The sequence below is a fragment of the Mesocricetus auratus genome, unplaced genomic scaffold (genome assembly GCF_017639785.1).
Source record: "Mesocricetus auratus isolate SY011 unplaced genomic scaffold, BCM_Maur_2.0 Super-Scaffold_100013, whole genome shotgun sequence".
NCBI classification, from domain to species: domain Eukaryota; kingdom Metazoa; phylum Chordata; class Mammalia; order Rodentia; family Cricetidae; genus Mesocricetus; species Mesocricetus auratus.
In genome coordinates, this window is record NW_024429196.1 from 8,507,668 (window position 1) to 8,651,846 (window position 144,179).

The 144,179-nt window shown below is 40.9% G+C and overlaps 1 protein-coding gene and 1 non-coding gene across 6 annotated transcripts; one reads left to right on the plus strand and one right to left on the minus strand.

Annotated features, from left to right (window-relative positions):
* The first annotated feature begins 22,210 nt into the window (after window positions 1-22,210).
* Window positions 22,211-111,825, plus strand: Arhgap12 (Rho GTPase activating protein 12). 5 transcript variants are annotated; one of them, XM_005085161.4, is made up of 19 exons: window positions 22,211-22,348; window positions 38,775-38,811; window positions 41,057-41,804; window positions 73,303-73,563; window positions 77,291-77,431; window positions 78,875-78,955; window positions 81,794-81,919; window positions 86,322-86,396; window positions 90,639-90,700; window positions 92,788-92,869; window positions 97,161-97,262; window positions 99,766-99,864; window positions 102,687-102,789; window positions 104,345-104,461; window positions 107,031-107,129; window positions 108,705-108,782; window positions 108,881-109,015; window positions 109,247-109,349; window positions 110,283-111,825. In XM_005085161.4, exons 3-19 carry the CDS (start codon window positions 41,127-41,129, stop codon window positions 110,455-110,457), a joined length of 2,517 nt encoding a protein of 838 aa, XP_005085218.1. In that variant the 5' UTR covers window positions 22,211-22,348; window positions 38,775-38,811; window positions 41,057-41,126; the 3' UTR covers window positions 110,458-111,825. The 5 variants fall into 5 exon arrangements, with proteins under 5 accessions (XP_005085218.1, XP_005085219.1, XP_005085222.1 ...); XM_021236014.2 differs by lacking the exon at window positions 22,211-22,348 and adding an exon at window positions 22,988-23,194; XM_005085162.4 differs by lacking the exon at window positions 86,322-86,396.
* An 8,613-nt stretch (window positions 111,826-120,438) lies between these two features.
* On the minus strand, window positions 120,439-120,545 carry LOC121143825. Its single transcript, XR_005881141.1, has one exon. It is a non-coding gene; the product is annotated as a U6 spliceosomal RNA (small nuclear RNA).
* Window positions 120,546-144,179: the final 23,634 nt, after the last annotated feature.

Consider the following 144,179-nt stretch of genomic DNA (forward strand, 5'->3'; position numbering starts at 1 on the left):
AAAAGGAAGTCAACAAAATGATTCTTGAGAGTGGCAAAACGGCTCAGATGCTTGCAGCAGAAGCTGGACAGCATGGACTCAAGTCCCCAGAACCCAAGTAAAAGCCAGACAATCCTCTGACCTCTAACATGACCCTGTTTAGGTTTTTTGAGATATCAGATGGCTCACAATCCACTGTATTTCCAACAGCAGAGAATCAAATGTCCTTCTTGCCCTCCACAGGCACCTCACACACAGACACATAGATGATAATAAAGTCTGGGTCTTTTTTGGTTTTGTTTTTAAGATGGTAAATGGCACACATACTTTATTCCAACACTTGGGAGGCAGAGCCAGGCAGATCTCTGAGTTTAGGGCCACATGGTCTACAGAGTTAATTCCATGATAGTCGGGGCTACACAGAGAAATCTTTTCTTATCCATTCACCATTACCACCAAATAAATAAATAAACAAATAAAATAAATAAGTAAAGGCATCTTTTGAATTGAAATGCAAGGCTTTGTGTCCTACCCACAGGATCTCAGATGGGATCTTACCAATCCCTGGAGCACAAGCTGGGTCTTAAGCTTTTGCTAAAGCACTGTCAAGGCTGCTCAGATCACCAACTGTGGTTCAGAGAGTTGACTCAGAGCTTAAAAACAGCTGCTGCTCCTGCAGAGAACCTGGTTTCAGTCTCACAACCATCTGTAACATCAGTTGGCCGGGGTGGGTGGGGGGTGTCTGACGCCATTTTTCTGTCTTTAGTGGATACCTGTGCTCATGCATGTGTTGCACATCATGTGCTCAGGACATACACATGCACATAAACTGAATGAATGAATAAGGAATCTTTAAAATATCATCAATATGAAGACAATGAGTAAGTTCTTCTTTTTTTTTAAATTTTATTTTCCAGTTTAAATTTAGATAAAAAAACGAGGTTGCTTCACAAGTCAGTTCCAGGTCCCTCTCCCATTCCCTCCCCTCCTCCCGTGCCCTCCCCCCAACCCCCCCCCATTATCCCCTCATTTCCCCAGGGAGGGTGAGGCCCTCATGAGTAAGTTCTTAAAGTCAGCACTCCTAATGTTCTGTAAATAAAAAGTGATGTTGGGAAAGCAATTTGACTCCCTAATTGACAACTTCTGAACTCTGCTGTCTGGACTGCTTTAAATAGTCAGTGAGAATGCCTTTGGACCAATAACAACCACTCTGAACATGCCACGGATGCCTTGAAAAAATGTACAGTGATCACAGTCTTTTGCCGCAGGCACTGCATGAAGATATACATGCAGGAAAAACATTCATAACCTTAAGTAAAAATGAATAAATTTTTACAAAAATGAGTATTTAAAATAAAAGAATATAGTTGGGTGTGGTGGTACATGTCTTTAATCATAGCACTTGGGAGGCAGAGGCAGGAGGATCTCTGAGTTTGAGGCCAGCCTCGTCTACAGAGTGAGTTCCAGGACACCCAGTGCTACACAGTGGGACTTTGACTTTTTAAAAAATTTATTTTATTTTATTTTATTTATTTTTTGGTTTTTCGAGACAGGGTTTCTCTGTGGCTTTGGAGGCTGTCCTGGAACTAGCTCTTGTAGAACAGGCTGGCCTCGAACTCACAGAGATCCGCCTGCCTCTGCCTCCCAAGTGCTGGGATTAAAGGCGTGCGCCACCAACGCCCGGCTTTAAAAAATTTATATATACACATATGTGAGTGTGAGTGTGAGAATGTGTGTGTGTGCATGTGTGTACAGTGAGAGAGAGACAGAGAGAGAAACAGAGACAGAGAAACAGAGAGAGAGGCCTTTCATTACAAAAGAAAATAACCAGTGAACATAATTCTCATGAGGAGACTGCTAGCTTACTATACATTATCAGGGTATAAAAATTCCAAGACATGCCCAAAGAAGCTATAGAATTAGCCAGTTAGTCAGAACCCAAGAGCATTTTCAGGCAGAGGAGCAAGGCAGGTGTCAATTCTTGTGACCCCACTGCCTGCATTTGCTCCACCTGAAATGCAAGTTGGACAGGATAACAGGAAGTGTCCGTGGCACTCCCGGTGGCCTCTTTGGGAAACCGTGGCTGTGGTGTATTCAGTCCCCTCTGAATCCACACTGAAAATTAACCTTTGACCTTTAGGAGGCAAGCAGTCATTAGGGCTCTGTCTCCTGGGTAAGATACAAAGAATGTCCTTATGAAGGGGCTTGAGGCTGACTGGAATGCTCTCTTCTGTCCCTTCTCTCAGGTGAGAACGAATGATACAACATCAAAGTGTCATCATGGAAGCCAGAGAGCAACCATAAGCAGACACCAACGATGCCAGCACCCTGATCTTGGACTTCCAGTTACCCTAACTAGAGAAATAAATTTCTATCATTTATAAACTAGCCTATCTACAGTGTTCCATGACAGTAGCACAAATGGACTAACGGGAGCACGAATCTGATTCACAAGGGCATGAATGTTGCGTTTTGGGTAATTATAATATACCTTGAAATAAAGTTCACCATTTCATATTCCTCACTGAACTATGTGGATCTGATAGGTAGATGATTTCCATCAAGTGTGGAAACCTAGGGTTATTATACGGAGTGTCTTTCTGCTCCCACCCTCTTCCCTCACAATTCTCGCCTGGAACCCCGCCCACACAACCTTGTACTGCTGTGAGTTGCCCTGCATTTCTGCTCATTTCTATCTTAAGTCTTTCTTCTCCATGTGCTTTATTTTGGGTGACTTATTGTGAGAGATTCCGGTTCACTCTCTTCTCTGCTGCGGTAGCCATCTGCCATTGACCCTATCTGATGAGTTTTTATGTTTTTGTTTTATTTTTTCGAGACAGGGTTTCTCTGTATTGTTTTGGAGGCTGTCCTGGAACTCGCTTTGTAGACCAAGCAGGCCTTAAACTCACAGAGATTCACCTGTTTTTGCCTCCCGAAAGCTGGGATTAAAGGAGTGCCCCACCAATGGCCTGGTTTGTTGTTTTTTTTAATTTGCCATATTCAGGAGGTGAAATTGCCCATGCCTGTTGGAGTTCGGATAATGTCGAGCCCATTTAAACATCAGGCATGAGTTACAGAGTTAAATGTATGTGTGTTAGTTCCAGTCATATTTTGGTTTACTCCCTTTTATAGTAGGATATCTAGTCATCCCATTGTATATCAGATGTATGCAACTTTTTATTGCTATTTTATAGGGACTCAGAATTTAAAGACTGACTTGTGCCTCTGGGCATAGTGGAACAAGACTTTAATCCCAGCACTCAGGAGGCAGAGGCAGGCCTGTGAGTTTGAGGTCAGCCTGGTCTACAACTATAGTGAGTTCCAGGAGAACCAGTGCTATGTAGAGAGAGACTCTGTCTTTAAAAAAAAAAGTTTGGGGCTGGAGAGATGGCTCAGAGGTTAAGAGCATTGGCTGGTCTTCCAGAAGACCCAAGTTCAATTCCCAGCACCCACATGACTGTTCACACCTGTCCGTAACTGCAGTTTCAGGGGACCCGACACCTTCACACCAATGCACATAAAATAAATAAGTTAAGTAAATTTTAAAGGAAAAAATTGTCTTGTGTATTAGTATAGATTTGCCCTTTGCTCTTAGACAAAGATGGACTGTTGAGACTTTGGGACTTTTAAAGTTTGATTAAATGCTTTCTACATTATGCGATGCACATGACTCTCTGAGGGTGAGGGACAGACTTTATGGTTTAAATCTGAAACACACACCCCAACATACGTCGTGTTCTGAATAGCTGACCTTCAGCTGGTGACGTTGGTTGGAGTCTGTGGAGCCTTTGGGAACATCTTGGGATTTCCACTGGAGATCAAGTTCCGTCCTCACAGTTTAACATCTTGTCTTACCAGGGCCTCCCTGTAGGGAATCCAGCACCACCACACAATGCCAGTTCTCACAGGCTACTCTCTGCAACCTGGGTGGATGCCTCTGTGATCCTTCAGGAAACGGGACCTAGCTGATACACATGGGTTACTGAGGCAGGCCTCTGGAGTTATACCTGGCCCTCCTGCTCCCCGTGATATGAACAACCTTTGCCAGATGTCCCTGCAGCCACAAACCAATGTGCTTCTTCTGTGCCCTCCCCACCATGAGGGACTAAAACTCCTTGAAAGTGTGAGCCACAGTAAAACTCTTCCTCTCCCAATTGTTTCCATCCGGCAGTCTGGCCACAACAGCGCAGACATGAGGAACACACCTGCCCAAGGCAGTCTCCAGCCAGGGTGTCACCGTCTCTCTCCTGGTGGGACATTCCCTACACTCAGGTAATCTCAAGGCTTGTGTTGAACGGCACTCTGGTGAAGACCTAGGAGAAAGTTCTGTAAAGCTGTCTTTCTACACAATTCTTTCCTCTCCAGGACTAGGAATTTTTTTTTGTTTGTTTGTTTTTGAGGCAGAGTCTCACTGTGTAGCCCTGGCTGGCCTGAAACTCACAATGTAGACCATCTTAGCCTTGAATTTACAGAGTTCCACCTGCCTCTGCTTCCTTAGTGTTGGGATTACAGGAATGTGCCTGTTTTTGTATTAAAGATCCTAACTGCATTTACTCCAACTCTGTCATTTTCAGCTCCATTTGCTTAACCCAGAGAATCCAGGGATCCTATTTGTGTTTTCCTCAACCTGAGCCAAAGCCCAGATGCTCCTCTTTAGACAGGAGCTGGGACCAGGGTAAGGCCCATCTCATTTGCTTTTCTTCTTCCAACACCGTCCAGAGTGAATGCTGTTCACTATGTGGAGACTTGTGCTTCATACACATTCAGTTTCTGGGTTAAGGTCAGACAGTAAACTCAAATCTGGTCTCATCATGGCTGGAAGAAGAAACTACTTAGTGCTTTTTGGTCCAACTAAATGACCTCACTCATGGTCTGCTACCTGGCAATACAGTAATGCGTCCACAAGTAGAGCAATGACTGAGTCTGTGTGTCATCTTTATTATTAGTGACACTTTTCAGGATTCTAAGGACTGAAACTAGACCTCATTTTTGGTAAGTACTCTAGCACTAAAGTGCCACTGGTCCAGTGGTAACTGCAATATACACGAGGAACTGAACCCACCCTTGAGAACTTTCCAAAGACCACTGAGCTCACATGCCTTCTCCTCTCCCAAGCTATGTCTGTCCGTTTCTCTTCTTTTTGAGGTAGGGTCTTGCTAAGTAGTCTGGACTAGCATCAACTCAGTTGCTATGCACTGGGATTATAGGCTTGTGCTTCTAAGTCTGGTTCTCACAACCTTTTATTTAGAAAAAATGTGAAGATGATGTGAAATCCCATTTTATTTATTTTTGAGACAGGGTCTCACAGTATATGCTCTGGTTAGCCTGGAACTGACTACGTAGACTAGGCTGGCCTCAAAACCACAAATGCCTAGGATTCTTGAGTGCTGGGATTAAATGTGTGTGCCACCACAGCTGGCCTTATGTCAAATTTTAAAACATTGACCAATGAATACGCATTTATAGTCTTTGTGTGGATTTGCTAACTTTTGGTATTTTGCCACAAATGGTGTATTTCCTTTTTAAATTTTCCAGTGAATTGAAAGAAAGATCATCCTGCATCTTCAAGAAGAGAACATTCTCTTATAAAATCGCAACATTAGTCTACCTAAGGAGCATTATATAATACAGATATAATAGCACTAATACAGGGCTGGGGGGATAGCTAAGGCAATAAAGTGCTTGCTTGTAAGCATGAGGGGCTGAGTTAGATTCCTAGTGTCTATGCATGAGGGGCTGAGTTAGATTCCTAGTGTCTATGCATGAGGGGCTGAGTTAGATTCCTAGTGTCTATGCATGAGGGGCTGAGTTAGATTCCTAGTGTCTATGCATGAGGGGCTGAGTTAGATTCCTAGTCTCTATGCATGAGGGGCTGAGTTAGATTCCTAGTGTCTATGCATGAGGGGCTGAGTTAGATTCCTAGTGTCTATGCATGAGGGGCTGAGTTAGATTCCTAGTGTCTATGCATGAGGGGCTGAGTTAGATTCCTAGTGTCTATGCATGAGGGGCTGAGTTAGATTCCTAGTCTCTATGCATGAGGGGCTGAGTTAGATTCCTAGTCTCTATGCATGAGGGGCTGAGTTAGATTCCTAGTGTCTATGCATGAGGGGCTGAGTTAGATTCCTAGTCTCTATGCATGAGGGGCTGAGTTAGATTCCTAGTGTCTACACAAAAATGCCAGGTGTGGTGGCACATGCTTGTGATCCCAGAACTGGGGATGCAGACACAGGCCGTTCCTAGAGGCTTTCTGGCTAGCTGGTATAGACTAATCACTGAGTTTAAGACCGGGTGAGAAATCCTGTCTCAAAAAACAAGTGAACAGTACCTGAGAACAACAGCTGAGGCTGCTCTCTGGTCTCCACATGCGCTTACAACTGTACATAATCTACCCCCAAGCACGCACACATACACATAAATACTAGCTTCTTCGTAGTTCATATTCGATTTTTTCCAGCTATCTCATACAGTTTTGCTTTTTTGATAGATTATATTACAACCAAGAATCATTCATTGCATTAAGAAACTACTTGTTATTATCTTTTGAAACAGAGTCTGCATATTTCATCTAGGCTAATTTCCAACTTCCAATCCTTCAGCCTCAGTTTCCAGGGTGCTGGAATTATAGGCAAGTACCACCATGCCACGCTCATCCTATCATAGTTTTTATAGCAGCCTGAACATTCCATCCTCTGTTTCTAGTAGAAGGGTAACAGTCTTGAGCAACTCACACCTGCTATCTTGTTACTGTTGATTGCAAAAAACTGTGACAGTGCTAGCAAATTTTGTGACAACTTACGAAAGAGAAACTCCTCATTGCGTTAGACTTACATTTATCTTGTCACTTTGAAAAATGTTAAATGCTGAACACAAATAAGCATCAGTTTACAAACCAATATGCCCTAAAATTGCTCAAGGATTGAAGTGTGCTATTATAGAATTTAACAGCAGGAGTTCTTTTTTTTTTTCTCAGCAAAAGGCAAGGTAGCAGAAGGATTTCAGCTCTGTTTTATTTTGTCATTTTTGTTTTAGGATCACAGTTACATAAAAACATGGTCCAATTTTTTTCATAACTGCTTCTCTGCTGGGATTTCTTTTTTTTTTTTTCAAGACAGGTTTCTCTGTGTAGTCCTAGCTGCCCTGGAACTACTCTTGTAGACTAGATTGGCCTTGAACTCACAGAGATCCACCTGTCTCTTTCTCCCAAGTACTGGGATTAAAGGTGAGCACCACCACCGATGGGCAGAGTTTTGCTTTGTTTTCTGCTGTGATTTTTTTTTAATAGATCAGTCATCTATTCTGCAGCTGAACCTGCTAAATACTTCCCGAAGTGAAATAGAACAGAAAGCCCTTTATTTTAGAGCTCCAGGACATCCTGGAGTCCTAATAAAACCATGTTTTGCCCTCAAGGAGGACTACTTTACTACATACATTTCAAAACCACCATCTGGCAGCCAACCCCGTTTTCCCAGCAGATGGCAACAATCCATAAAGGGTGAGCAGGGTAAATGGGATGTATACAGTGGTGCAGGCTATGTGCATTGCAAGGGTACGAGCTCGTGAGTCGTAATATGGGGACGATGAAAAGGGGCTGTGCCTTTCATTTTCGACATGTGAGTTAAGAGCAAAAAGGGTTGCACCGTTTTGTCACTTTTAAACTTTTGTTCCCGGAACCACATATTACAGAACAGCTGTTAAAGGGTGGGAGAGTGGTTGATATTCAAATTGAACTAGTTACATTCAGTACCCAAAAGATATGGTATGTTCCTGTCAGAAGCAGCAAGTTCTGAGAGAAAGTACTTGGGGATGAAGAGGAGGGCAAAGCTGCTGATGGAAGTGCAGGCTCTCTCTGCCATGAGCTGGCCCCTGGCACTTCTCTTTGAGAATGTGCTGTAAGTGGCCCAGCATGGCGGCTCGGGCCTGCAATATCAGCACACGGGAAGACAGGACTTCAAACTCCAGGCTAGCCTGCGCTGTGGAGCCAGTGGAACAAGTATAAAAAGGGCTAAAAATAGAGACTGCCTGGCTTGCAGTGAATGTAGGTCGACTGAGCAGTTCTCACTGTGTACTAGGGAACGTTTCTGACCAAGGCCTGTTGGCTTGGCAGGGTCTGAGACCAGGAAGTAGGCCTCACATGCCGACAGGGACACTATAACAGCCAGCATCCTACTTTTCAAGGAACTTCCTTAGTTTCTAGAGAAAAAAAATAAGGATAACAATTGTTCTCACCAATTGACTTTATTTTTGTATGTTTGTTTTTTAAAATATTTAACTCTTATCTATGTGCATTGGTGTAAAGATGTTAGATCCCTTAGAACTGGTGTTACAGTCAGTTGTGAGTGGCCATATGGGTGGTGGGAATTGAACCCAGAACCTCTGGAAGAGCAGCTAGTGCTCTTAACCACTGAGCCATCTCTCCAGCTCCCCACTCCCCATTGACTTTGTCTTGTAGTGTTTTATTATCTTTACTGCTATGAAAATTAGCTGACCAAAGCAATTTAAGGGAGAAAGGGTTTATTTCTGCTTACCATTTGAAAGAAAGTCCTAATCATGGTGGGGGAGGCATGGTGGCAGGAGCAGAAGGCACTGGTCACACTTTATTTGTGTCAGGAGACACAGAGTCACAAATGTGGTGCTTAGCTAGCTTTCCTGTTCTATGCATCTGGGAGCCCAGCACACATAATGGTGCTGCCCACATTCATGATGGGTCTACTGACCTCCACTAACCTAATCTAGACACCCCTCAAAGACAGGCCTTGAGAGTGGTTTCCAACATGGATTTAGAGTCTATAAAGTTGACAGCTGATATAAACCATCACACAGTGTTGGTGATTGAACCCAAGGCCTTGCACATGCTGGACAAAGTGCCTTACTGCTGAGACACATCTCCAGCCCCCAAAGGTTATATGATAATGATGCTCAAGTATGACTCAGTGGTACAGCACTCATGAAACTGAAGCACTATTAGGTAAAGGGTTCCAAATCACTCTCCCTCCTTTCCCACCCCCTCCTCTCCATACAGCTCTGGCTAGCCTGAAACTTCTGCCTCAGCTTCCTTGAGTCTGGGATTATAGACATGTAGTACCATGCCTTCTTTCTCTCTCTCCTATGAAACATGCAAGAAAGGTTAGGGAACCAATAAAATCAATCTCTACTAAAGATGATAAGGAACTGTGTGCATGGTGCCATTTAGGAGGTTGAGGCAGAAGAATTGTGAGTTCAGGACCAGACTGGGCTACACAGGGAATCTCAGGACAACTGGGCTATAGCATAAGAACTTGTCTCAAAAGAAAACAAAATCTACTTCAAGCAGGCTAAAAAATATAGATAGAAGATTTTGTTAGCATAAATAAAATACAATTTCTGTAAACAAAAGGTCATATGTCTAAAACTTTGAGAAACACTTATCAAAGAGCAGATGTGAACCAAGCCGAACCACACCAGAGTTGTATTTCAGGCTAACGCCATTCTCTATCAGCCAGCCTATGCTGCAAGCACGCAGAACGAAGGTCACTGAAATGAGGTGGAACCAGTTTGACAGAGAGTGTGCAATCTTGTTTCAACAGATTGATTAATATGAGAAATAAATAAAACGGTTAACACCAAGAAGGCCGGCTCCGAGTTGACTTCAGGTGGGGACACAGCCTTCTTTTCAGCCATTTCAGTGGATAAGAAACTCTAGAGACACATGGGTTGGAAAGGAACTTCAGAGTCAATAGATGGAGGAGACACTGTTAAGGTGGAAGCTTTACTAGAGCCCCTGACATCCATATACCCAAAGAGTCTCCCCCAGAGATATTCAAGACCACTCCCACAGGGTATTTAAGCTACTCCCAGAAACCAGTCTCTCCTTCCTCTCTAGGAGATTGGAAGGCCATCTGGGAGTGTTGTATCCAATAAACGTGGGCTTTTTCTAATTCGGTTTGATTTGGTCTGATTTGGATTGCTGTGTCGGTGGAGAAGCTTATCAGGGTGTAAGGTGTTTTATTTGAGTGGAGTTCTGGGAAGTTGTACATTAGTAGATACTTTCAGACATCTGTATGGGACTCATAGGCAGACGGAGAGCTGGCAGAGAACGTAGAAAAGCCAAGGGTGAAGGCTTCTTCTTTTCCTCATTTTCCTTTACTAGTTCCCAACTTCTGTGTTCCTTTCTATATTTTACCACATCTACATAATATATAGTAAATATCCAGCTGAACAAAATCCTTTCTTTCTCTGCAAACACACACTCAAGAAATGTAAAAATGCATTGAACAGAAAAACAGAGCTGTGTGTGGGGATACAGGCTTAGAAACCAGGTACCTGGAGGTAGGAGCATGAGGGTTACCCCTACTGTGACACCCTGTCTCAAAAAGTCACAGGGAAGGTCAGTGAGCAAGTTCTATACTGCAGTAACTTTTGAGGCACTTTTTCAACACAGCCAAATTATTTGCCTTTTTTTTTTTTTGGTTTTTCGAGACAGGGTTTCTCTGTATTGCTTTGGAGGCTGTCCTGGAACTTGCTCTGTAGACCAAGCTGGCCTCGAAATCACAGAGATCTGCCTGCCCCTGCCTCCCAAGTGCTGGGATTAAAGGTGTGCACCACCAACCCCGGTATTTGCCTATTTTTATTTCTTCTGTTAAAATGAATCTTAAGAGCATGGTGTGGGAGTATGGGCCTGTAATTCCAGAGCTTGGGAGGTTTACTAAAGCAGAACCACTGCTGTGAGGTAAGGCCAGCCCTGGCTACATAGTGGATATCAGGCCAGTGGCAGTAGGAAAGGCAACACAGCAAGACCCTGTCTCAAAGTCCAAACAAAACAAAACAATTAAAAATGAATAAGCCCAAAGAAGGCTGGAGAGATGGCTCCATGGGTAAGAGTGTGTGCTGCTCTTGAGTTCAGCATACTGTAGACAATGATGGTTCCAGAGTCAACCTGCTGTTCATGCTGATTTCTCACACTGTGGAAACCAAAGGTCAGCCAGCTTTCCCACAACTCCCAGTGTGAATCTGGTGGTCCTGCTGATGCCCACCTACCGAGGTAGAGCCAGGAAGTGAACACCAACACTGTTCACAACAATGTTCAGTCATTACTTTCAATCTCTTCTCTCCCTTGCCCTCAAGCAGAAGCAAAAGGCAGCAACCCTACCAAAGACAGAAGCCCTACCAACCTTGCCCGGAAGAGGAAAGTGACATGTTGTGATTTGACTTAAAGACTAAGACAGGAAATAAAGGCCCTGTGTCAGGACAAAGTGTAAAGGCAGCCCGTGGGGCTGACTTTACAGGGAGATAAACGAAGTCAGCACTTGGTTCTTGTGCAGAGTGTCATGGATCACACAGTGGCTTCATTTTATACCCCCTGGAAGGGTGACCCCGGCAATGCTGAGGGAGGTTGGCGCCTTCCTGACTCAGAGGCAGGAGTGTGCCACCCGCTGACTCACCCTCCTCACTTCCTGGGATGCCTGGGTGTTCCAAGACACTAATGGAGGATTAAATTAAGGTTGCCATGACAGCTATGTAAATGCTGTCATGATAATATCCACAGACTTTGTACAGTCTCCCCTGGAAGCTGAATTCTTTCCCTTCTGAAACATCTATCACTTTAATAATTGTATCTCTTCAATAACTAAAAAACATTGATTTATAAAATGATAAATTCCCCCCTTTTTAAAAACCTAACTGAAAAGAATCCCTCTAAGATTAACAAACAGAGCATAGGCATTTATCTTCTTGACTATATGTGCCTATGGCTCCTTGTTCCCTCAAAGACTTAGAAGAGCTGGGCGTTGGTGGCACACGCCTTTAATCCCAGCACTCGGGAGGCAGAGGCAGGCGGATCTCTGTGAGTTCAAGGCCAGCCTGGTCTACAAAGTGAGTCCAGGACAGCCTCCAAAGCTACAGAGAAACCCTGTCTCGAAAAACCAAAAAAAAAAAAAAAAAAAAAAAAAAAGACTTAGAAGAGACTTGCTAGGACAGGAGATGCCTATTAGCCAAATCCTTTATGTACAGCTGAGGTCTTCTACTCCCTTCATCCCTGGCATTGACTCCATTTGTCTGCCAGATTGATTTTTCTCTACTCCTTTGTGCAATTGTTAATACTAACCTTTGCTTTTGATTACTTGATTCTGGTTTTCTTCCATGTAGATAATATATTCTAATCACTACCCCAACTAGTCATCAGTGGGTGTACAACTGAAGTCAATGACCACCCCCTTTTCGCTGAATCTGTCCGTAACAAATAAGTCAGCAGTAAGAAATCCCTGAAGCCTCCTCCATTCCTGCCCCCTAACTATTGATGGCCCATTCTTTTTTGCTTGTTTGGGGATTTTTGTTTTGGTCTTTCAAGACAGGGTTTCTCTGGGTAACAGTTTTGGCTGTCCTGGAACTATCTTTGTCTTTTTAGGCCATGCTGGCCTCAAACTCACAGTGCTGGGATCAAAGACGTGCAGGAGCAGCCGCAGCCGCAGCAGCCACAGCCGAGCCTCCAACACCGCCTGGCCTGGCCTTATGACCCATTCTTACGTAGATCCAGTACAGGCGTGTGTGGCAGCTGTGAATGCTGGGTTGCAAGAGTTGTATCTTGGCCAGAAGATGACATTTTACAGCTCTTCTTCCTTTCTTCTGGCTAGTCTTTGTTTCCTTGTCTGTGTGTGCTCCCTGAGCCTTAGAGGGATGCACAATACTAATCTTTTGTTTTAAACTTGCCAAAGTTTTACCTAAAAATGAGGCTCTAAATTTCTAGAATATGTCTGGATTAATATGCATCCTCCCCCATGACTTCTTAAACTTCTAGCAAATGGGAGGACAGTACTTGTTGGGGAGCCTGGCTTCCCAGTTTTCATCCTCTCCTTAATGGCTCAGGTGCTACCTGCTGGCAATCTCCATCCTAATTACAGGGACCATCCCAGATAATGAGGGTGAGAGCCAAGGGCATTCCCAAAGGTGTGATTTTTTTTAAAGGAATTTTGGTGGTTGGAGATTTAAAAGAATGTTGGGTCCTAGCTAGGAACTGACGTAGCCTGTAATGAATACATCACCAGCTTTCCCATGCTCAGGCTGTTGCAGGCCAACAAACAAGAGTCTCCTGCTCATGGGCTGCAATGAAACTGCTTTAGGTCCCCTCTGCTGTGCAGGGCACTGTCTGTGTTGTGACACTCCCACATGGTGTAAGTACACCTCCTGGATGAATATTTCCAGCTGAGCTGAACAGGAAGCTTTCAGAATTGGCTGATTTCCATAAAGGGTTAACTTCAAATGGTGCTTTCCCCCCGAGGAAACTCTTCTTTCTCAGCTGTTTTCAACTCGCTGCGCCCCTCCCCCAAGGCTCTTCCCTGCTGCTTCCTTCTCTCTCTGGGGCTAAGCCTGTGGCTTCTCTTTAAGACTATTCTTTGACATTTTAACATTTGTTTATATGAGACAGACACCCTCCAGAATGTTAATATCTCAAGAGTCTGGGCTCAGCTAACCAGAAGTCAGAACCAACTTAAGCCAGGAGACTTGGATTCAGACCAAACAGGTACCTGGTACCCCTCATTAGCAAGTGGCTTCAGTTTCTCAAATGGTACCAGCCACAAGGATCATTTCTTTAAACTATTTTTTTACAATTCACTTGTATGCATGTTTTGTCTGCATGTATGTCTGTGTACCACTTGCAAGCCCCATGCTTCAGGAGGCCAGAAGAGGGAATTCCCTGAAACTGGAGTTACAGACAATTGTGACTTGCCACGTGGAATTGAGCCTGGGTCCTCTGGTAAAGCAGCCAGTGCTTTTAATCACTGAATCATCTCCACAGCCCTCTGGGCTTAAAAACACTGGGACATTTGTTTATTCATTTTGAGGGGTTAGGGGCTCCACATGGTATATAGCTCAGCCGGGCGTTGGTGGCCCACGCCTTTAATCCCAGTACTCGGGAGGCAGAGGCAGGCGGATCTCTGTGAGTTCGAGGCCAGCCTGGTCTACAGAGCGAGTTCCAGGACAGCCTCCAAAGCCACAGAGAAACCCTGTCTTGAAAAACCAAAAAAAAAAAAAAAAAAAAATTTATGGTATATAGCTCTTGTGAGGGGTTAGGGGCTCCACATGGTATTTAGCTCTTGTGAGGAGCTAGGGGCTCCACATGGTATATAGCTCTTGTGAGGGGCTAGGGGCTCCACATGGTATATAGCTCTTGTGAGGGGTTAGGGGCTCCACATGGTATTTAGCTCTTGTGAGGAGGTGGAAAGACTTTGTGGGAGCTGGTTCTCTTTTTATCATGTGGTTCTCAAGGACTGAGCTCAGATTACCAAACTTGGGTGACAACTGCCTTCACCTGCTGAACCATCTCACTAGCCCTTGGCTTCCAAGGTCCTGATACAGCATCAGATGAACCATTCTGCTGCTGTTATGGTATCATCAATGCTATCTGTCAAAAGGCTTCCATTAAAGGGGGAAGTGTGGGGGCTCAGCGGTTAAGAGCACTTGCTGCTCTTCCATAGGCTCCGAATTCAGTCCCCAGCACCCACATCAGGCCATTTAAAGCTGCCTGAAACTTCCAATTTCAGGGAATCTGATACACTCTTTTGACATCTGCAGGCATGGAGCACACACACACACAATAATACAAAATATTTAAAAACAATAGAAAAAAGTCAGGCAGTGATGGCGTATGCCTTTAATCCCAGCATTCCTGAGGCAGATCACTGAGTTTGAGGCCAGCCTGGTATACAGACTGAGTTTCAGGACTGTCAAGGCTACACAGAGAAACCCTGTCTCAAAACACAAAACAAAACAGAACAGATAAAAGAAAACAAAAGGGAAAAAGTGGGAATTTTAAGAAAAGCTGAGTTGAATGGAGTGTGGTGGTGTGCAATTCTAATCTTAGCAGTTGGTGGAGGCAGGAGGCTCAGGATAATCATTGTTATCTGTTGCTATACTGTGAATTCAAAGCTTGCCCGGGCTATATGAGATAGAAAAGGGAGATGGAGAGATAGAGAAGAAAACGCACTGACCCCAAGAAGGGCTTCAAGTGGAAATGGCCCTAAATTCATAATGGAGGCAGGCAACCATTTTCCTGGTGTGTGTGTGTGTGTGTGTGTGTGTGTGTGTGTGTGTGTGTGTGTGTGTGCGCGCGTGAGCTCGAGTGCGTGTGTGTTAACATTCTATTCCAGAAAGAACCACAAAGTTTTGGGGGCCTTGTCCTGGATGTCTTCATGTTTTAGCTGTTGAGATACACAGCATGGTTTCCCTCAATCTCACCATAATTTCTCATTTTGCTACCAAGCACTGCTATTGAGCTATGATCTGCCATCCACAGTCAGGACTTATACCCTTCATAATTCTGGAATTTTCTATGTGTAAGCCTTCTCTCCCCACCATTCAGGGAGCACTTACTTTTGTTCATGGTGTGCTAACTGTTCTCTCCTCTTTTTTTTTTTTTTTGTGGTTTTTTTCGAGACAGGGTTTCTCTGTCTTGTTTTGGAGGCTGTCCTGGAACTCACTCTGTAGACCAGGCTGGCCTCGAACTCACAGAGATCCGCCTGCCTCTGCCTCCCAAGTGCTGGGATTAAAGGCGCGCCACCAACGCCCAGCTCTCTCCTCTTTTCTTACCCCCCTCCCCAAATACTCCCACCAATTTTTGTTGAGTTTAGCCAATATTTTTTTTGTGTTCCTTGGGAGGTCCTCCTGATTTTAATTGCATAAACATTTATCAAAGACCCATTCTGTCTTAAAATGTTTCTTATTTGGAAAACACTGAAGTCAGGGTGTTAATCAGGATATTGTCAGGAAAAGGCCCACTCAAGTAAATTTAATAAAAACTAATGTAAGAATGGGACCATTCAAAGAGGCATGAATAAGGCCAAATGGAACAGGCAAGGGGGTAATGATATCAGGGAAGTCTGAAACTGTCTCCATCCTCTCCAGGCCTCCAGGAACAAGTTATTGTTACAGAACCTGGAGGGAGTAGGCCACATGAAAGAATGACTATCCAGTGCGAACAGCCTTTGTAGAGGTGAACAGCTACTTCTAGAAACTGAGCAAGGTAGAGCAAAAAGGGAGATACACATGTGAGTTTTTTGTCTTCCCACTGCTGTTAGCTATGAATGACTTCCCATGAATGGCAGAACAAGGAAGACTTATAGATACATTTCCAAGGAATGAGCCTCTAGGACACAGAGGTGTAGAGAAAGAATCTGAAAACTGGTGGAGTAGATGGAGGATAGCCAGACTATGGATCACATTAGAATTTAAGTTGTATATACCATAACAACCCACCATGTAAATATATATATATATGCTATATATAAATATATATACATATATATAGTTATTCAGCTATTTGGACAGTCATACTCACATATCTGACTTACAGTTTTACTATATCTTTGTTTATTTGGGTTATTTTTCAACATAGGGTTTCTCCTGGCTGTCTTGGAACTCATTCTATAGACCCAGCTGGTTTTGAACTCAGAGATCCCCTTGCCTCTGCCTCTGGGATTGAAGGCATTCGACACTACACCTGGCTGATTACACCTTTTTATTTCCAGTTTTTGTTTGTGTGCAGTACCCAGGGCCATGTGCATCTAGGATAGGGCTCTACCAGAGCCAACATGCCCAGACCAGATCATCACTGACACTGGGAAATGACAAGGCTATGCTTTCTGTAGCAATAAAGATGACAATATGCATTTTACATTCTAACAGTTTTTTTAACAACTCAAAAACAATTTTCTAAGCGTGTAAGAAGAAAATAGCGTGATATTGATTTCAAGCCAATCCTGTGCACAATGGTAGGGGTGAATTGGCAGTACAAACTCTCACACAATGGAAATCTTACAATGCCAACTCAAAGTAGTCCAGATTCCAACTAGGATAGCTGGCTGTATCCTCTACTATGTATTGAAAATCCCCCACAAAGTCAAGTTCATATTTGAGCTGAACAGGAAGCTCTAGGTTTGATCCACCCGCATAACCTTTCCGTTTCACCAACAAAAGAGTTGAAAAAAAGTTTCTTTGACATTTCCTGTACTACCATTTGCCCATACTCGTTTCTGAAACTATTTTCCGGATCTGCTTCTGAGATTCTTGTCCTGTATTCCTCTTATCTCTTTCTCAAACCAAACCAAGGACAGCCAACAAAGAGGAAGCTCTGGCCAGATAAGAATGTGCTGATCTGTTATTTTGTTTGTTCCTCTACACATCTCGTCATACTGTTATACATTTAACAATGTGATGTTTGGATGTTCCATCTACTGGGCAAACAGCAAAACTTTCCCAAAGTTTTCTCTTCAAACTGATGTATTGCTAGATATTTACTAGAGCTTCCAGTGCTGGGCTGAGTAGAATTGGCAAAAGCAGATGTCCTCACTCTGTTTCTGTATCAAGGAAACAAGCTAAATCTATTTCTATCTGAACTGGGACCTGACTGTGACAATGACAGTTTTACCTGTCATGAATAGCTTAAACACCTTTTGTTGGTTTGGTTGGAAACAGGCTCTCACTGTGTAGCTCTGGCTGTCCTGGAACTCACTAAGTACAACAGGCTGGCCTCTCACAGAGAAAGCCACCTGTTTCTGTCTCCTTCGTGCTGGGATGAAAGGTGTGCTCCATTAAGCCTGGCTTTAAAACAGCAAAATTTTAAATGGCTGTCTAGTGCCTTTATCTGAGTTACATGTAAAACTAAAATAACCTCATTTTTACTGCAAAGGGCTAAGTGTTTCTTAAAGTTGAAAGTCAATTACTGATTTTCTTTTTTGTTTTTGTGTGTCATTTGTTTTGAGAAAGGCTGATCTGCAATTCTACTAGGATTAAAGGTTGATTTTCTTTTATTAGGCAGCCCAGGCTATGAAATTTTGGAAACAAAGTTCCACAGAGCAGTTTACAAAGCCAATCGTGTGAGTAAAAACAGTGATATTTCTTAAGAAAATATTAATATTTAAAGAAATGGTGTTCTGTTAATTTAGTTAATATTGTACCCATAATTATCTCTGAGGTTTTTAGAAATAAACATAATCAAATATGAAACATCTCAGCTAACAACTTACAGGGCATCTGTGGTAACCCATGGAAACAAAAGGCAGTTGATGTTACAAAGTGGGCAGAACGAACAGATACACAAAGAAACACATGTCCTTGGAGTTTTTACCAAAGTATTTTTTTCTTGACCTTAATCAGCAGACCAAAAAAATGGTCTGTGAAATTTTAATTTTAATGTTTACACTAGAGGAGCCAAGCAATTAAAACTTGTTTAAACAAGGTTCTGCTTAAAACACTTCTGAAAATTTATAAGGGCTAGGATGGTTGTATAATGCCAAAGCATGGAGTCTTGCATGGAGTCTTGCGTTCAATCCCCAGAAGTGGAAAAGAAACCAAGGAAGTGAGAGGCCAGAAGTTAGACCAACTCTCTGGTAGGCAGACAGTTAGGAAGAGGGCCCATGGCTAGGTAATAGAGGGGGCAAATTCCCAAGATGGCCAACTTCTTTCTCAACCTCTTTGTTGGGGTTTCTATTGCTGCTGCTATAAAACACCGTGATCAAAAGCAAGCTGGGAGGAAAGGGTTTATTTTGCTTACATTTCCACATCATAGTCCATTATTGAAGGAAGCCAGGACAGGAACTCAAACAGGGCTGGATCCTGAAGGCAAGAGCTGATGTAGAGGCGAAGGAGGTGTGCTGCCTACTGCCTCGTTCCTTATGGCTTGCTCAGCCTGTTTTCTTAAAGAAGCCAGGGCCAGCATCCCAGGGATGGCACCACCCACAATGTGCTGGGCCCTAAAGGATCACTAATTAAGAAGATGACCTACAGCTGGATCTCATGGAGGCGTTTTCTCAGTCGAGGCCCCTTCCTTCCTGATGACTCTGGTTTGTGTCAAGTTGACTTAAAAATAGCCTGTACAGCCTCCTGTTAGCTTTTGTCTCTCACTAGCAGGCCGTCTGTTGATAGAACTCAACAAGTTCAAGGCCTTATGAGGACAGAACACACACAGTTGGACGGTAGAGCCTACCTATCTTCAAACTGACCAATCCTAAATTAGGGGAGGACGATTCTTCAGAGGCTGTAAAACCCCCCAGGCCTCCAGAGACTGGCGTTTCAGCTTTCCCAGTTCCTTTCTTTGTGAGTCTGCTGTGCGCCTGTTTCCTCACCCCAATAAATGGCTTCCTTCAACTGTTGGCTCTGTTTGCTGGCTTGAGATTTCTCTGCAGCGACTTGTTGCATATCAGATTTTTTCCTGCCTTTTAATTCTTTATCTGACAGAGAAAACAAACCTGAGCAAGACCCCTAGACTGATAGCCGGGCAGTGGTGTCACACGCCTATAATCCCAGCACTCTGGAGGTAGAGGCAGGCAGATCTCTGTGAGTTCGAGGCTAGCCTGGTCTACAAGAGCTAGTTCCAGGACAGCCTCCAAAGCCACAGAGAAGTCTGGAAAAACCAAAAAAAAAAAAAAAAAAAACCAAAAAACCCTAGACTGTATCATTTCTAGACTGTACTAAAAGGAAGACGAATTTACACCTTTGTTAAGGACATACTAGTCTCAAAACTAATTGTAGTTTGTTTTCTGTTTACTGAGTTAGCATACCCCAAATAAGCTAATTCATAAACAAGACTATTTCTGCATTTTCACTTAAAAACTTGAAATCTTAATATTGAACTAGAAAGGACGTTCTCTTTCAGTTAATCGTTACATAATATAAAGCAATATCATAATTAATTTAGTGTTCTTTTGATGTGCATTTATGTTGCAGCTAATCTTTTCCTAGTCTCTACAACAGTACATACATGTTAGTTTTTCATTACTATAACAAAGTATAAGAGACAATTAACTTAGAAAGGTTTGTTTTTGCTGCCAGTGTTAGAGATTCGAGTCCTTTATTGGTTGGTCCTATTGCTTCAAACTTGTGATTAGGCAGCACATTCTGGTTGGAATGTGTGTTGGTGCAAAAAGCTGTTCGTTCTTACGTATAGAAATGTGTCTTTCCAAATTCATATGCATTTGTAATTTTGATTCTGCCAGTTCCTGTTTTGCTCTAGCCTCGACAAAGTAGCAATGCTACATAGACAGACATTAATGCTTTTCAGTTAGAAATATGCCAAGAAAGTAGGTTTCCCATTAAAGAGCTAGAAAGAAAGTAGGACAAGTATATTCAGCAACGCAGAGTTACTTTTCACTCAAAATTACATTCTACAGGAATTCCCTTAGAATATATCCCGTGTCAAGAGCTTTTAGGCACTTGATATATATATACCCCAATAATTCAAAGTCATACCTCTGCCCGTGTATGGAGCTTATATTTGAGTTCTACATTTTGAAATTCTTTGCTGCTTCTTAGGAAGCCAGTTAAATGTCAAAATCCTGAAAAGGATATGTTGAGACTCTCCACATGGGAGCCAGACATATGCTACAAAGTGTTATTTAAAAACCAACTAGGGGCAATGTTGCCTATGATTTCATCACTCCATCAGGTCCTCTTCCAACAACATACCAACCAGAGAGCTCTTTTATCCGACTCCATCTGCTGTTGGTAGTGATCAGCATACTGTGGGCACTGTGGTATCATCTGAGATTAGGTTGTGAAATAGGAAGTGGAGTTACAAGCAGATTTGCAAGTGTATGCAAACTGTTCCCTTCTATCTCTTGCTGAAACCAAGAGTGCCCGATTCAGGTTTGGGAATAGGCAAGACAAGGCTATCAGCACGCTCTTATCAAGGCACAATTTCCTTTTTGCACGCTGCCCTTGTTTTGGTTTTGGAAAGAGATCAAAAGGGGATTCTGCGGAAAGTAGTTTCATAAGCACACAGCATTACTATGTATGGTGAACGATGGCGTATTCTGTATATGCTGAATAAAGGAGTATGTTAGAAACTGGGGGAGATCGGAAACATGAAGAAAGCCAACGAAAGGGAATAGCCAAGTGCAAGGACAGAGTCTTTTATTTTTAAACTCTTATCTTGAGCATCTAAGAGGAGAATTTCTTATAACATTAGCCGGGTTAGATTTAATGACTATGAGACAGCTGTTAGAAACCTTGCCAACATCCCCGTGGGGTCTATTTATTATCACTTAACAAACAATTGAGAGTTCAGCTTGTGCTACGCTAGACATTGCCAGAAAAGAGCTATATTGAGAACCTGGCTCTTGGACCCTAAGCCGGTTTTGTTTTCCCCTCTTCTCTGGTGGTATTGAAACCTCATCTGGTCGTCGTAACAGGCACAATCAACAAGTGGTTAATGAGTGATTTCTGAATTCCCAGTCAGTACTTATTTTTCCAGGTCTTTCGATTTTAGATCCGGAAGGTTTTAAGTCAACACTCTGACGTGATAGTGGAGGTGCAGAAGGTTAAGCGGCAACTAATGGCAGAGCCAGGCCTCAGCGGATTTTCATTCTAGCAACTCTCACCACGTAATCACTACCCAAACCCTTCACTGTGGGCCACTTCCGGGTTCCACGCTGCCACACTGCAAACTTTGGACGATAACATCCTGGCCCACAGTGATTGCATACAGCAGGCCCCATGGCTCAAAGAGCAGCCATGCTGCTTCCGTGCACTGCTCGTCCAGCACGCTGCGCAAGGTTCAGGCCACCACTAGCTCCGTATACACCTAGTAGCTCAAGATCACCAGAGTTCCATTTCGAGCCAATATAAGTGCCGAACGTTCCCCGACTCCCAGGGGTTGCCAGCCTGTGGACCAGTGACCTAGGACGCCATTAAGCCCCAGACGGCAGACTCCCTGCCGCCGTAGTACTTTCCGTTCTCCATTGTCCCGTATTCCCACTACGGTTTTCCCGACACTTCCCACTAGATGTTTACGAAGTGTTGACACCCACTCGGCGGCCGGCTTCCGCGCCCTCCCTAAGGCCTCCGCACCCCCCCAGGCTGCCTAACCAACCTCCCCGCACCCCGCCCGACTGGAACTCCGCGGCCATCTCTCCCCGCGCGCCCTTTGCTGCCTGGAGCCTGGCGCCCCGCCCACTCCAGCCGTCACGTGAGTCATATGAGCTTCACAGCACTAACCCCCACGCCCCCACATCATGTGACCCGCACCATTCTGCCCAACAACAACACCTGCCACGCCCTCACTCATCACGTGGGCCCCGCCCCTCCCCCCCGCCCCTAATAGGCGATACTCCCTGCTCTCTCCAATCATGTGGTCAGTCGCCCCGCCTCCCACCGACCGCCCCGCCCCTTCCATCACGTGACAAAGTCCCGCCCTCTCCTTAGAGCCCGCCCCGCCCCGCTCCGCCCCGCCCCCGCGCCGGCGCGCTCCGACGTGCCCTGGAACTTACCCTCCCTCAGAGACCAGCCCGCGGGGACGCCCGGAGGTGGCGGCCGCCGAGTGAGCGCTCTTCAGGTAATCTGTCCGTCGTTCGGCCACAGCGTCTGCGGAGGAGCGGGCTGCCGGTCTCTAGGTCTCCAACCCTTGGTAAGAAGGCCGGGCGCGGGTTTCCGCGGAACGCACAAAGGCGCTCGGGGGCGCGGGCTTTGCCTGCTGAGGGCTGCGCTGGGGAGGGCGGCGGCCGCCTGGCGCACGGGGCGAGCAGGTTTACTTGACTCGGGTCTCAGCCTGGGCTCCCGTGCTTCCTGCTTGCGGGCAGCGGGCCCTCGGGAGGGTGGGAGGGCCGGCCCCGCCCCCCGCGGCTGCTGCCGGGACACACCTGCCACCTGGGCCGCAGCGGGCACCGTGGACGAGACCGGCGCGCTCTCCCCGGCCCGGAGGAGTGCGTCTGCTGCCCCCGGCTCGGCTCCGAGGAATCTCTTCCGAGCCCTTGAATCAAACAGAAACAACAGACCTCGCTGCCAGCGCGCTGCCTGCCTCCCGACTCCGGCGCTTGTTTTGTCTTTGCGGAAAGGCTGCCCTTGACACGTTGTGTTTTAAGTTACTGCAGACCCTCGCAGACAGAATGGCCACAAGGTGGTCATTAGGGAGAAAGGCACGCCCTTCAGTTCAGAGGCGGGTGATGCTTTCCTTTTTTATTTTCTTTTTCATTTTGCCTGCAGCAGCAGTTAAAAATGCTTTGCAAAGGCGAAAGCTGAATGTTTTTAGTATACCGTTTTTTAAAAGTTGAATGCCATTCCAAGTGAAGTGCCACGGGTAGAGGCTTTTAACACTGGTCACAAGGTTGGCCGTGTGAGGTTCATGTTGACACGCGGAAGTAGATTTTATTGACCATTTAGGCACACGTTCCTAAAGGGAGGTACATTGGAGGAAGGAGCATTAACAAGGAGTCACCTGGGTTCTCGTTCAGATTCTGCCGTCCGATTTACAGAGGTGAGACCTTGGAAGACTCCGAATGTTGCATTGTGAAATAGTTCAGAGTGTCTAGCCTGTAGCAGTCCTTCTTTTGTACTTAAAGCTGAGAAATGGTGGCCTGGAGGTATTTATTTGCTTACGTCCGGTTTTGCTTGCCTGATCTCTAACAGGGTGTACGGTGGAATGGATCATCCTAACGTTTCTCCACTGCTCTGAGTCTGGCTGCAGGTGCAATATTTTCTATTTTAAAATTGTATTGGAAGCCTTTCAAAACAGCTTTGGAACCCAAAGCCGGACGGCCTCGTTGAAGATACGATTTAGCTATGCCGTGGAAGAGTTAGGCCAACAAGGCGCACATAACTTTCCACCTTTTTGAGGTGTTTTTCTGTCCAGGAAACAAAGAATAATTTCTCTCTCTCTCTCTCTCTCTCTCTCTCTCTCTCTCTCTCTCTCTCTCTCTCTCTCTCTCTCTCTCTCTCTCTGTCTGTCTGTCCCTCCCTCCTTCCCTCTCTCTCTCCTTCCCTCTGTGTGTATGTGTGTGTGTGTGTGTGTGTGGTTCTCAGTATTTATTGACAATCTCCTGTTCCTTATCAACCATGGGGATGGAGATTGCTCATTGAGTCATGATTGACGCCACTTGTGTAGATTAGTTGTGGTTATATAATTATCAATCTTTTAGTTTTTGAATATACTACTACAGTTGTGAGGTATAAATGAAATATGTAAATGCTTTTTTAAATCAGAAAATATTTATTCAGTGCTTTTTAAAAATGGCCTGATAAAAAAATGAGCTTTGATAATGCAAGTCCTGAAAGTGCAAATGACATTACTGGGATTGACGGTAATAATTTTTGTTTTGTTTTTTTCGAGACAGGGTTTTTCTGTGGCTTTGGAGGCTGTCCTGGAACTAGCTCTTGTAGACCAGGCTGGCCTCGAACTCACAGAGATCTGCCTGCCTCTGCCTCCCAAGTGCTGGAATAATTCTATTTATTTATTTTGAAATAGGGCCTCACTTTGTAGCTCTGGCTGACCTATAACTTTCTATGTAGATCAGGCTGGCTTTGAACTGACAGAGATCTCCCTTCCCCAAGTACTGGGGATTAAAGGTGTGCACCTACCATGTCCACATAAAAACAATAATTTTAAATTGACTAAAGTGATAGTGATCTGTAAAGTTATGACATAGTAGTATTATTTATCTGAGAAAATGGACATTGCCATTGCGTAATAAACGAGAGAGAAAAGTGAAATTAAACTTCTATCTCACACTGCGTATTTAACAGTTTCAATCTGACTTAGGGGTGTATGCTACTAGAAATCAAACCCAGGGCCTTGGCGTACCAATAAAACCAACAACCCAATAAATATTTGTTATAATTATAAACATGTTCTATTCTGTAGAATAAGTGAGATGTGGAAATGAATTTTTGTAACACAGGGATTCATTGTACTCTAGGTCACCATCAGTTGAAGACCCAAGTATTGGGCCACCATTTTTGTGATTCCACTTTTCTTTGGTTAACTGCTTTAATTGTGCCAGAACCATGTGATTGAGCCTTTGCCTGGTTGCTTCCACAGACCCAGTGAATGTCCTGTGGTTTCCGTTTGTAGGTGATTTGAGTCTAGCCAGCAATGCTGAGGCTTCATCTGGGAGTTCCTCACCTCTTTTAACAATCTGGGGCTTCTCTTACCCTAAAGTACGGTGGGGTGGGGGTCATATGTGTACTGTTGCATCCAGACCACTGACAACTGTAGTAATCTAGAAATGCACTGCTAGCTACCCTATGATTTTAATTTCAAGTATTCATGTTACAAAAAAACCAAGTGAGCAAGCTACATATAATTCTATTTAACCTAGTATATTAAAAATATCATAATTAGCATGAAAATTATTCTCAGTTTTTGATTTACTTTTTGATAGATTGTGTAGCTTATACTTTTCTATCCATGTTAAAAAATTTTCAGTAGTCACATATCAATGTCTATTGTGTTACTCTATATATTGTTGGTTAGCCTGAACTCTTTTAATTTTTAATTTAATTTTTATTTTACGTGCATTGGTGTTTTGCTTGCATGTATGTCTGTGGGAGGGTGTTGGATTCACTGGAACTGAAGTTACAGACAGTTGTGAGCTGCCATTGGGTGCTGGGAATTGAACCTAGGTTCTCTGGAAGAGTAGCCAGCACTCTTAACCAGTGAGCCATCTTTCTGGCCCCTAGTCTGAATTCTTGATAATGCTGTTTTGAGTATGTTTGCAGATTATTGCAACAGCAGCTCTTGGCAACATGTCGATTTTGAAGTGTAGATTTTGGGGCTTCAGTTTCATACTGTCATTAAAATTTTTAGAACTGGGACTCAGTACCCCTTAGTTTAACGTGAAATGTCTGTCTGGACGGGATCCTAGATGAGAAGGAGAGGGTGGGGGAAGTAGGGAAGAACTAAGGAAATCTGAACAAAGTATGGACATTGTTATACATCAGTTGATTTTGCTTTATAGACTAAGAAAAGTGTGCCAAGTGTAACATTTAATGAGCAGATTGGGTCCAAGGCACATGGGAACCTTTCTGAATTATTTTTGTAGTCATTCTTTTTGCAATAAGATCTTATGTAGCTCAGGCTGATCTTGAACTTTATATGTAGTTGAGGGTGACCTCCACCTCCCAAGTGCTGAGATTCTAGGTGTTTGCCATCACAGGGTTTATTCTGTGCCGGGAGTGGAACTCAGGGTCTCTTGTATGCTGAGCAGCATCCTCTACCTAAGCAATATACCAACCCTAATTCTATAATCTTTGTTTTTTTGGGGGCAGGGTTTCTCTTCGTAACAGTCCTAGCTGTCCTGTAGACTAGGCTGGCCTCAAACTTAGAGATCCTCTTGTCCCTGCCTCCCAAGTGTTGGGATTAAAGATGTGTGGCACCATTGCTACCACCACCACCCAGCTTCTTGTTTTTCTTCTTTTAGTTCTATGAATCTTAAATTCTTCTAAAATAAAAGATGTATTTAAAAAAAATAGAAGATCCTTCCCAGATGATGCCATTGCTCCAAGTATGAGATTCAGTGCTGTGAGTCACTAATGACTTGCCCTTCTGCAGCTTGGATGGCAGAATGGAATTTGGTATTGAGTATTTTTGCCAGAGGAGATAAAATTTAGGAAGGATTTACTGTATTTACATAAAGCCAGGCGAGATGGCACATGTTTTTAATCTCAGCACTTTAATCCTGCAGAGGTAGGCAGATCTCTGAATCTAGGCTAGCCTGGTCTACAAAGCCAGTTCGAGGATAGCCAGGGCTGTTACACAGAGAAACCCTGTCCTGAACTGTGCAAACCCCCCACCCCCTCCACATGCCAAAAAAAAGGTACCTGTGCATTTAGTTCTCCCAATGTGTGGTACATGTTACTAAGCAGCTTGATGTGCAGCTGGAAACAAAGGCTTGGAGAGGGTCAGTGCCTTCTCTTAGGTCACACAGCCAATGAGACAGGGACAAGTTTCACCGTATTGTGTTTCTGTACTTGACATCTTTTGCTTCCTAGGTATACTGTGATTAATATGGATACTATGTATCTTGTTTTCATTTACTAAGTTCTCTTTTTCCTCTCCAGTCTTTTGAGGTTTGTAATGTTTCCTTTTTTTTTTTTTAACTGATAAGATACCCAAGGAGCTGAAATGAAATAGCACAGCCTGGCTTTAAACCTTAGGCCTCTAATCTTGAGTTCTATGCTTTTTTTTCTTCTGTCACATAGAATTTAGCTTTTGTTGTTGTTTTTTGAAACAGGGTTTCTCTGTGTAACTGCCTTGGTTGTCTCAAAAACAAAACAAAGAAAACTGTGAAGGTGGCCCCAAACAAATTGTAGTATAATCTAAAACAAGATGTTTTTGATTTCTTGAGGTATGGTTTTAAAAAGCAGTCATATAGTTCTTGTTCTTGAGTGTGACTTTTGCAGATGACAGCATCATGTTGCAATGATGAAAGATTGGACAAGCCAGTGACAGGTCTAGGACCTAGCTGGAGGTTATGCGGCTGTTAAGTTCATCACCTTCAGGAGGAATTTTAGAGAGCAGGTTGTTGGTGAGAGAGCCACCCTGACCTCTCCTTTTCAGTACTTTGGCTTTCTGCTTTGTGGTCCCTCCTTCTCCATTGTCCTTTCACCACTTTGGAACTGTTTGCCATGAGTTCTCACCACAGCCTAGGCAGTGCCAGCACCATATCATTAAACTCCAGAACCACGAGCTAAGTACCCAGCCTTAGGCAATGCCGTATGTAAATACAGAAGGCATCACCATTACCAAGACTGAACTCACCTACCACTCCCTTACCCCCAAATATCTTCAAATCCCTTTCCCTTGGTCCCTGTCATCAACTAACTCATCTGCTTTCTGTCATTATAAGTTAGTTTACAATTTCTAGAATTTTGTGCAGATGGACTCTCATGCACTGCCTTGGGGTTATCTCCATAAAATTACTTGAGATTTACTCAGTTTGTTGTGGCATTAGTTTATGCCTTTTGTTATTGAATGACATTCCTTAGGTGGGTATATTGCAGTCTGTCTGTAAACTTATTTACTGATTGTTGGGCATTCAGCTAGCTAAGCAACCTGCTGTTGTTAAATGGAAACTGTGCTTTCTTGCTAAATCACTAAAAGTAGAATCTTTGTCATGTGGTGTAGTTGAACTTTTAAGCAGTTGATAAATGTGATCAGGTTCCCCCCCCCTTTCAGCCATTTTACATCTTACATCTTACCAGCTGTGAGTTCTAGCTGATCCATATTGCTAGAAATGTAAGTATGATGTGACTTAGGCATAGTAGGTGTGTGGTAGCATTTTTTTTTTTTCATTTTCCTGATGACTAAAGATGTTGGTTATCTTTCAGGAGCTTATTCAGCATCTGTAGAACTTTGCATAAGCTTGTTAAAACTACCTTTTGTTGGGCTGGAGAGATGGCTCAGCGGCTAAGAACACTGGCTGGTCCTCTAGAGGTCCTGAGTTCAATTCCTAGCAACGACATGATGGCTCACAATCATCAGTAATGAGATCTTGTGTCTTCTTCTGGCCTGCAGGGATACATGCATACAGAACACTGTATACATAATAAATAAAAAAGAAAAACAAAAAAACAACCAAACAAAAAACTATCTTTTTTTTTTTTTTTTGAGATAGTCTCTCTGTATACCTCTGGGTGGCCTGGAACTTCACTTTCTAGATCACACTGCCCCTGATTGAACAAAGAGCTATTTGCCTCTGGCTTCCAAGTGCTGGGATTATGTTGAGTTGTCTTCTCATTAACTTGTAAACTCTGTATTTTCTAGAAGAAAAGTTCTTTGTTGAAATATGTTTTCAGACATCTGTAGTTGCCTACTCAAATTTTCAGTGGTGTCTTTTTTTTTTAATGTCCAATGGGAGGTATCTATAACTACTACAATGAAAACTGTTTCTTGGAGGCATTTTACCATTGAGAATTATGACTTGTTAAAATGGTAGAATAGACACAAAACACAGATGAGTTTTAAAATAAAATAAGGAGAGGAGTCTTAATTTCTGTACTGGTGAATGAAGTCTGGCGATGGGCGCAGCAGTCTATGGAGCATCCTGTAGGTTAGGTGGCCTGATGCTGCAAAGGATGAACCATAGATAAAGTCTTGGTGATACACCAGACAAGAAGTACAGGGTTGCATTAAGCCCATTGCTTCACATGAGACAAAGTGGACATGGCTAGTTTTGAGGGCAGCTAGCACCTCCCCAAACTCCTGCCTTTGTTGCCATATGTCGAGAGACCCCAGAGGAGCGCTAGCAAATTATTTTTAATTTTGGTGAAATCCAATTTGAATTTTTTTTTGGTTGTTGTTCATTAGAAGAAACCATTGACAAAGCTGAGTGTGATTGTGCATGCCTGTAATTCCAGTAGTTGAGAGGCTAAAGATGGTGAATTTGAGGCCAGCTGGGCTACAAGGTGAGACCCTGTCTCAAAAAAATAAAATAAATAAGCCTTTGCTAAACCAGTAGTCACTAATATCTTCCTGATTATAAGCTTTTAAAAGTCTGTGATCCATTCTGTTTCCTATGAAGTATATGGTATAAGAATGTTGTATGAATGTTGAAGTTTTACTGTTTGTTGATAATGTCAGACTATGAATATGACTCAAAAGATAAAAGTATTTTCTTTCAAGCCTGACAGCCTAAGTTGGATGCCTAGGATGGACCCACATGGGGGATGTTATGAACATCCACACCAGAGTGATATACTTCTAATTTTTTTTTTTTTTTTGAGGCAGGGTCTGTCTCTATATAGCTTTGGCTGTCTTGGAACTCATTATGTAGACCACGCTGGCCTCAGAAACCTGTGTGTGTGTGTGTGTGTGTGTGTGTGTGTGTGTGCGTGCGTGCGCGCGCGCTAAAATTATTTTGTACTAAATTACTCATGAGGGTGAGGCAGGAGGATGGAGAATTTGAGGTCAGCCTGTGCTACATAGGGAGATTCTGTCTCAATAAAAAAACTACACTTTGGCTATTTCAGAGTTTATCCATTTGCCTACTGAAAGATACCGTAGTTGCTCCTAGGTTTTAGTAATTATGGACAACATTGTGGTTATCACCTATAGCAGGTTTTTGTGTAGACGTCAGATTTTATCTTCTGTAGGTAAAAATGTAGGAGCTAGCAGGGCAGGGGTGGCTTAATGCCTTAATTCCCAGTACTTGGGAGGTAGAGACAGGTGAATCTCTTGAGTTGGAGGCCATCTTGGTCTACAGAGTAAGTTCTAGGACAGCCTGGGCTACACAGATAAATCCTGTCTCTAAAAACAACAAAATAAAAACCAAGGAGCACAATTGCTCCAGCATGTTTTAAAAGCGTGTATGTTTTGTTTTGAAAGAAACTTGCAGAGTGTCTTCAATAGTGTTTGTTTTGTTTACTTCGGAGACAGGGTTTCTCTGTGTAGCCCAGGACTCCTGAGTGCTGGGATTAAAGGGGTTAGCCACACCACCTGGTTTATATTTCCTCTTTAAAAAGGTAGAGGACAGAAATTTCTAGGGTTTTGGGAACAATAGTTTGAGCTACTGAAGTGTTACTTTTCAGTTTTCTGAAAGTTTGTATGCCTATTTTTAAAATACTTTACTTTGAAAATAACTATGATTAGTACTTTTATGCTGTTTGAGTAGATAGGTGATTTAAATTGTACTCTGTAACCACTTTTTTTTTTTGGTGGAGCTGGGACTTGGTTCTAGGCTCTATCACCAAGTTATATCTTAACCCTGTAATCACTCTCAAGTTATAATATGCCTAAAATTTTCCATTTCAGTGTGTGTATGAGAGAGAGAGAGAGAGAGAGAGAGGGAGAGAGGGAGGGAGGGAGGGAGGGAGGGAGGAAGGGAGAAGGAGAGGGAGAGAGGGAGAGAGAGGGAGGGAAGGTGGGGGGAGGTGGGGGGGAGTGGGAGGGAGGGAGCTCTCTAGCGTGTTTTCCTGAGGATTGAATTGTGGATCTCATGCATGCTAGGCAGGCACTATACCACTGAGCTAAACCTCCAATCCTATTTTAGCAATTTTTTTCTCCTCGTTTTTCGAGACAGGGTTTTTCTGTATTGCTTCGGAGCCTGTCCTGGAACTTGCTCTGTAGACCAAGCCACCATCGCCTGGCTTATTTTGGCCATTTGTAAGTGTACCTGTCAGTGACGTAGAGTATATTTGCATTGCTGTACATTCATTACTATTACCTAATTCAAAATGTGTTCCTCATCCCAAGCTGGAATTCCATAACCATTCAACAGTAATTCCTTCTCTGCCCCTCAATAATTGCCATTCTCCTTTCTGTTACTATGCATTTGACTACTTAGCTACCTCATGTAATTGGAATCATGCTGCCTCATTGGAGATGGGCTCTTCAGTAGGTATGGCATCTTCAGAGTGCATCCTCATTGTACTGTGTCAAACTTTTTTTTTTTTAAGACTGAGTACTCAGACAGCCGGGCGGTGGTGGCGCACGCCTTTAATCCCAGCACTCGGGAGGCAGAGGCAGGCGGATCTCTATGAGTTCGAGGCCAGGCTGGGCCGATAGCCTCCGAAACAATACAGAGAAACCCTGTCTCGTAAAAACCAAAAAAAAAAGAAAAAAGAAAAAAAGAAAAAAAAAAAAAAGACTGAGTACTCAGGGCTGAAGAGGGGATCAGAGGTTAAGAGCACTGGCTTGTTCTTCCAGAGAATCTGAGTTCAATTCCCAGCAACCACTTGGTAATGGCTCACAACCATTTATAATGAGATCTGGTGCCTTCTTTCTCTGGCATGCAGGCATACATGCAGTCAGAACACTGTATAAATAGTAAATACATGAATCTTTTTATTTTTATTTTTGTTTATTATGAATACAATATCCTGCTTCCATGTCTGTCTGCATGTCATTATAGATGGTTTTGTGCCACCATGTGCTTGCTGGGAATTGAACTCAGGACTTCTGGAAGAGCAGTTAGTGCTCTTAACCTCTGAGCCATCTCTCCAGCCCCTAAATACAAGAATCTTAAAAAAATAAAAGAAAAAGAAAAAAGTTTGGTGGTGGTGGTGGTGGTGGTGGTGGTGCATCCCTTTCATCCCAGCACTTAGGTAGAGACATGTGGATCTCCGTGAGTTTGAGGCCAGCCTGGTCTACAGAGCTAATTCCAGGACAGCTAGGGCTGTTATACAGAGAAACCCTGTCTTGAAACAACCCCTCTCCTGCAAAAAGGAAAAAAGCTGAGTACTCATTGTGAGTGTATACTACATCTTATCTTCTCCAGTGGTTGTGGGTATTTGGTTTATGTGCACTTCTAGATACTATAAATCATGCAGCTATGAGCATGTGTTTACAAATACCTAAGTCACTGTTTTCAGTTCTTTTGGACTTTTATCTAGAGTGGAATTGTTGGGTAATGGTAATTGTATTTTATTTTTAGAGGAGCTATCACACTGTTTTCCCCACTATTTGCATTTCTCCCAACAGTGCACAGCACTACTGATCATGCTGCTTTACCACACACTGTTTATATATTAAAAAATAATGTTATTACATTATGTGTGTGTGGTGGTGTGGGGGCATGTGCCAGGGAGCACATGTAGAGGTCAAAGGTGGGTTCCTCTTTGACCATGTGGGTTCTAGAACATTGGTTCTCTTCATATGTCTTTTATATCAGATATTTACATTATGATTATTAACAGTAAAATTATGATTATGAAGTAGCAACAAAATATTTCTTGGGGGGTCACTACAACATGAGGAACGGTATTAAAGGGGTCACAGCATTAGGAAGGCTGAGAACACTGGTCTAGAAGCTTACCCTATCCTGCTCTCTCCTGGCTTCCCCAAGCTCTGGTAGCTGCTATTCTCTCAACTTCATGTAAGTGACATCATATAGGATTTGTCTTTTTTATGTCTGACTTATTTAACATTATGTTCTGTGGGTTCTATTCATGTTGTCACAAATGATAGGATTCCATCTTTTTTTTATGCCCAGTGACTTTATTGTGTATATAGAACATTTTTGTCATTCATCTGTTGGTGGAAACAGGTTGATTCCATTTCTTGACTGTTGTAAATAGAGCTGTAATAAAAATGGAATTGCAGCTGTTTTCTTTAGTATGCTGATTGAAGAAGTTTTTAATTTTAGTAAAGTCCAGTTTTTTTCTCCCTCATGGATTATGAATTTGTTATATGTTAAAATTCATTGCCAAATCCAAGCATGTATTTCTATTTATTTATTTATTTATTTATTTATTTGGTTTTCTGAGACATGGTTTCTCTGTGGCTTTGGAGGCTGTCCTGTAGACCAAGCTGGTCTCGAACACACAGAGATCCGCCTGCCTCTGCCTCCTGAGTGCTGGGATTAAAGGCATGCATCTCCACCGCCCAGCCTTATTTCTGTTTTGTGTTGAAGCACCCCATGTGTACTCTAAACTTTGCACATGCTGGATACTGCTGATTATAACTCCAGCCTGTGAACTACAGTATTTTCTACATTATAGAAGCCATCCCATGAAAAGTCACTGAGATGGCCTCATTTCTATCATTCATGGCACATGGATCTGCAGATACCCTGTGCAGAGTTTCTTTTAAAATTTCAATTAAATTTTTTTTTCTATTTTTGCGACAGAGTCTCATTGTACCTTGGCTGACCTGGAAATTCACTATGTAGACCAGGCTGGCCTTTGAACTCAGAGATTCTTCTGCCTCTATCTTTTGAGTGTTGGAATTAAATGCTTAGCTTACAGATTTCTTTTTATTAAAATATGCTTACTTCTCTACATGCTTCTTTTGCTGTTTCCTCATTTCTGTTTCAGACTTAAGTCTTGCTTTTGCATTTCTTTCACTGGTTCTCCTTTATGGCTTCCTTTACTATTTTACAGCTATCAGCTTTTTCCTAGGTTCTATTTTTGCTATTCCTTTATAGCCAAGCTGGCTTATATTTGCCTTTCCTTCTTTACATTGCCTGTTTCAGCTCAGAGAAGGATTTTACATTGTGTATCAGTTCATTCTTAGAAAGCAGGGCTTAGCCAGGTAGTGTGGTGTACACCTTTATTCCCAGCACTCAGGAGGCAGGGGCAGGTGGATCTCTGAGAATTTGAGGCCAGCCTGGTCTATAGAGTGAGTTCCAGGACAGACTCTAAAGCCACACAGAGAAACCCTGTCTTGAAAAACCAGAAAGAAAAGAAAAAGAAAAAGAATTTTTTCATTAAGACATAATTTGAAGTGCTTACTGCTGGCTAATGGTTATAAATGTACAGCTTAGAAAGCTAGTTGTTGTCTTCTGCTGGTACCTCTGTGGATTTTTTGTTGTTGTGCTCATTAAAGTTTATTTTGTTAGGTTTGTTATTATTGTTACTATTTTTTCCCTTTTGTGGTGCTGGGGTACATACTAGACAATCAAGCATGCTACAGGTAAGCTACAACTCCAGTTTTGTTTTGTTTTTACTTTTTAAAACTATTTTATTTTATTTGCATTGGCATAGAAGGTGTCAGATCTCCTGAAACCAGAGTTACAGACAGTTGTGAGCTGCCATGTGGGTGCTGGGAATTGAACCCTGGTTCTCTGGAAGAGCAGACCAGTGCTCTTAACCTCTGAGCCATCTCTCTAGCCCCTTGTTTTTTGTTTTTTAAGAAATATTGACAGTCGGGAGTGGTGGCACACACCTTTAATCCCAGCACTCGGGAGGCAGAGGCAGGCGGGTCTCTCTGTGAGTTCCAGGCCAGGCTGGACCGACAGCCTCCAAAACAATACAGAGAAACCCTGTCTCATAAAACCAAAAAGAAAGAAATATTGATTTACTGTTTGGCAATTTTGTACTTGAATATATTTTCTAGTCACACTTGTCTTCCCCTTTCTTATCTCTATCCCACCTCCAACTCCCCATCTCCAGTTATTCTTTTTGTTTGCTTGTTTGTTTTGTTTTGGGACCTCACACACTTTAGAGAGTGCTCTACCACTGAACTATGGCACCATTTTTTAAAAATTAATTTTAAGCAATATCTTTAAAAACTATGTGGAGAACATAGTGCCAAGAATTAGTGATTTAGTCGGGTGTTGGTGGCGCATGCCTTTAATCCCAGCACTCGGGAGGCAGAAGCAGGCGGATCTCTGAGTTTGAGGCCAGCCTGGTCTACAGAGCGAGTTCTAGGACAACCTCTAAAACAATACAGAGAAACCCTGTCTTGAAAAACCAAAAAAAAAAAAAAAAAGTGATTTAGCTGTAATATTTTTAGATTGCTTAATATTTACAAGCTTGAGGCATATTATCATTTTATTGTTCTAAGTACTGAAATATTAGAATTACTGCATGTGATGTGCATACCTGGATTAGTCTTAAATTATAAAACTTTATGGATGTATTTACTTAAGTTTTTGTTTCTCTTTAAGATTTTATTTTCTGGTTTATTTTGTTTTGGATATATCTAGTAAGATGTAGTTGGTTAGAACAGATGTCCTGGGGGAGGAAGATAACATTTGCTGAGCTGTATAATTTGTGGTAGGTTTCTTAGTAATTTACATGAGAACGACAATTAAAAAAATAACAGATGGGAGAAAAAAAAGGTTATCAGATGATAAAGTACCATGACAGAAAATTCTGAGTTGATGCTAGAGCAGGAGTAGATGTGACAGGGTTCATCAAATGGTTCAGTTGGGAAAACCTGAGTTGGGTCCACAGCACTCGTATAAAAAGCCAGGAATAGTGGCATGTGATTGTAATTCCAGCCCTGGAGAGATGGAGACCAGCTGCATCTTTGGGTCTTGCTGGTCAGCCAGCCTGGACTAAATGGTGCATTCCAGACCAGTGAGAGACCCTGTCTCAAAAACAAACAAACAAAAAAAAAAACAAAAGGTAAGTAAAACAAAGCCTAGTGTGGTGGCTCACATATTTAATCTTAGGCAGAAGGAGGAGAATCTCCATGAGTTCAAGACTAACCTGGTCTTCTATCGAGTTCTAAGACAGTTAGAGCTACTTAGTAAGAGATTGTCTCAAAACAAAACAAACAGACCCAAATCAAAACAACAACAACAAAAAATTGCAAGGTGGATGGCACCTGAGAATACCTTAGGTTGGTACGGCAAAGTGGATGGTACACACACACACACACACACACACACACACACACACACACACACACACACACACACACACACACACACCCCTTCTTACTCCCCACCCCACATACATACAGAAGATGTAAGTAGGTGCTTATGCATGTGTATATGTTTGCTAAAACGTAAGGGAAGAAATGATTGCAACAAGGAAGGAAGAAGACTGGCAAGAGGCCAGGAAGTCTCAGGTAGACACTTAAAAAATTGCTGAGAAAAGCAAGGGGTTGTTCAGAGTAGTAGATATGCAAAAATGGAATGTTCTGGTAAAAATGGAATGTTCTGGTGATTGGGTGCTTGGCAATTTGTTTGGGATGAACATGGACAGAGGCATGTGGTGATAAGTACTGAATAGATTTCATTTCAGGAGTGTTCTAGTGAGAGAGTTCTCGAGTTAAATAAGCAAAATCCTACCGAAAATTATCATAATAAACAGCTTTTGACCTAATCTAAAAAGAGGAGAAAGAAAAAAATCCAAATCAAAGTAAGTTTTCATTTTAATATAGCTTGTTCTTAAAATAGAATAAATGATTCGCACAACTGTATATAATTTTCACATAAATCTTTTTATAGCTACCCAGGAATACCTTAATCTTTCAATAGTTTATAATAAGGCTTTTCTTTCATTTTGCCTTATTTTTCCTAGAATTGTTTGTAGTGCATAGTCTGCTATGTAGCTTTTTAGATGTTTATGATTTTAACAATTATCTTAGGACCTTCCAGTTTCATTCCCTACCTCTTACTGTTTTGACTAATGATCATGTGTAGCTTCTATTCCCCTTCTCCACTGTGTTGTCTTGCTCATTTCATTCACTTCATCCTCCTTGATATGTGATACTTTTCTATATAGATTATATCATCCAGCAACCACATTTGCCTTGCCTTAACACATCTCACTGCCTTTATCTAAAGTTGTAGATTGGATGTCTCATATTGAACTAGTGAAACCGACTCCCTTGTATAATCCTTCTCTTTCTAACTGATTGTACATACTTGTTTTTGTAGTCCCTGGGTGGGTGCAATGATACGGCCTGGCAGTAAGAGGGAACATGGATTGTTCTGTAATCACTGCTGTTCTCCAGTGCCACACCTCTCTATACTAGCAGGTCTAACACCATCTACCAGTCCTGATACTTCTAAGCTTCAGTAACCTTGTGAAAAGTAGCTGCATGTTTCCTTACTCATCTCTATGTTTTCAAAGGTATTTTTTATTTTCTATCTTCCTGGAAAAAAGAAAAACCCAAGTCGCCCCAGGATTAAGTACAGTAAGCTTCATTCAACAATAAAAGTGTGAGAATCTGTCATTGGCTGGTTCCCTCATTGTTGGACCATCGGTGTGTTTACACAGACCTGGACTGGCACTTCTTGATGCAGTGGGTGATGTGGTAAACACATGAGTATGATGGAGCTGCCAGCATTACCTGACATACTGTTGTAGGAACTTTCTAAAAAACTTAAAGAAATATATGCATTAGATGATAGTTTATAAAATATCAAAATACAGTTAAAAACACAACTATAACAGTCATTATCATCAAGTACTATGCTCTGCACGTAATTGTTTATACTGTGCCTTTTATACTGCTGCAACATGTAGGTGTGTGTACATTGGTATTACCACAAACATGACTAATGTGTTACACTAGGATGTTAGGATGCCATGACAGCAGTTGGCAGCTTCATTGACATCTTAGGGACCACCATTGTATTTATTGTTGGCTTCTGGTTTTTGTATTGCACATGACTATGATTCAGTATGAACTTCCTGAGTTTTATTTTGGATTTTCCAGATAGAGTTTCTCTGTGTAACAGCCCTTGACTGTCCTGGAACTCACTCTGGTAGATCAGATTGGCCTCGAACTCACAGAGATCCTCCTGTCTCTCCTTCTCAAGTACTGGGATTAAAGGCACGTGCCATCACAACCCAGCTGTTTTTGTTTGTTTTGTTTTTAATGATTTTGTGTATGTGTATCTGTGTATGTTTGTGTTCCATCTGTTTGTGTGTGACCATGGAAGCCAGAAGTGGTCATTGGATTTCCTGGAGTTGGAGTTCAAATAGCTGTGAGCCCATTGTGGGTGCTAGGATCTGAACTCAGGTCCTTTGGAAGAGTAGCAGGTGCTCTTAATTGCTGAGCCATCTCTGTTGCCCTCAGGATGAACTTTTGAAAAGTTGTGAAAAATTTATGTGGGAGTAAAGCACAGAGTGACCGATGCCAGTCATGCATGAAAGCAGAGGCGACCAGTTCAAAGGTTGGGAGCTCTCTTTACTGTGATGAGCAGATGTGACAGGATAGGGGTGGTGTAGACAGGAAGTAGATTTTGGATGTGGTAAATTTGAGGTACTTCTAACCAGTTTTGCCTATAAAAATATCTAAATTTGAGGAAACTCTTCCCTTTTTTACTTTTCATGACTGACTCTTTGAACAGCTTAGTTCTGTTGTCTAATTGAATGTCTTGCATGAGGTGAAATGTGCTTTGATAAGAACACAGCACAGGTGCCGACTGTCTGCACTTCCTGTGTCTTATTTAGGTAGCCACTGTTGACTGGTAGGTGTGATCCTCTGGTTTAAAACTCTTCATTGAAAGGAAGCATTGTGTCTGTTTCCCTTTCTGTAAAGAGTAAGTAATCTGTGAAAAAACGTGTTAACTTTTAAACATATATTATTCTCTGTGCCCACTGAATACTGTGAACTTGGCGAGACAATTAGCAGTTTTACCAAATTGGTTATCATAAATCCAAAATTAAAAAAAATATTGCTGTTTGTCATAATAAAAGTAAGGGATGGTGAGACAGTGATGTCAGCCAGCGAAGCCAGTGATGGCAGCCAAACTGATCTCAGTGGCCCCAGTGGTTTTGTTGTAGCATGGCATTGAGAAATCATATAATGCTCCCTTGTGTTCCTTATCACTGTCATAAAAATTATGCTTCAGAATTATACACAACATTATGTGCTTAGTCTCCTTTAAGGAATCTTGGCTAGAGATAATAAAAATTTTTATTTAATTTTACAGGTTTAAATCAAACACCAGATGTTTATAGCCTTCTAAGGTAAGTTTAATTTTTTTTGAAACAATGTTACTATATTTATTAACCCAAATAACTTGTCTGGAAATAAATTGTAATTACTGAAATTGTGTTGGTAATTAATTTGCGTACTACCTCAGCTTATTGGCTCTATCTTAAAAGATGATAGTCCTTAGGAGAATGATTGTTTCTACACACAGTGTACAGTAACACCTTCATCTGTGTTCATACTGTGACCCATCACTTGGGAACAGGCATGGAATTTGCCACCTGTGCCATGTTAGTGTGCAAAAAGTTTCAAATTTTTTAAATCTTGAATCAGTGATACTGGATACTGTAATGTAAGAAGCAGGCGTTTTTTTGTTTTGTTTTGTTTTTTGTGTTTTTTACAGTGACATTAATCTCTGCAGTGGGAAGGCTGAGACAGGCAGATCTTGATGAGGCCAGCCTGGGCTACCTAATGAGAACCTTTATCCAAAAGTATCAAAGTGTTAGTGTTGGCCGTGTGTTTGTCCTCTACGGACTTTAGAGAAGCTCTTGCTTTTCTTCACCATGCCTTCTTTTGTGGTTGCTTGAATGCTTGATGTTCTGCCAGTTTCTGCCTTTGTCTTTTGTTTGATGCTTCTGTTTTGTTTCCCTTTCTCCTTTCTTTGCTTCCTCCTTTTCCCTCTTTTCTCCCTTTCTCCCTTCCTTCCTTTTTCTTTTCTGTTTTTTTTTTTTGAGACCGATTTTGCATATGTAGCCACAAAATTGCTATGTAACCTAGCATATGAATGAAAATGAGGACATGGCCACTCCTAGGTATGGTTGGGAAAGCTTTTATTGTAGATAAGAGGGAGAGAGTTTGACTGAGGACATCTGGAAAGGTCCAGACTGAACTGGGCCATGAGAGAAGAGAGAGGGGCAAGAGGGCAAGCAGACAAAGAGAGAAGAACCGAGAGATCGAGTGGCCAAAATGACAGGGTTATGTAGGAATGAGAAGCTGGAAGAAGGGAAGGGAAGCCTAGCCCCTGGGCTGGAGACGCTAGGGTATAGGGGTCTGGGTGAGAAGTGCTGAGAACAGCCATGGTTACTGAGCGGAGTCTAGGCCTTTATGCATGCTGTTCAAGCACACTACCACCTGAACTACCTCCCTGCCCTCCCTTCTCTGTTTCTGAGTGCCTCCTTCCTTTTTAAAGACATGGGGTGGGGGCACAGCTGGAGGGTTGGGGCAAAGGCTTATCTGGTGAAGTGCTTGCTACACAAGCCTGAGGACTAAAGTTCAGATCCTTAACTCATAGGCAGTGCTGAGTGGGTGTGGCAGTCTGCCTATAATTCTATCACATGGGAGGTGTAAACAGAATCCTCAGAGCTAGCTGGCCAGTCAAACTAGTCACTCCTCTGGGTTTAGGGAGATACATTGGAGAGTAATAGAGGGAGATACTTTGAACCTTCACATGGATATGTACCCACATGTGCTCAAACACACAGTACATATGCAAGAACACACATATCTAACAGTAATGTAACAAAAAGATACTGACATGTTAGGGTCACTCCAATCAAATGAGTGTCTTAGGGTTTTTATTTCTAAGAAGACACAAGCATGATCATGGCAAGTCTGATAAAAGAAAATATTTTATTGGGACTGGCTAACAATTCAGAGGCTTAGCTCATTAGCTCATTATTAACATGGAGGGAAGCATGGTGGCACACATGCAGACATGGTGCTGGAAACGTAGCTGAGAGTTCAAAATCTGAATGAGCAGGCAGCAGGAAGAGAGTGAGCCACTGGGCCTGGCTTGAGCTTCTGAAAAGTCAAAGCCTACCCCCAGTGACACAGTTCCTCTATTAAGGCTATACCTATTCCAACAAGGCCACATGCTCTAATCCTTTCAAATAATGCCACTCCTGTGTACCTACATAGGTGCCATTTTCATTCAAACCACCCAATGACCTTGTCTTATCTGGAAATAATGATCTTTGCAGATTGAAAGTTAAGATCACCTTTGTAAGTCCTGAGGTGAGGACTTGACTGTACCATCTGTGGGACACAATTTATACCAGTATAGCAGTGCTTACACTTCCCTCTTGGATCATAAATAGCTGAAGAATTAGAAGGACAGTGTCTTAAATGTTGGATGATACATGTGTTATTAGACATGTTTACTTTATAGGGCTAGAAGTTTGAAGGTAATGATCTTTAAATGATAATGTATAATGTTTATGAATATCAAATATCAAATCTATATTACATTAATTTTTACTTTATTCTCTTTCTCCTTTAAAGTTAATGCAGCAAGGTACAAGGCATAATGTGCCATACCATCTGTTTTGAGAGTGTGTTTCACTGAGTAAGAATGGCTGAGAGAAGTGGGAAGATTGCTGCAGGGCAAGTGTATATTGAGGTGGAGTATGATTACGAGTATGAAGCAAAGGACAGGAAGATTGTCATCAGACAAGGGGAGCGGTACATCCTAGTGAAGAAGACCAATGATGACTGGTGGCAGGTCAGACTAGATGAGAATTCCAAAGCGTTTTATGTGCCAGCGCAGTATGTCAAGGAGGTCACCCGCAAAGCGCTGATGCCCCCTGTGAAGCAGGCAGCTGGACTGCCAAATAATTCTATGAAGACAATACAGAGCATGCATCTACAGAGATCAACAGAAAATGTGAACAAAATGCCTGAACTTTCAAGTTTTGGAAAGCCATCGTCATCTGTTCAAGGAACAGGTCTTATTCGTGATGCCAATCAGAATTTTGGATCCAATTATAATTCAGGCCAGACTCTCAACCTAAGCCTGGACCTGACCCATAATAACGGAAAATTCAACAGTGACTCACATTCTCCCAAAGTTTCCAGCCAGAATAGGACACGCTTATTTGGTCACTTTCCCGGGCCAGAGTTCTTGGACGTAGAGAAGACTAGCTTCTCTCAGGAGCAGTCTTGTGACTCAGCTGGAGAAGGCTCAGAAAGAACACACCAGGATTCCGAGTCTGGAGACGAGCTTAGCAGCAGCTCCACTGAACAGATGAGGGTAAGAGAGAAGTTGGGTGAAATGTGATCTCACCTCAATAAAAATGGTATTTTAATTAAAACCATAGTGTTAAGAATTAGTTGTTTTGCTTTATGTGTTCAGAATACATGAATTCTATCCTAATTTAAATAGAGGTTAAAAAAAAAATGTGAACCAGCTTGTGACATTCACAGAGAATCCCTCTGTGGTATTCCTAATTCTTAATCTCTGTGGGGCTGGAGCTACTTTGAGCATGAGAATGTTTTTTTTCCCTGCTGCTGTGCATTAGGCAGGAAGCTCTTCCCTTAATGGTGGGTGATGCTTATTTAGTAGAAAATGTGTTCTGTTTTCTGGTGGTATTCACTTGGTCTTGTTTCTAGCAAGTGCTCAGGTGTAATATATGACTGTATGAGGAAAAATGCCACTGGCATACTTGTGGCTAACTTGCTTATTGAAACTGCTACCCTGAAACACCAAGCAGTCTAGAGAAATAATCCTACTTCCAGTCATATGCTTGTGTCTGAAATGTTTCCCCTTGATTATACTCAATACTGACCTGGAAAGAAATGTGTTCCTGGTTTGGTTTCTGCTTTTTCCCTACCTGGCCTTTTTTTCAGATTGTGTATGCTGGTTATTTTCAAATGAAGTCATTCTAAAAGCTCATGTATGAAATTGAAATATCATGCATGTATTTGGACAATTCCTATTTTAAGTAAATTTTTATTTCAAGTTTAAAATAAATTTAAACATAACTTTTTGATCTGAAGTTGTATTGCCTTCTGGGTTGTTGTTTTGTTTGGTTTGGAGTGAAGAGAACCTCCCTCTAACCCTTCCTTCCTTCCTTCCTTCCTTCCTTCCTTCCTTCCTTCCTTCCTTCCTTCCTTCCTTCCTTCCCTCCCTCCCTCCCTCCCTCCCTCCCTCCTTCCCTCCCTCCCTCTTTCTTTGGTGCTTGAAACTTAGCTCTAGGTCTTGGGCTTAATAGGTAAGCACTCTACTACTGAGCTAAATTCTCTTAACCCTTGTAATAAAGTTATTCAGGGTCAAGTCAGTAATTAGGCTGCTCTTAGGTATGATCCAATTCTGTTAAGTTGTAACTGTTACAGAGTTACTGAGTGGATATAGGAAATGAAGATTCTGTAGAGAAACTTCCAGTGTTTGAGATCAAGGTATGAAGTAGCGCTATCATTGTCTTCCTTGTGCTCTTCAATTTTAGTGTGATACTCTGATATAGAACGTGTAGAGTTTGCTGAGGCTGTATGTAGTGGTGTACACCTGAAATCCTAGCACTCATGAGGCAGCGGTAGGCAGATCTCTAGGTTGAAGCCAGTATGGTTTATATATAGCAAGTTCCATACCAGGCAGAGCTACATAGTGAGACCCTGTCTTTAAAATATGTGTATATGTTTACATGTATACATGTGTTTCTCTTCATCTAATCACAGCCACTGTTTCACAAATAAAGTTGTATTTTATATTTATGTTCACAAACAGTCCTGTGTTCTTTTGATTATGAAGGTCTTAAGTTCCCTGCACTGGAAGTTGGTGGCTCCTGGTCTCTTCTGTGTCTTAGCACTGTTTGAAAGTCTTACGAGGAGTTCTTTGGCAGGTTCCATGGCAATGGTCTCAAATCTTTTGCATTTTATTCTTTTTGCTGAATCACTTTTACTTTGCTCTGCTCTCATCAGACCACTTGCCTTATATTTCAAAACTAAGTCTCCAAACAACACACAAAAAAGTCACAGTATAGAAATAGGGATCACATTTGCATAGAAGTCAGTGTGACTTTCATTTAAGTCTGATTTTAGTATTTGTCAGCTGTGTGATAATTGGGGGGAATTTACTTATTTTGTAATGCTCTGGGTGAAACCTGGGCTTTGTGTATGCTAGGCAAACACTCTACCACTGAGCTACAACCCAAATCTAAGGAAATTTAATTTATGTGAGTATTTTGCCTACATGTATGTATGTACATGCATGTGCGTGCCTGGTGCCTGCAGAGGTCAGAATCCTGGAACTGGAGTTATGGATAGTGGTGAGCCACCATGTGTGTACTGGGAACCAAATCCTGGGTCCTCTGCAAGAGCTCATAATTCAGCCACCTCTCTGTTCTTAAGGGGAAAATTCCTTAACCTGTGTTAAGGAGTAGTCACAGGGATGTTGAGGCACATAGTGAGGGCCTTGGTTGTCTGTTGGCACTTAACTACCAAGTTTATCAGCTTGAAACAGAGAACACGTCCTTTCTCTATTTTTTGTGGGTCAGTACATCAGTGGAAGCTTGGAGTCTCTTGAGGCTACAATCTTAGGCAAGCAAAACTGAGACCAGGAATTGCTTGTAATGGTGCCTTGCTCACAGTGTTGCTGGCTAAGCCTCCTCACAGCTGTTTGAATATAGCAAGTAGACTTCCCCAGAATGAGCAGTCAAGGAATGAGGGCATGGGAGACTCTGCCTTCCTGTTCTTGGAAGTCTTGCTGTTGTGTCTGTTGATGATGTAGCTCACTCCTCTTTCCTGTTGGGGACCGCACAGGAGTATGAGTAACAGGTTTTGTGGATTAGAGAGGGGATACTCTGATGGCTGACTGTTAACAGATACTCAGTAAAACACACGTGCCACTGTATTGTCATGTCCACCGTTAGTCCCACTATCGAATCTATAAGTACATCTGTGTTGTCGATTGCCTTTCTCCTGGTACAGTGCAAACATTTCTTTTTCTATTAAAGTGTACTTTCTTCATATTTGCTCTTTGTACTTTTCCATTAGCTTCTGCAAAGTAGGATGTTATGTTCATGGCTTCAGACTCACTGTGAAGTCTTTTTATCAGCAATATATATATATATGTATACACACACACATATATATATCTCAGCAATATATATATTTCTGTGTGTATGTGTGTGTGTGTCCCACGTGAAAGTCAGAGGACAACTTCAGGTACTTTGCCTTCCACCTTGTTTTTGAGGCATGGCCTCTTGTTTGCCACTGCATTCACTGTGTATTCCAGGCTAGCTGACCTCTGAACTTCTGCGGACTTTTCTTGTCTCTCCTTCCTATTTGCTTTAGGAGAGTGCTGGCATAATATATATTGCTACAACATCCAGCTTTTTATTTGTTTCTTTTTTTCCAGTCAGGGTTTCTCTGTTTAACAACCCTGGCTGCCCTGGAACTTGCTCTGTAGACCAGGCTGGCCTTGAACGAAAAGAGATCTGCCTGCTTCTGCTTCTCCAGTGCTGGGAGTGCTGGGATATTAAAGGCGAGTGACATTCAGCTTTTTACGTGGGTTCAAAGGATTCAAACTCTGGTCATCAGGCACTCCAGCAGTCAGCATTTTTACCATCTTCCCCAGAATTTAGATTTGCTCATGTTTTCTTCATTTAGTAAAGGTCTTGTAACTATGCTTTCCTGTGTTGCATCATTACTCTTCCTTGACTGACTGAGCCATCTCCCCACCCCCTCACCACCTCCCATTTAAACTGGAATTTGAGAGTTCTTAATAGTCTGGAGTACTAGTCATCTGTCAAGTAAATAGATGACTTGCAAATCTTTTATCCTGTTGTGTCGCATTTCTTTTTATCCTTTTGATTGGGTCTTTCCCGGAACCAGTGTTTCATTTTGATGAACTCCAGTTTATCAGTTCCCTATGTGGGTCATGCTTTGTTTCAAGTGTAAGAGCTCATGGCTTAGCAATTTTAGGTATATTTGGAGAAACAGAACCACTAGGTTGGTGTGTGTGTGTGTGTGTGTGTGTGTGTGTGTGTGTGTGTGTGTGTGTGCACACACATGTATCTTCCTAAGTACACACACAAGATGGGGGTGTATTTTAAGAAATTGGCTGCACAAACATGCAGGCTTGCAAGTTTAGAATCTGGATTTCCTGGCAGGCTGATGCTCCAGGAAAACAAGTGTTGTTGCTGGTGCTTTTGTTGTTGTATCCAAGAATCCATGGCCAAGTCTGAGGTCATGAAGATTTACTCTCTGCCTTCTGACAGTTTTATAGTTTAGGTTTTTAATCATTTTGAATTACTTTTTAAGTAAAGTGTGAAGTAAGCACCCACCCTCACCCCACCCTCCTGGCTGTCCTGGAGCTTGTTTTGTAGATCAGGCTGGCCTCCAATTTCCTTTTAGAAGTGACTATCTAGCCCTTTCTAGTGAAGTTTGTTTAAAGACATTTGCTTCATCAGGTAACTTAGCACTCCTTGTTGAAAATCAGTTGACCCATAGACTCAGTGACTTGTTTAAGGACATTTAGTGCCTACCTGTTAGTTTATGCACTCCCTTACACCTGTAGGGACAGTCTTGAGTGCTCTTGTTTTGTAGCATTTTAAAATTGTGAAGTGTTTAGCCTTCTTCCTTTGTTTTTTTTTTTTTCTAAGAATTGCATCTTTTCTGGTTCCTATAACTTCTGAGTCAGTATTAGAATTGACTTGTCAGTTCCACAAATAAACTACTTGGGATCCTGGTAGGGATTATCTTTGAGGCTGTACAACAATTTGGGAAGTGGTATTCTTTTCTGCTCTTCTTATTTCCCTCAGTCTGAAATCTTCAGATTTTTGGCTCAAGGAAAAGTTATGGGCTGGAGGGTGGTTGAATAGGCAAGAATGCTCATTGCTCTTGCAGAGGATCTGAGTTCAGTTCCCAGAATAATAACAGGTGGCTCACAATCATTTGTAACTCCAGCTCTGGGGCCTATGATAGCTCTGGCCTCCATGGGCATCTGTGTACACACATGCACATACCTACAAACAGATAAACATATATACATATATGATGAAATTTAAAAAGAAAGTATTTCATGTTGATATATAATTTCTTTAGGTACAGAAGTCTGTTTTTTATTTTGTTACTGTTTTCTTTCAAACTTTTTCTTTTTTAGCATGGTTTCTGGAGAGAAGTATAATTCCTGTCTTTGTTCCTCTATAAGGATTTTTTTTCTGCTGTCCTTCAAGATTTCCTTCATTTTTGGTTTTTGTAGCTTGAATATATGTTTATGTATAGGTTTTTTGGCTCTTACCCTATTTTCAGTTTGGAAAACTTTTATTGGCACATCTTTAAGTAGATTCTACTCCCAGCCATGTTCAGTCTGTATCAAAGTCATTTTCTATATTACAGTTTTTTTTTAATTTCTTGCTTTTTGATTCTTTGGTAGGATTTTAAAAAAATCTATGTTTTACTCATGTGTCTTTGCATATTGTTCACTTTTCTTTAACAATATAAAGCATATTAATATCTTACATTCCCTGTCTTGGTGATTCTAGCATCTGCCCTGTTTCCAAGTTTGATTGTGTTACTCGCTTTTGTTACTGTGTTTTGTTACCTTTCAGCATGCCTTGCAATTTTTGGTTGAAAGTCACATATGTATCAGGTAATAGTAACTGAATTGAAGAGGCTTATAGTATGAGGTGTTAGGCTAATTTGGCCAGAGATTGTTCTGTGTTTAATGTTTATTGTACATACTAGACACTTGAAATTCAAGTATCTGTGGGTTTGGCTCAGTTGCTTTGGGGAGTTTTGAGGGTATTCTTTTTTTTAAGATGGTCTCACTGGCCTCAAACTTGTAAGACAGGCCTTTAACTTCCTCCTGCTTCCCTCTCCCAAATGCTAGGATCATAAGTGTGTGACACTGTGCCTAGTCTCTTCTAACAGCTCACCTCATTAGGTAATTGCTTCTTGAGGTCTTTCCTCTGTGGTCCACTGAAGCCCACAGTAGGGGAGGTGTCATTATATTGTGTAATCCTGTGGTTAAGTCTCAATATTACACTGTTTGATATTGGGCTCTGAATTTCCCCTGTCTTAGTTTTTACCCTTTCCATTAATTAGGGAAGACCAGAGCCTCTTCTGGGGGCTTTGGAGTGGATCACTTTGTCCAGGCTGGATAAATTCTGGTGAAGTTTTTTTTCATTAGCAGGACTACCTAGACTTAGATTGCTGGGTCACCTGTTCTCCTTTTACCAGAGCCATAGAAGGATTTTTGTTGAATCTTTACTGAAGGAACCTGGTGGTGGCCTTGGAAATAAACCCACCAAAATCCAGTGTCTCTCACAGCGTGTCCATTAATTCATCATGTTTTTATTAGGTGTTCTAATGAGTTTATAACTCTTGTAGCTCTACTAGTTTCTGTTTAGATGCATCTCTTCTGCAACTCTGGATTTACCCTTCCAAATATTGGAGGAGTAGTTTGCCATGAGACCTTGGTTGTCTGATGGTTGCAAGAAATCATGAATTGTTTGAGTTTTGGTTTTGTCTTGATGTTAAGAGACTGCTGACTTTGACATTTTCTGCAAGTTAGGATTGGAAGTCGATAAGATCCTGAGTAAAACAATTTTAAATTAATACGTCGGTTGAACATGGGTATGCATGTGGAGGTCAACTGAATTTTCTCCTGTCGTTGTTCTAGGGATCAAATTCAGGTAGTCTCCTGTGGCAAGAGCTTATCCACTGAGCCATCTTGCATGTTTGTTGCTGTTTAGCTTATTAATATATAATATATTGGTTGGTTTTTGAACTTGAATATGCTTCTTAGCTAATACATGTTTCATGGTCTCATGAATGGTCTAACTAGTCAGTGTATCACATAGATAACTAGAATCCATCTATGAAGCTTTCTTTTGCATTTGTACTAAAAAGATATTTATTTGCTTTTTTGTGCTTGATCTGTTGCTCATTAATCAGGATATCAATGAAATGAGTGGGGAAGTACTCCCTCTTTTGTGCTTAGTAAGAGGATATGTAGTTATGTAGTTTTTTTGTTTTTGTTTTTGTTTTTGTTTTTCTAGACAGGGTTTCTCTATATTGTTTTGGAGGCTGTTCTGGAACTCGCTCTGTAGACCAGGCTGGCCTCAAACTCACAGAGATCTACCTGCCTCTGCCTCCGCCTCCCAAGTCCTGAGATTAAAAGCGTGCGCCACCAACGTCCGGCAAGGATATGTAGTTTTGATAGGGTTTTCTTACTAGTCCTGGGTATCATGTTTGTTTTCTTTTTTTTTTCCTGAGACAGGGTTTGTCTGCATTGCTTTGAAGCTTGTCCTGGAACTTGCTCTGTAGACTGGGCTGGCCTCCAACTCACAGAGATCCATCTGCCTCTGCCTCTGCCTCCTGAGTGCTGGGATTAAAGGCGTGGGCCACAAACACCCGGCTTCCATGTTTGGTTTCTTTAATAATGTTAGAAAAAAAGAGTAGTCTTGATATGGGATAAAGGAACACAGGAAAAAGTAAATGTAGCTTAGCAAGGCAATGCCTTTTTGTAAAGAGGGTGCACCAGAATCCATTGGGGCTGGCAAGCGCACTTGAAAAGATGTTTTCTTTTTATCTCTGTAGGTGGTGACTGCAACTCATCCCATTGGTGCAGCCTGACTTCACAACTTAATTAGATTGGCTAATCAATGTGACAGGAAGTTACTTGCTGGGTTAGTTACTTTTCATAGAAAAAAAAAAGAACATTTCTTACAGTAGTTAATGGGGTATTAAATTATCAGTTTCATTTTGGGGAGATTAGGACGCTTTAAGGAATTGGTAGGTTTCATTAAAGTTATCACATCCTGGCAGTGTTCTTTTATTGCCATTTCCCTATGTACAGCATCTTCAGTGATGCTTTCTATTTCATCCACCATGTTTGTATTTCTTTTCTCTGTTTTCTTTGTTAGTGTTGCAAGAGGTTTGTCAGTTTTTATCAATCTTTACAAGAAATGCAGTACTTGTTTCATTGATTTGCTTTATTTTCCTGTTATAAATTCCACTGATTTCTCTTCATTGTTTTGTTTTCGAGGCAGGGTTTCTTATAGCCCAGCTTAGCTTTGAACTGTGCTGTAAAATGACCTTGAACTCCCAATCCTTCTAGGAAGATTAAGGCATGTCTCACCATGTCTAGCTATTTTTTTCTTCCTTTTTTTTCTTTTGTTTTGGTTTTTTATTGTTTGTTTTTTTGAGACAGGGTTTTTTCTCTATGTAACAGCCCCAGCTGTCCTGGTACTTGATTTGTAGACCAAGTTGGTCTCAAAGTCACAAAGATTCACCTGGTTCTACCTCTGAGTCCTGGCATTAAAGGTGTGTGCCATCATGTGCAGCTACTAGCTATGATTCTTTTTCATTGGTATGTTCTTATTCTACTCCAGCTTCTTGAAGTGTAAGCTCAGCTAATTGGTTTGAAACTTTCCCCATTTCCTAATAGGAGCATTTGTTGCTGTGAGTCTCCCCTAGCACTGCTTTTGCTTCCTCCAGCAAGTGTGCTGTGTACTGTTGAATTCAATGCATTTTAAAGTTCTCGAGACTTGATTTTATGCTCATGGGATGCTTGGGAAAGTATTTTGTTTAGTTCCCAAGTGTTTGGAGAATCACTTTTATATTACTGGTTTATGGTTTGGTTCCTTTGTACTTGGATAACAATCTGTGATTTAATTTTTTAAAAAGTTTGTTGAGCTTTGTTTAATGTCCAGAATAGGATCTTGGAATCTGTTTTATAGATAATAAAATAGTGTATTATATTGTTGGTCAATAATTTGATGAGACCCTTTAGTTTCATGGTGTTGAGTCTTTTGTAGTCTTGCTGAATAACCCTGTTGGTTGATGATCTGTCTTCTCAAGTCTTTTCTCCTTGGGTTCATACATTTTCAGTATCATTTCCTGTGGCATGCTTTGGTGTATGCACTTTTCCAGATTGTTATGCTTTCCTGTACATTTGATGTCTTTATAAATATTCATAATCTGTTTCTGGCAGTTTTCTTTTCTCTGAGATCTACTTTATCTGTTCATATAGAAACATATAGCTAGGCCTTTTAAATTCTCTCTCTTTAGTCTATTCTGCCAATCTTTGTCTTTTAAGGGACACAGACTGTTGAAACTGAAGTAATTAATGATAGCTAACCCTTAAGTCTGCCATTTTTCATTTTATTTTCTGTTTTCTTAACACTGACTTTTTCAGAGTTCCCTTTTGGATGCTTTCATTTGTGTAGTTTTTAGTGCTCCAAGCATTGTGTATACTGGCATGGCTTGTCATTTTGTTGGTGTCACATTGCCAGTCTGAATAAACCATGAGTTCATCCTCCCTGGATTTTTTATTCTACCATTTGCAACTGTCCTGTCCTAAACACAAGAGAAGCCCTTGCACTGTATTGTTTTTGTCGCAACTACTAAACACAGTCTAGAGACTGTAGAGGTGAATTCTGAATTATTTCTTCTCCCTTCACCTTCCAGGTTCCTCCTTTCATCATTTCCATTTGCCTACAGAACCAGCAGGCTTAATTATTCATTTAGGGCAAATTCTTAGTTTTTATTCATCTGATTTCTCTCTTATTCCTGAAATTTTTCATGAGTACACAATTCTGGGTAGCTCTTCTTTTAAGTCAGCTCTTCAGAAATACTCATGCCTTCTGGCTTTTATCATATTTGATGAGAAGCTTTCTTTAAAACAAAACAAAACTTTCTTTTACAAATGAGCCCTGCTTCTCTTGTAACTGCTTTTGTTTCTTGGTTTTCAGTTTGACTGATTTTAGAATGTATCTTTGTGGGTTTATCCTGTTTGTAGTTTGCTCAATTTGTACTTTGCTCTATACGTACCCCCACCTCAAGTTTGGTAAGTTTCTGACAGTCTACCATTTTTTTCCGCCCTGCACTCTCCTCTGCCCCCACTTTGGGACTTTGACAATGTAAATGAATGTTATGATTTCATGGGCACCTGAGGCTCTTTATTTTTATCTTCTGCTTTCTTTTGTTTTGGGAATTGGCTAACTATTGTTAATAGTCAGGACGATCTGGAATTGGATGTCAGCCTGGGCTGTATAGCTAGGTTCTGTCACAAAAAGCAAGTACTTCAAGTGGGGTCTTCATCTTTCCATCACTCTATTCTGATGTTGAACATACTATATAGTATCTTTTTAATTGCTTCCATGATTTTCAGTTTTAAAGTTTCTGCTTCTCTCCACATACATATTGTTCTACTTAGCTTTTTGTTCCTGTGATAAAGCACCATGATCAAAAGTAACTTGAAGGAAAGGGTTTATTTGGCTTATAGGTTACAGCCCATTGTCAGGGGAAGCCAAGTCAGGAGCTCAGGGCAGGAGGTTAAAGCAGAAACCACAGAGCAATGAGGCTTGTTTCCCTGATTTGTTCAGCTACCCTTCTTATACAGATCAGGCCTACCTGCCTAGAGATAGCACTGCTCATAGTGGGTTGGGCCCTCCTACACCAAGTAGCAATTAAAAAATGCTCCAATGCTCCATAGACATGTCCACAGGTTAATCTGATGGAGTCAGTTCCTCAGTCAAGGGTCTCTCTTCCGGGTGTGTCAAGTGGTCACATGCATTTTCTTTTTTATGGTCTCCCCCCCCCCCCATATTTGGGCATCAAACCCAGGGCCTTACAGATGCTCAGCAAACACTTTCATCAGTGGGGAACATTCCCTACCCTTCAAAGTTAGCTGCTTTACTCTGACAGCAGATATTTCCTTATTACTATGGGGTGAAGGAAGTCGTTTTGATGGTGGTGTCTTTACTAATTAAAACCTGTCAGGTTTTGGAATGCCATGTATTTGACCACGCGACTGTCATGACTGCTGGTGCTAATAAGAGTTCTGCTCCCCTAAAGGCCTTCTCTGACACTGGTCCAGCAAGAGGTTGGAAAGTGGTCTGGACGTGCATGTGCACATGTGGTGCGGTAGATGCCTTGTTGTGGACCTGCATTGGTTATTGCGATCCCTTCTTTTGCCTCTCTGACACTAGTCTGGCAGTGGTTGAGGTATCTTGTTATAGCCTGGTGAATTATCTACTTAGACATTATTGGTAAGGTGGGTGAGGCTGATTCCCTCTTATTGGCATTTGCCTGGAGTAGAGTGTTCTTATGTGAAGGCTTTTATTTACCTATGATGACTCTTTTTTGGTCTCTGCCTCATAGGGCAGGGGTTTGTTTCAGGGACATTTTGGGTCTACTATGTCTGTTGGTGTTGCTGACTTCTTCCATTCCAAGTCTTGGATGTAGGAAATCAAGAGTAAATGAAGATGACTATACTAAGAAGCAAAAACAAAAAATGGCATCACCAGGATGTTATTCAGAGAGGAAGACACAGTTGTCTAAATGTGGTTTGTTTAATCTCACTTAGGTTGGTTTATAAACCAAAATCAATCAAATGAACAACAACAAAAAAGCACATTGACTCTTTTTTTTTCTCAAATTTCACTAAAATGTCACTAAAGTAAGATTCAACTTAAATAGAACTGACTCGTCATTGCATAGAAACCAGGAGCACTCTTGTGAAATATTATGAATCTTTTCTTTGCATCTTACTCCAGACAATGGGGTGGAATTAAAATGTCAACCATTCACATTGCCTCAGAGTTTTTAAAGAACAATGAAAAAATTAATGAAAATACTAAAAACACAGCTATTTGGTTATTTCCTCTTCAGACTGTACATTAATACTTTTATTGTCATATAGGCAAGCATCATTAAAGGTCTACTACACATACCTTCAATTTTATGTACTTTGATTCTTATTTTTACTAATGGCAAGGGCACGTCCACCAAGCCTCATGACCTTTATTTGATTCCCAGGACCCACATAGTTGAAGTGTTAGACCCTAAGTTAACCTGTAAGCCCTACCTGCCCAAGGACCAGATAACTTCCTGGGTTTCTGGGAGTTGCTCTTAGAAAATAACAACAAAGCCTCATGGGAAAGTACAGTAACCTATGGGTTTTGTCCATATAAGCTCCAGCAACATGTGTCTGGAGGACACACACTTGGCAAGTTTCCAGGTGATGGTCCTGACCAGATTCTATCTTGGTTACTATTCAACACTTTAATTAAATACTTGGTTTAATTTGGCCAAAATCGTACCTGGCAAGTTTCCAGGTGATGGTCCTGACCAGATTCTATCTTGGTTACTATTCAACACTTTAATTAAATACTTGGTTTAATTTGGCCAAAATGGTGGGACTGGTTTTTCTCTGGTTCAGGATTAACAGAAGGAGAGAACCAATTCCTGCAAGTTGCCCTCTGCCCTCCATATGTGCCATGGCACATGGTGGGTATGCTCTCAGAGACACATACAAACAAATGTATTTAAAAAAAATCCAAAAATGAATTTAATGCCAGTTCTGGTTTACAGCTTTTCCAGTTATACTTTCTTTTTTTGTTTTGTTTTTTGGAGACAGGGTTTCATTGTGGCTTTGGAGGCTGTCCTGGAACTAGCTTTTGTAGACCAGGCTGGTCTTGAACTCACAGAGATCCGCCTAGCTCTGCCTCCTGAGTGCTGGGATTAAAGGCGTGTGCCACCAACACCCAGCCCAGTTATACTTTTTAAAGATATAATTCACAAACTAAACCACTCATGGCTGTCTCAAGCTAATTATTTCTACTTTTTAAAGAACCAAGTACAGTTACCATGATTTGATACATTCTAGGCACCGGGACAAAAGTATAGCTACCCTGCAAGCCACAGAAGGTTATGTGCAGCATCCGTTAACCTGGACTCTGCCAGCTAAACATCACCTTATTGAATGATGGCAACTCAGTTTCTCTACAAATAGTACATCATATAACAGAATCTATCAATCATAATTAAGGTGTAATGTGAAGCTCACTTTGGCACTCAAGTACTACCTTCTACTTTCTAAAACATTCTGAGTAATTCAGGAGTGTTTTAAACCCCACTAATCCCTTGGTCATTATGATCTCTAACACCACAGTGTATGCACATTGATAAGTATTAAATAAAACTAACATTTTATCACGTGGCTCCTCCTGTGCCAGACTCAAAGGTAATTTTGTACACATACCAGATCCCATTTAAACCTGGCAACAAGTAAAAACTTGAGGCTTGTCCAGATCATATATCAAAGCAGTACCACAGTCAAAGCCTACATTTGTTCCTAATCCAAATTTAAACATCATCCTGTCTTAAATTTAAAAGAAACTTAAACAGCAGTTATATTTGTGCTGGAGACAACTGCAATCTACAAACAGGTTGCTTCCTAAATATGACAATTAGAACTTAAACACCATAAACTTAACGACAACAAACGCAAACCACCTTCTCCATACCAGGTTTGGGTCTCCAAACAAACTCATCAAATAGGCAGAGATCTGCTACAGGAATGCTACAGAGTAGTACTGAAGAAGCCCTCTCCCTAAAACTAAGATTCCTGATTTTGGACTAGTTCCAAGCACTAAAGCATCTTTAGGAAGTTTGTGGAAGGCCAGGCAGATGTCAAGGCATGTCTCACTAAGCTTTGGGAAAGCTAAGAGCCTCCACTGATCCCAGTAACCTAGTGGGGAGAGGACCTAAGAAAAAGATCAGCAGAGAACAAGGATTGGGATGTGTGGTGATTTGAAAGAAAATGATCTCCAAAGGGAGTGACGCTATTAGGATGTGTGGCCTTGTTGTATGTAGTATTCACTGTGGGGGCTCTTTTGCTTTGAGGTCTCTTTTGCTCAAGCTTCCCTCAGTGGGACTGTTCAGTTGACTTCCTGTTGCCTGCAAGGACTCTCAGCTGTTTCTCCAGCACTACATCTGCTTGCCACCATGCTCCTTGTTGTGTTCAAATTGTGAAGTCTCTATATTCAACTACAACTTCTTTCCATTCTCATCTAACATTCGTTAAAGGTTGTGTTCTGTCAGGTAGATAAGATGGCCTAGTGACTAAAGGCACTTGCACCAGACCTAACAACTGGGGTTCCATCCCCAGGATCCACATTGTGGAAGTAAAAACCCAGTTTCCACAAGTTGTCCTGTGATCTCCACATGTGTACAGTGGCACATACACACAGTAACAAAAGGAAATGTCAGTGCTCTTACAGTACTGCTTTCCAAGTAGAAGCAAGCAGCATTCATCTAGGTCTCTTAACTTAATCTATGTATTGGTGACTGGGCAGTTGCTTTAATTCCAACACTCAGTAGGCAGAAGTGGATCTCTGTGAGTTCTAGGCCTGCCTGGTCTCTGCGTTCTAGGACAGGCAGGGCTATACAGAGAAACTCTGTCTATGTTTGTGATTTAGTAGATCTGTTCTACAGCAGATATACCAGGTATTACACAAAGCACTTCATAGACTCAGACAACCAAGTGTGGCTTGGAGATTACAAACTAGTAGAAGAAAGAGAAAGCCATCCCAACTGTGGTGAGCACAGCAGGGCAAAACCACAGGTAGAATGGAAGCTTCCCATGGAAGGATGCTCTATTGAAGTCAGGAATAAGCAAGCTGGTTAAGAGACCCCCCCCCCAAAAAAAAGCTGGAGAAATGGCTTAGCATTTAAGGGTTGTGAGTGCTTGCTCTTCTTCTAGGGGACTGTTATTTGGTTCCCAGTGCCACTCAGATGCTTACAACTACAGCTCCAGGGGTATACACCATGCTCTTTTGGCTTCCACAAGCACGCACACAAATGTGTACATAGTATATACATTCACATATGCACAAATACAAATAAGTCCTTAAGAGGTTTAAATTTTTGTATTTAAGCGGTGGTGGGGCACAGCTTTTAATCCCATAGGCAGGTGGATCTCTGTGAGTTCGAGGTCAGACTGAGTTCTAGGACAGCCAGGGCATTTACACAGAGAAACCTTGTTTCAAACAAAACAGATTTATATTTTAAATAGACCAACCATTTTCAATTTCAGGAAGAATAAGTGTACCTTTTTCTATTTCCCATTAAATTAAATAAAACTACAAATTCTGATATTAACAGATGATATAAACCTACAAATTCTCTGATAGTAAGAAGACAGACAAAACAGTGATATAGGAAAAGTTGTTCATTTGACTGATTTTGGTTTATAAATCAACCTAAGTGAGATTAAGCAAACCACATTAAGACAAAACTGCTGTCCTCTCTGAATAACATCCTGGAGATGCTGTTTTCTAGTTTTGCTTCCTGCTGTAGTCATCTTGTCAAATCTTGCTGCTTAATTAAAAGAGTAAAGAACAGTAATTCTTAGATTTTTATTTGGCTGTGTATTCAGAAAATCAGAAGACTTGAAACTTCATGAAAATTATGAACATCTTTCTTAGGAAATTCACATTTATATCACATTTTACTGTAGTTTCAAGGTGTTCAGAGACCCAAATTAGAGTAGTCTGGAGCAAGTAATTACAGAGTAAAAAACAGCAAAACCTCAAGAAGAGTGAGGCATAGATGAGTAGGTGGAAGAGTGTTTGGGAGTGGAATAAGACAAGCTTGAAATTACTTTTTTATCACCCTGAAAGGGGAAGCTGACTCAACTGGGAGGAGTGATCTTGTTCCTTTGGCAACACCTCCCCCACCCCAGGAAGATAGCAACTGGGGTCTTTCCGAAAGAACACACATACTTTAGTTAGCTCCCCCAGAGCAAAAAGCTTCCTGTATTTGGAGATAGCTCTGTTCCTAAGGCTCCTTCCTCACTTCGCTGTGACAGTTTTTTGGATCTAGCACAAAGCTGTGTGTTGTTTTCTAAGAGAATGTGTGTGTGTGTGTGTGTGTGTGTGTGTGTGTGTGTTTGTGTTTTCATACATGCAGTTTTATTAGCCCATAGGCCACATGAAAAGCCCACTATGTTCTCTCTTACCTCTTCACATTGTGTCAGTGGTCCCTGCTTTTATCTTTCCTCAACATCACCCCCCCCCCCTTTCCCTTTTTTAAGAGACAGGATCTCACAGAATAGTCCTGGTTGGCCCTGAACCTGTGATCCTTCTAGCTCCACCTCCCAAGTGCTGGGATTACAGGCATGCACCATGCCCAGTTCATTATCTCTTTGCTGAGACAAACTGGTGTGTCTTATCTTCTGAATTGTACTTGCCCTTTTCCCTTATGATTCCTAGATATAGTTGATTTTATTTTTATATTTGTTCCCCACACCCTGCTTTCATATTTGTGTATTAGTCAGAGTGCTTACTAGGTACTAGAAACTTGTTCGTGAGTGGTTTAGGTAAAAGAACTTCCTGGTTTCTGAAAGTGAACTATGGAATGGATTTCTTCACCTGGCCTTAGAAGGATTGGAACAGGGCCTGTACAGTGTGAAGATTCTCCAAGCTCGTAGCCATGGTTGTCTGTCCATGCTGTTGTTGTTTTATCCCCTCGACTAAAGGCAATTATCAGCAACTGTCAGGTATACTCTTAATTTTTCTGTTCAACGATCTGCTTTTTTTTTTCTTAGTTCTAATGGAGCAAACCTTGGAGGAGTCTGGCTTGGCTTGGCTTGAGGCAAGGCTTGTACTGTTTTTAATGGCCAGGGTATTGACTTATATCCAGGGGCGTGATTGAAGCTGATCCAAACTGCTTAACTAGAATTTGAAAAGAGTTCCTCCAAAGATATTGTAGATGGGGAGAGGTGCCAGGCTGACAAAGTAATACTGCCTACACATCCTAGGTCTTCCAACATTTTACTTACTCTGTGCCAGGATGGCACCAACTGCTATAAAGGTCAGGGGAGAGAGCAGGCAGGCAGTAAAGTTCCCAGGGTCACTCTGGGTCACAGAGAAAAATGTGAATGTCGCACCTGCTGTGCGGCCTGCATCCGAGAATGTAGCGAGGTGGTCGGGATAGATGACACAGAGACTGGTCGGTTGCTTTAAGAAAACTTTATGCTTCCCCAGTCAGCTTAGGAGGAGAACTCAAGTCTGCTTAGGAGAGAGAAGTCTCCAAGAAAAAAACGCTTCCCTTTTTAAGGACTTTTGCCATCCATCTACATACAATTCTTTCCAGACTTCTCACCCTCCTGGCTGGTGGTTTAATCTCTGGCCCCAGAGTCGGGGAGACACCGCAGGGGGGACAGGAAGAAGCATCTAGCCGTAGGGGGTGTCAAAGTCATGGTGTTTCAGTGAGCAAGCCCTTATCTGAGCCCTATCAAGAGCTTTATAGCACTGAATTGTTTTCAGTAAACATTATCTCACAGCTGCCTGCTCCCAGGCCGGAAGGGGAAGTGGGTCTCTGTTGAAGGTCTGGTGTCCCCACATGTGAAGATACAAGAGGGTTAAGTGATTGATATAAAGTAAGAAGAATAAAGTATGTTTGAATGAGTTATGTGCATGTCTGATTCTCCAAGTTATAAATTTCTTGATGGCAAAGATTTTGTCTTTTTGATCATCACTGATACAGAATGTATCTATTGTACAGTGAAAGAGCAACACTCAATTTAAAACAACAGCAAACAACCCATAGGGCTGAGGAAGTGGATAGTTGTTAAAATTTGTGTTGCAAGCATGAGGACTTGAGCTTGATCCCCAGAGCACATGAAAGAAAGCCAAGTGTAGTGGTACATTTGTAATCTCAGCTCTAGGGAACTGGAGAGAGGTAAATTGCTGGGCCTCGCTGGCCAGTATCAGGCCAATGAAGGACCCCCCCCCCAAAAAAAAACCAACCAAAAAACCAAGAGGTAAATGGTGCCTGAGTAAGGACACCTGAGTTGTTCCCTGACCTTCAAATACAGATGTTCATAGGTGTACACTCACACACCTACATACACATGCATATACATACAAAACACCTCAGTGTGGTTTGTGTACAGTTGACAGCAAATTTATGATAGTTTTATGTGCAGACTCAGCTGGTCTGCACTGCCTAGCTATTTTGATTCATTATTATTCTAGATGTTTCTGTGAAGATGTCTCTTATGTGAGAATAACCTGTAAATTTAGATTTTGAGTAAAGCATATTAACCTCCATAATGTTTGGGCATCATCCAGTTAGTGGAATGCTTGTATAGAATGAAGACTGATCTGGACAAGAAGGAATTGTCTGAACTGTTACTACCCTTATAATCTGTGGATCTCATTCTGCTAGCAATTCTGCAGATTTTGGGTCTGCTAAGCTTTTGGTGGTGTAAGCCAAATCCTTAAAAGGAATTCCCTTCCTGGTTGTGTATAAAGCATTCATTGTACATACACTCCTTGTTTGGTATGTTTCTCTGGAAACTCTAATAAACAGAATATAGCTGCTGTTTTTACCACCACTGTTAGGTGCTCAAGAAAGGACCGAAGTTCACATGTAGAATCCTTTGCAGAGACTTCTGTCCTGGTTTATTTTGTGCTATGTTACTCTGGTAGACTGCACGAGCACTCAGGAGGGTGTGAGGTATGTGGGCAGTGTCATTAGTAGTGCCATCGGACTTTATCAGTGTGGAGAGAGCAGATAACCAGAGGGAAAGAGTGTGGCAATGGTACCTGTGCAAAAATGTTACTTGTGCATAATAGCACAGTTATTTGCTATGCATTCAGCTACACCTAACATTCAGAGTATGGAATCAGCATATTGATTATGTCTTAGAGTTCTTGGATGCTTTATACAGTGATGACATATAAATTTCATTCACATTCTGATATATTGGAATAGTCATCGCTTAAACCTACAATTTGAAAAGTCTAAGATGCTTTATTTAAAGGTTGGTTAAAGCCACAGTGTCAGCTGGAGTTTGAGAAATCTCTCAGGCACACATGCATATGTAATTAGAGAGTATCGATTGACAGTGTTTAATTGTGAGAGTCATCCAACAGTATCACATCCAGCATTCAGTGTTGTCTACCTGCCTCCTTCCTGTCTAGGTGACTTAAGGATCAACAGAAGCAAACCTCAGGTATGCACAGAATGCCTTCTGCAGTTCTTGGGTAAAGCCAGCCAGATGGTGGAACTTGAACGGACACTTAACTACATCGCTGTAGTGCATCCGACACTTGCCGTCTGAGTGTTGAAAAGTGACTCCTGAGTCCGAGCAGCTGCGTCTCTGACTGGTGTGCTGTACTGGCACTTGACTTTTGAAACCTTGTCAACTTCCCTCCCCCTTTTTTCTACTGGCTCCAGCCTTCAACAAACACCATTCCATTCTCAATTTTTATTGGGCAAATTTTTATATGTTATTTATTTGCACATTAGTGCTTAGCAATATGTGTTTGCATTGTGTGTGTGTGACATAGCTTGTGTGTGGAGGTGAAAGGACAACTTGTAGGAAAGAGTCAGTTTTTTTCCTTCCACCATGTATAGGGTTCTAGGGATTGAACTCAAGTTGTCAGACTTTGCAACATATTTACATGTTGATCTGTCTTACTGGCCTGAGAAAAACCTTTTAAAAAGGTATTTGAAGGCTGTCCTTTTTCCATCCTGTGTTCTTACCACGACTGACAAAGACCTGTTTGCTGTGCTGGCTTGTTTGAGTCCAGGTTCTCTCTTGTCCTGTTTCAGGTTAATGCTGTGTTGTTTGACTTTTGCCTTGACACATGTTGTGGAGTCACATAGTGCAAAGCTTGCCCCTCTCCCCCGTATTTCTTTGGTTATTGGATTTTGTTACATGATTCCCTATGGATTTTAAGATCTTTTTTCCTCCCTGGTGTTGAGAAGAATGCCAGTATTTTGTTAGGGATTGAGCTGAGTCTGATCACTTTGGTAGTTTGGAATGTCTAATGTACTGATTTAGTTTACCAGCCTCTGAACATTGGAGTCTTTTCCTGTTTTCTGTGTTTTCAAGTACTGAGCAGTTCTTGCAATAGAAGTGCAAAACTTAAGGGATCTGTCAGTTTGGGAGAGGGACAGAGCTTTTTGTGTAATTGAATTTCCTTTTAATAAAATGGATATTCAATGTCTAATTTCTTTTTTAGGTTTTTTTTTTTTTTTTTGTGTGTGTGTGACAGGGTCTCATGCAGCCTAGCTTGTGGACTTGTGATCCTCTTGTAACTTCCAAGGGCCAGGATTGCATGTGTGCTCCATCAGCTGCATATATCCTTTATTCAGCTCTTGTTGATGGCGTGTTAGGTTGTTTCCTAGCAGAACATACCTCTGTAGTGTTAATCATCCTGCTTCTACTTTCCATAGCAAAATTAGCTGGAGAATTCCAACATGGCAAATAAATTCAGTCTTATCTAGAGTTTCTGCCCATAAGAACTCATAGTTTCATGAATTTTAGCTCACTCTCTTCAACAGTAGCCAAAATAATGTGCATGGAAACTTCTTTTTTAAGAAATATGTCATTTTGTATATGCCAACATGTATGTCTGTGCACTGTATGCATGCAGTGCCCTTGGACTCCAGAAGAGGGCGTCAGATCCCATGACTGGAGTTGACAGACTATTGTGAATTACCATGTGGGTGCTGGGAATTACCACCTGCCAGTGCTTGCTTGTGCTCCCTGTCTGCCCCCCCCAGAGGTATATATTAGTAAATTTGGTGAGTTTGTAATGGATTCACCATATACTTAATGTTACTTTGGAGAAAAACAGTAGAGTAGGAACTGTCATTTACCTGATGGAGTGCTGGCTTTTGGTTAGATGGGCTCTGCCGGGCATTTTGAGTGTAGATGTGGCTGCAGAGCTTAGATCTGATCTTTTTATTTCCAGGCAGCAGTCTCTGCACTTGTTAGATGGTCTTAAGCTCTCGTTTGTCTGCATGGTACCTCCCCATGTGGAAACTGATTGCCCAGTTGCTTGTGGTGAGAGGAGCTCCTGTTCAAGAGACTGCCAGGGTTGCGTATTGTCAGAAATGTGTTTGGAAACTCATTTTAACAAGAAATTAGTGAGTCTGTCTTGGCAGTTAATTTTAAAATTTCTCAGTGATTCTTTCAAGTATTCTTTGTGATACTGAGGAGCCAAGAGAATTGAAATGTTTCTGTCCTTTTACTAAGAACTGACTATTGCCTCAACTATGTTGGATGAGTATGTTAAGGTGCCAGCAGAACACACTTGTGTAGTGATAATCATCTTTTATTCTGCTTACAAAAGCTAGCTAAAGACTAGAAACATGTTCAGTGATGACTCCTGGCACTGACACAGGCATGTCAGCCATATTTTCTAGACAAAGATAAAAGTGTGCTTTGATGAATATGGGAAGTGAGAATGTGCTTCTGGGTACAGGAGAGAATAATTGCGATATGAACTGGCCTGTTTGGTTGCCATGCTTACAGAGAGATCATTGCTTGATTATTTGAAATATTTATTACCTGTGCTGTGTCAGACATGTTTGGCACAGGAAAATTAAAATTTTCTCAAGTGTTTTCTAAAAAATGAGTTGAGCTAATGTGAAATAATACAGTACTAAGGTCTCTGGAGTATTTCTTGTAACTGTGGTGAGAAAAAGTGTGAGGAAGGGCTGGAGAGATGGCTCAGGGCTTAAGAGCACTGGCTGCTCTTCCAGAGGTCCTGAGTTCAATTCCCAGCAACCATATGGTGGCTCACAACCATCTGTAATGAGATCTGGTGCCCTCTGCTGGCCTGTAGGCATATATGCAGACAAATGCTCTATACATAATAAATAAGTAAATCTTTAAAAAAAAGTGCATCCTTTACACTGTGGTGACACGTGTTCTCAGTACAGTGAGTAGTGACTTGTAATGATAATTCTGTGTGGTGGGGCAGTGCAGGTAGTGACTAACAATGTCCTGGACTTTGGAACGCTTCTGTAACTTCCTTGTAAAGAGGAATACATGCCTGAATTTTTGAGCCAGTTGACAAGTTAGTCAGATTAGCCTCAGAGTAAATGTATAGTAACATTAACTGTTATTAATTGATTTTGATCTGGCTAAGGGAAAAATTCGTTGAAAAGAAAAATTCAAAGTTTTGTGAATTTCTTTTTGAGATCTGTAAAAGAGACTTTTTAGGTACTAAACAAAAACTTTTAAATGTATAGTTCCTAAGTTAGAATTAATTAATCCATTTTTATAGTACCAGAGATTGAGTCCAGGACCTCATGTGTCAGGCAAGAGTACTACCCAAAAGCTATGACCCTGGCTCTACTTTTTATTTTTTTCAGTAGAGCTTTGTTAAGCTGCCCAAGCTGGCCTAGAACTTGTGGTAATCCTACTGCCCCATGCATCTCTGTGCCAAGCTTTGCTTGTTAGTTTTTAACATGCTGTTGTCACATTGTGTTTGATGATGCGGTCTTCATTAGGCTTTGTATTTTATGGGAATGATAAACTTACTTGGAAACTTACCATGTGAAGTTCCAGAATATCTCTTGTGTTAATGCAGTGTGTGTGCAGGTACCCTCAGAGGGCAGAAGAGGGTGTTAGAGCCCCTGGATCGATAGCTTACAGGTTGTTGTGAGGCACCTGATACGGGTTTTGGGAACCAGATTCAGATCCTCTACAAAGAGCAGTAAGTGCTCTTAACCCTGAACCATCCTCCAGCCCCCACTATTAGCTTTTAATCTCTAGAAATGTTAGAACAAAGTATCTTTAGTCATTCTCTGAATGCTGATGATAGAGTTACCATTCAAGTCCCTCAGGAGGGAGATTTGTCATTGTGAATGGCAGGGAACCAGGTCATTGTCTGCTGCTTCACCAGCATAAAATAGCAGCTAAGTCTTGCTACCTCAGCATCATGTCCTTTTGGAGATTTGTGTGTGCTTTGTGGACCAACAAAGACAAATTTGCCTGGATGGTTATTTATTTTTTAGCATATCAAGAATTAAATGTTACCAGTATGTATTTGTTTCTTTTTTTTAAGCTTTATTTACTTATTTTATGTACATTGATGTTTTGCCTGCATGTCTGTGTGAGGATGCCAGATTCCCTGGGACTGGAGTTACAAACCATTGTGAGCTGCCATGTGGGTGCTGGGAATTGAACTCAGGTCCTGTGGAGCAGCCAGTGCTTTTAACCACTGAGCTATCTCACCAGCCCCTGTATTAGCTTCTTATAACCATCACCTTTGCTTTTTTATTTTTTTCCTAAATACTCCTTGGATCTGGAAAACAGCAGAGAAGAAAATAAAACTCACTAAAGCCTGTTACTTATCTGTGTGTGTGTACACATGCTGTGTGAGGGTGTGCCATCACAGCACACATGTGGAGGTCACAGAATAAACTCATTGAGTGTGGATCTGAACTCAGGTGGTCAGGCTTGCTCAGCAGGTTCTTTTACCCACTGGGCCATCTTCTGCCCCCAGCTTAAATTTTAAATTTTACTTAATATAAGTTCATTTGTTAGAAAGTTAAGAATTTTGATTATGTTGCATTTTCAGCTGTAAGTTTTATGAAACATGTCTTAATGAATCTTTAGGACCTAAATTGAAATATGCTATCAGATGCACACTAAGTTTTAAAAACATAAGTTTAAAAGAAACGATATATTTGTGTTGAATATGTAAGGAAATGATAATATTTTGGATATACTAGTTTAAATAAGGATATGACTAGTATCTATTTCATTTTACCACTTAACTTGGCTACTGAACATTTAAAAATTTCATAGCTCTTGGTATATTTCTATTTGGGCTGTTTCAGATGCACAAGAAACCTGTGTGAAATCTGATTCTGGAAACAGAGAGAGTGGCTCCAAGAGTTTGAGTCAACTTTATTTGATTGTATGCAACCCCAGGGATTTTATGCTGTTATAGAAACCAAAGCCCCTGGCAGCTAATATGAAAAACCCTGGGTGGCAGGACATAGTGTAGCTGTATCCAGTTAGGTGATCAGAAAGGAATGAAAGAAATACACTCTCCATTGAGCTACATCCCTAGCTTTGTAGTTTTGTGCATGGTTTGCTGGGATTGAGACTTCAGAGGTCAAGATTTCAAGATAGAGGAGAAATTAGCATGCGCTTGCTGCTGATAGGATTGCGAAGCAAGGGATGTAGAGCAAAGAACACAAAGCACAGCAGTGGCGGAGGCAGCGAGGGACGGGAGGGAGTGCTTAGAGCGTTCGCTTCTGCTGTGGGTTTGCACTTAGAGTCAGACACGCGAGCAGTTGGGAGTATGTTTCTAGAGATTAGCTAGTGGTACTAAGGAGATTGAGCACGACAAAGAAATGGGGTCAGTAGACACCTCACTGCAGGCAATTGTAATCATTCCAGCAAAAGGAAGAGGCCTAGGCTAGGTAGTTACTTTGGGTAGGGTAGAAATAATTGAAGTAATATTTGTTTGTTTGTTTGTTTTTGAGACAGGGTTTCTCTGTGTAACAGCCTTAGCTGTCTTGCAACTAGCTCTGTAGGCCTTGAACTCACAGAGATCCGCCTGCCTCTGTCTCCTGAGTGCTGGGATTAAAGGTGTGCGCCACCACTGCCTGGCTTGAAGTGATGTTATAATGGGGAAGCAGTAAAACTGTTAGTCACAAATGACTTCAGACGGTGAAGGTACTGCTCTGTGAACTGACAGGTGAAGTGAGGTAGCGTTTTATGGAAAAGTGTGAAGCAGAGTACACAGTGAGTTTGAAGTACATGTAGAGTATCAGTATGTATTCAGACTACCTACCTGTGGCTCAGGAGAGATGTGTTGGAGGGAAAGATGTTGGTCTTGCTGAAGAAATGGCAATAGGTAAGATTTTCCATGAAGACTGTAAAGATAGGAAGAAGGAATCGATTTTAGACTCTCATTTCCACTGTATCTTCGTGGCTTACAGCTTCCTTAGTTGTGTAAAAGTAGCTAGGCTTTGAAGATGAAGGGATAAGCCAGGAAAGCGTCTGTCTTAGAGGTTATTGAGTTTTGGAGGGAAAAGCAGACAAGGAAATCTGGGCTAAGAGTGGTATGTTAAGCACCCTTACAATAAGCTACAGAGCAGGGAAGGCGCAGGAAAGGGTGCTTGTGAGAGTTTAAGTAGGAGCGACCAGTGTGGCCTTGGTCTGAAGGGGGTTTTCTTCCATTCAGTTAATCTAACTTGATAAGCTTCCTCAGTGGAAGCTAACACACAGTGATGTGTTGGTCACTAACATGTAGGACTTGCACAGCAGCTTCCAGTGGCTTTAGTTTCTGTCATGGCATGTTGACAGTGTTACTAATTTTCACCTGTTACCAAGGGTTAATAGCACATAAATGGCTTCATTAGTGTGTTGTAGGATTTCTAGAAATGAACATTTGTTGGGCTTCAGAATTTCTCCTTGGGACCTGTTTGTTAAGGGTTCTTAAATGTTAAATAAGTAAACCATCAAAAATAGCAGTGTGCTGTGCAGAGCCTGGAGCCTTGATGAGGCTGTGCTTTAAGATAGTGTTTGGATTTATAAGTTTGTATTTCAGAATTGTTAAGTGGGAGTACTATGCTGGTTTTTTTTTCTTACAATTGCCTTATATGAAAAACTTTGCTTGGAATTAAAGGTGATAGGTAATTTTTAGTTTTGAAACTAAAACAGATTTAGCCATGTTTTTATTGCTGGCTGTTTAGTAAGTATTTTTGTTTTGTTACATATCGTTACAAATGGCCCCATGTTACAATAAAAAGTTACAGGGGAAAAAAAGACAAGACTTGTTTAAGTAACTAAATTATAAAAGACATAGATACACACCTTTGTTTGTTTGTTTTTGTTTAGATAGCGTCTTACTATGTAATCCTGGCTGTTCTGAAGCTCACTATGAGGACTAGGCTGACCTTGGGGTATTCCTCTTGACCTTGTGCTGGGGTTATAAGTCTGTGCCATCCTGCCAGGGGCACACACTCACCCATGTACCCACCTACTCCCATCCCTTTTTGTTGTATGAGTTAGAATTAAAATATAATTTAAATTTAGTTTTGTAGCCTAGTCCTTACCCTCCTCCCCCATCATATGATTATTGACTATAGGAATTTATTCAGTAGTATACATCTGCATTTCTAGTAAGGTAAGGATTGATTATTGACTATAGGGATTTATTCTATTCAGTAGTATGTCTGCATTTATAGTAAGGTAAGGGTATAAGGATGAACAGCATATATTGTTTAGTAAGTGTGATGTTTATCCTTGGCTGACTTGGATTCTGCCATTCTCTGAAGTTTATTGTAATATAGTTCTTAAGTTGACATCAAAGGTAAAAAGACAAATAGTACTTCCTGCATTGAAATAACTTCAGACATAGTTTAAGTTTAAAGCCACCTTTAGATGTGCTTCCCAGAGTTCCTTCCTGGAAATCCTTTGAGTAAAGTGGAACAGGCCAAGTCTTTTTTAAAATATAAAATCAGGTCATGAGCAGTGGTATTGTCCCAATTCAGTTGTTAATTAATGACAGATATAGCATATACAATTAACTTTTTTTTGTTCTCCTTTGAAAGGTTGATTTTTTTTCCTTGCATGAAAAATTCACCTTTGTTTATTGATGACAATGTGCAAGCAAGGTTTTCCTTACAAACATTAGAAAACTAATCTTTGATTCATATATCCTAAGTGTCTGTTAATTCTTACTTTGATTCCTGTGTAGGAAGATACAGCTAGAGTATAGACGGAAGATTTGTGCTTAAATATTTGCTTTTTAGGTCAAGGGGCCAAAGTTCACTGATTGAGTTTTATTGATCTTCTGTATGGTATTGTATATAATTTATTCGTATAGGTTCTTGATCCTACCACTGCTGTTCATAATTCTGTGCTCCTGCCCAAAGATTTGAACACCCCTACGTGACTGACACAGATACTCCATCAGCTGCCCTTAGGAACCTCTAGTTGTTACCATGTTACTCCTGAACATGCAGGTGCCTGTGTCCCTAGAATCTAGTTCCTAAACAAGCTCTGGGGTGGTAGTTCTCATGCTGGTACAGTTAGGAGATGAGATGTTTAGAAACTATACCCATTCTTACTTAGAGAAAACTGATGTTTTGTTTTTTTCTTCATGCTTTCCAGGTTTTAGGTGGGACTTACTGTTCAGTTTTATATTGTTTTCCTTATCTTCGTAATTGTTTTTGCTGTTTTTAATCAATTGCACGTGGTCTTTTCAAAGCTTTTGTGATGTTACTAAACAGTATTAACCGTGCTTATGTTCTTAGGTACTCAGTTTGCTTCTGCTAAGTAACAGTACAGTAAACATCTTTGTTAGGAAAGGATTTTTCTGTAACTAAAATTTTTATTTTATTTTTGTAAAGGAGTCTAAAATATTTCTAGAAGTTTCCTTAAAGAAATTTTTTTAATTGAAAAAAAATCAAGTCGGGTGGTTGCCGTGCATGCTTTTAATCTCAACACTTGGGAGACAGAGGCAGGCAAATCTCTGTGAGTTTGAGGCCAGTCTGGCCTACAAAATTACATAGAGAAACCCTGTCTTGAAAAAAAAAGAAAGAAAAGAAAGAAATCAAGGGTTGGAGAGATGGCTCATTGGTTTAGAGCACGGGCTGCTTTTCTAGGGGACCCAGGTTCCACTCCTGGGCTTACATGGCAGTGCTAGTCCAGGGGATCTGATGCCCTCTTCTGGCCTCTGAGGGCACTGCACACATGTAGTATAGAGATACAAACAGGTGAAACACTCATATATATAACATAAATAATAATTTTAGCTGAGTGTGGTGGCACATGACTTGAATCCCAGCACTTGGGAGGCAGAAGCAGGAGGATCTCTGTGAGTTCAAGGCCAGCCTCGTCTACAGAGCAAGTTCCAGGACAGCGAGGACCACACAGAGAAACCCATTTTGACCTCCCCCCAATCATTATTTCGACTGTGTACTCATGTACGTGCTGTCTGGACACTTGAGCCACTGTGCACATGTGGCGATCAGAGCACAGTTTAGTGGGGTTAGTTCTTTCCTTCTACCTTTACATACATTCTAAGTGTCGAATTTAGGTGTGTTAGGTTAACACAGCAAATACTTCTAGCCTCTGAGCCACCTCACCAGCTCTCTAGAAGTTCTTGAAGCATCCTGCCTAACTGCTTCCAAAGTGTTTCTGTAATAGAAGAGAACCAATCCCTGCAAGCTGTCCTCTGACTTCCGTACTCCACCTCCATAGCACAGTGTACCCAAACACACAAAATTAAATGTATATGTGTGTGTATATATGTTCTCCTGACAAAGCAGTACATTATTAATCCTTGCTGTAACTAATATGTGTTTTGTGTACATACAAAGAACTAATTTGATATTTTATACTAAGTATTTATACCAAGAATTTATATTTTCAGTTCTCAAAATAGTTTGGATGATTTTAAAGGAATTTTAAAATTTCTTTAATTTTCCCATTGGTTTAGGAAGTTGATAATAAATATAATTCTTTTATGTTTGCAATTCAGAATTACACAAATTCTGGGTTCTGTTCTTTTTCTATACATTCTAGAAACTGAAGACTTGAACTTAGTGTGGTGGCACATGCCTCTCTGGGAGACTGAGGCAGCATTGCTATGAGTTCTAGACTATCCTGGGCTACATAGTTCAGTTCAAGACCATTGTGAGATACATAATGAAGTACCACTTCAGAAACTGAAAGTAGGGGCTGGAGAGAGGCTCAGCAGTTACAGAATGCTTTCTATGGAGTCGTGAGGACCCAGCTTCTGAGCTTCACATCTACATAACAAGCTGGGTGCACATCTGTAACCCCAGCTCTAATTTAGGCAGAAACTTGAGAATTTCTGGGACTTGATGGCTTCTAGTCTAGCCAATAAAGACTGACCGACTGCCTCAAAGAACTAGGCAAGTGAATAGTGGAGGACACTCAATACCCTCTTCTACCCTTCACACCTAAGTACAGATTCATGCACCCTGCTTCTGCCCACAATGTGTACATATACTCACCCCCACGTAAATGAATGAATAAATAATCTTTTTTTAAAAAAGAGCAAAAATTGAAGACTTAAGTAGATTATGAATATGCAGTCAACTGATTAGAAAGGGCTGATATTTCTCCTGGGAACTGTGTGTGGGGTATGCGTGTGTGTTACATGCATGTACACTTGTCTGGTGAGTTCATGTGAAGACCAGAGGTCGACCCTGGGATATCTTTCAGACAGGTTCGCAGTGAACTGGGAAACTCACTGTGTAGACTAGGCTTACTTCCCTCATACTGATCCACAGTGATGAGGTTACACATGAGTGCCACCTTTCATGTGGGGTTGGTGTCCTCATGCTTAGGTCCCACTCGCTCTGAGAGTGGCAGGCCAGATGTTCCAGGCTGATAGCTGAATCTTTGCAATACATTGATTGCTGAGTCAGGTGACTTCTGGCCCTGCATGTTAAGGTCTGTGGATTTGGCATTGTGGAACTCCCATTCAAAAAGCCCCTTCTTTGACTTGCCAGTACAGTGCTCTGCTGTAGAAGTTCCTTACTCTTTGTGCCTCTTCCCCCAGATCCTTTTGCCAGGTCTTGTCTGTTAACAGAAGTCACTACTCCTTAGATCATTGCTAGCTTTGAACTTGAATAGCCTGAGCTATTTTTTCCCGTCTTACCAGTTTTCTGGAGTTGTCTTGTATGTGCTCTTAACTTATGACCAAGTGTCTTTACGTTTATAATTTTTGACCGATTTTGCTCTCAGCTCCCAGTTGATGCATTTCCAGTTGGACATTTATAGGACATTTTTAGAATCCAAGGAGCTTCTCCTTTTCTTTCCTCTTGCTATACCATTCTCCATTATGACAGTAATCTATGATTTAAAGATGTAAAGCAAACTTTCACAAAAATGTAACATCTGCATGATAATTTAACCTGGTTATATCTGGACTCTAGCCCCACTTGTACATTCCCCCTAATTTTATTGCAGTTCTCCTCATCTTCTTTCTGTAGTATTGGTACCCATCGTCCAACTGACCTACCAAGAGGAGTGTGGAGAAGGGAGACACCGTCTGTCTCCTTCCTGCCTTCCCTTTGATAGGCTGGTCCAGGCTGAATTTGAACTTGCTATGTAGCTGCAGATAACTTTGAATTCTTGATTCTGCCGCCTCCTCCCAATTGCTGGGATTACAGGCATACACCAAACCAACCACCACACTTGATTTTGTCTTGTACTGGGAAATCCAGGGCTTTGCATATGCTAGGCAAGCACTCTACCATTGAGGTACATCCAATAGTTGTATTCCTTTTAATGTTACAGTAGTTTAGAATGTTCTTTCTGGCTAAAGCCTTGGTAATTCCTTCATACCATATCGGATGGCACCTATGGTACTACTTCTTTCTCTTCCAGGGGCCTATGCTGAGAGTTGAACTCACAGATTTGTGCATGCTAGACAAGAGCTTTGAGTAACATTAGTAACATCAGTGCTTTTAAACATGGCACATAGGGTTGTCTTTATTCTTGTTCTCCTTATGTCTTTTTCTTGCTACTTCTGTCACACACTTTGTGGGTTGTATGAGTCTGTGACTGGTGACATGCCCCTTCTTTTTTGAGATAGGGTCTCTTCTGCCTTGGTTGTCCTGGAACTCACTGTGTAGAGCAGGCTGCCCTCAAGCTCACAGAGATCCCCCTGCCTCCTTCTTCTGGGTGCTGGGATCAAGGTAAGTGCTACCACAGCCGTCTTCCTGACATGCTGTTTTCTTCACATGTAATTCTGCTGACTCCCAGAGCTCTCTTTTATTTTCTCATCCCAAAGGCTACTCACTCATGCTCAGGGTGCTGCTTTGTGCTCCCATAATTGTCTGTCACCATGTAGTCAGCACTGTCTGTCATTCATTCAAATGACTAGTTAGTTTCACGGTTCTTTACTATCTGCTGAGATTCTAGAAGACAGAATTTTTGTGTTTGTATGTGATGCTCAATTCTTTTGGAGATGTTTCATTCTCAAATGAGCACAACTGAGTATCCTTTTCCTCAAACTAGAAATGATTGGTCTGTCACTCCTAACCAGCTCCAATTCCTTAGTTTTGTGTTTATTTGGATGTTGTTCATTCAGTAAATTTGGTTATCGACTGAGTGCTAATGTACTAGCCACACTACACCCAGAGATTGTGTATTAATTTGTAGAGAATTTCATGTAATTGAGTTTTGGAATTAGGAACAGGACTTGTGTCTAAGTTTCTATGGTGGCGAGGAATGAGTTTGTGGTTTGTGATTCTAAGCACACACTATATACCACTGAGCCTGTCCTTGGAAAAGTTTTCTAAGTAGTCTCATTTGGTTTTAAGATTTGTTTCTACATAGTTAACTCTCTGTTTTCCTACTGTGAATGGGTGTTTCTTTTTCCAATTACGCTAATTGTTTATTGAATTGAGAGTGATTATATTATATATCTGACTAGGAGTATAAAAATATAATTTAAAATTGTTTGGGAGCTGGAGAGGTGGCTCAGTGACCTTTTGTTGGTCTTCCAGAGGACTCGTTTGTTGTCCCACCCTGTGTGTGTTGTCTACCCTCCCCCACTGGGCAGCCCACAACAGTTGTAACTCCAGCTTCAGGGAGTCGGATACCTCCTTCTAGCATCATGTAGCATACATTCACATATACAGAAATAAATCTGTGCTTAATTATCTAAAATATTGGGATTTTAGAGCAAAAGGAAACCTTAGTGGCTTAATCCCATCTTTTCATTTATGGATTAAATATTTCACTTTTGAATAGGTGAAGTGGTCTTACCCAGTGCTGTACATCCTTCTAGTCAGTAAATCTTGAATAGAGCCTACAACTGTCAGTTAATTGACTATTGCTTTTAAGGAGGGAATCTGTAAAACACACTTTGGGATTCTGTTTGAAGCTACTTACATTTTCAATCTGGCTGAGAATACTAAATCGTAGCATTTGTGCCCATGTTTTTATATATTTTCTTTTAGCATTTCTTGGTCATTTTCATGTGTTGTTTTGAATACTTATTTGCTCATTTATTTTGTAGTGCTAACAATTAGACGGTGAGCATTCTGGAGAAAAGGTATATCACAGAGCTACACTCTCAGCTCTTGATATTTTCCCCATGTTTTGAAATACACTAGTATGGTTGTTTATAAATCTCTTAATGTCATTTCAATTTGTAAATGATATGCCATTTTAAACATGAGATTTAAATTTTATTTTACAGGCAACGACACCCCCTAATCAAGGAAGACCAGACTCTCCAGTCTATGCCAACCTGCAGGAACTGAAAATATCACAGTCTGCTCTCCCTCCACTTCCTGGGAGCCCAGCAATTCAAGTTAATGGAGAATGGGAAACTCACAAAGACAGCTCAGGCCGTTGCTACTACTATAACCGTGCAACCCAGGAGCGAACCTGGAAACCACCCCGATGGGCTCGGGATGCCGGCACAAACCGAGATTTCCAGAGCTCAGGAGAGCTAGAGGTATGAATAAATTAGAGCCAATCAGTAAGGCTCCCAGTTTTTTCTTCATTATTCAGATATGAAAGAAAGTTCTTGGTTTCTTGGTGTCAGTGTGGTGGAGAAATTTATCTAGATACCAAGCATTTTCTCAAGCTTCTTCCTAACCTCTAACTATTGTGCAGATGCTGGATTTAAAGAGCACTCGCTGGTTCCTGGCCTGTGTTAGAGCTGTCCTCTGCCCTCTCTTCCCTTTACTGCATCAGGAGGCACAAGCACAGCAGATGTGGGCTCTTGGGCTTCCAACACTTGGGGGATGGGGCCTGAAAATCAGTGTCGGGGCCTGAAAATCAGTGTCAGGGCCACGCCTGACTTCATAGCAAGTTTGAGACTGGCCCATCTCAATAGCTCCCTCACCCCCAAAAGGATGCTTACTGCATAAATCAATAAAAAGAAAGAACATAGGTGACTAGACCTATCCAGAGAAGTAAAAACAAAGTTAACTTAACTTGCCAAAGTAGTCACCTTCTTTTCTTTGTTAGTTTTCTGTGGCCATCAAACTCCTTCATGTTTTTGTGTCAGTTGGATACAAGGTAACCTTTTAATTCTGGTTAAGGGAAGTAATGATAATTCCCTTGCTGTGGTTGTTTTAGTCAAGTGTAAGATAATTCCCTCACAATCCTTTTCTCCTAGAGGTAGATGACTGTTGTTTCTCCTGCTTTCCTCTCCGTTGCTACAGGTGCTTAGGGAGACTTGACTAGTTACATTTTAGTGTGAAGAACTCTGTTTTTGTAGCTTAGGTGTGTAGGATTGGTGGGATGCAGTGAAGTCCTGTCATTTTGTGATGTGTCACTGACAGGACACCAAGTCTCACAGGAAGCAGCTAGCTGCACAAATAAGATCAGAGCTCCTGCAAGGAGCTGGGTCACCTGTCCTGCATTTAGCAGAATTTAAGAGCTTTGTAGCTAGTTTCCTCTTCTTGTCCTACTTTTCAATTGACTGTTCATAGTTCTCTTTGATGGTGGCTTGGACTTTTAATGTTCACGAATAAAATAAAAATAGAAAAACCATAGCAAAAATGTTCATCTATACTGAGAAAGTTAGGAAACTTGTGTCCGGATTACAGCGCTAGAAAGATTTTTGAAAATAAACTGTCTTGTGTGTCAATAGTGAAATCTTTATAATTATTAAGGAAAGGTTAAATTAGAGATTAATACAAAATTTAGATATACACAGGAGGTTTCTATGCATTTCTTAGCTTTCTGACTATGTATGTGAAGGTGATTTGTCTACTGTGTCTCAACTTACACTTTCAGCACAGCAGTATAACAGTAGGTATTTTCAGTTTCTGGGGCACATCTTTTATCACGTCCCTAGAAAGGTACACATGGAGGAAAAAATGAGACTGTGAGTCTGAAAATGTCTTGTTCTGTTTTTGTATTTAATTAATCAAAGGCTTGAGTATAGAATTATAGGTTGAAAATGATTTTCTCTCATAATTACAAGGTGTTGAACTTTTGAATTGGATATCTGGGTCAATTGTTTGTCTCCTGTTAGACCTGTTGGGTCTTTCCATGTTGACTAATTGGTCTCTAGAGAAGTTTGTAGCCCTTCTGCCTACAACATGGGGCTTCCAGGGCATCACTGTCAGCATTCAATCCTCAGATGCTTCCTTAGTCTCTCTATCCATGTCTTGACTCTGTTTTGCTTTGCAGCTGAGGATCTTACTGATTGTAGTTCTGCTGGGGAGCATGCCTAGAGGACAGGCATGAAGCAGGGGATTCTGGCACCTTTAGCCCTCTTGTCTTTAGTACCATGACCATCCTAGCCCTCCTTCCCTCCAGTTCTAATGCTGTTGGTTTCTGAGCCATCTCCAAATCCTGCCAAGTAAGCTTAATGTTCTCTTCTGCCCCAACTCCCTGCCTGCCAGTTTAGACTCTGCTCTCTTCTGCATGGCTAGTTGAGGCATTTGATTTGCAGGCTCTGCTCTCCTTGTTCTTGAGGGTGTGTATTGTTTTAGATAAAATTCCCTACAGTTATTTTTGTAAAATTTGAAAGTGATCACACCTTGGTCTTACCTTAGAGTAGTGGTTCTGAACCTTCCTAATGTTGTGATCCTTTAATACAGTTCCTCATGCTGTGGGGACCCCCAACCATAAAATTATTTTCAACCATAGCACCACTTTTGTTGCTACTTCATAGCTGTAATTTGCTACCGTTATGAATCATATTGTAAATATCTGATAGACAGGATAACTAATATGTGACCCTAAAAGGGTTGTGACCCACAGATTGAGAATCACAGCCTTAGAAGCTTATCTGGTAGTTTTCTTAGAACAGTGGTTCTTACTTGGTGACAGTGCTTTGCAGAAAAATGTGCTTTCTAGAACCTTGCCAGTGTTTGTAGACTGATTATCATAATGAGGGAAGTACTACTGTGTTAGAGACCAGAGATGCTGCTGCTCTCTAACAGCACATGATAGCTTTCACAGCAGAAGATTATCTGGCCTGAGGACAGCAATGCTGCTACCACTGCTGCCCTGGACATCCACCGTGTCTGCTTTATCACAGTCTAACGTTCATTAGTCCCCCTGGCCCTTAAAGCCAGCTATTGCGTATGCTGTTGTTACTGCATACTTTATTTCTGTTTGTAGCTTCTGTATCATGTATTACAGCTCAACAATTAACCCTCAGTTTTATTTTTCCCTTAAATTTCTTCTGATTTTTATACATGCTTTTAAATTTCCTTGTGAGCTTTTTCTTAGTGAAGAATCTTTTAATTTTTTAGGGGGGTGTCTGAAAGAGTGTGTGTATTGGTGTATGTTTAGCAGACACAGTGTTGAGTTACTTGTACTTAAATGACTTCCATAGTTTCAGTTTGGCTGTTGACTTGGTTCTCTTTTGTTTGGTTTGGTTTGCTAATTCATTACTCTCATGTTTTCTGGCTTCCATTGTTGATGCTGAAAACTTAACTGCCATTTGGTCCTAGAAAGCGTAGTCTGTCTTTTCTTACTAGTTGCTCATAATATTTACTTTTCTGTAATCTCACTAGGATGTAAATGTGAAGATGTCTTTGTTAATCACCTTTCTATCCTGATACCACACTGCAGAAAACCAAGTCAAAGGAGGGAGGGTTTATTTGAGCTCATATTTTCAGTCTGGTCAGTTGGATCCATTGTTTCTGGCTATTGTGGTCAGGAGAATATCATAGTAGGAAGACATGGAGCAAGAAAGCTACTCACCTCAAGACAGCTGCTAGGGAAGACAGAGGCGAGGGATGGGAGACAGAGAGTAAGGAGCCAGGGACAAGATACACCCTTCCGATGCATACTGCCTGTTCCCTGTTTGCTTAAGCCAGCCCTACCCTTTAATAGCTCATGCAGCCGTAACTCAGGCATGGCTATATCGAATCTGCATGCCTAGCATCCTCATAGGGCACGAAGAGCCGAGAGCCAACCCTTTCACACAAAAGCCTTTGAGACTCTTCTGTGCCTAACTGTAACTTTTTTTTTTCCTGTCAGGGCTTTTTCCAGGATTGCATTAATAAGATCAAATAACTAACCACTATTAATTTTACCTCCCTACTTAAGATGTAATAAAGACAATTTATTCTGAAAGTTAAATATTTGAATATTAGTATATTCAAGATATCCTAGTGATTTTAGTCAAGTAAATTCAGTATTTTTAGATTCTCACTTATTGCATATTTGTATTGAAAGAAGAAAAATCCTGTGTTTCTGACTGTTTATAGCCTTTCTCATCAGAAGAAAACTACCACAGCAGTTGTTACAGCCAGTCAGATAGTCAGTGTGGTTCTCCTCCAAGGGGTTGGTCAGAAGAGTTGGATGAACGTGGGCATACCTTATATACCAGTGACTATACTAAAGAAAAGGTACTTTTCTTTTTCTTCTTTTTCTCACCTAATAAACCTTGGCAGAATCCTCTCATGAGATGATTGTGTATGAGTTTTAATAGTAGTAAACTCATAATCTGGTACAGAGGTACATGTTTATAATCTAGCACTTGGGAGGCAGAGGCAGGAGTGGGGGTTGTTTGAGGTTAGTCTGAATTGATCAGCAAGACTCTGCAAAAAATCTCATGGGAAGCATTCCTCTTGGTAGTTTAATTTACAGTGGAGTAGTTAGTAATACTACTGATTCATGGTTTTGTTTGTTGTGGCTGGGGATGGAACATGGGACTTCACACATGATATGCAAACACTCTGCCACCAAGCTACTCTGTGATCCCTGCTTCCCGGTTTAAATGGACTACAGCAATGATGATTTTGTGGTACTGATAACCCATTCAGATGGATCTTTGAGAGCAGGCCTGCTCTCATTTGCTTAGGCTTCTTTAATAATAGTATTTCTGTATATTTCTCTCAGGAAAAGTTGAGGTGTTTTTTTTTTAATGATTTTTCTCAACTTGCAGTTATTATACACTCTTTTGGTTTTTCGAGACAGGGTTCTCTCTGTGGCTTTGGAGGCTGTCCTGGAACTAGCTCTTGTAGACCAGGCTGGCCTCGAACTCACAGAGATCCACCTGTCTCTGCCTCCCAAGTGCTGGAATTAAAGGCGTGCGCCACCAACGCCCAGCTTATTATACACTCTTACACTGCTTATATTCCTTCTTCCATTAGGACCAAATTTGTGTAAAACAAAAACCATGAATCTAGTATTTCATGATTAATTTAGTTTATGAATGGATCTCAATTTTTTATTTATTACCTCTGAAGTAATTTTCAATAACTGGTTTGCTAATTAAGGGTAGGGGGTAGACAAATAGCCCTCTTCCTTGCATATAAATAGTGATTTATACTTCTATAATAACAAAGACTAAATATATTTACCCCAGCAGTAGTCTTTCCCCCTTCATGTCCTGTATTATATTGTGTGCAGTTCTCTTGTTGCTATTTAAAATGCATTGAGTACAATGTACTGGCTGAAGGAAAGAATAAGGAATTGTGTAAAATAAGGCTTAGGTTGTAAAATTTTATATCTAAAAGTTGAAAATATTCTTTAATGTTTCAAACCTGTTTTCAGGATGGGTTATACCCTATATTAGCAGATGTGTCTTATGTTTCTTATTATGTTAAGTGATATTTGAATTACTCCCTGACATTTGAGGAAAAAGAAATCGATACTAATATTGAATATTACATTCATGGAACTTAAGTGTAGTTTGTTAATTTGTTAGTTTGTTGAGTTCATTTGTGTACTTGTTAGTTTGTTGCAAGTAGGATGAAATTCCTGAGAATAATATCTAATAACTCTTATAGTAGCCATTTAAAGTAGCCTTTATTTAAACTAAACAAAAACCTGTTGTGTTTTTGTAGTGGCTCAAGCATGTTGATGATCAAGGCAGACAGTATTACTATAGTGCAGATGGATCTCGGTCAGAATGGGAATTGCCAAAGGTAAGAAGCTCAATGTTGACTTTATGTGCATAATGAATGAAGACAGTTGCACTGGAACCCTAGACCCAGCTCATCCATCCATCCATCCAGAGAGAGAGAGAGAGAGAGAGAGAGAGAGAGAGAGAGAGAGAGAGAGAGAGAGAGAGAGAGAGAGAGAGAGAGAGAGAGAGAGAGTGTGTGTGTGTGTGTGTGTGTGTGTGTGTGTGTGTGTGTGTGTAACTCAGGCTTGGCTGAAGCTCCCTGTGTAGGTAGACTAGGGTAGATTTAAACTTACTTTACAGATTCATTCTTAGCTTTCTTTTATTCACTAAAAAGCAACTTAGTTAATTTGCAACTCTGTGATTCCCTAACATTGTTGGAGATGAACAGTTATCACCTCCTCATCCTGGTTATTCTCACTCAGGAAATCTTTTGATTTATCTTGAAACTGGTCTCTTATTATCCTGGAAATAAGAATTCTGCTTAGTACCAGTCGTGCTGTTCTGTGTCTAGTTATCTGGGGTTCTTACATGGAATTAGCCTTGTATTTAGTTCTTTTCAGGAGAAAGGATAGTGATGTTACTCAAAATCATTGTCAATGAAGGTGTATATAAGTGAATCAATCCTTTCCCTCCCTCCCCTCCTCCCTTCCCTTCCTACCTCCCCATTCTCTGTCTCTCTGTCTCTTTGTCTCTCTGTCTGTCTCTGTCTCTCTCCGTCTTTTGACACTACCAGGTATTGATGAACATAGGGTGCAGTGCAGAGTGTCACTTTTTGCTGCAGTATTGTAAACTAGTATTAATGTCAGACATGACCTTGGTAGTACAAAGGCAACACTGTGCAGTATATTATGTGTGTAATATGTTATAACATAGGTAAAAACATTCAAGATGGCTTAAAAAAAAAGATTTGTGTGTGTATGCCTGCTTGTGTACATGGGCATCATGTTGTGTGTGAGTGAGTCTTGCCTGTGGAGACCAGAAGGGGGCACTGCATCCCTGTAATTACAGGCTGTGGCAACTCCTTCATATGGGTACTGGGATGATGAACACCAAGTTCATGTAATGTAGCTAAGGAGGAAGGAGAGACGTGGTATCAGGAAGTTGTATTCAGAGGGCATCAAATGTGTCCTCTTACTGTGTTTCTTTAGAAAAATCTCTAGAAGCAATTATATTAAAATGGTAAAACTCAGTGCTAGGTTCTTTTTTTCTTGTTTATGTTTTATGTGTGTTGGTATTTTACATGTGTGTCTGTGTGAGGGAGGATCCTCACAAACGGGTTGTGAGCAGCCATGTGGTGCTGAGAATTGAACCTGGAAGGGCAACCTGTGCTCCTAACCCTGAGCCATCCCTCCAGCCCACTAGGTTATTATTATAGTCTGTTTTTATGTATCTGGTTAAAATAAGTCAGTAAGATTTTAGTTCAGATTTTAATTTTTTTATGGGAATTAGAAACATGTTAAAGCTTGATCAGCTTTTTAAACTAAGGGTGTTTAAGTTGTGGGGTTTGTCTTGTGTTTTTCTTTGATTGTGTGTACTTTATCATCATCTAACATTTCGTTGTGCTTTTTTGCTCCTGTGACTTCTCTGTGCCTGGTAAATGTGAGCACATTTAAAATTATGAGTATTTTCATATTAATTTTATATTATCTTTGTTTCCACATAGAAAGGCTTTCCTAAATTGTAATATTTACAAGTTCAAAAGCTAGGCAGGGTCCCATGAAATTTCATATACAAGCTTACACACAACCACCCAGTGATTGCTAGTGAAGATTGTATTTCAGAGAAGCCCTATGTAGCAAACAGTTGGGCCTCTTTACATTTGAAATGTCTGACACAGGACTTTGGTGATCCTTCAGCATCATCATTGTTAGTCTAGAAATGATAATCTGAAGATTGCTGTTTGTCAAAAAATGCTGAATTGAAAACAAACACCCATATGTGTTGACTTCTTTGCCCAGTTTCATTGTGGAGAAAGAGTAACAGTTTTGTTAGATGGCTACTTGTATGCATTTACTTTGGAGAGTCAAAAAAGGACATATTGTGCAGAGAAAACATGTACTAAATATAGTTGTTGAAATTATAATCGAAATCATTAAAGGCTAAGGTTTGCTGGACTATTTTTTAGGGCTTCCTTTAGCTCCAGGAAAAGAATGCACCTGTTTAGAAGTTTATTCCTGTTATTTTATTACAACCTAAAGCATTTAAAAGTTGCCTACATAAGGTAGCATAATTCTCAAAGCTTTATAGTTCTTCATCTTTCTATATGATTTACTTAACATTCCAGATTCCTCCATAGTTTATACTGTGCTGATAACACATTAATTTTGTATGACATTTTCTTTTAGCAGCAATTGCCTGTCCTGTTTTTCTTACACAGTTGTTATGTTCAGAAGTAGTGTTCTGAACCTGTGTTACTTTAGGAAAACAGTAGTATGTCTAGCCTTAAGTGAAACAAAGACAAACTCCCAAAACATTAAATATAAAAATGGTGTGTGAAAAAAAAAACAAAAAAGAAAAAACTTACTTAAACCTTATGGTAACTATGGTAGTGTTGAGGAAGGCCAGATGTTTCCACTTCATTCACTCTTCGAGCAACTCTGTAAGGTGGCAGGTCTGCTCAGTCTTTTTTGCAACTGAGGAACAGTTTATAGGGAGCAAATATTTTACAGAAGATGACATTAGCTGGGTATATCCAACTGTAAAATATAGGATCTCAGTCATGTCACAAGGCTGCTCACTAAGAAAACTGAGAGTAGACAATTATTAGTGGTGTTCACTTGAATATTGCCTAATGATCATGTGTCATTGTAGATCCACGTTTGTATCTTTTCTTTATGAGGTATATTTTTTTTCCTAGTATAATGCTTCATCTCAGCAGCAAAGAGAAATAATTAAAAGTAGGAGCTTGGACAGGCGGCTGCAAGAACCAATAGTGTTAACCAAGTGGAGACATAGCACCATAGTGTTGGACACCAATGACAAGGTAAGAGCTTGGAGAATATGTTGAGAATTTTGGCAAGTGTTTTTGGGGAATTATATTGTTTAGAATGAGTTCTAGCCATTTATACTAATCTTTATGTAATATTTTGCTGTTAAATACAATTCTTGGCTAAAATATCGACTTTTCCTTTGAGTACAAGGTAACGTTTTATTTTTCCACTATTTTACACATACATATATAAAGTACTTTGGTTATTTCACCCCCTCACTACCCTTTCTTACATTGTTCCCACTGACCTCTTCTCAACAAATCTCCCCGCTTTCATTTGTTTGCTTTTACAGCCTGCTACATTTAATAGGGTTTCCTGAATGCGCTTGGGTGATATTTATTTGGGCAAGGGCAACTTATCAGTGGCTACACCACTGAGGACTACGATACCGCCCCACTCCCAGCTATTAACTATCCTCCCTGTGTGTGTCGGAATGTTGAGATGCCTAGTCTTGTCACGGTCTTATGCAGGCAGTCACTGTTGCTTTGCGTTTATGGATGCAGCAGCCACTTAATCTCCTCATCCTCTGGCTCCTAGTTCTTTCTCTCTTCTCTGATATTCCCTGAGCTTTGGAGGGTGGTACAGATATACCATTTAGGGCAGGGCACTCGATAGTCAGTTAATTCTTGCATGAAAATTAGTGGTTTTGTCTACATGTACTGTGAAAATATTTTCTTCTTAATTAAATGTATTTAGCATCAGCTTATTATGTAGTAGTTTTTGACTTAAAGGTTTTTTTCAAATTTTGTACAATAGACCAACTTTTTGGGGACTCACTGATGTCTGATGTATGTATTTGACACATTTGAGCTAGTGTATGTGTGTATATATGAGTGTGTGTGTGTATATATATACTGATACTACACTACATATTTACTTATACCTTACACTATACTTACATACTCTTACACTATTTTAAAGCCACATTTACTGTCTTTCATCTCCAGGAAGGTTCATATAATACAGATTTCATTTTCTTTGTCCCAGGAAAAGCTGGGATTCTGCTTGCTTTATTTTCTCACACAGCATTGCTTTTATCATTCTGAGAAGTAATGTTTTTTGTTTCTAATAGGGAATGAATTTTGATGCAGGTTTCAGAAAGGGTGCTTTTTTTTTTTCTCCTTCAGTTTCACTGTTAGTATATGGTTTCCTTTCAGGGCATGGTGGACATTTACTGTGCATTTGTAAAACATCAGTCATACCCTTGTTAGAAGGTGATAGGGATGATAACATTCTAAAACTATTACTTTTAGAAGATCTTTGTCATTGGGGACTCCTTTCTTTTTCTGTAAAGCCATCGTCACTTTTCTTTTGTAGCATACATAATTAACTGGTTTTCCATGGCTTTGCTCCTTTTCTTTCTTTTGAAGCAGGATCTTTCTCTGAAGCATAAGCTGACTTGGAACTATCTTAGTAACTTTTGTTTTGCTGTGAAGGGACACCATGATGGAGGCAACCTTATAAAGAAAACATGTAATTTAGGGGCTCACGATTAAGAGAGCTGTGTTTCATGGTCATCCTGCTGGGGAGCATGGCAGTAAGCAGGAAACCATGGTGCCGGAGCAGTAGCTGAGAACTTACAGCTGATCCACAAGCACAGGGGTGCGGGAAGGAGTGGGGAGGGACCTACTGGTAATAATACACCTCTTCCAGTGAGGCTGCACCTCCTAAATTTCCCCAGATACTTCCACCAACTGGAGACCAAGCATTCAGATAAATGAGTCCATGAGGGCAGTTCTTCAAGCCACCACAGTGACCCTCCTGCCTTTGCATCTAGAGTGCTAGGATTGTAGGTTTATATCACTATGCCCGGCTAAAGTGAACTTTGTTGGTACTTCTCTCCCCCCCCCCCCATGTTTGGCTACTTTCAGTCTTAAATGCTTTTTAAACGATTGATTTCATTCATTTCAAAATAAAATGTTTTGTTAGTGCAATTGAGTGTAAATTAGTCTTTGTATATAAAACAAGGTAGATTTTTAAAGTAGACTTTAAAATATATATAAATATTTAAAATGTATATAAAACAAGGTAGACTTTTCATATTTATAATATGAATTTACAGAACAGTAATGAAAGTAGACCAATTTCTGGGTTTTATTTTCAAGAATATTTTATCTCTAAATGTAGAAGTCTAGAAGATACTAAATGATGTTTTAGAATCAGTGTTATTGAAGATGTATTTGAAAATATTAGTATTGAGATTTGCCTAGCAAGGAAGATTTCCTAGAGGTATTTAATGGAAAATACAATCAACTCCAGGAATTGGATTTATTTCTAGGTATACAGAAAACTCTTTGGCAAAAGCTATTGTTGAACTACCTCCACTATCTCTTTCAGTGAGAATAAAGTGAGTGTTTTGGTGAGGCATACTTAGAATTCCTTTTTCCAAGTATCCCATCATATTCGAGGGTGAGTGTGCACACACACACACATTTCTGTGAGATTCAGCTTTAATCTGATCCTCGAAGTCACCTATACCGAGTGTTACTTCATGTCCTTTTTCATCTAATTGCCCTTAGGTGACAGCAATGTGACTGTCCTGAGAACAAACATTTACTTATTTTTAGTAGAAATCTCTCTTCCAGTTTGCCATTTGAAATAGACTCACAGCTAATTGCTTCATTAAGTAAATATTTCCATTTCTTTTTATCACCTAAACATGCCTTATTAAAATAGGGCAGTCTTTGAGGTTATATAAAAAGTGACTGCATCAGAACAGGCTTATACATAATGGGTATATGTCTTAAATTGAATAAAACCCAGTATTGTGTGGCAAGTGTTGTTATGACATGGATCCTAGTTCAATAACCTTGAAGGGGAGGTAGTTGTGGGTGTGTCTATGTTTATTGCATCCAAGTGGTTTTCTTTGTTTCTGCTTATGTATGGCTCTTACTAAATAAAACTGTTCATGAGCTGGGTGGTGGTGTACGCCTTTAGTTCCAGCACTTGGGAGGCAGAGGCAGGTGGATCTCTGTGAGTTTGAGGTCAGCCTGGTCTACAGAGTAAGTTCCAGGATAGGCTCTAAAGCTACACAGAGAAACCATGTCACGAGAAACCAACCAAACAACCTCCCCCCCAAAACCTGTTCATGGATGTAAAAGATGTATGTATACATATATACTTACAGAGGTACATAAGTGGATACTTGCTTCTTTATTCTAGTTATAACTGTGTATTCATTATTATTCTCATTTGTGGATTTTATGTATGTGGGACCTATATTGCTCTTATTCAATTGCTTTGTAGTTGGTGAATCATTAAATCCTCTTTCTCCAGCTGTTTTAATTCACATAGAAGTCATATGACTGAAATCAGAAAAAGTACTCAAATGAGGTTGAACTGAAGTTTAGATAAGCCTAGTTTCTTTTTCTAGAGTTTATGGATAGGATTTTAACATTTTGTCTATCAGTGGTGTCAGCTTTGGTTGTGAGATTGTCCTTTCAAAGGTTTCCGTGTAAGTCTTGATTGCTGTGTAGTTTCTGTGTGTATAAATTATACCGAGTGCAAACTGAAGATGTTTTTCCAAGTGAATGAGTGTTGAGGTCAGAGGCATTGTTACCTACATTCCTAGGGTTGTTGAACTTGCAGTTTCATAAGTATAGACACTGGGATGAACAATGTGGAGGTGGCTGTTCAAGGGACTGTTTGATCGGATTGGCAATTAGTAAGCAGTATTGGCATGACTTTCATCCTCTTTTCCTCAAATTATTCAAAGCATCTAGGAAAATGGAGAAAATTAAATACAAAGTAGGCGTTGGAACAAAAAATGCTTTCCAGTCTTATCCTTCATAAGAAATACTGTATTTGTCTTTTAGTTTTGACCAAACAGACTGCTTATAGGACCCCTTGCTCATTTGTGCTTATGATATTCTTGTAAACTTAAACATGAAAACATCCCCCTAGTGTATCACTAATCTTTAAATGCTCGATTTCAATGGCATATATTTTATCGTTGTATCTAATTATTGGAGAGTAACTATAAATTCCTTGAAATACGGATAACAATTAAATTTATTTTCTCATTGCTTTAGATTAAAAATTCCATTGTGTCAATTACACATAATTCTTGTGAATGTTTCTAGCATAGCCCTCAATAATCATGTTTATCATAACTACTAGCATGTTGTACGGTGACTAGAATGTAAGTAATTTTAAAAAGGGTTAATTAAAACTGATATGCTATTTTAGCCAACATAGTTGTTATAAAACATGCCATAGTTTGTAAACTTCTAATAAAATCTATAGTTTTCAGCTCAGTGCCATCCTACTTTTAGAGCTGAGCTAGAATAACAAGGAAATGGTTTCCTTTGTTTGCTTTGCTCTCCCACTGTAAACACAGGGTGAAACAGACATGGTTAAAATAGAGTAACGTTTCTCATTACTTATTTCTTGTAGGAGTCTCCAACTACCACAAAAAACTGCTTACCTGAAAATGAGTCTTCTCCTACCTCATCAAAGCATCAAGATCCAGTTAGTATATTAGAAACATACAAAACAAATAGCCTAGCCTTTTCAGTCATTTTCAGTAAATTAATTTTTTAAAAATATAATGTTGGAATATTTCTTGTGCCTCTATTAAATTTTATTGGCCTTTGAGGAAAAAATACAATTTAAACAGTTTTAAGAATCAAGTTTTAATTTGTTTTAAAGCCCCCTTTGCGCAAAATATGGTATTAATTTTATGTCATATTTCTAAGTAAGAAATTTATACTTGGATTTTAAAAACAAAAATTTCCAATCCTGGCAACGGTAGAGCATGCCTTTAATCCTGGCACTTGGGAGGCAGAGCCAGGTGGATCTCTGTGAGTTCAAGGCCCGCCTGTTCTACAGAGTGAGTTCCAGGACAGGCAGGGCTACGCAGAGAAATCCTGTCTCAAAAGACAAAAACAAACAACATCAGAAATTTTCCAGAGAATATTGCAATTATACTTCACTTTCTTTCCCAGGCCAGCAGTCTAAAGGTAAGAAGTATGCCTTCCTGCCCAGCGGCATGGCTGCCCTGTGCATCTGTGGTATGGAAGGCCTTGCTGGTGTGACCAGGGAACACTGGCAGCTTCTCTTCTAACAGTGTAGCCTGCTCTCATCCTGGTATTTCCACTCTTGCTCTTCCTGTCACACTGATCTGCTGTTGGCCTGCATCGCTGTCCCTTATTGGGTTACAGTTAACATTTTTAAGGACAGGACAGCAAGACTCTGCGCTTGGACTGCTGTGTCCCTAACTCATGCTTCCTGTGTCCTCTTCCCCCATACTACAGGACACTTTGGCTAGTCTCTCAGCCTTTCCTCTGCAAGGAGACTCCCCCACACCTCTGCCTTGCAGCTTGTGCATATCCACCAGAATAAAGTTCAAACTTTGCTTCCTCGGAGCACGTGGGCTAATCCCCTAGGCTAGCTGAGATTTCCTTGTGATGCTCTTCATAGCAAGAGTTCTGTTTACTTACTTCATAAAACCAAGAGCAGTGCTGGCACCCATTGGGATCAGCTGTCTTCCCCACCAAGGAGCACCATTGGCAGAGCCACACAGTAGCTGCTCAGCAAACACTTGCTGAACTAATAAATGCAACGCTACCTTTTCAGAAGATAAACTTTGATAGTCACTATTTGATGAAATATGTCAGACTTGAGATTCCGTACAGGCTTGGGTTTGCAGACATGCCTCACTTCTACCGATCATTCCTGACCTTTGTTTTTTCCTTCCCCACATATAAATGTGGAGATACATGCATGTCTTCAAATTGTTATTCTCCTATATTTTGTGGTTTTCATCACATTGTGTATATACTATCTTTGAACGTTTAATTAGCACTAAATAAGCTAAGAGATAATGGTGGAGTGTAAAAACAATACTCTCTTTAAACCTTTTTTAAAATATAGGTAATATATAGTTCACAGAAACCTCCTCTTAGACTATGTTTTAATGAAAAGGAATTTCTAAGTGATTGTAGAAACATGAGTTTGTAAATCTACATACAGTTTCAAAGCACTGTTTGCCGATTTTCCCTGTCCATTTGACAGCCATTAATCTGTCCTGGATGCAGAGTGCCCTCTGATGGCCACCACAGGAACTGCCTCACCAGTGCGCCTTCTGTTTGTATCCTTTAGGTTAACACAGAACAGCTGTGTTGCCTCTACCAGGACGACTCTGTTTCCACATAAACAGGGCGTTGCTTTCCTTCCCTGCGTGTCTCTTCTGCTCGCTTGCCTCCCACTGAGACTGCTGTCCCTTTACCTTTCTTCCTGGTGTCTACTTTCAAGGCCTCCTCTGCCGGCTCTGCTTCTAAAGTGTACCTGTCTGTCTCTTCTTTTCATAGTTAGGGACTACAAAGCTATTTCCCCCTCTCCCTCTATGTGAGTTAAAATCTTGGTGTAAATGGTTAGTGGAAATGAAGGTACAGATTTAGAAGGTTTTCTAAAAATGTGACGTTGAAACAGATTCTGTTGGATATCTAGCTGTTAAACTTGGCACTTTCCTCAGTATCCTCCATTTCCCCTGAGTGTCATCCCTGTCCCTTCATGTCATGTGTGTCTCTCTGGAATTTAGCCTCTTTCTCACTATCCTTGGTCGCACTCAGACCTTTAGCATTTCTTTTATTAGATGGGTGTAGCTGATTCCCAGCCATGCGACAGACTCTTAGTACCTCTCTTCTTGCCACTTGTCTGCCTTTCTAAGTAATTGGAGGACCCTGGCATATGCTCTCTGCTTTTTATTTTTACCTCCTGTCTCCATCTTGTTGACTCTACTCGTTAGTTCAGGGGTTAGCTCCTCTAGGAAGCTGCTCTAATTCTGTCCTTTCTCTCCCAGGGCGAATTCTGGGTTGAGATAGGTGTGCATTTCTCATAGCACTTAACATACTGTGTGGTGATTGGTTGGCATACTTTCTATACATTTGGATGTAGCAGGTTTTGTTCTTTTATATTCAAATGAGAGTGCCTAATACTTAGAGCACCAGTACTTCTGTCTTCCTCCTTCCTGGTTAAGATTTGATGAAGGCTCTGACTCTTTTTGGACAGTGCCTAAACAAATACAGCTGTTTGTTTTGTTTTATCCATTTGTTGATTCTGGTAAGAATCCCTGCTTTTTGTTTTTTCCCATTCCTGCAGGAACTGTCTGTCATTGCTGCTGTTCATTCATTTTTTTCCCCTTTATTTTGATACCTGTATGTCTGTCCTGCTGCTGCTGCTGCTTGTGTGCTATTCCACTTGTGGCTCTAAAAAGTATCTCAGAGCCTCACTTCTGCCAATTCACCTTAAGTGGCCTATTCAGAGGGATTAATATTACTTTATTCTTTGGAAAATTTCTCCCTGTATCTACTGAAAGGGCAATAAATTCAGAAAGCTCTTATGTAATATCTTACATGTACTTAAGATTGTGCCTTTGACATTTTTGTTGAAAGGCAAAAGGGTTCTTATTACATTTGCATATCTGAGATCAAACAGCTATGCTTTGTAAAATGATGGCAATAAAATTATGAACATGTTATTTCTAAGTTCTCAATATGCCAAAAATAGGAGTTAATAAATTTTCAGCTAGAGATGCAAAGTTTCAAACATTATCTTGTAAACATTGAGAATTTGGTATTTTGTTATTTGCCATACAAAAAGATTTATTTTTCTCATTCAAATACCTAGAGATAATTTGCTGAGGAATCAGTCAAATAGAAATAAGTTTTAGGGCTGGAGAGATGGCTCAGTGATCAGGATTTCTTGCTGCTCCTACAGAGGACCTGATTTTGGTTCTCAGCACTCATATCAGGCAGCTCATACTGTCTGTGATTCCAGTGCCAAGGGATCTGACACCCACTGTGACCTCTGCTGGCATCTGCACTCATGAGCACAGGCCCACAAACAGACACACATGTATCTACATAATTAGAAATAAAGCAAATATTCAGTTGAGTTATAATTGCTTGTTGTCTCATACACATATTATTTGGAGTGTTGATAATTACAGGAGCCACCAACACATTTTGATTAATCCCATTTATATAGGAAACTAATACACTGAGAAAGTTTTACTTCATTTTTATTTGCAAGACTTTAAAGATAACATCAGCTAGTGATGGTTAATGACAAAGCTTGTGCCACTTTTTCTTTTTTAACATCAGCTGGCAAATACATCTAGTATTTGGTAGTAAGTTTAATGAAGCACATACTGGAATTTCTTTATATCACATTAAACTCTATGTAGCATAGTGGGTACTTTTGAGTAATTTATCAGTCACTTCATTTGTTATGCCTTGTCATTGTTATGCTCTGACAAGATTAGTGCATTCTTTTTCATATGTTAATTTTGTACTATTTATCATTATCACATCACATCAGATTCTTTGTACGCTTTTTTCCCCTGGTGGTTATTCGTGAAACTTAATTGCTAGCAAAGTATCTGATGACTACCATGACTTAGGAAAAAAAATTGTTTTGCTAGTTGTAAATGGTTAAGGAGGTGAAGGCATTCAAGGCCAGACTTGGGTTTATAACAAATTCCAGGCCAGCTTGGGCTGCAAGAGTCCTTAACTATAAATTACTGATTATAACGTTAGAAAAATGTAAGACTGATTAAAGTGCTTTAATAATAGGGGTGTTAAATATACTAACTGTTAAATATACTAGCTAGTTTTTGGATTGCACAACCTGGGGATTCCATTGGTTATTACAATTTGGACGTTATTGTTTATATGAATTCTACATTAAAAGTATCACTTTGTTCCATAGGGTCAGGAGAAATATGGATTGTTAAATGTAACAAAAATTACTGAAAATGGGAAAAAGGTTCGGTAAGTATGAACTCTTTACTATTCTTACATGTTTATCTGATTGAAGTAAATGAAAACTTATAGTCTAGTAGAACTGATAAAACATTTTAGAGCAGTTTCAATCATGTATTTTCTGACTTGTTTTCTGTAAAATATTTTTTATTAATATCTTTAAAAATAATATTCAGAAATAAGAACCACAAGCCAGTCCTACCTGTCTTTTTTATATGGGTGACGGGTATTTGAACTTGGCCCTTCATATTTGCAAAGCTTCTTCTACCCACTGAACCATTTATATACTTGGAAAATTATCTATGCAAAACATTCAATGTGATACTGTGTACAATAGCAAAACTGTAAGCACCCCAAATGTCTGTCAACAGCAGGCCTAGTTACACGCTTGCAGATAATGACTGACTTACTAGTGATTAACTATACTAACAACACATGCTGTGCCAGTTCTGATGCCATGAAGTAGAGTCATCTCCGCGATAAATGTAAAACAGAGTGTGTTTAGTAATGTCATCTATGAACATGCAGCATCCACATGTGAATCCTCTCTGGAAGAAAGCGCTACTGCACAGGGGACCTGAGAGGGGAGCACAGCTAGTTAAGGCTTTCCTACAGTACTCAGTGTAGCTTTGTTTGTTATTTTGTACCACCACTAATTGCTCGTTGAAAGGAAAAAAATGCCAAAGCAAATGTTTCTTCAGGATCCTCTTGCTTCCTCCTCTTTCTCCTCCTCTTCCTCTTCCTCCTCCTCCTCCTCCTCTTCTTCCTCCTCTTCTTCTTATTTTGGTTTTTCGAGACAGGGTTTCTCTGTATTGCTTTGGAGCCTGTCCCAGAACTCGCTTTGACCAGGCTGGCCTCGAACTCACAGAGATCCGGCTGCCTCTGCCTCTCGAGTGCTGGGATTAAAGGCATGCGCCACCAACACCCGGCCTGAATATTATTTTTAAAGATTGAATCTAGGTCCTTTGCAAAAGCAAAAAATGGTTTTAACCACAAAATTCTCTTCAGCTTCCAGTAGACAGTGTGTTTAAAAGACCCATATATAGGGCTAGCTAGATGGCTCAGGGGGTGAAGGTGCTTGCTGCCCAAGTCTGGCAATCTCAGTTGAACTTCTAGGGCCTGCATAGAAGTGGAAGCAGAGAGCCAACTTCAGAGATATTCTCTGACCTCCACATGCACAAACACACACAATAGTAATACATAACACTTTGAAAAGAAGACCCATATACATGAAACATCTAATTCTGGTTGTCTTTGGAATATGGTTTGGAAGAGAAATGGGAGTGTTTTCTGGCACACCAGTGTTTTTCAGCCTTCCTAATGCTGTGACCCTTTAATACAATCCTTATAAAATTTTCATTGCCACTTCATTGACAGAAATGTTGCCACTGTTAAGCATTATAAATATCTGTGCTTTCCCATGGTCTTAGGCAACCTTTGTGTAGAGGCTCATTCAACCACCAAAGGGTCACGACCCATAGGTTGAGAACCACTGTGTTATACATTTTGGTAGTGTGCACATACATGGAGGCACACTGTGGCTTCTCTTTATAGTATGTGGGTCCAAGGGATTGAACTCAGGTCATCAAGCTTAGCAGGTATGTTTACCTGATGAACCACCTCACGAGGCTGTCCTTTACACATTTTTATATTTGGAGTTTTTACATATATGTGTTGCCTTTGTAATTTAGTAATTTTGAAAAAAATCTCATCTTAGTGAGCAATCAGTCAGTAATTATATACTTTTAATGTATCTAGTATACTGCCTGTCATTCCAAGTATGTTTCATCTGTATGGTTTTAAAATAATGTTCTTAATCACATTGTGCTGGATTAGTTCTGTGTGAAAACAGCTGGGTATTTTGGTTATAGTTATTTTGATTATTTACATTTCTCACTAACCTCATTTGTTTTGTGGGCGTGCTATATGTCAGATTGAGGCACTAAAATGACTGGATGTCCTCAGAATCATGTATCTAGTGTAAATAGTTCAAGTACTAATCACTAAATTGTGATAGCAGTGAGAAGTGCTAAGTAGGTCTTACTGCTTTCCAATGTTTGATTGATAGTTTTGCTTTTCATCTGTATTAATTGCAGAAAGAACTGGTTGTCTTCTTGGGCAGTGTTGCAGGGTTCATCTTTACTTTTTACCAAGACTCAAGGAAGTAGTACAAGCTGGGTAAGTAGTTCTCCTCTGTGGACATGTTAGACACTTAAGTTATGTGAGTGTATAATATTTGAATGTCAAGAGTCTGGATTTACAAAGTCCTTGAAAGCACATGTGCATATAAAAATAAAAGGCATTTTCCTAAAGATGCCCTTTGACTCGCGGGGGACTATTAGAAAAGTCTGGCTGGCTGTGTTAATATTGTAGAATATTGACATCCTTTTCAGGATGTGAAAACCTTTTTGTGTTCATAATTATTATTTCAGATACTTATTTAGAAAATGGGTAGTCATATGATGGGTCCACCTTTACTTGTTTGACCCTTTATAACTAGGAGGTGACTCAGATGTCCATGTCTGTGTAATGTCAGGCAGTTTTTAGGAGACAAAGAAATGGGACTTTCAGCCGGGCGTTGGTGGCGCATGCCTTTAATCCCAGCACTCGGGAGACAGAGGCAGGCGGATCTCTGTGAGTTCGAGGCCAGCCTGGTCTACACAGTTCCAGGACAGCCTCCAAAACAATACGAGAAACCCTGTCTTGAAAAACCAAAAAAAAAAAAAAAAAAAAAGAAAAAAAAAAAAAAAAGAAAAGAAAAAGAAATGGGACTTTCACTGCAGGCTGTTGACACTTTTTATTTTGGTGTTTTATTACTATTGTTACTCAGTTACATACAGTGCTACCAAGTGGTGACATAAATTGCTAGTGTTGATTGCTGGCATGTGTTGACTGTTTTAAATGCAAAAGATTATGTGTGTCTTATTCCTTTACTCCAAGACAGCCATTTCTGTTGTCCTTTTATTCCCATCATAGGTGAGAAATCAAGGTACCAAACATTCAAGTAACTTTAAGACTTTAAAATACTAAGTGACAAATCTGGGCTTATTTAGAACACTGAAGTTGGCTTCAAGTATTTTTAGAACGCTCAGTAATTGCAATTAAAGTATCATTATTCAAATAAAATAAAATGTAAAATGAAATCATCCTAAATGTATGTGGTCTGTTTTATATTTGACAATAACTGGCATTTTCTTACAAATACTGTTTTTTTTTTTCTTCAAATTAGTGTAGGACCAGCTTTTTGTTTTCTATGTTTGTGACACAGCTGTTTAGAGCTGGGCTGAACCTGCTAAGCTAAAGTGCCTGACCATGTTAATTCTTAGCTACTCTGATAATGCATGCTAAAAATCCAAATCAGTTGTGCACGAATGTGAGCATTCTAGAGTATTTCTTCTTTTTGTGCCTCACTAACCCTTGAAATTGTTCTCTGTTCAACCGGTATAGTGGAAATGACTTAGAGCACACATTCATATCAAAAGATGGAAATACTGGCTTGATGTGTCTTTCTTGAAGTAGATAATTATGTCTTCTTCCTTTTCCCACTGAAATAAAGTGTGTGGTGCTCTTTGTGTTGATGCATTTCTGAAGAATTGTGTAATTATTTCTTCTTTGTACTTGTGGCTCAACTTTTATTAGAAACTGAAGAAAATGATCAAATGTATGAATGAAAATGAATGTATTAACTCCAAGCAGTTAAGATTAATAAGTACTGACTAACCCAGTACTTGAAACAAGCTGCATAGCCTTCATTTATTTGATAGTTAATGAAGCTTAGCTGTTGAAGGCTGTGGTAGGTAAGATACAAGTAGACAGGTCCATATGGTGATGGAGGTCATTTAGATCGGTGTGCTTGTATATGATTAAAGTTTTTCTTTTTCTTTTTTAATTTTTGAGAGGGAGGGAGGGAGGGAGGGAGGGAGGGAGAGAGAGAGAGAGAGAGAGAGAGAGAGAGGGGGGGGGGGAGAGAGAGAGAGAAAGAGGCAGGGAGAGAGGGAGGGAGGGAGGGAGGGAGGGGAGAGAGCACGCATGAACATGTGGGTGCCATGATTTGAATGTGGCACCTGAGGACAACTTTGTATTGGTTACCAGGCTTGTGCTGAAATGCCACTGAGCCATCAACCCTGTATATGATTTTTAAAAAATGAAAACAGCTTTGGAAATTGACAGATGTCAGGTAAACACAACAGCACACAGTCATTCATTCATGGGAGATTTGTACTTTGTGTGAAGTTTTTGCTGCAGACTGCTTTTACACAGTTTAAAATTCGTTAATAAATGCAGATGTGGGAGGTCTTTTTGTCTGTCACCTGGTTGGCTACTATGCTGCAGTCCTGAAATACAGCTCAGAATTCACTGGACTAGCCAGTTTTGAAATTGTAGGATTATTAATGAGGTTTTCATCTGGGAGATTTGTTTTTCATGAATGAAGTTTTGTTAATGTTATGGTCAGATAGATATAATTCACATACTAAGAGACTAAAAGCAGAGTTAAGTGATCCAGGAAATACAAGTAATTGTATTTAAATAAGAAGTATATGAGTCTGTATAATGAATTTTGTAAAAACTTCGTAAACAGCATGGTTTGGCACGATATGCAAGACACCTTAGGATTACTGGACACGATCTGAAAGAATTAGTTTTGTTTCTCTGCTCAGTCAGCAAGTAGTGTGAACATGGGTAAAATGTGTTCCCTTTCTGCAGTGGAGTCACCCCTACCTGAGATGAGATTCTGAGTCTAGAAAGGCTCCCAAAGCCAGAGACAGAAGTGAAAACAACTTCTCAGTGTCTCTCAGAAGGTTCTGTGCTGGAGCCGAGCTCTGTCAGAGCCATCTCCATGTCCCCATTGCTGTTTTACAGTTGAGTGTGAGGTGTGTGTGAAGGGCTACATTGTAAGAGTATAGGTCTTTAAAAGTTATAACCAGTCTGCATTCCCAAAAGATCACTGGAAGAAACAGGCTCTCAAACATCATATTCTTCCAGACTCATGCTTACCTACACTCTTTACATTTTTTCTCTTTAAATCATCATGCTCTTAATTTTTTTTTCCAGAGAATAGTTTGGTAAATGAAATACATGCATTCTGCCTGCAGTTGAGAAAGCTGCATACATATACACAAATAATAGACCTCACAAATATCAATTGTTACTGAAGCATTCTTTTAATAATTAGTTTTTATCTCTGTGGTGGGGAAGAGAGAGGGAAGTAAGGGAGTCTGGGGGAAGGAGACTGACTGTGTGGATGTAGGTGCAGATGGAGGGCAGAGGATAGCTTTCAGAAGTTGTCCTTCAACCATGTCAGTTCTGGGGACTGAACTCTGGTCATCAGGCCTAAACAGCCAACACCTTTATTCACTGAGCCATTCTTTTGTACTTTTAAAATTCCCCCAAATAGAACCATTTTAGGACATGCATTTCTGTTGTGAGTGACTGTCCTGTGAACTAAGGTGTTTAAAAGATGGCTGGCAGAAGAAAAATGAAATAGTTGAAGTCTAGTCATTTCTTAAGTGTAAAACTGCTGAGTACTGCTGTTACAGTAATAGATTATCTACCACAGTGGTGATGGATGTGATTCCAAAGGCAAGTATAAACTGACATGACAACATTTTAACAAATATCTGTAAGCCTTATTACTTGTAGGAAATATCTGTAGTAAGCCTTATTACTTGTAGATTATAGTTCTTAAAGATTTAACGTATCAAACCATTGCAGTACCATAGGAATACTCCTTTCCTATTCTTATGAAGCAGACTGAGTAGGAATTTTAAATTATCAGAGGCATGCCAACAGAATAAGTATGTATTTAATGCAGTTTTCTTTCTGCTAATCCCTTTCTTGTGTAGTTAACAAGCCATAATAAATAGCTAAGTGCTTTTCCCTTAACTACCCATGCTACCTGTTTTCCTGTTCTTTTCAGAGCTCTCATCATGTTGCTAGAAGCTTTTTAGCATCTGACTTATAATTTCTAGCAAAGATTGAATAAATGATGTGGCTTTTGGTTTTGTAGTTTTGAAAGTCATTAGTTATTGGTAGCATAAATAGTTGATAAGGAAGTGGGTCTTGAATGCACAAAACAGGATTAGAGATGTTTTCTTAGAAAATGTGCTTGGCATCTGCTTGTGAATTACATGTGTGAGAGTCTGGTATTGCCTTTAAAACATAATGGTTTATATAGCCACATATGGTCTAGCATAAGTTCTAAGAAATAGAACTATAAAGCTGTGGTATACCTGTGTCTGCCTGTTTACAAATAATAGCATTACCCGAGTTCCTTCTCTAGGAGTTACTATGATCATAGATTGGAGCTGAGGGAGTTTAAAGGCTCATCAGATTTAGATATGCATAAAATTTTTTAAATCTGAAGAGAAGGATTTAAGATAATCTGTTTATTGTATATGTTAGTCTTCTTTTTGAATACATATATATGCATGCATATCACATAGTCTTTTCTCTTTTTTCTAAAATGAAGTTTGGGAGTAATCAGTCCAAACCAGAATTCACAGTGGACCTGAAGGGGGCAACCATTGAGATGGCATCAAAGGACAAATCCAGTAAGAAAAATGTATTTGAGGTAATACATTGTTTCCTAAATAACTCATATTCTTGACTTTAGTATGCAGATGTTTTGTTTAGTCTTTGTTGTTATAATGTTGTAAGAACTTTGTGAGTGTGTGTGTGTGTGTATATGTGTAAGAGAGAAAAATCAGCTTCATTTATATGTTATAGGAAGTGAGGGTTACAAGCCTTTGTTTCACAGATTTTCTCTTTACTAGCAGTAACAAAAGGACATGATTCCTTAATATTAGAAAATAATTTTAGGGAGGTATTTATTGGAGGGGCTGTATATGTATATATATGTGTATGCATGCATGTGTGTGTGTGTATGTGTGGGGGTATCTCATGCCTTCTTACTGTTGCTGTGGTCTTAGAACTATTCTACAGAAATGAAGTTCCTCTTCCTTGTTGTTCCAAACCTTCCACTGAAGTTCATGGTCTTGTATCAGTTATATATCACTATATAACAGACCACTTCAAAGCTCAGCAGCTTTGCAAAAAGCCCTTGAGACTTGCTGCCGTTAGTCTGGAAGGAGAGGATGGCTGTTCTGTTCTCACCTGGGACCATTCATGAGGACCATTCAGATGGAGTGGGTAGTTTGAGCTGACCTCATTTCCCCACATGTCCTGTGTTGGCTACAGCTAATGGATAGGCTCCCTAAGACCTCTCTTTTTAAGAAAGCTAACACAGGCCTCTCCACATGCAGGGTGAGATGACAAGGCTTCTCAAGGCCTGGACTTGGAAGTCGACCTATCTGCACTGTGCTCTGCTATAACACAGCTCAGAAATCTAGCTCACATTCAGGGCCCTGGGTAGTAAAGGGTTCACCTGGGACAGAAAGTAGCGAAGTCCCATTGTAGAATGCTGGAGGAATTTTTGAGATGTTTCTGTAAGCTATCTTTAGTTCCCTATCCTTTATGGCCTCAAATCTGAGGCCTTTCATATAGTGTAGGCTAGGTACTTTGACTTCATCTGTGCTTTCCAAGGAGAAGAACCTACATAATTACTACTCTTTATTGTCATGCATTGGGTCATGGGTAGCAACTCACACCGATCTCTGCTTCTCAAATGCAGTTTATCTCTAAGACTTAAGACAAATGCTACAACAATGATGTCACTTAAATAAATAAATAAGTTCTTAAATTTTTATTTTAGTGTACTTTGCCTTTAACATCACTTGCAAATTATTGTAGATTAGATTATCTATAGGTTATGAAAGTGGTTAGCTTTGTTTTGCTTTTAAAAAAGTATTTTAACTTTGACTAGGAACCTTCTCCCCTGTCTATAGCGGCATACATTCAGTGCGGGGTGGGGTGGCGGGGTTCATGGGGGGGGGGTGACTCGTCCACTTGTCTGGAAAGATGCATGAAAGGATGTCATCACTTCCTGAATCAGCTTTGCGGTTTCATTAGTTGGTTTCATTTACCCCTATTTCAGACAGTTTCAGTGTTCTCTAGGCTATCAAGCTCCTCTTAAAGGACTTGTTAGACTTCTTTAACCCAGCACTTCCCAAACTAATATTCCATCACATTGTAAGCTTAGTTTTTGAGGAATAGTTTTATTAAATATTACCGGGGAAGTTAGGGGGGAAATGATTCTCAGAATATTGGGGAAAATTGCCAAATGTTACTCTAGGAAAACAAATTCAGTTTCTAGTTAGGAAATGTGAGGGATACTTTCACAGTTTACAGAGCTTTCATTGACATGTAAAACATTTAGACCAGAGAGATTTAAGTTGGCTTTGGGTTTCATGTAAAATAATGGCTATCCATGCCTCAGTTCATGATTGGACAGTTTGTACTATTCTGCTTAGAAGGGTGTGTAGATTGATGAGCTAGCTCAGCAGGTAAAGAAGGCACTTGCTGCCAAGTCTGATGGCTTGAGTTCAATCTCTGGGACTGGCACAGTAGAGGAACAAACTGGTTGCCTCTCACCTCCATATTCAGCCATGGTACACATGTGAACACACACATACAATAATAAATGAATTAAGTTAGTAGATGTGTAAAAATTTTAAAGGGATGTGACATTATTGCCATTTGTGCCTTGTCTTCATACTCAGTCATCATTGTCTGTTAAGTAGGAAATACTAAAAAAAAATGTAACATTTATATAGTTTTCTTTTCTCTATTTGTGTTCATAATCAGACCAAGTAAATTCTCAGGCTATGAAAACAATTCTTAGGCCGTGTGAAATACCACAGACTGTTATTTCCTAACAAACGTTTCAGTTTTAATTGTGAATGTATTGCTTTGGTACTTGTGTTTATTTTTTAACGATAAACTATACTATTTGAGGATCCTGAGTTACTAGAGTAGATTTTTATTCAGAATTTATTACAAAAATCAGCCTCATGCACTATAAAATAATTAGACTGGCACTCCTAGATGCGCTGGTACTTTGTTGCTATCAGTATGAGACCTAGTGCACTGGAAACTCTAAGCTTTGAAGTACATGTTTTCAATTATTGTGTTGAAAGCACTGACATGTTCTTCCCTCACCCTTCTTTTCTCTAAAGCTGAAAACTCGACAAGGAACAGAACTGCTAATTCAGTCTGATAACGATGCTGTTATTAATGATTGGTTTAAAGTTCTTAGTAGTACTATCAATAACCAGGTATGTATTTGATTTAAGTAAAATTTTTATTGCACATGCCATTAGTCCTAGTATTTGGGAGGCAGAAGCAGGTGGGTCTCTGAATTTGAGACTAGCCTGGTCTATGTAGAGAGTTCCAGGACAGCCAGAACCATATTGTGAGACCCTTTCTCAGTGTTCTTTAATTGCAGAGCTGTTTTTCTGGTTTTCTAATGCTTTATTGTATATGCACATTTCAGTTTACAGATGGAAAGACTGCGTTGTACATGTATGTGCTAACCCAGGTGGAGAAAGCAAAGGTCACCTTAGCAGTCTGTCTAGTGATGCGATTAAACATCTCATTTTTAGTGTTTGTGCCAGTGGATTTGCAGCCGTGTGTATATTAGGTGTTGGTTCATGAAGAAGGGACTGACAGCGCTTAGTACATAGTACTTCTCAGTTCTGGAATGCGTTGGAAGGGATACTGTTTGATGGAAAAAGACTGGAGGTCAAGTGTTGAAGTGTATGCATCAGTAGCCTCAGTGTATGTTTCTAGTGGCACCTTGTCTACATGTCTACTCCTTTTCTTCTGAAGGTGTTCATTGTTCCCAAATCAGGCTCCAAGAACTCTGTGTTCCCTGCATTCTTTTTTTGTTTGTTTGTTTTTGTTTTTCCAGGCAGGGTTTCTCTGTGTAATAGCCCTGGCTGTCCTGGAACTCACTCTGCAGACCAGGTGCCTCGAACTCACAGAGATCTACCTGCCTCTGCTCCCAAGGACTGGGATTAAGGTGTACACCACCATTCCATAGGCTGTTCCCGGCATTCCCAATCTTTCCCTTTACATTGCAGGTCATCCAGCTGAGAGAAATGAAAGATACATTTATTAAGGGAAATGTTAGGTTTTCTAGCAAGTAGATCATGAACTATATATAATGTAATATTGTAGAATGTATAAGACTTTTACCTTTATCTCTTTCCATTTATCTCTGAAACCATGACTTTTATTTTAGTACCAAAGTAAAAATAACCTTTAAATCATTTTCCTAACTTAAAATATTGATCTTTTGCCAGGCATTGGTGGTGCAAGGCTTTAATACCAGCACTTGGGAGGTAGAGGCAGGCGGATCTCTGTGAGATCAAGGCTAGCTTAGTCTACAGAGCGAGTGCTAGGATAGGCTCCAATGCTACACAGAGAAACCCTGTCTCCAAAAACAAACAAACGAAAATTGATCTTTTTGTCTGTCTCTGGGTTTGCTACGCTTGATTTTTGGTAGTGTGGATCAGCCTAGGGTCTTGTGTATGCTGGGCAAGCACTCTTCCATTGAGTTCACCCCTAAATTCTAATTGGTTTTGGTAGCTAGTGGTTCATTCTTAGAAACCTCCTATGACTTTCATTAAAATCCAGCAACTTGAGCCCTGTCTCCATCTATTCAGGTGTGTCCTTTTCTGTAGCCCATGTAGGGTTTCAGCTCTAACCACAGTAAGTGCATTCTTGCATTTAATGGGTGCATGCGAGCTTGTGTACTAGCAGCAAGTAATACTGTAACACAACTTTCTCTGCAGAAGTTACAGTCAAAGACAGTAACCAAAGAGGGACCTCTGCACACAGTAGTATGTGATGTCCTGTCATGATGAGGGAGTATAACATACTGCAAAAACATCAAGAAGACTTAGTCTAGGGAAGGCACTGCAGAACAGTGCTGTATGTGTGTTTGTTTTGTAGTTGAGGTCTCCAGAAACAGGGAATGAACAAGTGAAGGAGGAAGAGCATATATTTATCATGAACTGTGGAAGTTCCTTCTGTTTTCATGGTGTCAGGAAATAAAGAAGAGCCAAATGCAGCTGTGAGTGCAAGCCCAGCTTCAGAGCGAGCTGATCTTAGGAAATAGTTCCAGAATGTTACTGAGAGACATTGAGTCTTGATGTAAAGATGTGTTGTTTTTTTTTTTTAATGATTTTTAGACCGGAGAATTTTGATTCTCATTAAAATTCCAACTAGTTTTTCTGGTAGCATTTGAGAAACTTATTCTAAAATTCCTTTAGAGATAAAAAGGGCTATACGTAAGACTTACTTGAAGAAGGAAGTAAAGACCTGCTGTATTGTATATTAGGACATGGAACCTGTATAAAACAATGGAACTTCACGTTTAAGCAAGGGTAGACATAACAGATCTATGGAATGGAGTAAAGTGCCAGATACCGCATTGTGCAACAGTAAGGAAGAATATGCTCTTTAGTAAACAGTACTGGTGCAGCTGGGTATCCAAGAAGAAAAGGGAGCCCTTCCTTATATCATAAGCAAAAACAAATCCAGTGGAGTAGATCTCAGTGAGAAGGGTGAGACAAAGTCCTTAGCTTTGGTAATTGAGTCCGCTTTCTCATGCTGTACGAGTTACCTTGGTGAGGTGAAGAAGAGTTCTGGGTGCTTTTCAGCGCTTAACATCCGTGAACATTAAGTCTGTCTTACAGTGTTGTTTGCACAGTGCAATAATGTGCTCTTAAACTGTTGTCACAGGCAGCATGACACTCATGTCCAGGAATAGTAAGTCTAACCCTTGTGTGCAGAGAGTAGCTGCTTTGTCTTTTATCACCCCACTTCCTGTTGTGCCACCCACACGTAATGTCAAACAAGGCAGTTGTACCTAGCGTTCTGTGAGCTAACACCTGTAGTTCTCTTTCAGAAGTGAAAGTTAATGTCATTAAAGGAAAACATGCTTTTAAAGACTGACCAGATACCTAAATTACACATACTATATACTGTTTCCTAAAATCATTGGTAAGAATCAGTTATGGCTTGTTCTGAAATTTATGCTGTTCAGCTCCAGCAGTGCTAGAAATGTGTTTGAAAAACTTCTCACCAACAGGCGGCCGAGACCGATGAAGCAGCCGAAGACGAGGCACCAGATTCACCAGGGATAGAAAAGCAGGATAAAGAAAAGGACCAGAAGGAGCTTAAAAAACTTCGCTGTAAGCTGTTCCCATGTTTGCTGGTGGTGTCCCCTAGGTTTTAAATAAATGCCTGTATAAAAATGCAGTCTCTGATATTAGAGAAGTGATAGGGCTAAGTACTATCTTGTTAGTTCATTATTGTTTTTAACTAGTATGCATCCATATGATATCATAGTACTAAGGTGAAATACTTCAAGAAAAAATACAGCACACTTCTTGAGGCCTTTAGGAAGCTGGACTTTGTGAAGTTAAAAATATATATTTTGTATAGAATCTTAGGAAGTCCACAGTCAAAGGATAATTGTTCCACTCCTACCCCAGGCATCAGGTAGTGTACTGCTCATGTACACAGCCAGGCTCTCAGATCTCCAGAGCACATAGACAGACGGGAGCAGAACTAAGCTAGCAGTTTTTAGAAGGGTAGTTTTGAATGCAGAAGTATATTATTGATGTTGGCCATTAGCTGTGACTCCACACCTTTTCCAATTTATTTTAACTAATCCACATGCTTAACTAAGAGTTTTCTGGCTTCCTAATTAAATGATTAGAAAGTCAATTCTGCTTTTGTTTTCTAACAATATAATGAAGATTTTTACACACACCACCACTGTGACACAGCAATGTTCACACCAAGTTTTATGATTTTTTAAGGTGCAATTTGTGATCCAGGCTGTCTTTAAGCTCCCTGTGAAACCAAGACTGGCCTTGATTACAAGCATACGTCACCAAGCCCGTCTTAAAATTTTTATTCTTGATTGACATAGTCTTTGCTCTTAATGTTCTCCAAGCATAATAATAATATTAATAATTTTTTTTTTTGCTTTTTCAAGGTAGGGTTTCTCTGTAGCTTTGGAGGTTATCCTTGAACTAGATCTGCCTGCCTCTGCCTACCGAGTGCTAGGATTAAAGGCGTGCGCCACCACTGCCTGGCACATGATTATTTTTAATAAGTGTAATTAAGACTTTCATGATTGAAGGTAGTATAGAACAGGCTCTGTGCTCTACTCTTACATCAAAGTGCAGACAGTGACAAAAGTACCAGACACAAATATGTGGACTCTTCACATTCTTAAGCAGTTCACTAGGAACTTTGGTTTATGTTGTAAATTTTGTATATGTGGTCATTTTATCTTCTGACATTGATGGAAGAGTAAAGTCACTTGCTAAGATCTTGACTCATACCAAAGGAAGTACAGGTGTAGTCTGCTTTCAGTGATAAAAATGATAATATTGCTTAAAATTAGAATAGCCATTTCTACTGTGATATTTTATCTGTCTGTCTGTCTGTCCATGGGTTGATATGTTTTGAGTTGTCTGTGGAAAAATATTTACTAGAGCCAGGCGGTAGTGGCACACACCTTTAATCACAGCACTTAGGAAGCAGAGGCAGGCGGATCTCTGTGAGTTCGAGACCATACTGGTCTACAAGAGCTAGTTCTAGGACAGCCTCCAAAGCCACAGAGAAACCCTGTTTCGAAAAACCAAAAAAAAAAAAAGTATATATATATATATATATATATATATATATATATATATATGTTTCCTGAAACACCTAATATCTGTTTGTCGGAAGCAATCAAAGGATCCAGCATAGATTCTTCAGAGCAGAAGAAAACTAAGAAAAACTTGAAGAAGTTTCTTACCCGACGCCCCACATTGCAAGCTGTTCGTGAGAAAGGTTATATCAAAGGTACGTACAAGAAGTGGCATTTACAATGATAAATGTTAGCTGAGTCAGAAATAAGGTGTTGGAAGTTAAAACTGAACATTTCCAATGTTTTCATTTTTTTATTCGTTAAGTTTTCAACTACACAGATGAAAGGCATTTAATAATTAGCACTGATTTTTTTTAAATGCACATGTAATGTGTAGCTAAAACATGGAGCCAGACATAAATTTCAAACTACATTTTTTGAAGCCCATAATCTGAGGACAGGTGAAATGTGTGTTGGACATTGGTGTTCTTAGATGTCTTGACACATTTTGGTTCTGCATTGCAAAGATCAGAAGTTAGAAATGTGACAGACAACCAATAACAGTATGATAACAGGAACAAATAGTTCTGTTCCTGATTGATTGCTTTTAGCTCTAAGGTAATTTTACAGTTAGTAAAAGATGTTTTTCCTGATTGTATATTTCTTAATTCATTTATAATCACCATAATGCACCAATAAATAGAAAAGTGTTCCTTAAAAGCACATATGTCTGCAGATACCTGCAGTTCTTATAATTGTGTTTAACACTGAAGGTTAAAATTTTGAATTTGTGACTCAAACCAATGCATTTATTCAGAAATAAAGGTGAAGGTAATATATAATGTGCACATGAGTCTGGTTATGAAGTTTGTAATAGGGACCCTCACTAGAAATCTGTTTGCAAAGCATCTTCACAGTTTAAAAGCAAAGATGAGTCCCATTAAGGATGGATATAAGACTTGTAGAATATATATGAGTTGACTGATTTGCTTTAGCAACTGTACCTGGGTTTGGTGGAACACTCTATATTCCCAGTGCTTGGGAGGTGAAAGCATAAAGAATAGAAGTTTAAGGTCAACTCCAGCTGTATAACTCCGAATGGGTTGAGATCCTGTCTCAAAAAACAGACAAAACCAGAAAAATGTGGCTGAAGAGATGAGTACTGTGTACTGTTTCTGCAGAGGACCACTGTTTTGTTCCCAGCACCCATGCTACTGGGCTTACAACCTCCTGGAACTCCAGCTCCAGGGGGTCCCCACTGCCTTTGGTCTCCAAGGGCACATGCACTCACATGAACATACCCATGCACTGACACAAAATAAAAACAAAAACAAAAAAACCACAGTAACAACCTGTCTTAGTTAGGGTTTCTGGTAATTCTAACTGGGACTGGCTTGCAGTTTCAGATATTTAGTCCATTATCTTCATGGTAGGACATGGCTGTGTACAGGCGGACATGGCGCTAGAGAAGAAGCTGAGAGTTCTACATCTTAATCTGCAGGCAGCAGGAGAGACTGCCATACTGGGTGTGCCCTGAGCATATATGAGACTTCAGAGCCTGCCTTGACAGTGACACACTTCCTCCAACAAGGTCACACCTTCTAATAGAGCTACTTTCTATGGGCCAAGCACTCAAATACATGAGTGTATGGACACCATACCTATTCAAACCACCATACAGTCTTAGTACTAGTGGATAAAGCATGTAGGTTGGTTTATTGTTTGGAGCCTTCAAAAAAATGACAGACGAGGTTGTAGAAACAACTGTTAATTTGTTCATCAGACTTTTTCACTGAGAACTGTTGAGTTGTTGCCTTGTGGAGTTATATCACTTCAGACAGTTTGTTGTCTTGAATACTTATTAGCACATGCACACAGTGTCTAAACTGTTAGTTTAAAAGATGCCGGGCGTTGGTGGCGCACGCCTTTAATCCCAGCACTTGGGAGGCAGAGGCAGGCGGATCTCTGTGAGTTCGAGGCCAGCCTGGTCTACAGAGTGAGTTCCAGGACAGCCTCCAAAACAATACACAGAAACCCTGTCTCGAAAAACCAAAAAAAAAAAAAAAGATTACTAGAACAGCTTTTGAAGCATATTTTGTGAAATCAGTGTCAGCACAAGAAGAATGCATAGTTTGTTCTGATAGTTTTTAAATTATTTGGATGTTTTCTAAGTGCTCTGCATGAGCCTAGAAGCTGTGAGCATCTGTTGCTGTTAAGAACTACAAGGTTCGGCCAGGCAGTAGTAGAGCCCGTCTTTAATCCCAGCACTCGGGAGGAAGAGGCACGTGGATCTCTGTGAGTTCGAGACCAGCCTGTTCTACAAGAGCTCTTTCCAGAACAGCCTCCATAGCCACAAAGAAACCCTGTCTCAAACAACCCCCGCAAAAGAAAAAAAGAATTACAAGGTTCTTGCCCTCCGGGTATACTAGAGTGGCAGGCAGACAGGGTAATGTGAAAATGGTGAATACTGTGAGTCTTTTCCAGTAATCCAGTAGAAAGTGATTAGAATGGTTTTCTTTGGAAAGGATAGTCGAATTTTTCTAAGGAGGTGATTTTTGCCTGAGACCACAGATAAAGAAAGGGGACCATATTTAGGGACAATGCTGTCTTCAGGAGGAATAAAATTACAAAGCCTTTCAGCAAGCGTGAACAATAATCTTAGAGTTTATTTGGGAAGATAGATGTGAGGTTGGAGGAGGCACATGTGTGCACGCTGAAGGACTTAGTTGTTATCTGAACTGACATGTAGCAAGGTGACTCATTCAAAAAATAAATCTTTTTCAGATCAGGTTTTTGGATGTAATCTTGCTAATCTGTGTCAGAGAGAGAATGGGACAGTGCCAAAATTTGTGAAGTTATGCATTGAGCACGTTGAAGAACATGGTAAGAGAAAGCTTCCAAGTTTTGATTTTCACATTAAGCAAAACAGCTCTTTGTTTCAAATCAGAATCCCTCAGGCTGGACCAGCAAGATGGCTCAGCTGGTAAAGTGTTAGCCACCAGGCCTGAGGAGCTGAGAGAGAGAAAAGAACCATTTTCTACAAGGTGTCCTTTGACCTTCACACAAGTACTGTGGCATCCCTTGGAATACAGTAAATAAGTGTAATAAAAGGTCTTACAAGTTTTTATGATTTTTGAGTGAGGCAACCATAAGTTCCTTATGGTTCTGAATATATGAAAAGAAATGAAGCATTTTGTGTGCAAAAATATTACATAGTTTTACCTGTTTCAAATTAAGGCCTTCAGGCATCATTCAGTGTTTGGTAAGTCACTATGGAATCAGCCTAAGTCATTTGGAGTTGCCAGTCTTACGTGGAAACAGGTGAACGCAGCTAAGTTCAGGGACTGATGTGCTGATGTGAGTGCTCTATGGATGCCTCTGTTCCCGCTTCAAGAGAACAAGTGCTTGTGTTAGCATAGAAAGGAGAGATCAACTGTAAAGTGTCGGAATGTGTACATCCTGAGAGTGCGACAAACTAATTGTGTTACTTGATTTTTACATGTAATTATGCTAGCTTCTTCTGTCTTATGACTGACACTGCATTGACTGTAGTCACAGCATCTGTGTGTGATCAGAAGCATCCGGCACAATTAGCAGCTTGTGTTACTTCATTGTAACTTGTGCCAGCTTCAGGTCTTTTGCCCATTGACTCTGTCATCGTGACAGTCAAGGCTTCATGCTGTTTACTTGCTTTATTTGAGGCTAAATAACTAATAGCACATTAGAAATGTGTTTTGTGAGTTGGAGGGTTAGCTTAGCCATTAAAGGCTAGGCTCACAACCAAAAGTATTAGAAATGTGCTTTGTCATTATATACAGCTTTGTTATTTAATGGATATTTATTTTTTTTTGTTTAATTCTGTGAATTTCAAATGATTCTGGTCATACCTGAGAGAATAATTATCACATGACATGTTTTCTATAGAACCACTAATTACTAGCTTTTGATAAGTCTACTCTAAGCAATTGATGTGATGGATGGACGCCGTTAAGAGAGTGCCAGTTTCTTCAGTGTATGCATTTACATTTTAAAATAATGTACAAAAGATGGGTGGGCTGATTTTTATCTTTTAAAACTATCCTCGGTTTATCTCAGTTGTCGGCATTTTGAGTTTCGTGAGATGTTTTTCATGAGCAAAGCTACAGCTGCACTCAGTAAACAGTAGATTTTCTGATGTTTATTAAACAGAATTCAGAGTAAATCGCCACTTGGTTCCCCTGCCAAGAGTCTCAGAAGTCATTTAGAAAGAGAGAGAGTATTTGCGCATTTTATTTTCAGCTAATATAAGAATAAGAATTCTGAAGCTGTGTGCAGTGTGGCGCAGAAGCAAAGGATTGCTTGCTCTCAGGATTTTGAAGCCAGCCTGGTCAACATGTAAAATCCCCAAATGGAGACATTTATGTATCTTCAGAAGCAGCAATGAGTTTCTTTTAAACATGAAATATTATTTCTTCATAGGTTTAGATGTTGATGGTATCTACAGAGTAAGCGGCAACCTGGCAGTGATTCAGAAGCTGAGATTTGCCGTTAATCACGGTAAGAGGGCACACCCTACTGCCATGTCCAACAGCACTGCCCATAACTTTAAGAACTGGTTCAAAGCAATTTAAAAAATGTCTTATCCTGTTTTTCAGATGAGAAACTGGATTTGAATGACAGTAAATGGGAAGACATTCATGTTGTCACTGGAGCACTCAAAATGTTTTTTCGAGAATTACCAGAACCCCTTTTTACATTTAACCATTTCAATGATTTTGTTAATGCAATTAGTAAGTATGTTTTTCTACTCAGTTTTTTTTTCCTTAATAGTGAAAATCATTTTACAAATTAAGCTGTTGCATTGTTTGGCCTTTTTAAACAAGTTTTTTCAGTGTAACTCAAGATTTTAGGTGTGACCACCAGATGTCACTGTGTATTACCAAACCCTAGCTTCCAAACTGTGTCATTGCCTTTCATTCCATAAGAATTTGCTGCAAAGTGTCTGCTTTCTACTGTTTCAGAACAAGACCCGAGGCAGCGTGTCACTGCCGTTAAGGATCTAATCAGACAGTTGCCAAAGCCAAATCAAGATACAATGCAGATTTTGTTTAGACATCTCAAAAGGTAAGAAGCTGCACGGGTAGGAAGTGTGGGATAGGACAGTGGAGAGCCTGTGGGACAGGGTCATCCAGACCCCATTCCGTTCCTAGATGTGTCACTTGCTGTCTTTGTAAGTTATTAAAAGAAACTCAACTCGTGGCATTTATTTCTTTTAGTAAAACGCTTTAGTGTGAAGACTTTGTTAAAGTTTATATTTTACGTAAAGTGTTGTAATGCTACAACAACAGCAGGTCTTCTGACAAGACCGAAGTTAACATGAAGATGCGGTGACTTAAGTGAGACATGCTACTTTACTAAAACAGAGCTTCCATGGCTCTAGATTAGTACTGCATAGCTGCTTCAATAAATGATGTTCATCTGCAGAACATTAAAATACTAAAGTAAGGCTGTCAAGATGGCTCAGCATGTAAAGGCATGTATGTTCAGTCCCCAGGACCCACATGATAGAAGTTGTTCTCTTAACTTCCACATGTGCATGGTGGCGTACACACACACACACACACACACACACACACACACACACACACACACACACTAAAATATGAAAATAATAAAATACTAAAGTACCAATAAGAGATAATTTTTTAATAATATTAAATTGAAATTTGTAATTTCTATTCCCTGATGAAATACCCTCCCCATGTAGAGGATAGCTCCTGTTAACTGAATTATAACACACATTTAAGTCTGTATCCTATTCTGAAAACAAAGCTAAAATATCACACATTTAAAGTTTGCCACAGTTTGTATAGTGCTGACCTTTCAGCTGTTAATTAGGAGACTGGCTCCATGTAGCTGCCAGACTGAGTGAAATGGTTAAATCCTGCCCGTGGCACCCCAGCAAAGTCAGCTCTCTTTAAAAATGCAGACTGTGAGGTTTGTAATACAAATTTAGAATTTTCCTGTTTCTTAAATAAGGTGTTTTTCTATCCCTAGGGTTATAGAAAATGGAGAAAAAAACCGAATGACCTATCAGAGTATAGCAATTGTTTTTGGCCCCACTCTGCTAAAGCCAGAAAGGGAGACTGGTAATATAGCGGTTCATACTGTGTACCAAAACCAGATTGTAGAGCTGATCCTCCTGGAATTAAGCACTGTCTTTGGACGCTGACTCTCATGAAAAACAACCTGTGGAATAGAAGCTGGATTCCAGAGATTTCAAGTCTTACACATGGTGTGTTTTGTTTTTGGACCAAGCAGCGACTCTGATTTTGCACTTTTTTGAGGGTCAGAGAGGAAGAGGAGAGTGAAGATGTCAGCGGGGCCCTCATTTGCTGTTTTGTTGTAAGCAGACAGCAAGCTGTGACTGTAATTTTGGATTCATTTTATCCTGGATGCTTGCATCTCATACTCTGAATATCAGTAAAAACCAAAACTCAGAATTGTAACCAGTCACATACACTGGATAATTTGGTAAGGAAAACCATGTGGGTACCCTATGTCGTTGCCCTTGCGGTCCCCAAACTGGATAAGGTTGATTCCTTCTCATGCTCTGTAAGCTCTTTACTTGGTACAATGATAGTCACTGTCAGTTATTGTAAAAAGCGCTCTTGGGTGTTTAAAACAAATGAAGTTGATCCATTTGAGATCTGTGTACTGCTTTTTTCAGGGTTTCTGCATGAGTGGCAGTCTTAAGTGCTGAAGCTCATGACCCAGATAGAGTCCCTGGGTGAAGGTTTGCTGTCTGATTTTACTTCCTCACAGCATCCTTGCTGGATACCTTAGTTGTTTGTTGGGACAGCACACTGACAGTACTTAAACACTGTGATATACTGGAGTTCTGATTAGTTTAAGTCAAATCAGGGTATTTGATATCTGCCTTGCTGTACTGAATTATAGCTAACAATCCTGATTCTATTTAGTGCCATATTGAGTTCTTGGTATGACCCTGTGGAAACATTGTTTGATGTAAATATGGGCTAAGGATTTAATATAATTTAGCTTATGTATATACCTGTGTTGTATAGGTTCAGAGTACATCTAACCCAATGTTTCTAATCATGACATTGATAACCGTTTCCATGAATTTTAGACTTCCTCCAGAAATAGACTGTTATTTGGGAAAGTTAAACCATGCACTTTTAGGTTTTAATTACATTGACTGACAGATCACAGCGATGAGAATGGTACTAGGAAATGCTGAGTAGACTTGCTAAATAGTGAACACACTACAAGAGGAGCTTTTTAGCTTATTTAATATGTACAGAAGACATTAGAAAAATCATTATAGAATTCTAACCTCCACTTGAATGGTGGAAACCTGTGTAAATTAGGTGGATGTTGGATAGAAAATGACACTGCAAAATTTGAGTACTTTCTTTTTACATTACTAATGTAGATTGATTTGTATAATAAAACAGGGTTTGGAAAGTTTTGTTACAGGGAGGCACAGTCTGTTGAAGATTTTTAAATGTATTTTTCTAGATTAACTGCTGTATATGAAATGTCTAATCTAATAAAGGAAACTATAATATGCTTACAGGTTCCCCCCCCCTTGGAGATGTGCATTTTGGTTCTTAATTTTTTTTTGTTGTGTTGTTTTTATTTACTGGCATACTTTATACCTCATTTTAGAAAATCAACCAAATCCATGTTAACTATGGCAGATACTTTTCTCACTCCTGTGTTCTGTTCTTTTTGTAGCAACAGCTTCCTGACACCACACACTTCTTCATCAGTATTTGCAAGGAAATGATGTGTGACCATGATTCTTTTTCCTAGGATTGCATTTATAATTTCCAGATTGCCTTCCTGGGGAATAGTTTATGCACGCGCGTGCGTGTGTGCGTGCGTGTGTGTGTGTGTGTGATCTGTACAGAACCTTTCTCCTAAGTCTTGTGGCTAAGATACTGTCTATGCTGTAATCTTCTTAAATATGTAACAGACTAAGCTGCTTGTCAGTGGACAGAGATTGCTTTGGGTGGAGAGAAGTTCCAGAGATGCATGTGTGGACTTGCAGATGCCGTTAGTAATGCAGTGTGTGCTGTAGGGCTCTTGTGTCTTGACTATGTACTAGGAAACCAATTAGACTCAAATCCGTGATCTGTGGTGTTCTTTCTCTTGGTGGTCACGAACATGTCAAAGGGTTAAAATTGTCTCGTGTTTGTTTCAAAGTACATGTGTGTATACAAAGTCTTTAATGTTGTATTGGTCTACCACTAATGATTGTATTGTAATAGTGTATTACAATGAGATCAGTGTCTTGTGTTTTCATCCTTTGTGAAGTAAAAGTTATCAATTGTTTTTGTAATAACAAAACCAGTAATATTTTCGTGTCTTGACAACTTGATTTTTTAGCAGAAAGTATATTAAAAGCTAAAAATAAATATTATTAGTAGAATTTCATTTAATAACATCTTTCTTCAAAATATCACAAAAGAGACCATTGAAAGGAAATATATTCACTATTAAAATTCTAGTTGGAAAAATAACTTTCTTAAATTTTGCATCAGTGAGATATTTTACTTTTTACTCTAAAGAATATGAAATAGCTCTGAAAAAGTGTTATTTTAGATCGGGATGAACCTAATTTTTTTCTGTTGTGAAGACTACAAATCATGAGTTCAGCCAAACTTCAAACTTAATGGCTAATAGGCAGTGTTCCTACAAATATATCCACACATAAGTATGTGTAGGGCGAGTGTCCATGGAAGTGAAACTCACCAAAGTAGTAGTGGCTGATGCCTGGAGACCTGTGACTGTTTGAATGTCAGCACTTGCAGCTTGGGAAGCTGTGATATTGGATAGTAAGTCTGTAGCAGCAGCAGAAGTTACTCGTGCCAGCTGGTGAGAGACACTTCTAATGAAAGTACACATGGGATTTCCTAGTAACACCAACTTCTCAGACATCTGTATAGGAACGCTCAGCAGTGTCCGGAAGACATAGAGGACAACCTGCAGTCACTGGTCTAGGAAAATCACATGGTGTAATACTGCACTTGGACAGACATTTGAAAGTGCATAGAAAATAGGATTTTGTGTAGTTCACTTTGTCTAAACCCTAGCCTCAGGCCTGATTTGATGCGCCTCATTTGGAAAAGGCATTCCCAGTATGTGACTAGAAAAGGTATTTAATATTCCTGCTGTCCGGTTTGTGTTCCAATAGTGTTGGAAATGGAATAATGGAAGAATAATAAATGTGGCTTTTAGTTTGAAATAAAAGAAAAAAATAAGTAAATGGGTACAGAAAACCAGTAGACGTACAACAATGGTGTATTGAAGTCTCCTGGAGATCCATAAGCTGTAAAGTCAGGTTTAACCAAGCCAGAAAGGGGAGGCACAAATGCCTGATGAGATGGTCTCTAACTGCCGAGGCAAGTGAGTCTCCTGAAGAATCCCAATGAGTCTTCTTCATGCAGTTCTGTAGACCAAGGGTGGCGGTGAGTATATTCAGCTTGATTTTTCTTTCCCACATGGGCCTCTCTGGGTCTGGCACTTGAATGAACCCTTTGATTTCCTTCTTTGCTATCCTTCTCCCATAGCATAGTGCTCACACACAGCACTTGCAGAACAAGATAACGATTGGACAAACCACTACAATACACACTGTCTGAGTTCTTTTCCTTCCTGAACTCCCTTGACTTTACTTTCTGCCGGTGCACTCAGATAAGCTTGCTTTGGTAAAGATGTTTAATTACTAATGCTGGTAGCCAGCTCTGTCAAGTAGTTCTGATACTTGTGATTCATGGCAAGTGGCATTGAAACTTGTCCTGAGCTTACACTAGTGATGAACCACACAGACATCAGAGTGACATGTGAAGCTGAGCACCTGTAGCAAAGCCCTTTCCTGGTGAGGTCATGGCTCAGTGACCTGGAGGCTCTGCATAACTTTCAAGGCCTTTTATCCCTTTGGGGCATTTTGGAAGTTCACATTTAGGCAAGAGCAATGGGAAACTCGGTCTTTTAAACTGATAAATGAAAGGCTAATAGGAGCCTTTATAGTCATGGGGGGATTTGTCTGCTTGTTTTAACAGATGAATTAATGGGCCTGGATTGTTTATGAATGCCCCAAATTACAAGCATACTGGTCAACTAAAGCCTGAGGCTGAAAGAAACTACTAGTTCCTCACCCCCACTCCCCACAATAAAAAAATATAGTCATAAATTCTGGGTATTTGATCAAAGTTATTTTTATTAACATTTTATATAGTGTATTTTGATCATGTTTTTCTGTTCTCTCTGCTCCCCTATACACCAAACCTTGTTATCTCTTAAAAAAAAGCAAACAATGGAAATCAAAACAACTGAATAAGAAAAAAAATGACAAAATTGAAAAAAAAAGCCCCACAAAACAGGCAAAAATGTCACATGGAGTTCATTTTGTGTTGGCCAGCTGCTGTGAATGAAGTGAGCTGGTTCTCCCTTTGCCAGTGAATGTCAATTGCAGATAGCTTCTTAGGAAGGGGTGGGAGTCAGTGTCTACTCCCACTACCCCCATTTCAGTTCTGGGACCCCATCTAGCTTGAACATATATAGGCCTTATTTAGACTGCTACAGTCCCCGAGGTAATATGTGTATCAGCCCTGTTGTGTCTGAAGACACTTGAAGTCACCCACCACCTCTGGCTTTAAAATCTTTTCTTTTTCGTGGACCCGAGCCCTGGGGGGAGAGGTTTGATGAGGACATCCCCCTTAGGACAGAGTGCTCCTAGGTTTCTCACTTTACATTGTCCAGTTGTGGGTCTCTTGATCTCCTTCTGTTGGAAGGAGCAGCTTCTCAGATGAGGGTCGAGCAGTGCACTGAACTGTGGTATAGCAAGCAAGTCATTAGGAGGCATCTTACTACTATGAGGAACTACTTCTGATTGTTAGCATCATCAATTTGAGTTAGGCTGTGCCTCATTCATAAATGATCCACCTTGGGGGATACCTGAAGCCTTGGATAGTACCAAACTATTTATCCCTGTCTATAATTACCCATTCATCCATTTACATATATTTGTTTCTTATGTGTAGGCTCTGTATTTATGGATTCAGCCAACCGGTGATCAAAAATATCCAGCATAACATATTTTTATGTAAGTGACCAAGATAAATTATATGGGAAGCTGCATAGAACATGCATATGTCATTAAGGGATCATCAGGCTTCTGTGGATTTTAGCATCTGCTAGAGAAGAGTCTTAGAACTGAGAGATCGAGGCACCGATTTTTCCAGTGTAGCCTGCAGCACTGCCACGCCCAACCAGCACATATCTGTCCTTTCATTTTTTTTTTTTGATGACCTGTGTTTGCTTTGCATCACTATACTCGCACTCTGGGCCAACATTAAGTAAAAGAAGTTAACTTGAAAGCAAACACTGGTACACTGCAGTTCATCCAATAGCCCCAGATAACTGCCAGGTGACACAGGTACTGTACACAGTGTGGATTCGCAAACAAAAGGATGGTTTGTGTCTCAGGCGGGATAGAGATTTCATCTTTCTACTCAGAACGGTGAACAAACTTTTAAACTGTACTTTGGATTCTCCATTTAATAACCACTGAATGAAGGTTCTGTTTCCCAGACTCTCTGGCCATGGGATTGTAGGCAGGCTGGCACTCCACAGATCTATGTCTAAAATCCATATATGAGAGAGTACATGCCATGTTTCTCTTTTTGTGACTGCGTTACCTCACTCAGGATGGTTTCTTCTAGTGTCATCCATTTGCCTGCAAATCTCAGGATTCCACTGTTTTTTTTTCTGCTGACTAGTACTCCATTGTGTAAATGTACCACATTTTCTCTATCCACTCTTCAGTTGAGGGGCATCTAGGTTGCTTCCAAGTTCTGGCTATTACAAATAATGCTGCTATGAACATCCTTGTTGTATGAATGGGCATCTTTTGGATATATGCCTAAGAGTGGAGTTGCTGGGTCTTGTGGTAGGTTTATTCCCATTTTTCTAAGGAATCTCCATACTGATTTCCAAAGTGGCAAGTTGGCACTCCCACCAGCAATGGAGGAGTGTTCCCCTTTTTACCACATCCTCTCCAGCATAAGTTGTCATTGGTGTTTTTGATTTTAGCCATTCTGACAGGAGTGAGATGGTATCTCAAGAGTTGGTTTGATTTGCATTTCCCGGATGGCTAAGGATGTTGAGCACATTCTCAAGTGCCTCTCAGCCATTTTAGACTCCTCTATTGAAAATTCTCTATTTAGTTCTGCAGCCCACTTTTTAATTAGATCCTTTGGTGTTTTGGAGACTTGCTTCTTGAGGCCTTTGTAAATTTTGGAGATAACCCTCTCTCAGATGTGGGGTTAGCGAATATTTTTCCCATTCTGTGGGCTGCCTTTTTGTCTTGCTGACTGTGTCCTTTGCCTTACAGAAGCTTCTCAGTTTCAGGAAATCCCATTTATTAATTGTCGATCTTAGTGTCTGTGTTACTGGTGTTATGTTCAGGAAGCTGTCTCCTGTACCAATTCGTTCAAGGATACCACCCACTTTATCTTCTAAGAGGTTCAGTGTGACTGGATTTCTGTTGAAGTCTTTGATCCATTTGGACTTAAGTTTTGTGCATGGCGATAAACATGCATCTATCCGCAGTCTTCTATGTGCCAGCCTCCAGTTATGCCAGCACCATTGTTGAAGATGCTTTCTTTATTCCATTGTATATTTTTAGCTTCTTTGTCAAAGATTAGATGTTCATACGTGTGTGGGTTAATATCAGGGTTTTCAATTAGATTCCATTGGTCTATATGTCTATTTTTGTGCCAATACCAAGCTGTTTTAAGGACTATAGCTCTATAATAGAGCTTGAAGTCAGGGATGGTGATGCCTCCAGACGTTGCCTTGTTGAACAGGGTTGTTTTGGCTATCCTGGGTCTTTTGTTTTTCCATACAAAATTGATTATTGCTCTTTCAAGGTCTGTGAAGAATTGTGCTGGGATTTTAATGGGGATTGCAATGAATCTGTAGATTGCTTTTGGCAGGATTGCCATTTTTACTACAGTGATCCTACCTATCCAAGACCATGGGAGATCTTTCCATTTTCTGAGGGCTTCTTTAATTTCTTTCTTTAAAGATTCAAAGTTCTTGCGATACAGGTCTTTCACTTGTTTGGTTAGCGTTACCCCAAGGTATTTTATGTTGTTTGTGGCAATTGTAAAGGGTGATGTTTCTCTGATTTCTTTCTCAGCCCTTTTATCATCTGTATATAGTAGGGCTACTGATTTTCTTGAGTTGATCTTGTATCCTGCCACTTTGCTGAAGGTGTTAATCAGCTGTAAGAGTTCCCTGGTAGAGTTCTTTGGGTCATTGATGTAAACTATCATATCATCTGCAAACAGTGAAAGTTTGACCTCTTCCTTCCCATTTTGTATCTCCTTGATCCCCTTTTGTTGTCGTATGGCAAGGGGTAGAACTTCAAGTACAATGTTGAAAAGGTATGGAGAGAGTGGACAGCCTTGTCTTGTTCCTGCTTTTAGAGGACTTGCAATGAGTTTCTGTCCATTTAGTTTGATGTTGGCTGTTGGTTTACTGTATGTAGCTTTTTATTATGTTTAAGTATGTTCCTGTTATCCCAGATCTCTCCAAGACCTTTATCATGAAGGGGTGTTGGATTTTGTCAAAGCCTTTTTCAGCATCTAGTGAGATGATCATGTGATTTTTGTTTCTCAGCTTGTTTATATGGTGGATTACATTGATGGATTTTCATATGTTGAACCATCCCTGCATCCCTGGGATGAAACCTACTTGATTGTGGTGAATGATTATTTTGATGTGTTCTTGGATCCGATTTGCCAGTATTTTATTATTTTTGCATCAATGTTCATGAGGGATATTGGTCTGAAGTTCTTTTTCTTAGTTGTGTCTTTGTGTGGCTTGGGGATCAAGGTTATTGAAGCCTAATAGAAAGAGTTTGGCAAAGACCCTTCTGCTTCTATTGCGTGGAATACTTTGAGAAGCATTGGTATAAGCTGTTCTTTGAATTTCTGGTAGAATTCTGCACTGAGGCCATCTGGACCTGGGCTTTTTTTTTTTGGTTGGGAGACTTTTGATGACTGCTTCTATTTCCATAGGGGTTATAGGTCAATTTAAATTGCTTATCTGTTCTTGATTTAATTTTGGCAAGTGATAGCTATCCAGGAAGTCATCCATTTCCTTTACATTTTCGAATTTTGTGGAGTACAGGTTTTCAAAGTATGACCTGATGATTCTCTGAATTTCCTCAGAGTCCGTTGTTATGTCCCCCTTTTCATTTCTGATTTTGTTAATTTGCGTGTTCACTCTCTGCTATTTGGTAAGTTTGGACAAAGGTTTGTCTATCTTGTTGATTTTCTCAAAGAACCAACTCTTCCTTGCATTGATTCTTTGTATTGTATTGTTTTCCTAGTTTCTGCTTTATTGGTTTCACCCCTCAATTTGATTATTTTCTGGCGTCTACTCCTCCTGGGGGGAGTTTGCTTCATTGTGTCTAGAGCTTTCAGCTGTTCTGTTAATTCTCTAGTATAACTATTCTCCAGTTTCTTTATGTGGGCACTTAGTGCTATGAACTTCCCCCGTAGCACTGCTTTCAAAGTGTCCCATAGGTTTGGGTATGTTGTGTCTTCATTCTCATTGAATTCTAGGAAGTCTTTAATTTCTTTTTTTTATATCTTCTTTGACCCAAGAATGGTGCAGTTGTGCATTATTCAATTTCCATGAGTTTGTAGGTTTTCTGCAATTTGTGTTGTTGAAATCTAATTTTAAATCATGGTGGTTTGATAAGATGCATGGAGTTATTCCAATTTTTTGTACCTGTTGATATGTTGCCAAGTATGTGGTCGATTTTTGAGAAGGTTCCATGTGGTGGTGAGAAGAAGGTATAGTCTTTTTTATGTGGATGAAATGTTCTATAGATGTCTGTTAATCCCAGTTGGGCCATTACTTCTATTAGACCCTTTGCTTCTTTGTTGAGTTTCTGTCTGGTATTCCTGTCTAGTGGTGAGAGTGGTGTGTTGAAATCTCCCACTATAAGTCTGTGGGGCTTTGTATGTGATTTAAGTTTTGGTAATGTTTCTTTTACGAATGTGGATGCCTTTGTATTTGGGGCATAGATATTCAGGATAGACACTTCATCTGTGGATTTCGCCTGTGATGAGTATGTAATGACCTCCTTCATCTCTTTTGATTGATTTTATTTGAAAGTCTAATTTGTTAGATATTAGGATTGCTACCCCTGCTTGTTTCTTGAGTCCATTTGATTGGAAAATTTTTTTCCAACCTTTAACTCTCAGGTAATGTCTGTCTTTGAGGGTGAGGTGTGTTTCTTGTATGCAGCAGAAGGATGGGGTCTGTCTTCGAATCCATTCTGCTAGCCTGTGTCTTTTTATGGGTGAGTTAAGGCCAAATGTTGAGGGATATTAATGACCATTGATTGCTCATTCTTCTTTGATTTGGAATGGTTGTTGTTGTTGGAATTATGTGTGGAATTTCACCCCTTTGTTCTTTTGGCTGTTGGTAGAGAGGGATTCTCTAATGCCTATGTTTTTCTGCTTGTAGTTAACTTCCTTGGGTTGGAGTTTTCCTTCCAAAACTTTCTGTAGGGCTGAGTTAGTGGATATGTATTGCTTGAATATAGTTTTGTCATGGAATATCTTGTTTTCTCCATCTATAGTGACTGAGAGCTTTGCCAGGGATAATAGTCTGGGCTGGCATCCATGGTCTCTTAGTGTTGGTAGAATATCTATCCAGGACCTTCTGGCTTTCCGAGTTTCCATGGAGAAGTCATGTGTAATTCTGATAGGTCTGCCTTTATATATTACTTGGCCTTTTTCCTTAGCTGCTGTTAATATTCTTTCTCTATTCTGTATATTTGGGTTCTTGATTATTATGTGGCGAGGGGACTTTTTTTTTGTGATCCACTCTATTTGGTGTTCTGTAAGCTTCTTGTACCTTCATTGGCATGTCTTTCTTAAGGTTGGGAAAGTTTTCTTCTATGATTTTGCTGAATATGTTTCCTGCCCCTTTGAGGTAGTTTTCTTCTCCTTCTTCTATACCTATTATTCTTAGGTTTGGTCTTTTCATGGTGTCCCATATTTCCTGGATGTTTTGTGTTAAGGATTTGTTTGACTTAAGATTTTCTTTTGTTGATGAATCCATTTCTCCTAGTGTATCTTAAACACCTGAGATTAAAAATATGGAATGATTCACAAATTTGTGTGTCATTCTTGTGCAGGGGCCATGCTAATCTTCTCTGTATCGTTTCAATTTTAGTATATGTGCTGCCAAAGTGAGCACGAATAACATTTTTTACTTGTTGTCTATCAGTAGGCAAGGTGGTTTCCACACTTTGGTCACTGTGGATAATGTTGTTAGAAGATAGTATGGATAACTATCTCTTTAAGGCTCATCTCAGCACTTGGTGGGAAGCAGAAGCAGGAGGATATCTGCGAGTTAGTGGCCAAGCCTGTTCTACAGGGTAATAACCAGCTTTGTGAGGCCCTGACTGACAGCAACAGCAAAAAAGACTCTTGGCAGTGGTATTGAATTTGACACCAAAGATGACAAGACAAGTTGAACTTCATGATATCTGTGTTTAAAAGAAATAAAAAAGGGGGAACCCACAAAGAAGGATAGAATATTTACAGTCATATTTGGTAAAGAACTGAGGGGCAAAACTAAAATTAAAAATTAATTCAAAACAAGCAAAGGACTTGACTGCTTCCCACAAAATGCATGGATCTCCATTGAGCCTGTGTCTGGTCCAAGAAGTCAGTTTGGAAGGAGATTTCAGCCTCACACCCATAGGATGGCTGCTCGCGTCTTAGATGTAAGGATGTGGAGAGTCTGGAACGCTTGCACCAGTGTTGAGGACTGTCATTTCAGAAGACCTGTTCTCAGTAATTCCTGTAGTCATAGTAACCTCATTTCAGATGCCCAGTAGTAACATCTTGTGGCAAGCATTATCGCATCTTCAGAGAACATTCCAGAAGATTGATTGTGAAGAATAATTACAAATCAATTTTTGCCAAGTTCTTAGATACAAGAACTAAGGCATAGAATGTTGGTCATTGCCTAAGACACTGGAGATTAATGTTAGGGAGGGAGTATAGTTTAAATAGAGGGTTTCCAAGTCTGAGGACCTGAGGCAGCCTAGGCCTATGAATTGGGGCTACCAGAGTAGGCAGAATGTGCTGTGATTTCCAGTTACAGCTTCATCAAAACTGGGTTTTAAAAAAGGCAGGTTGAAATTGTCTTAAACCTCATTTTCTTAGGGGGTGGGAGGATGAGCTGCTCTGTGAGAACTTTCTCAGAAGCCGTGTTGCAAAGTTACATTCACATGTTAGGAATTTTTACTTCGATGGGAAAGAGTTTCTATTCCTATTTTAGGAACATTGAAGAGCCAGTGAGAGCTGGGCTCCGAGCTGCTTTACTCCACCCTCTGCAGACGGCAGAGTGCACTGGAGACAGCGGGGGAAGGGGGGTCTCTGGGTGTCTGACATCCACCCTCTGCAGACGGCAGGGAGCACTGGAGACAGCCGGGGGAGTCTCTGGGTGTCTGACATCCACCCTCTGCAGACGGCAGAGTGCACTGGAGACAACCGGGGAAGGGGGGTCTCTGGGTGCCTGCCATCCAGGCATGAATAAAAGAATGTCAGTATGTTCAAAACAAATCACTGAGGCTGCACATGACGGCACCAGCTGCTTGCTGAAGTGTGGGTTACAACTCCACAGGAAGAGCACCCAGAACAGGTGGGCAATTAGTATTTTTGTTTTTCACCAAATTACTATTTATTTTAAGAGTGCTGGCCATTTTTCCCCCAGACATAATACTCATGCGTAGTTAGCACACAATGCTGTAGTTGAAGAAGCGGCTGTGGATGTATTTCTAACCCTGTTCTAAAGGTTTTCGATGAGTAAGGTTCTTTCCGTTCTGGGAAGGGAGTGTGGTTCCCTTCAACTCTGAGATGGAGAGAATGTGGCTTTGCTCTCTAAGCAGTGGACTCAGCCCTGCTTCTCATCAAGAGTGCAGGAACATGAAACTGCTTGTCGTCTTCTCCCTTCCTACTCTGTTCTCAGTGTGGCTTTCAACCGTTTGGTTGCTCCCCTGGAGGCTCTGGCAGGACTTCCTGAGGACTGCTTAAAGTGTCCAGTTTTTTCCTGGAGAAGATGGACTCAAGTGACAAAGGCATGGTGGGAGGTGTCAAAAAAAAAAAAAAAGCCAACACCACCATGTTGAGAGAAACTAGATCATCTCTGTTAAACAAGAATCCTAGTATCCCAGAAAGGAGATGGGGTAGGGGGGCCAGTGGGGGGCAGGAGAGGAAGGGAGGGAGAGGGAACTGGGATTGACATGTAAAACAAGCTTGTTCCTAATTTAAATTAAAAAAATAACAAAATATTTAAAAAAAGAATCCTAGCATCCTTGGGTAATAATTCTATGTGTTTTGTGAACCCTGCCCTTGGTTAAAGAACCAATCTAAAGGAACGTCCCTGATAAACAGTTACTGACCTATAGTTAAATCCTATCTCCTGACCCACTGTTAGTCAAGCTGGTCTCCTGAGCATTGCTCGTGACAATGGCTGTACATCTTTGGCCATCAAACTGTTTTTGTCAATCCGGCTAACACGTCCCATTGCCATCAAGTTCCACAAAACAAACATCACCCATAAGAGGTGGCTCTTTTAAGCTGTGTGTCCAGGAACATCCTGGAAAGAGTGTAAACAACCTACCAGGAAGTCCTCCCCTACTCAGGGAACAAACTGCATCTGTTTGATGCTCAGTGCTGTGCTGTCCTCTGGGGCTTCAGTCATGACCCGAACAAACACCGCTGCTCACACATTCACAGCAGAAACTGATGACGGATGCTGCATCTCTGATGTTCTCAAGATGGCCTTTCGTCGTCGTAGCCTCTTGAAAGTCCCTCAGGCCGAGCCTTGCAGTTCACGCCTTTAAATGATGAACAGCAACTTTGCAGAGCTCCAGGATGAAGCCGTGTACCTGAGGAAAATGTGCTGAAAGTGAGTGAGCAGGATAGAGGCTGATGCGGATCAGAGACGACACCGCAAGCCAGCTGCAGGATGTTTACCATAGTGCACAAACAACACCAGAATAAGCCCCGAAGGTGACAGGAACCTGGGTCTAGTCTCATCTCAATACTTTGGGGAAACTAATTTTGCATAAAAATAAGCAAAAACAGTATCAAAGTCACATCCATAAGTATAACAGGGAATTCAAACACATCAGAAACACCCAGGAAACTGTAGCTTACTATCCCAAAACAACAGCACAAAATATCTAAGATCAGAAATGGGCCAGTAAGATGGCTCAGTGGGTGGAAACATCTGCCACTAAGCCTGATAACCTGCTTAATCCCTAGGACCCACTCAGTGGAAGGACCAACTCCCACAAGTTGTCCGCTGGCCTAACAGACACCATGGCATAATAAAAAATATTTTAAGAGATTTAGAAAGATTAAGAGAACTCAGGAAAGACTTAGAGATAAAACTCAGAATTGCTGAGTAGAAAAATAAGAGCAGATACAATGATGCTTCAAAGAGAAGTGGCAAAGGAAGTATTCAAAACAAAACAGAACAGTTCCAGGGGCCATACTTAGAGGCGCTCAGAGTGTTCCAGCGTTTGGCAAGCTGTCATAAGTTTCCTATGATGCATCGTCTAACGAAGTTTGGCTGCTCCAAACCTCTGGTCACAGGGTTGTTTACCTTTACACCAAGGTTGAGAAAGCACCAAAGTCCACCTGTGGCGTGTGCCCAGGCAGACCGCAAGGGTTCCATGCGATGAGACCTAAAGTCCTTATGGAATTGTCTAAAACAAGAAAAACGCAGCAGGGCCTATGGTGATTCCGTGTGAGCTAACTGTCCCTGGCAGAATCAAGAGTGCTTCCTTTATGAGGAACAGAAATAATCTCAAAAGTATTAAAGGCACACGTGTAGGATCAGAAGTGAAACATTAAGATTTTACAGTAACAACAGAAAAATGGGTTTTCTTCTAGATTAAAAGATGACATTGAAGGTAAAATCAAACAGGATTATGTAAAACCAAGGCAAGCAAAAGAAATGTTAAAACTTATTTTTCAAATACATTTTCCTGAAATTGTAAAAGTAATATTTTAAAGGAATGCTACCAACTTTGACCTCAGGAATCAAGTGCCAAGGTCTATCCTAGGGAAATTACTGGACTGAAGAAATAGAAGCAAAACTTATGGCCATTTATTTGAAAGGAACACTTGATAGCCAAACTAAGTGTTAGAGCAGTAGACTATTTTAAACATAATATTTTCATCAGTTCTTTGGGAATTTCACATCATACACCCAATCCCATTCATTGCCCAGTCCTGTCTGTCTACTTTCACCCTTATGGCATCCCCCTCAAAGGAAAACTTAAAAAGACATAACAAAAATAAAAAATTAAGTATTAAGTAAAAACAATCAAAAAACAAAACCAAGCAAACAAACGAGAGCCCCCTTTGTTCCTCCACTTCCCTGCCTCCCCGTCACCCTTCATTTGTCTTAGTGGTACTGGGAGAGGCTGTAACCCTTGAGCATGATATATTTCAATGCTTATAGAAACAATAACTTTATGAGGGAGCAACTCTGCTATATACTGTCACAGAAATGAAAATTTTGTACTGTTTTTTTACAATGAATACATGATCTTTTAAATGTTTTCAGCAGCATATTGGTGTATTCTTTCTGGTGTATGTGTAATATGAAATTGAGCAAGTGTGTTCATGTGGGACAGTTGGGTTTTATCCAGATTCTCAGAGTGGAATAAAGGAGTTACAGCAGTCAAGTAAACAAAACTCTAAAACTATGGGATTTCAATTGGCAGTCACAGTAGGGAGGAGCCATAATCCATACTATGTATGGAAAAGAACACACAGTAATTTATTAACTGTGCCTACCAAAGAGGGAGAGTCCCTGGCACCTGCATTTTGAAATCCATTTCTCATTAAATGACAGCACAGTTTATGGACAGGAAGCTGATTCCAGGTGTGGAGCAAGAAGTATACAAATGATCCTGCAAGGTCTTGCCACGGCAAATAACCTGCTGAATGTGACAAGGTTTTTGTCAAGAGCATTTATGATGGCAGCTTGAATACCGCTGAGAGAGAATCTTGTCATCTTGTAAGAATAGGGAGAAAACCCAGTTTGTTCTACCTATGGTATACTAGAGACCAATGGAAGATGAAGGGAAATGCCACTAATGATGGACAAAGAAGTGAGAAACACCAGCTACAACCTCTTGAACGTTAGAAACTGCTATTGCCGTCATTCGGAGATGGTTACTGTTCATGGGTCCTGGTGGAAGAAAGCAAGACCTCTTTGATTTCATCACACAGGAAGTGAACCTTGAGTTTGGGTCAGGGTCAGCTCCCAGCAAACCCAGAGGACAGAGGACCACATCCTGAGCCCATGTCAGGGATACCCAGGCTGTAGAAACTGTAGGGAAGAACATATGGAGAAGAACATGATAACTTTGTGTATCTTTTTTTTTTTCTCATTTGAGACTTAGACATGGTTTAGGAATAAAGTAAATGGCCAAAATTTAGTTATTTGGCATTTTGTTACATTTTCTTATTATCTTTATTCTTCTATTTTTTTTTTTTTGAGACCAAGTCTGACCTGGAACACTCTATGTAGATCAGGCTGCTCTCAAACTCACAGAGATCCACTTGCCTTTGCCTCTCCAGTGCTGGGCTTAAAGACATTTGACACCTTGTCCAGCTTACTGCACTTTGAGGGCATACTGTATGTGGTAGAACTCCTCCAGAATGTGTGCACCCCACATGGTTCCCCTAATCAGTGTGCAGTGACATCATGGTAGCATTTAGACAACTTGGATTCATGGACTGTTTGCTTGATTTGTCAAAACAGCCGATGGAAGCAGTGTTGATGCTGATGAGTGTTGAAAACATGCCTGTCTGGTTCACACTGTGAGCAGCACAAAAACTGACAAAATATTCTCCCAGTACTCAAAAGCGATGACCTCATTCAGCAGAAAGACAGATCACCCACGAGTGAAGCGCTGACACATGCCTTAATTGTCCTCTTTTGTTTTCTTGTGGATGCAAATGAAATATCTGCCAACATGCATGCCAGATTATTGTCATTAATCAGTTGTAACCGCGGGATGGCTGCAAGTACAAGAATTTTTGGGAAAAGTCAATAAAAACACCGAGAAAATAATTGTTCCTGAAGAATTTGCCATAAAGAGAATTACAAATAAAACATGCAGGACTAAGTTTGTTTAACTTATGTATGGATATTTTGTGTTAGTTATTAAACAGCACATTTCTGGAAGTGTAAATGTTAGTAATAAATGTTAGCTGCTTTTGCTACTAGCAAGGTAATAATCAAATTATCGCAGTCACAGAGTAGCGAGCTATCACAAGAACATGGAGCTTTGCTACACTGAAGCATGATATGCACCCAATGCCACCCGCATAGTGGGAGGACTGGAGTCTGTTTACTTAGTATGGGCTATACAGCATACTCAGATATGATTCACGCAGTCAGGGGCCATCATTCATCCTGACAAAAAGTAGAGGCTTGAAACCAAGTCCCACCCTGCTGGTAACCATCAGAAGTGAGCAGCTATGCGGTTACTTTCAACAGTGTTAGTGTAGGCGTGGAAAGGCGTGGAAATGAGGAAACATGGAAGGCCAGGGTCCCTTTATACTCAAGTTCATAGGAAATGGGATACGGTGCTAGATTTAGCCAGCCACGCAGAGCTTGATTTCAAAGCAACTGGTCTCGTGGGAACGTGTTTAGGAGGTGATATTACAAATACACTTTTAATGAGAACAGAGCGGGGAGAAGAGTGACTAAATAAAGAGGTGTGCCTGTCTGGGAAGCTCTCTGACAAAGGCAGGTGACAAACAGGAACTGAAGTTGCCGGTGTGGAGTGTATCATCAAATGCCACGCAACAGCATGGCTTTATGATGATATTAGGAATTCTTCATGAAGGTCAAGAAAGAGCTGGACAGTAGAAGGCGTTTCTGAACTATATCCAGAATCCCACCAAGCAGTGCCAGATAAAACAAGGCAGAGATGGATCCCAGAGCTCAGGAAAGCCATGGAAAGAAGTCAGAAGTTCCGATGGCTCATCTCCAGACCGGATGAACTTTGGTGCACCTCTGCCTCTTGAAGAACCTGTCGACAGAAACCCAAAACATGTCCGTGATGAGTGGAGGGAGCATTCACAAGCATCACTTTAGGAAGGAACACCCCTGGGCATGGTTTTGGGCATATATAATCCCTAGGGAAGTTGAAGCAGCATGTTTATGAGTTTGAAGCCAGCCCAGGCTGCATAGTAAGGCCCTGAAGAAAAAAGGTTTGAAAAATATTGCAATCAACAAAGCCTTGTATGAAATTGCACCCAATGTCTTAGATAATGCTTAGTCTCTGGTACTTCTTGGTGAATTAGCTGCCACAAATATGGATAAATGGCTTCATGGGAGCTATGCGGATGTTAATGAAACTGACCGCTCTGTTGTGTTGCACACTGGTTATGTCAACACTGGAGAGATGAACACTCAGTGAACCCACACCATCCAGTGGAGTCCAGTGTATGAAGATAGATGAATGAAGGTAGTTTAAAAGATCTGTTCAGGCCACAAGGTAGATTTTAATTTGTAAATGAAGTATGGAAGCTTCTACCTGCCATGTTCTGATGTAGTGTCAAAGAATGCTGCCTATGATTATCAGGAAAAAATGATTTAAACACTCCTTTCTCTATGGGAGGTTCAAGTGCCCGAGACAATCTGAGCAACATATCAAATGCTGGAATAGACATGACAACCCCTAGCTCTTGTTGGTCCAAGTATTAATGAAATTTACAAAAGTAAATTCATAAATTTATTAAATAATAGCTGTGTTGTTTTTGAAAACATGCTTATTTTTATAAGACATGACATGAAATAGATGGACAGCTCTGTGTCTTTGCTTTTAATATGATGAACAGCAACAGATAACACCCAGAGAAGCCGTCTTCATTCTATGTCGTCTCAGTGTAACCCGGGTGACACCGAGTGGGCAGCATCATAGGTGTGAACTTCATGGTGTAAATAGTAGTACTTTTTTTTTCTCGTCAAGGTGAAGTTGCAAGTTTGTCTCTGTCTTGCCTGGTTCCTCTCCCATCCGCTGGTCTCTGCAGCCGCTTATTAAATAATCACTCAGAGGTTAATATTAAATATAGTTGCTTGGCTGATGGCTCAGGCATATTACTGATTAGCTTTACATATAAATTAGCCCATTTATAATCTGTGTAACATCACGTGGTTGTGGCTTACTAGTAATGTTCTGGCATGTCACTTCTACAGTGGCTGCATGGCATCTCCCTGACTCCGCCTTCTTTCTCTCCATATCTTTATTTGGATTTCCTGCCTGGCTCTAATCTGCTTGGCCATTGGCCAAATTAGCTTTATTTAGCAACCAATACAAGCAATACATATTTGCAGCACACAGAAGGACATTCCACATCACTTCCCCTTTTCTGTCTAATTAAAAACATTGTAAAATTACGTAAAACAAAACAGGTATCAAGCAAGAATTACAGTGTTGGGTGCCAAATATAGGCAAATCCATGAGAGGCCATTTAAAGGGGTATCGAGGATTTATTAGGATACACAACAAGGTGAATAGCCACTGTGGTCTTCTGTTCTGCCCGGGGTGTGTGTGTGTGTGTGTGTGTGTGTGTGAGAGAGAGAGAGAGAGAGAGAGAGAGAGAGAGAGAGAGAGAGAGAGAGAGAGAGAATGGAACCAGCAGTACAATCTCCAACCACCACAAGAGAGAGTAAGCAACCACCCCTCTTTTTCCTTTTGAGAGGTCATGCCATAGACAAAAAGACAGCCCAAGGTCATGGGGCAGTGAAAAAGGGGTTCTTAATTGGGATAAGTAATAAAAACCAGATATTGAGGTAAATTGAGAGATCAGAGAGAAGGAGCAAGCCATGGCACACCTTACTTCCTAGTGTCTCAGCAGATAAGAAAGCAAGTTCCTGTTTCTCCCTGCTTATATCCTGTTTCCACCCAGTTACCTCACTTCCTGTCTGTGTCTACAGACTTCCAGACCTCTATGGTTAGCCAGTGGCAAGCTTCATTCTCTGACCTTCAGACAGGCTTTATTTGTACAAACAAGATATCACCACAGGGCACTAAGGTATGATCAGTTATTGTTCTTAAAGATTCCTTGTTTTTTACTGGATTCAGAAGTAGAAGCTCTCAGTGAGGACAGCCTCCGTCTCTTGGCAATCTGTTCCTGATGTTTTCTTTGGCTTCCTTCATTCAATTGGCCAAAAGGTTAGCATATTCTGCTGCCTCCTACTTAGTGTTGTAACAAGGCAGTGAATATTGGCTGCTTTGGTCCTGGGCTTCTTGCCCTCTTTGTTTAAGGGTTTTCTGACCACATATTGGTGGATCTCATCTGTAGAGAGATTGGAAAGCTTTCAAATTCTGCTAGCTCTCGTGGGCCCTGACTGCTGAGCATAGTGGTACCTGTCGGCCCAGGATTTTCTTTGTCTCCTTTTATTTTTCCCACAATAACCAAGTTGAGAGCACTCAGATTGACATCCACAATACATCCCCCAAGAGATTCTCACTCCCTCTCTCTAGTTTTCCTTGGTCTAGAATGAGAATGACCCTTATTCACCAGCTCTCTGCAGAGGGTCGAGACTCACTGCTTCTTGGAAAAACCTTGTTTGTCATTCCCATCACAGATTTAGACCACACAATCCTTCCTCTCTTTGCCAGAGCATCGGCAGGCACTTCTTCTCATGGAAAGTATGACACTGTGGTCATTGTCCCCTCCAGTGAGTTTCTGACAGCTGGTGGCTGGAAAGAGATATTCAGCTATACTTTGATGTAGCTGATGCCTATGAGGTCCCCTGAAAAAGAACTGAATTTTTTTGTCAATTGATTTTTCTAGCATTTTATCCCATTTATCTTAATTCTTACATAGCTTATTTTAAAATTGTTTTTATTTTGTGTGTTGGAAGTACATGCCTGTTGCCTGTGGGATAAAGAAGAAGGCATTGGATTCCCAGAAACTGGAGTTACAGATGGTTGTGAGCTGCCATATGGATGCTGGGAACCAAACCCAAGTCTTATAGGAGCTGAAAGTGCTCTTAACTGCTGAGCTCTCTCTCCCGCCCCCAATTAGCTATTTTTCTAAGTGATCATGATGCCACTGACTTGAGATGATACCCTTATCATATACTGAATTCTGAACATATTTTGCCTTTGAGCATTTTCTTTATGCCATTGGTCTATCAGTTCATGAGTACCTGTTGAAATTTGTGGTATAGTTTTCCTAGCCTGCTTTCCCCTTCCCTGTTATTTCTCCTTTCAACAACTTCCTTCGTTTACTTGCTCATATGTTCATGTGAATTTTGGATACCGCACAGGTCAGCTTTCCCTTGTGTACTTGCCTTGCATGGGGGAACGTGTGTCTCAGCCTGTGCTTTGCTGCCAGCTCTGCCACCAGCTAAGGTGGTTATGATCAGGGTTGCAAGAAGCTGTGGTGTGCAGAGGGAAATGTTTTCCTGACTCATGCAATGTGATACAAGATGTGGGAACTGAGTTATCTGCTCTTGGTGTTATTGGGTATATATATTGCTTTGTTTATGTTATGGTAGCAGAGGGTAAAATTAGAAGAATACAGTATTTATTATCATTACTGTTAATTATCATTACTCTTGAGTTCATTGTAATTCAATGGAAAAGTTCCACCAAGTTCACAAGGAGCCTGCTTCTTGAGATGGTTCCATGTTCTCTTACTTAACTAGTAGCCTGACTACCAGGTAGTTACTGTCTAGACTGTGAGCATGGGGAGAGAGAGAAGGAGGGAGAGAGAGAGAGAGAGAGAGAGAGAGAGAGAGAGAGAGAGAGAGATCCTCAGTAGAATATAATGATATGTCCCAATAAACACATTGTAGCCTGACAGTGCCTAATATATCTGCTAAACATCACAGCATAACAGCAAAACCTTGCATGCCTTCAAAGTGCTCAGAATACATGAGCCTATGACAAAGCAAAGCCATCTGGTGCATGACATCTGTTGGACCATAAGATTCTGGATACCCCAGGCCAGGCGGTGGTGGTGCACACCTTTAATCCCAGCACTCGGGAGGTGGAGGCAGGCGGATCTCTGTGAGTTCGAGGTCAGGCTGGACCGACAGCCTCCAAAACAATACAGAGAAACCCTGTCTCGTAAAAACCAAAAAAAAAAAAAAAAAAAAAAAAAGATTCTGGATACCCCATGTGGTTGTTTGAAGACTACCCCAAAAGAGAAGCGTGGGATGGTTGTCCGGGTACACTTTTGCTCCATCAGAAAGTAAAGAGTGTTGACTGGCAGCTTTGTAAGTTGAGGACCACCATGAAAGGTGCAATTACAGTATTATTTCAGGATTCAAAGGTATAATTTCACCTAAACTGTTCTTCTCACTTTGGATGAGCTGTAAAATTCAGTGTTGCTTAGTGGCTTGAGTACAGTACTGGGGAGCTGAGTAATTTGCTTTCAGGGAGTAGTGAAAAGGACAATGAGGGTCCACACTTCGCCCATTGCACTGCACCAGCATCCCTACTCCAGTCAGCTTTATTATTATCAATCCTACTGTCCCCATTGTTTCCAATGTGTGTGCGCATGCCGAAATTAGAGAACAACTCATCAAAGTCATTTTTTCCTTCCACAACATAGGTTCTGTGGATGGAACTCAGGTCCTCAGGCTTGAAGGGGAGTGCCTTTACCTGATGAGTCATCTCACCAGCCCTGCTTTCATTTTTATTACATCATCCCTCTCATAGGTTCTTCTCTGAGGTAGGGTGAGCCAGGACTAACCTTCTTAGGCTTCAGGATGTAACTGAGCTGCACAGAGAAGGACATCTGAAAGACCCTCCCTGCTGATCTCAGGCCACGTGGACCTCTTGGGCCCCTCCCTATTTTCCAGCTTCTTCACAAAATGGTTTGACCAAAAGTTTTTAAACGAGTGTAATTGAAGTTTAATGATCTAGTTGCCAACTGTGATAGCCAGCTTTACTATGGGTCATGATAGGACTTACAAAGAGAAAAGGTGATCTTGACTCACAGTTTTGAAGGTCACAGTTGGAGGAAAGCTGGCCTATTGTCTTCCAGTGTGTGAGGCAGCACACGGCAGCCAGCAGAGCAAAGCTGCTCAACCACGTGGCAGCCACAGAGAGAAAGCACTGGAGGAAAAACGCACGGGCCCTAATACCCTTGAGAGGGCACCCAGAGTCCCATGGCAGACCTCCTTAAGTTTTTACAATCTCCCAACAGGGCCAAGCTGGGTCCATTCTGTTAGTATGTGGGTGTCTGGGCAATGATTATCTGATCCATGGGTCCATTTCCCTGATGAATTTGTGTTGTTTTAGTCATTGCCTTCTCACTTCTAGGAAAATACCATCATGGAATAAGGTGCTTTTCTTGGTAGCTGGTTAAAATGAAACACTTGATGCGTAAGAAATCTAAAAGATTTTTTCCTTCAAAAGTTGCATTAGTTTATTCTCCATTATAGATATTGAAAATAAAAACTTCCATCTGAGAAAAAATTGGGGGTTGCTAGGGAGATGGCTCAGTTGGTAAAGTGTTGGCTATACAAGAATGAGAACCTGAGTTTGGTCTCTAGCACCCACTTAAAAAAAAAAAGAAGAAGCTGGGTGTGGTGGCACTTGACAGCTGGAGAGGTAGACATGGGCAAATCCTGGGCCTAATCAGTGAACCTAGTGAGAAACTCTTCCAAAACCACTGTGGATGGCTCCTGAGGAATGGTGCCTAATGTTCTCTGGTCTCTCCTGTGTGTACACAGCCATATGCACACATTGCCCCTCCCTACACAGAACATTTATATCTGAGCTTTATCTCAATTGGTGTCTGTTCATAAATTCAATTTCTGAAGGCAAAGGGACATATTTTTTATTTTTAGAAACACTCTTATTTACATATCCATCCCATCATTCCCTTGCCCTCCCATCCTCCCATGCTTCCCACCAACCCCCCAAACCCACCCACCACCCACTCCCCAGGGATAGTGAGACCCTCGATGGGGGATCATCAAAATCCATCACATCATTTGGGAGAGGGCCCAGGGTCCTCCTTTCTGTATCTGGGCTGCAATAGTAGCCCTTCATAGGGAAAGGGCTCCCAAAGTCCAATTGTGACCTCGGAATAAACACTAGCTCCACTGTTAGAGGTTCCATAGACTTGGTTTGGTTCAATGCTCATCCCCCCGCTTTACGACTAGGATCTGCGTGCTCTCTTTAGGTCAGGTCAGCTGTTTCTGTGGGTATCTCCAATTCCATCTTGGTTCATTTGGTCAACTCTCCTCTCTCTCTGCAACGGGATTCTGGGGGTATGGCTCAGTGCTCAGCTGTGGGTGCCTTCAATCAGCTGCTTGGTCAAAGTTCTAGGAATGGCAACGAAGGTAGTCATCAATCTCATTATAGGGGAAAGGCATCAAAGGCAGCCTCTCCACTACTGCCTAGATTCTTAGTTGGGGTCATCCCTGTGGATCCCCTAGCATTTCCTCCGTGCCAGATCTCTCCAAACCTACACTGACTCCCTCTATCAAGGCATCTCCTTTCTTGCCCTCTCCTATTCCTCCCGTCTCAGTTCTCCAGTTCTCCCTCTTCTCCTCTTCTCCTCTTTCCATCTCCCTCCTCCCTCCCCCCCTGTGCTCCCAATTTGCTCAGGGGCTCTTGTCCCCCTTCCCTTCTTCAAGGGGCCATGAGTTTTTCTCTTGGGGTCCTCCTTGTTTTCTAACTCTTCTGGTGGTGTGGATTGTGGGCTGGTAATCCTTTTCTCTATGCCTAAAAATCATATATGAGTGAGTACATACCATGTTTGTCTTTTTGTGACTGGGTTACCTCACTCAGGATGGTTTCTTCTAGTGCCATCCATTTGCCTACAAATTTCAAGATTCCATTGTTTTTTTTTCCACTGAGTAGTATTCCATTGTGTAAATATACCACATTTTTTCTATCCACTCTTCAGTTGAAGAGCATCTAGGTTGCTTCCAGGTTCTGGCTATTACAAACAATGCTGCTATGAACATAGTTGAACATATGTCCTTGTGTATGAATGTGCATTCTTTGGGTATATATCTAAGAGTGGAATTGCTGGTTCTTGAGGTAGACTCTTTCCCATTTTCCTGAGAAACCACCATTCTGATTTCTAGAGTGGTCGTACAAGTTTGCACTCCCACCAGCAATGGAGAAGTGTTCCTTTTGTGGTGGTGCACACTGGTAGGATTTGCTGAAGGAGGCAGGGGCAGGAGGATCATGAGTTCGAGGCAAAGGGACATATTAAAACCCTGATCCCATCATCTTTGTGTGGACTTACATCTGAGTCTAGAGCACTTGAGGCTTTTCATGCTGACATGGGATTTTCCTTTTCTTTTTTCAGAGTTGTAGTCTCACCATGTAGCTCTGGTTGTCCTGGAACTCACTATGTTGACCAGCTGGCCAGAAACTCATTTGGGAAAGCTGCCTCAGTTTCCTGAGTGCTGGGATTGAAGTCATGTGCCACTCTGCCCAACTAACATAGCATTTTCAATGACATGATCCTGTATAGTTCTGGGTTATATTAACTCAGTTAAAATGCCTACATTTTACTAAACATTCAAAAGGAAAGGAGAGAAATGTCTCTACATGAATCCACAGAGTATGCCAGCTTTTCTGCCCCTATCCCCAATGTAGTGACGTAGTGTCATGCCTGTCATGAAGAAGATACACTGTCTTAGGGTTTCTATTGCTGTGATAAAACAACATGACCAAAGGGAGAAAAGGACTCATTCCAGCTTCATAGTCATAAGTGGGGGGAAGTCAGGGCAGGGACTCAAGGCGGGCACCTGGAGGCAGGAACTGAAACAGGGACCACAGAGGAACACTGCTTACTGGCTTGCTCCTCATGGCTTCCTCAGCCTGCCTTCTTATGCACCCCAGGACCACCTGCCCCAGGGGGGCACCATCTACAGTGGATTGGATTGCCCCATATCAGTCACTAGTTAAGAAAACGCCCCTCAAGCTTCCTATAAGCCAATCTTATGGAGGCATATTCTCAATTGTGGTTCCCTCTTCTCAGGTTAGTCTAACTTGTGTTATTCGACAAAAAGTGGAACCAAGACATACACTGTCCAGCTTGCTTAAACTTTGGTAATATTGTTTTTATTATTGGTCTGCTTAAACTTTTTTCTCATAGATAACGGTATATTTTGCTGAGAATAATTGTGCTGTCAGGTAAAGGAAAATAATCATTAAACACTGATGCTATCTTCTTCTTGACTTGTCTAATTTCCCTGCTTCATAACGCACTGGGGCTCAGCTGATGAAATCAAGCAGGAATGCTAAATTACCTGTCAGATTCATTTGTCTGGTCTGCTCATTATCTTTGGTTCAAATACTCTGAGATGACTTCATTCGTGCGTCTGCTTCTGCGTCTCTGTGTGTGTGTGTGTGTGTGTGTGTGTGTGTGTGTGCATGAACACATGTGTGTATGTATCTTTTTAATTTTTAGCAACCTAAAATAATACCTGGAAACATCTCTTTGCTATATGGTATATATAGCCCAAAGCTGGACATGCATAACTAAATTCCACATTAAAAACTATCAAGTTCAGTTCTTTTAGCTTTGGTGGTTTCTTTTCTTTCTTTTTTTTTTTTTTTTTTTTTTTTTTTTGGTTTTTACGAGGCAGGGTTTCTCTGTATTGTTTTGGAGGCTGTCGGTCTAGCCCAGCCTCGAACTCATAGAGATCCGCCTGCCTCTGCCTCCCGAGTGCTGGTATTAAAGGTGTGCGCCACCACTGCCCAGCTGGTGGTTTCTTCTAATTGTCACTGTTTTCCTTCTTTTCTCTTCTTCCTCCCTACCTCTCTCCCTCCCTCCCTCCCCCCCTCCCTCCCTCCCTTTCTTTTTGAGACAGGGTTTCTCTGTGTAACCTTGGCTGTCCTGGAACTCATCTGTACGCCAGGATGGCCTTTAACTCATAGACATCTGCTTGCCCCTGCCTCCCGAGTGCACTGTTTTTCTTAAGGAATTCTACAGATATGCAGGGAAATATTACCAGGCTGGGTACCAAACACAAAGTTTCCCCTGTTCTTTACGTAGTTGAAACTGAAAAACATACTGTAAAATGTAATTAAGGCTTTCTAAAGCACAACATAGAAATTGTAAATCAACTCCGTGATAACTAATGTTCTTTTTAAAAGCTCAGGGAACAGTGCCTTTGGATGCAGAGAGAATGACAAAAAAAATTTAAGTTTTTGTTTTAAGATTATGCAACTTAAAGTTATAGTTAATTTTCTGTTAAGGTGACACAATGCCTGATGCCATCAACTTATAAACTGATTAGGTTTACGTTTTCTTTTTTGAGGCTTCAGTTGATGGTCAGGTAGAGTGCTCTTCTGGGGGCCTGTGTTACAGCATCTCCCATGGCAACCAACCTGTGGTGGCAGCCAGTTCATCTCATGGAGCAGGGAAGGCGGAAGCTTGGAATCATGGAATGTGGACCCATCGCCACAATTAGCTTTGGGACCACCTTCTCTTTCATTGATGTCTCTGTACTTGTAAGGAAGGGGGAATCATCACGTGCTTGTAGAATTCTGAGTGGCTCAGCAGCTAAGAGTACCAGCTGCTCCTCCAGAGGACTTGGGCTTGATTCCCACACGGTCCCTAACAACCATCTGTAACTCCAAGTCCAGGGAACCCAGCTCCTGCTTCTGGCTTCCACAGGTACCAGGCATATCTCTCACTTAAGCTAAGTAAATACCATGCATTGGAAGGGAGGGACATCACAACCATTCTTGTCTCCAAAAAGTGGAGGTTACAGGCTTTGCTCAGGACTGGCAGAAAGATTATTTCCTTCCTCTAAGGTGTGACTATTTTAGAGACTTTTGTGTTTCTTTTTCTTTTATTAATTAAATCTTTTCATTTATTTTACATTTTGACTGAAGCTCTCCATCCCCTATACCCTCCCCTCACTGCCCCCCCATCCACCATGCTCCTCTATCCCTGTTCAGAAAGGGGCAGGCCTCCCATGAGTGCCAACAAAGAATCTGCCCTGTTACACAATTTCTGGTGGGGAAGAATAGGATTTGAGTTGTAACCTGGGCTCTGGGTGGAGACATGACATTCTAAACTACTTGGAGGTGAAATTTATAAAGACATAACATGGTGCCCTCCCTCCAGAGTCCATCCAGACCTGCCTGTCAGTCACCTGGATGGATGGGAAGGTGTATCTTTAAAGAAGCCTGACTTGCTGGGAAGGGTGTTCAGAGTGGGAGGAGTAACTGTCTCCTTGGCATGCTGTATGTTTACAACCTGCAAGCTGCCCCTCCCTCAGGGCAGTTTTGTTCCTGCTCAGCCAGCCTGCTTTCCTGAGTTCTATCTCAGAAAGCATAGCTTCTACTATCCCCTCCTTCTACCTTTCTTTCCAGACACTGAGATCCTAAGCCTGCTTGTTCTGACACTGGTCACCCTCTCTGTAAAGGTGTCTCCTCGCCAGGTGGAGTGCAGAACTCCCAGGATGCAGGGCGGAACCTGCCCACTTCCCCATCTCTAGATGAGACAGTGTGGCTCGCCTGCAGTGCTGCTTTTAATTTCGGATAAAATAGTCCGATAAAAGAGTCTCTTTTCTATGAGACTAAGCACATGCAAAAGAGACCATTTCCTGGTGTCACACGTAGAGGCTCCACTTTCTCTGGCCAGTCAGGCACCTCTTAGAGGGTCCTCCCCTTCCCAGCATGCACACTGGGCACCAAGCTTCTCACACAGGGCCTTGGGGGCACACTTCAGATCCAAGCTGTTGGAGGCTGAGACGATTTTTTTCTTCTTCTTTTTTTAATTTTTATTTAAGTTAGAAACAAGCTTGCTTCACATGTCAATCCCAGCTCCCTCTCCCTCCCCTCCTCCCCCGCCTCCCTAGCCCCCCCCCAGTCCCCCATTCAATCTCCACTCTGTTCCCCAGGGAAGGTAAGGCCCTCCATGGGGGATCTCCAGAGTCTGTCATTTCATCCAGGGAAGGGCCTAGGCCTTCCTCCAAGAGTCCAGATTGAGAGAGCATCCCTCGTTGTGGGATGGGCAGTCAAAGTCCATTTGTATGCCAGGGATAAATACTGATCTACTACCTAAGGCACCATAGATTGCCTAGGCCTCCTCACTGACACCCACATTCAGGGGGTCTGGGTCAGTCCCATGCTTTCCCCACAGCCATCAATCTGGGGTCCAAGAGCCCCCTCTTGTTCAGGTCAACTGTTTCTGCGGGTTAAACCAGCCCAGTGTTGTTAACCCCTTTGCTCATCAGTTCTCCCTTTCTGACACTGGATTCCAGGAGTTCAGTTCAGTATTTAGCTGTGGTGTCTGCCTCTGCTTCCATCAGTCGCTCGATGAAGGTTCTGTTTCCCAGACTCTCTGGCAGTGGGATTGTATGCTGGCACTCCCCTGAGCCATGTCTAAAATCCAGACTCTAGACTCATGCTGGTTTTTCTGTTGCTGAGTGTGTTTTTATATTGTCTCCTTTCCATCACTTCTTCCAGTGGGTGCAGAAGGAATCTCTTCCTCTCCTGGTGGGTATGTGACTACGGTTCCTTTCTGGTGGGTGCAAGTAGGTCCAATACTCTGGTGGGTGGAGGCGGTCAGTCCTAGGACCAGGGCCTTGGCAATCTTTGGGTAGGCTGGACCCTGTCGGGGTGGGATCCTCAGTGTGCAGTCCCCAGGTCTCCGGTGGTTCTGCTCAGGGCATCGGAAGGCAGGCTGGAAACAGTCCCACGCTTACCTCGCCTGTCCCATGGGTGGAGAGTGGGACTTGGGCGCTGGCAGTCTCTGGGCGGGCTGGCTCCTACCAGATGGGAGCTGCAGTGCACAGTACCCTGGCCTTGGCTAGTTGTGGGCAGATCACTGGAAGGCGGGCTGTAAACAGGCGCAGGCCTATCTAGCCCCGTGGGTGGAGAAAGGGACTCTGGTGCTGGCAGTCTGGGCGGCATCCTCCTTATGCAGACCCCAGGTCTGCTGAGATGATTTTTAAAACCTTCCTTTAGCATCAGCTCCTTCCTGCCTGACCTTTCTACACTGGAAGACCTGAGTCCATTGTGGAAGGGAAGAGTGAAGCCATTGGGAAATAAAGCAGATCATGGGCGAGATGTGTGGTCACCAGACTTGTGGGAGAAGCACCGTGAAGTGACGGGTCAAGATGCAGATGCGCATTGGGACCATTGGGACTGAAGCCTTGATTTTGTAGATGTTGCTACTGGGAAGTGACAGAGGGATTGAGAATGAGGTCTGGCGGGAGGTCCTTCAGTCCTTGGGATCGTGTCCTTGTTTTTCTCTCTGCTCCAGTTCAAGAGGGACCTCGCGTCGTCACAGGAAAAGTTCTATACAGGAGTGTGGTATGTAGGAGAGTCGAATGTGAGGTTCTATTACATGCTTTTCCCCCCTTTGTTGTAAAAGCAGAAATGCCCATCATACCACATCTTAGTGATATCTTCTCAAACATTCCACATATGTTTGGCCCCCAGTGGCTGGATGATGGTTCCAGCTGCAGAGCTTCTTTATAGCAAAGAAAAGTTCACTGCAAATTGTTAAAAATGCCCCAGCAGTGTCATCCTCTGGTCCTATCACCAGTGGCCTGACGCATGCTACAGTCTCTGTAACCTTCCCTGGGTGTGAAAGGAGCAAATGGAAAGGCTGTACCTAGGTACTATCGTTGGTAAGCCTCCCTGGAAGGCCATTCCAGTAGTTCTATACTGCTTTTAAATTCGTTTCTTGAACATGTTCCAAACCTTCACATACGATCTTTTTCTCTCCTCCCAATCTGGGTGCCAAGGTTCCCTGGCTATCTTTTTAGGTAACCTGGCTACCACTTTTCTTCAGGAAGGAGTACTTTCTTTGCACCGAGAACTGAGTCATTTGGATGAGAATCGGGGCAGGGAGTTTTCTTTCCTTGTTTAAAAGCTGCGCTAAGCATGTGAAGATCAAGTGCTGGATGAAAATGGGAGGAAGACAAAGGTACGCAGCATTTAAATTAAATTGAATTTAAATTAAAGTTGCGCAGCATTTAAATTAAAGGTACGCAGCATTTAAATAATTAAAGCTAGCTGCACGTGTGAAGCCAGACAAATGGAATCTACAGCAAACTCATGGTTTTACCCAACAAGTTCATCTGACAACGCTGGCTCTGCTGAGGCGGCAAGTCTAGAACCTGAGGCGGCAGCTGGAGAAGAACATCTTCTGGATTTACAAAATAGATTGCTGAAAATTAATAGACATAATTATTTGGAGACAAGAAGAAGGGAACATGGGATACTTATTTTCTGTGTCTTTCAAAAACAGTGACTTACTTATTTTAATTTTGTGCACATTGGTGTTTTCCTGCATGATGTCTATGTGATGTTGTCCAATCCTCTGCAACTGGAGTTACACAGTTGGAAGCTGCCATATGGGTGCTGGGAATTGAACCCTGGTCTAGTGGAAGAGCAGCTAGTGCTCTTAACTGCTGAGCCCTCTCTCTAGGCCCCTATTTTCTGTGTCTTTACCCACAGTGAATCAATTAATGAAAAATTGCTGAAAGCCTCAGGCACGGAAGCCTGTCCTACCACCTGTTGAAGCAAGAACTAAAGAAAAAAAAGATCAAGTGACACACCACCTGGAGTTTCTTTCCATCATGTGCCGCCATCTGTCCTCACCACAGGCAAAACCAAGTGAGGCTGCCCAGTCTTGGACTTTGTACCTCCCAAACTGTGAACTAGAGATCTCCTTCTTACACAGGAATTTCACCTCAGCAACTCAAACTGACTAAGATAGGACACTGTAGACTGACTTTCTCTACCTAATCCAGGTTCTTGCCAAATTACCTTCGCAGCTGTGCTCTGGTGAACTCTGGATTTCTCCTGGTTATTTTGGGAGGGCCACAGGCAGAAGAGGACCTCTGCTACACAATGCCGTATCCTCAGGGAAGTCCTGGGAGAAGTGGCACACCAGGGTGAGTGCAGCTGCAAGGCGTGTTGGTAGCCAGGTGGTGTACACCCGTAATCCTAGCGCTTGGGAAGCTGAGAGGGAGGACTGTGAGTTTAAAGTCAGCTGGACTACATAGTAACATCCTGTCTGGATAGCTAAGTAAGTAAATAAGTAAATGTGTGTGGGTGCTGAGGCAGATGGAGTATGTGCAGATTCCACAGTTGAAGCAAATTGCTTGCAGTTTTAAAAGATTTATTCAAAGAACTTAAGAAACTAAACAGCAAGAAAAAAACAGCTGTTTTTTTAAAAAATGACCTTTGAGATAGAGCAGAAAGTTCTTAAAAGAAGAAATGTAAGTGACTAATAAACATTAAAAAAAACCATATCCAACACCTTCAGCCAGCAGGGAAATACAAATGAAATCACCTTTGAGGTTCCGTTCTATCCTAGTCAGAATGGCTGTTCTCAAGAAAATAAATAACAACAAATGCTGGTGAGGAGTCTGGGAAAGGAGAACCTTTTTCTATTGATTGAGGGAGTGTGAACTGTGCAGCCACTATGGCAGTCAGTGAGGAGGCTCCTCAAAAAGATTAAAATAAAGCTGCCATGAGCCAGCTATAATACTCCTGGACAAATGCCCAAGGGACTTCATATTACTAGAGAGACTTGTATACCCATACTCACTGCTGCTCCGTTCGCAACAGGTAGGGAATAGAATCAACCTAGATATCTATCAAGTGATGAATGGATGATGGAAACATGGTACATACACACAATGGAATTTTATTCAACTATGAAAAGAATGAAGTGATGAATTTTACTGTTGCTGGCATTTCTTTCCCACCAGGTCCCACTGTCCTTCTCAGCCCCAAAGAAACACATGGATGCTATGTTATAACTGTTGGCCGATGACTAGGGTTTCTTATTGTCTAGCTCTGTCTTAATTGTTAACCCATTTCTATAAATCTATGTATTTCCACACGGTCTTGGCTTACTGGAGAATGCCTGAATCTGTTACTCCATTTGTGGCTACATGGCATCTCTTTTTGCAGTCTCTCTCTGCCTCTCTCCCCAGCATCCTCCTTGCCTCCTAGCCCTGCCTATCTTCCTGCCTCTACTGGTCAAACAGTGTCTTAGTCATCAACCAATAAGAGAAGCATATATACAGAAGGACATCCCCATCATTTTACAGGCAAATAGAAGGACCTAGGAAGTTATTGTCTCAAATGAAGTAACCAAGGCCCAGGAAGACAAACACCACATGTTCTCTCACATGTATGGATCCCAGCTTCAAATTTCTAAACATTGATATCTCTGTTTATGTGGGGCTTCTGTAGAGGACAGGAAACTAGAAAGGGGAAGGAGAAGAGGCCTTGATGGGAAAGAAGGTGTAGTGTGATCTGAAAGTGTGAAGTAGATACTGGGAATCAGAGGTTGAAATGGAATTAAGGGAGGCAAGGAATGGGTTGGCTAAAAGTGAGGAATGAAAAAGCCATATAGAAATCCACTACTTTGTAATCTAATTTAAAGATACAATGTCCACAGGTACAATAGTGGCATGACCATTATGGGGGTGGCCAACTACTTTCCATTTGGGTTTAAAGCCTGCTCTACAGGAGGGAAGTTTTGTCTAGTACTATAAACATGGTTGAAAGCCCATGACTGAGGACAGGCTCGGGGTGTGTGTGTGTGTGTGTGTGTGTGTGTGTGTGTGTGTGTGTGTGTGTGTGTGTGTGTGTGTGTGTGTTGCTTTGCTAAATGAGCATGTTGTCAAACTATCTTATAAATATTTGCCCTTCTACGCATAGGTGGTTCTGCTCTCAATGTTGGTCAGAGGAGCTCCTCTCTGTAGTAGGAAGTAGTTATTGCAGACTCATACCTGGTCAAGGTGCTGAGAACAAGTGACTGTTGAGTTCTCAGTCCTAAACAGGATGTCTGTGACACCCTCTCCAAGGCTTATGGGATCTCTCAGAAAGTGAGGCATGGAAACGCTGGATCATGGGAAGGAAGGGGTTAAATGCTGTCCTTTGGATGTGACAAGGCCATGGCTCTCATGAACTCATAGCAGCTGTGGTTGCCAATGCAAGACCTACAAAGGTCAAACAAGCCCGAGTTCTAGCACTGGTGGGAGACTCAAGAGGCTCCAACTTAACTGAGGAGCTATTGGTGGCTGATTACAGCTGGGTCAGGAGTTTCCTTTCTTCAGGGGTGTGGCTGCCAGCAACTGCCCATGCTTGTATGGGTGGCATAATTGAACTCAGCGCAAAGAGGGCATGAAGGTAGGAGAGTGAAGTGTTTGGGGGCAGAAGGGAAGTAGGAGAGGGAGTTGGAAGTAGACATGATTAAGATATGTTATATACATGGATCAAATTGTTAAAGAATAAACAAAAATATTTTTAAAAAATTCACGTATACTTGTATACTTATCCACCAAAAGAAGGAAAAAAGCTATGATGGAATTAAAACTAGGGGAAAACAGGTTTTATGTGATTTTCATGACTCGTGGTAATAAAAATGCAGTAGATAATGAAAGTATAAAACCCTAAGTGATGCTTAAAAATGATCTACATACATGTCTGTGCGTCTATGTGAGTGTCATGTGTACTTACACAGAGATCAGAGGGGGACATTGGAGCCTTGAGACACTCTTAACTGGTGAGCCAACTCTTTAGCTACCAAGTTTCTCAAACTTTTAGGACTTGTATTTCTTCATATGCAAGATATAGATAGAAATACTACTTCACAATTTTAAGAATAAGGATTAATGAGGTACTACATTCGAAGTACTCTGCATAAGTACCTGGTTTAGAGTAAGTACCCAACATGACCAAGCTATTTAGCAAAATTACTCCAGCTACAATCTTAAACTAAAATTCCATACTTTGTGTGTGGGTGCCCATGTTTGTGGAGGCCAGAGATCCATGTCTAGTGCCTTTCTAAATGGCTTTTC

Coding starts and splice junctions, on each gene's coding strand:
- Arhgap12 (XM_005085161.4), top strand. CDS start 41,127: ATGGCTGAGAGAAGTGGGAAGATTGCTGCAGGGCAAGTGTATATTGAG. Junction 97,263..99,765: donor GTAAGAAAAATGTATTTGAG/GTAATACATTGT, acceptor TTTTCTCTAAAG/CTGAAAACTCGACAAGGAAC. Junction 109,350..110,282: donor TTGTTTAGACATCTCAAAAG/GTAAGAAGCTGC, acceptor TTCTATCCCTAG/GGTTATAGAAAATGGAGAAA.